The sequence below is a fragment of the Numenius arquata genome, chromosome 2 (assembly GCF_964106895.1).
Source record: "Numenius arquata chromosome 2, bNumArq3.hap1.1, whole genome shotgun sequence".
Taxonomy (NCBI): domain Eukaryota; kingdom Metazoa; phylum Chordata; class Aves; order Charadriiformes; family Scolopacidae; genus Numenius; species Numenius arquata.
The window spans coordinates 115,192,550-115,336,405 of record NC_133577.1 but is presented as its reverse complement, the minus strand read 5'-3'; the positions used below and the strand labels follow the sequence as shown (position 1 = coordinate 115,336,405).

The following is a 143,856-nucleotide window of genomic DNA, read 5'->3' as shown; positions in this document are numbered from 1 at the left end:
CTGCTAACGGGACCACTGCAGGAGACACAGATTTCCTTTCTTCATTTTTTTTTTGACACTAAGGCCATTAATTTCCCAACTGCTTTCTGCGGCAGTCCTAGCTTATGCCAGCCTTGCTTTTCCTGGATCAGCCCTTCTCTTGGCTGGCACAAGTGTCTGTATGACAGTGACAGATCAGAGCAGCCACCAGAACTAGGTTAACACAAAGCTTGCAAGAAAAGAAAAAAAAAAAAAAAGTTCATTTTAACCTGGATCAGTTCCTAATCCTGTGCTCTACATTGTCAGGGGCAAGTAAAGAAAAGATGCAAAGGCAGAGTGAAGAGCAAATGATGTGTGAAATGACAGCCCAAACTCTAAATGGGTGGACATGACAGTCTCAGTCACTCGGCTTCAGACAATATAAAAATCCTCTTTAAGCCTTCAAGTACTTTTATAGCCTTAAATCGCCATTTCTTCTCTCTCTGACACAATCTCCAAAAATGGAGAGTGGCAACAGTAGCAGAAGAAAATGAGACGAGTTCTGTGAGTTTGTGTATGGGGTCAGCAGCTCGCGTCTGAGCACCCAGCCCTGTCCCTGGCTCCCCGAGCTGCCCAGGAGACCCTGGAGGGACAATGTTTCATTTTATTTTCCTGACTTCTTGCAGCCTGCTGAAACTGGAGCAGGACTCTGCTCAAAAGATCAAGGATTGAGAGGCTGTGCTGGGTAATCCTGGGAGATGCGTGTCCTGGCTCGTACATACCGCTTGGACTGCAGCGGATTTATTCCACTCTGAATTCCTGCTTTCAGGAAGACTCCACAAGGGGACAAATTCTGACCTGTAGCTGCTAGGGGCTGGAGGAGGAAGCTCCAGCACTGCCAGCCAGCCCTTCACTCCTATATTCCCCTTCTGCATCGTCTGCTGTCTGATTTCTGGTGGGAGTGAGGCCGAAGATGGTGGCTTTAGGCCCATTGCAGGTACATTTTTATCTTTGGTATCTGATTTTGACTATTTGCTTAAGAAAACAAAAGGAAGTGCTAAGCTGTCACCTTCCAAGTGTCTTGGCTAAGTGGTCCAGGTTACCAACGCTTCTGACTACAGGTACTGCTGCTGGGAGCTGCTCCTTGTGCGTGCCGACACCTGGGGAGCCAGCTTTGGCTCTTCCTGAAAGCTACCGCTGGGGACTCCTGCTGGCACGAGGGTACGGAACACGGCTGTGTGCTAGCACCGAGCAAAGTATGGGAGGAAAGCTCATTTTCGGGTGTGGGGTGTTCAAACCCAAAGCAGGGGGACGGGAGCAGCCCATAAGCAACTTGACCTTCGCTCTTGCACAGAGACCACAGGAGACCCCACGCTGCTCTCAGGTTTCTGAGGTGCTCTTGGTTGAGGAGGTCTATGTGGTCCTTTCCTCAGACCTACTGGAAAAGGACTGCAGCACTGTTATAAAAACAAGAAATAACTGAATCTTCTGGAGCTGCAGAGTCCTTCAGCTCCAAAAGCAACATAAATTTGGTAAGGGTCCCCATCACTCTCAAAGTGTAAAGACACAGGATCGAGATAAATGTAGGAGAAAGTGAGAGATGTACTGCAAGGTTGCTATTTTGGGGTATGAATCTACCTTTCAATTAAAAGCAAGGTCTTGGAGTTGGGGAGAACCTGCACTTAGTTCTGGATCCTGTGTCTTTGCTGCCCTTTTATTTACAGAATAAGCTGCAGAAAGCAGTTGTTATTTTAGACGTGAATATTTTTTATCTGAGTGCTACTGCCTACCAGAGATTTTGAAACTTTTTTTTAAACATTGGCTAATTTTGTGTTTTGAGTAGGAAGCTCTAACTTCACACCAATTCCACACTTGCAGTTTGGGCAAGATAAACCTGCAAGCAAGACATCCCTCCACTAATCTCTATGGCTTTTATCAGGAATTTATTATTGCTCACCTTACTGTGGACTTTGAGAAGATGTGGGGAGTTATCTGAAGTAATTTGAAATTATTTAATCTTTAAAATATCACTGGATGCAGGCAAGTGTCCCTGTATATCCACCCAGCCCCGGCTTTTGCTTTTGCTTTGCAATGGGTGAATAAAGCAGGGAGGCAGGGCCAAGTGAGCTGCCTGCAGGGATCTCTGCAGGGAGCCTGCCTCTCCCCAAACTCCCAAAACCACCCCTGCTCCGGCTCCAGATGCCTTCCCAAACCCTTAGTCCCCTCCTGACACATCTGTGCTGTTTGTCCTGCACCACCCCAGCGCCCGCAGGAGAAGAGACCCCCTTGGGCACCATCCTGTCTTGCCCATACTTATGGTGGAAGGGAGCACCCAGGCAGCACTGAGGCAGGAAAAGTCTCTGAAAAGCAGCAGAATAGCAACGTCTTGCATGTCAAAGCAAGTCCTAAAGCAGGCAAAGCAGCAGCCGGGGAAGGAAGCGACCCAGCCCCAACACCCCTCCTTGTCCATCCATCTGCCTTGGTGCAAGGCGGGAGGCAGCAGGCAGCTCCAGCACCGGCACCCTCAGCCTGCTCGATGGCTCATCCATCAGGAATGATGAGGAGGAACAGCGCTTGGTATCAGCCCGGGCATCTGCCTGCCTGCCAGGCTTGCTCTTTAAAACAGGCTGTCAAGCACAGATAGCTGTTGAATCAGTATGGATTTTATTCTACAGCCTGTGCCCAGTAGCTGTCGATGCCACTTCTGCCAGCACGGGGTGGGCTGTGCTGCTGTACCCCAGGATGGATCTGGGCTACGAGGGAGAGGACACCAGCACTGACCCCTCGGTGCCTGTCTCAAGTGACTGTGAGAAAGCAGCCAAATAGGAAGACTTCAGAGACGGCCTCTCTGTGTTGCCCATGCCAGTCTTCCCCGCCAGCACCAAACATGCATGTTTGCCAAGCACAGAGGAGAGTTTGGGTATACCGCAGTCGATCAGTCCTTCGGATGAGATGTGAAAGCAGAGGCCTCCTCCACCAGTCCCGCAGAACCTGTCACATGTCCCAAACAGACTACGAAAATCAGCCGACATCCAGATCACTGTCTCCTCTTCCACTAGACACCTTCTCATGCCCATCCCAAGGCTGTGAATTTGCTGTGGATAATAGCTGTGACGTTTATCCGCACGGCGGCTGCCTACCTGTGCTTGCACAAAGGGACCGGTGCTCGAAGGTCCCATTGGAGAGGTGATACCCGGCTACTTGGAGCTCGTGTACTTGGTGACGGCCTTGGTGCCCTCTGAGACGGCGTGCTTGGCCAGCTCTCCTGGGAGCAGCAGGCGCACGGCTGTCTGAATCTCCCGGGAGGTGATGGTGGAGCGCTTGTTGTAATGGGCCAGGCGGGAGGCTTCTCCAGCGATGCGCTCAAATATGTCATTGACGAAGGAGTTCATGATGCCCATGGCCTTGGAGGAGATGCCGGTGTCGGGGTGGACCTGCTTCAGCACCTTGTAGACGTAGATGGAATAGCTCTCTTTCCTGCTCTTGTGTCGCTTCTTGTCACCCTTCTTCTGGGTCTTGGTCACAGCTTTCTTGGAGCCCTTTTTGGGGGCAGAGGTGGACTTCGCTGGCTCCGGCATCCTGAAAGCTCTTTCTCTGGGTCCTGGAGCTGCTTGGAAAGAAAACCAAAAAATCAAATTCTTTTTTGTTCTTCTACAGTATAGTTTAACTGAAAGATGAGAGACTGAGTCGGAGACAAGTGACATCTCTGAATCTGAGACAAACACCCCACGACCCCAGCCAAGCATTTTTGAACTGCCAGCGAGAACTGCTGTGGTTTGTGTATGCTTTTGTGTTGTTTTCTGTTTAAATCCTTGTAACGCTGGCCTTGTAAATGTTGCTGAACCCAGGCCTAGTTGGCATCCACTTAGTAAATATGGGCTGGGGGAGAACACATTTCTGAGAAGAAGATTGCTGTTCCAAAGAAAACACTAACTGCAGCACGGATTAAACTAAATCTTGCTGGAATGGGCTGGAGAGTGTTGCGAGCTACCACTGCATATATGAGACTGGTAAAAATTATTTTGTATGGTTATTACAATCTCCAATAGACTCTGACTATTTGCTCCAATAGACAGCTGACCGCTGTCATCCAAAAATACGGTAACAGAAAGATGGTCATCATACTGGGTGCCTCCTCTATACTACAAATTTGCAAGTGTTTTACTGTGTGGGTCAATGGAATAACTCTTTTGTAACCTGGTAAACGGTTTTGTGTTTCAGAAAGTATTTTGAGCGCTCCCTTGAAAGGCAAGGCTTCTCCAGGCTTTGCTGGAGGATCAGCTTCCAGCATCACCCCAGGGCTTGGGCTTTTACTGCTCTGTGCCTCCTTTGAAGATGACCTAGGAATTACAGTCTGCTGGCCAAGAGAGACTAGAAGAGAAAAAAGAGCCCCAGGGCTGATGGCACATGGGAAAACAGGTAGAAGTAAACAGGAGAGAGAAAGCTGGGATGTAACATATGGTCTGCACACACAGAGCATCAGAGAAAGACCTAAATGGTTCCTGAGCCAAAGCAATGACTGCATGCTCAGCCCTGCCTCTCCTCCTTGGGAAGCAAGGAGATGCCACCCTCCCTCCTGGCCTCATTTCTCCACTGTTGCCCACACCTGCAATCAAATCCAGACAGAGCAGCTGTGGGAGCCAACCTCTTTGATGCTGAGACTGGATTTACATGCCCACATCTTGGTGGACACCAGCTCCTGCTTCCAAACCACGTGAAAAACCTCCGTGGCTCCAAAACAACATGAGATGCTTTGCCCTACAAGGCACCAATGTTGGACTCCGGCAGCCGCAAGGTCTGGCAGGGGATGGGCAAAGGGCAACACTGAGCATTTTGAGTCAGGGTACACCCAGGGCCATCTGGCACTGCACAGGATGCTCGGTAGCAGGGAGACAACGTCTCCACCACAGCCCTTTGAAATGCCTGCCTGGCCAGAAGCAAAAGTTGGCACCAGTGTCCTTAGCACTGAGCTTCTGCTCAAGCAAAGCAGTTTCTTCCTTGCCATTAATGGGAGTTTTGCCTTTGTGAGGCCTGAGAGACCCGTTCAAGTTTCTTTTGCTTCATCTTGCAAAAAGAAGTATTTTGTCATTCCAAAATGGGATATTGTCTAACTAGGTGGAAAAGACCAGAGTAACTGGCTGCAAGCACACCACCAACTCCTTGCTGCAACAGAACCTCAAACTGCTCATGACTAAGGCATACAGATATTTAAAAAAAAAAACCACCAAAATTGGGTAAATACATACAAAACCCTCTCAAATCCCTGGAATAACTCGCAACCTAACATCAGGTATGGAGGACAGGAAGAAAAAGAAAAGAAAAAAATAAAAAAATGTATTGAAAGCTGATTGTTTCTTCTAGTTGGCTTTGATTTATGAGCATTAATATCTTTCCCTAGTTTCGGGAAACCCGTAGTTGTAATGTATGTGATTATACCACCTGGCAATCAGAAACTAACATATTTTGCCGACTCTTTGAAGATAAAGGAAAAGCAGCTTCATAGAAAGAGGAAGATGGGCACCTAGTGAGAGTAGATCTCCTTCAGGTGAACTGGCAAAGCTTCAAGGCCGAGTGAGCTGAGCTGGGTGGAAAACCATGGACAGAGATGCTTTGCTTTGACAGTACCCAGGTGTGCCCTCTTACATCAGTTTCTTACCTTTTCTTTAAAATCTCCAAAGACATGATTTTCACCAGACTATCTGCTTGACTGCCACTTCATCCCTTTTCTTAGTTTTTCCAGCGTTCTTCCCAGCGGAGCCATTTGGAAGGGCAACTGTTGGACTGCCCCAAAAGTCCTGGACATCCTTCAAAACTCTGACACCTGGCCCCTTAAGCACTGCATTTTCTTCCCCTGGTGAAACCATGATTTTTCTTCCTCTACTTGGGAAGCAACATCAGGAAGAGAAATCCCCTACTGCTCTTGTTTGCAGACTCGAAAATATGCCTTTTCAGTGGAAAGGCATTTTTCCAAAAGAAGAAATAATTATGCACTTGCTTCTTTTTCTCTTGAGCTAATTTCCTAAGTGAAAAACACTGCAACTGAAAAATGTAAATGACTATTTCTTAGGCTTTTTAAAAAGTGTGTCCTTCTAAAATATGTATTAATTGTCAAGTGCACTCATACTGCAGCTTTTAAAAAATGAATAGAGGATCCAAAAGGCACCAGAGGGATTTCATATGTCTCCAGGAAAAGGCCACACCTACAGCACATCTCCATCCATTTGACCGCCTAATGCTCTCAGGTAGCACAGCCAGGATCTCGCTCTTCTCCCATGTATAGAATCACAGAATGATATGGGGTTGGAAGGGATCTCTGGAGATCATCTAGTCCAACCCCACTGCCAAAGCAGGTCCACCTAGAGCAGGTTGCACAGGAACATGTCCAGGCGGGTTTTGAATGTCTCCAGAGACAGAGACTCCACCATGAGGGAAGTAATTGCTGCTGAAATTCAGAATCAGCACAAAAGCTTTGGTGTCCTTGCTTCCCTCCACCCACTTCTTTTCAGCCTACTGTTTAACAGGTAAATAACACCTTCTTTGGGAACAGGTTGTCTTCCTCCCAGTTTCTTTGGGCAGTGGCTAGCACAAAGGGCCCAACTGCGTTTGCCAGGTGCTAAATAAATAATGTTCATAATGGTCAACAGTATCACCAACCTTCTGTCAACAGCGCAACACAATCCATAGGCAGGTGCTGCTCTGGTATGAAGATAAAAGTAGTGGGATTATTCTCAAAGGGTTGAGAAGAGTTTTGAAGTTAATAATTACTGGGTTTTGTGTTTGGAAGTGTTGCCATCACAACTGACTTTTCTACTGTGAGGATGAGCAAGCACTGGCACAGGTTGCTCAGAGAAGTTGTAAGGTCTCCGTCCTTGGAGATACTCAAAACCCAAACAGACGTGGTTCTGAGCCACCCACAGCAGCCAACCCTGCTCTGAGCATGGGCTGGACTAGATGGTCTCCAGAGGCATCTCCAGCCTCAGCCATTCTGTGACTTTCGGAGACTGAAGCTGGGTATCTCTCGCCTACAACATGCTTTATGAGCTGTATTCCCTCAACGGACGCTTCCTGTGGGATACTGCAGCCAGAGACTCGCACAAGGACTCCTAAGGGGAGGAGATGGTGTTTGTCTCCAGGTCCAAGCCACCCTGGGACACAGGCTGTGGCCAAGCAAAAGGAGGCACTCTGAAGCATCACGGTGATGTTTGGAAGGTTTCAGGTTTCTGAGGAAGATCTTTGGGCACATTTTTTTGTTTACAGTTTTGTATGCTCTGAGTCAATGAGCTATTAGTGCTGGCATTTTTTTCCTTCCTCAGAAAACCAACAGCAAAACCAACCACAGTACTTTTTCTCGCCAGCTCCAAGCAGCAGCCTGCCTGCTGCTAGAAACCAGAGCGGTGAGGAGTGACAGATACATCTTCCTTTGTGTTGACACCCCTTTCTTCAGCATCATTAAAAGGAAAATGAACTGAAAACATATTCAAAGATACAAATCACCATAGTCTCTCAGATCTGAGGTGGGAGAGGAGCCCTGCTGAGAAATCCCACATGAAGCCTGATGCTGTCTCAGTTTTCCCTAGGCCTGATGTACTGATGGAGAGAGAGACAGGCAGGGAAGCTCCTGCAGCAGTTTTGTTCATTTTTGGCCTTGCTGCTGAGTCTGTAGGACCAGTGCCAAGTTGGCGCCAGGAGTGTGCATGGGTGGCCACGGGGGGGATTATTACTGGCCTTTTGGACCTGTCCTCATGCAGGGGTGGAAACAGCATTTGGATTTTTTCCTTCTTTTTCCTATTAAAAGCTGTCCTTGCTGTGATGAGCTCTGTGGCATCCACTGTAAATCCCCGTGCTCAGCGGGCTGCTCCCTTGCTGTAATCTCCTAATCAACCATAAAAGTTACATTTCTACAAGCGGCACTTTTTTCTTAGGATGTTTTTGTGAAAAATTAAACGTTTGTAGACAAAATTCAAGCTCCCATCTTTCAGACATCTGATTTTCTGATATTTGCTAACCTTCTAATGATCTATTCTAATCCTTGCTAGAGTAAATGAGAGACAATGGGATCTTGCTGCCCTTTAAATAGGAATGTCCTGTTAGTTCTGTCCAATTATTGTCCCTTTCCTTAGTTTCTCTTGCTGTATAAAATAAAGAAAACTTGCCTTTAATCCTACACATCAAGAAATGTAAAGTTAAATTAGCTGCTGCTTTTTGTTTCACTCTCTCTGGAACACAAAGAAGGGCAACAAATTAGGGAATGTTTCCACCAAAAGGAAAAGGCTTTCTGTTGGATTCATCTGCTCCAAAATGCCTGTGAGAGCATAGACAGCAGATCTGGTAAATACAGTTTACAAATTACCAGATGCCAGCAAACGACTGTTGTTGGAATAGTGCATTTCTGCAAACTGCAAATCCCCTCCCTTTTATAACGTGTGGCGATCTACCTGGAAGTTGTTAAACAAGAATTCCTTCATCCAACAGGTGCCATTAAATAGTAATAACTGAGAAAGTAAGCAGATATTTATGGTTATTTTGTAGCAATCTCTGCCTAGGTAGCAAAGCAGACGAGAAGCGTGATGAGTCACTGTGAGACATCGGTGATGCTGCCTCATGTGCAAAAACTGATAGTCATACTTTGGACTGGAAAGAATTTTTCTCTTGGTATGTTGTCTGGCATGTGATGCTGAAGTAATATTTGCTTTCTTCTGAAGTAATGAGGAGAAGAATTTCCTAGAATAAGGTAAACTAGTCTGAAATGCCTGATTTCTTCCCATGGTGGAGGGGCACGGAGATCAGTTTAGGGATGCTAGGTCTCCTCCCAGGTAATTCAGTATCAATAATAAGGCCCAATCCCATATGCTCTGCTGCATTTTATATGATTGCTCCTGTAAAGTTACCATTTAAATGGCTATCTTTTAACCTTGGATGCACAGATGCAATTCTTCTAGTGAAGAGATTTATGCTTGCATATTGGACCATGAAAATATTTTAAAATTGAAGATGCCCCCTCCTCATTAATGTATAACAAACTCACTCCCTGACACAGGTACACAATATTTAAAGTGTAGCTTTAGATGAACTACAAGCAGAAGAGAGCCCTGAGTTACACTGGCTTGCTAACTCTCTGACCCATCTTCATCATTGTTTGTGTTAACACATTGCCTGGGAACTCAATACAGGATACTCCTTACAGTAATATTTTCTTTTCTCTTTTCAAGCATTTCCATTTATGATTTTAGAAAACACATTTTTGATCACCGACAACTGTGCAACTTGTGCAAGTTCTGTTCAAGCTGCGAGTACTCCTCAGGGTCAGCATCAATCAGAGATGCTTATGTATAAAGTAAGGAGCAGCATCCTGAATCAGAGCTCTCTGCAGAGAATATACACCTATTTTTTAAAGAAAATAACATCTTATGAATAAGTCAAGCAGAGCAATAGAAGGACACAGCATTGCAAGAGGAATGACTGTCAGGAGGCTAAATACTGCTGTCGTTACTCTGATTAAAGGAGAGCCTGAAGTCAATGGGGGTTTAACCTGGCTCTGAAACCACAAGTATGATGTTTAGAGACGCTTAGCACCAACAGCCGACATTGATTTCCACTGGAATCCAGGAGGTTCAGCACTTTATAAAAATCAGACTCTACATTTTATCAGGGTCTTGTTACTGTGAATAAATAACCGAGTACTTGGAGAAGCTTTAGCATGACTTTTATCAGCTCTTTATAACAGCACTCATTCGCCACCTGCTTTGGAATCTCTCTGATCTACACACTTGACCAACAGGACCTAATAAATGCAAAAAGGAGAAATGATGCTTTCTATAGATCAATACTTGTTAAAAGTTTAAGAGAGTACACCCAATACTATCACCTGCTACAATTACCCTCCAGTCAGCTCTCCCACAAAGAGTTCCAGCATTTAAGAGAAACAGGAATTATCCCAATCATCCTTGGAAAGCTCTCAGTGCTAACACAGTCCAACAGGGAACACAACCAGGCCTGGTCCCTTCCTGGGGTTTTATCAAAAGGTCAAAACTTTAACAACACATAAACTTCAGCACAAGCTTTCTGCATTTGCTGCTTCTGCCACTAATTCCTTCCTCAAGCAACAGGCCTCTGTTCCCTTCATATCCCACTTCAACTCAACTGGACTCACTGGGGGTCAACCCTCAGCAGCAACCGGTGCAGGGTTGACTCCTGTCCTTAGACTAATTCAGCAAAGTTGCTGTGAAGGCAGGGAGAGATGAGAGCCTGCTATGACGTACGGGTAGAGGATCTCCAACTGACCTGGAGCAATCCTGCTGGGCAGGAGAAGCAGGCAAGGCGTCACAGCAGCTCAGCTACTCGGCAGCATCACAAACTCTACAAGTCTTCTTGGTGATTTTGCAAAGTACAGACAACTGAAGATGGATGTGAGGAAAAAATTCATAGGTGACTGGGGTCTGTAATACTAACGACCTGTTACACATCAGAAAGGTGCCCTACTTACTCCAGGACATCCTATGCTACTGAAAATAAAAAAGCATGGATTCAAAATAAATTGCTCTGTGCCTAAAAAAAATGAAAATCGCTTGATCTTTGACCTCATCATGTCAGTTTCTCTGGAAAAGCAGACCATATACTTACTTAGCCTGCTGTATCTAAATAACTCCTATGGTCTCTAAACTAGTAATGATAGTACACCTAAAGAACTGCTATGGCATTTAAGTGAACTATTATTATGGATTTTATGGAGCAATGGAGAATTATCAAAATTCTAGACTGTTTTCATTCGTGCTGGAAAAGGCATCCATTAAAAATGTGCTAATTCATCCATGAATATGCCAAAAATATGAAAAGCTACAGCTCAACACCTGCAGGCCATGAGGGGAAAGCGGGTGGGAGAAGGAGAAGAAGAAGCACCAGGTGATGAGAGCTGCTTAAGTTCAGGCAGGAGTTATGTGGGAACCAACGCAGACATATGTGGCACCTCCTCCTCCCACATGCTCCATTCCCAGGTTTCAGTAGGTTTCTGGGACCTTTTTCAGTGCTACATATAATTTGTGTAGCAAAAAGAAACAAAAGCAGGGATCGTACCCCAAAATGTTTACTCTGGCCATACCACATTGACTAGGAATGATACATATGGATAGAAAACCATGAAGAAGGGGAAAGCTAGATTCCCAAATTAGACTGAAGATCACACCAGGGTCATTTACGGCCTTTAAGAGTGATGTGATGGGTGCATCACAACGTATTACCATGTCCTCAGTAACAGGGGTGAAACAAGCCCAGCAAAACTTTTTACCAACCTTCACGCCATGTATATGGATCTAATGCATGTACGCTCAACAGACCTGGGCAGCGACCACCACCAACTTTCCCCTTACGTGGGTAGAAAGAGCCTGGCAAGGGCATGACATGTGCAGCTGTAATCAATCAGGACTGACATTCCTTCTAAATGAGAGTCTCTAAGTTCAATCATTGTTTCCCAGGTTACGTTACCCACATTTCAGCAAGTCCAGAAAATGATTAAAAAAAATTAGTGGAAACATGCAATTAATGGAAAAGTCAGTAATACATGAAAGCTGCTTTATCCTGGCTGTAAAGTACGGGTGCCCGGGAATGCAGAGTGTAAATGGAGGAGCTGCGGGTACCACGCAGGTACATCCAAAAGGACCGCGTGCCATGCCACAAGCTAAAAGGCAGCGAGTGGCACAGAGTCACATTTCATTGCTACAGGATACTGAAAATATTGTGTGTATTAATAATTAATGTATGGGCATGGTAATAGCAATTTTACTGTAAAATGGAGATGCATGACTATTATTGGAGCCTGCGGGGAAACAAAGATAAATGTCCTTCTCCGGATCTCACATCATCCAATAACTGGATGGGGAATACAATCCAGGACTGCTGACACCTTTCTCTGCTGCAGCCACTAGATCACATTACCACAGCCGGAGAGTCCTCTGAGTGTTAGAGGTCATCTTCTGTACCAAGCAGGAAAATGGAGAGCCAGTTAATGGAAGGAGAGGAGAAAAGCATGGCTGGGACAGCATGGCAAAGCTCCACCGAAGAGGGGGGCTGGCTACACTCGAGAAATAGATGAGGGGTGAGCACTAAGGACACAAGAATTATTGAAGGCAAAAGTAAACTCTGGCACAAGAACTGACAATAAATTGTTTAAAAATGTTCATGGACAAATTTAAACTGGAGACAAGAAGAAGGAACCTCACATTCTTACTTGGAAGTGGGAGGATGAGGGCAACAGAGGAGGGGAGAAAGATGAAGAAATCCATATCTTCCATAGTTCAAAGACCAACCTGATTTATTTAATTTTTTTAAGATTTCTAGCATATGGGTCTGGCAATAGCAAGTAACTGCTCTACATTAACCAGACAATGCCCTTCTGTTCTATGTTGCTGTGTTACTGAAGAATTGTTATCAAAACACAGAGGTCCTTCACTTTGCATTTCTCTTTCTTTTACTCTTTTCTTTATTGTTCCTTCCTTCTTTCTTTCACATCTTTTACAAGTGCCAGGAGGTTCAAAGCCCCAGGAGGTCTGCTGCTATTTGGTCCTGTCCAACATGTGATATTCGTACAAAGACTGACACATTCCTTTGAATGACCAGCCATGGGATCGAAAAGCTTGCAGTTCTCCAGAAACATTGAAAAAAGAACACTTCAGGCCAAGGTTAACCCATGCCCAAACTCCACACCACACAAACTGCCTGTGAACAGTGTTTTAATTTAGCTCTGACTTGTGACAGCGTCATTATCACGTGGTCTTGTGTGCTAGTCACTATACCGATACAAGCTAAAAAAGCCTATCATCTCCCTTCTAGAGAAATCAAAGCATAATCAGGGATATACGAGTATTTAGGTCAGGCAGGGGTGCAAAGAGGTCTCTGCTGAAGACTTGGTTGCAATCACTAGACCAGCAGTGAAGAAAATGGGCATTGCGGGACAAAGCGACAGCCCCAAAATGCCAGTGGTCCTGGCTGGTCAGTAGCAATTAGAACAATTAAATGTAAGTCTCGCTTTTCAAAACACAGGTTTTTCAAAGGCAGCAGGTTTAAAATGTCAGTGGAGCGCCACATTATCTGTACCATGCTGCTATTTTTAACCATCCGTGGCTACATCCTCCTATGCTCACTTTCCTCCTGAGGCTTCCACACCTTTAGTTTCCCCACTGCTACGGTCTCCCAACCTGTTCCTTCCTCAGATGACGTGCTCACCCTTTGCTCTTCTCCTCCCCGCTGGTGCCTCTCGCGGCACTCGCCCTCCGCAGAGCTCATTAGTGCCTCTGCTTCAAGCAGCGCATCTTTGTGAGTGAATCCCGACTCCTTATTTTGAGTTGTGCCCCAGTTATCAGCCGGGCGCAATCGATAAGAAGGACGATCGGAGCTGGGCGGACGACCCACAGCGCAGGAGAGGAGAATAAGGGGATTAATTCTGGTGTGGGAGAAAAAGGGAGGCGTGACAGGAAGGGGGAGACAGCTGCAGAATCCAGATCTTCAGGGCAGAGCTGCTGTATCTGCACTGCATTTTAAGGCTTACAAACACCAAGAATGGAAATAAGCCCTATTTATATTGAGTACGGTCAGACAGCTCACCCCTGACGGGATGTTCCCTGCCTCCTGCCTTGTGGCACCCCCCTTGTTACTCAATCATTTTCCAGGTCCCACAGAGGACCCAAAGAGGACTTCTCCCTTTCTGTTGACATGGCAGCAGCTTCCCTACCCTTCCTTCATCCACATTCGTCAACGGCTCACTTCAGTTCTTTTGGTTTTCCCCTTTCCTTCCTCTTCTTTGATTCTGCCTGAACTTGCAACACAGAAATGAGAAGACTCTTATCAAATGCTTTCCCTGGCCCTCCTTCACATGAAGATTTCTCTTTAAACAATGAGCTCCAGAGCGATCTCAGCTGTTCCTTCCTCCCTGCCCTCCCTGTACCTCATTTCAATAATTTCTTCTGCAAAAATGTCACACCTTTTTCTGCTCAAGCTTCCTCTCACTTTCCAGGGTAACTCATGTCCTCTTTGTAACTCCCAATAACCTTCCTGTAGGTGCACTTTCAGTTCCTCCTACCCATTCTTCCATTGCCTCCTGCGCACGCTGTATTTACTGTATTGACACCTTTGTCTTTTGTTCTCATTCCTATCTTGCTATCTTCTTTCGTGTAGCATTTATCTGCTTGACAAATATAAGTCTACTACATACAATCTCTCTCCTCACAAGAGACACGGTCACATAGGTTATACAAACCGTTTATAAGGAGAGATTTTATGTGCCCAAAAGCATGTCCATTTTTCCTGACTCTGTCTGTTGGTCTAATATAAACATTGCTTCTGCTGAGAAAACTTTGTCCTCTTAAATCCTGGATCATCGTGGCTACAAGCTCACAGTTTCTTCTTGGGTGCACACCTCCTGCAGTGATTACCTTGGGGATGGTCCTCTACCTTCAGCTGATGCACCTCAACTCCCTGGGTGGCACATCTCATGTCAGAGATGAGTCCTCTGCAAAGGGAAACTCTCTCTTCCCTGATCCTGAGTTAAATGCCAGTTTTTAACAAACAACACAGAAAACTTCATTGAAATGGACCACCTGTGTATTTTCATCAAATTCAGAAAAAAAACAACCCTATTCTACAAGAAGTTTCAAGGATGGTTTGAAAGATAAACAAACCCCCCTGACAGACCATATCTTCAAGAGGGTCGGTGAAATAATATGACAAGGGTGGTGATTAACTCTCACCACAAAGGAAAATGTTGAGTTGATGTAGGTGGCATATAAAATCCCCCAGTCTCTTTATGAGTCAGGTAAGCTGCCAGAAAGCAGAGGTGCAATCTGTGGGATGGAGCCGTTTTCATTCCAGCCAGTTATTAGTATGCTTTTTGGAAGACAAAAAAAAATAGTTTAATTATTAAATCAGATTTTTTTTTTAAAACTAGGAGTCTTATTGAAATAGCAAAATCTAACATTTGCTCTTGATCCCCAGTGATGCTGTTTGTAGTCAGTAATAGTCAAGGGGAAATATTATTAAACAACTCCCCACCCCACCCCCTGAGGTTAATGTAGCATTTTTAGGTTAGGCATCTATTCTTCCATCTCCCACCCAATGCATATGATCCTGCAGTCACAGCTCTCTCCTCTCCCTCTGGCTTCAGAAAAAAGGGAAGCTGATCCCAGTTTTGCCCCACACAGAGCCCTTTTCAGAGGCAGAGCTTATCTCTGACAAGGAGAAAAGCATTTCTCTCCCAATAGCTGCACAATTGCTTAACAAATGTATGAAACAAAACAATTGGGAAAAAAAGAAAAGCATTTTGTGGGGTCTTATTTTGGATCAGTTCAGGATTCAAGGGATAATTCAAACAGATGGTGATGTGCCTTATCTGATATTATAGACTTTTCATTACAAAAAATCAGAAATTTAGAAATGTGAAGAAAATGCCATCAGTTCCTTGGGTTCAGGGGGCTTACAATGCTCCTCTGGTACTGTCAGCGGGAGCACAATAACTGCTCTGTTCACAGTGCAGCTTAGCAAGCTGCTTTCTCACTTCTGAATTTAGGAACATTTCCCACATAATTAATTCTTCAGTCTACCCAATATGTGTGTTTGAGGATGGGCAGGAGCAGCGTAATTCAGGTGCTGAGAAAGAGATGCAATAGGATCAGGCTATCAGCATATGAGTCATTTCTTTGTTTCAGCTGGAGAATGCAAGATCTGGAGTGGAGCAGAGACATATGTATACATATATATGTATGTAAATGGAAGTCAGGGGAAAGGATGGGGGAGGGTAATGAGCAAAGGAAAAGCACGGGGAAAAAAAATCTCAAGAGGAAGATACAGCAAGGTAGTGGACTGAAGTGAGATGTCAGAAAGCAGAGAGCAAGACAGGGTATAAAAACCAGGACAGAAAGAGAGGGGGAAAAAAAAAGATGGCAGAAGGAGAAGATATATGAAAGGGGACAAAAATGAGAGGAAAAGTATGAGTAGACAAAAAGGGGAGAGAAGGGGGAAGGTAAAGTACCAAGTACAACATCTGACAAGACAGAAACACTGGAGCATAAATAAGACACAGAGGAGAGAGACACGGAGGGTCTTAAGAAGGAAAGACTTTGCACAGCAAAGAAGATGTAAAACAAGCAGTTGGAGACAAAAATCACCTGCCAGAACAGCACTTCTGAGAGTCACGGGAGAGAGGTGCTGCTGCTGCCCCTACAAGGGATAGTCAAGCCCTGGGAAGTGACAGGCTAAACCCAAGGAGAACAAAGGATGAGGCCAGAAGACAAACCATACCTTTGTACTCGGTTACTGCCTTTTGTCTAAAACAGAAATCATGAAGGTCACTGAAATTGCCACTTAGACCTTACATCTGAAACAATACAATCCTTCTTCCTTCTTCTCTCCCAATGCTGGATTAAATTAATTACTATACACTCCACAGATATACCTCCCTACCAGGGAAGAAAACCCCAGACACCATTATGCCTGAAGCAGACCTTGCTCTCTGGCTCCCTTTGCCTATAGAGGCTTCTGTAGAAATATTTCAGTAGACAAAGCTAGATTTCCTGCAGCTCCAAAATTAACATGATGGAGTTGGGCATCATTAGCAGGATGAGGAAAGAAAGGGGAAGTAAATAGGGGTGTACGCTCAGGGAAAAGGCTTTTTTTTGTTTTTATAATTAGGAAATCTTACCAGCATAGAGAGAAAAAATTGCTGCTGGTAAATAACCTGTCACTTCTTTGCACATTGAATAATAGGAACAAAGGAGGAAGGTGTGGGAAGTACATTCATATTATCAGATTCTTTGTTATTAACATGTAGTCAATGTAATAAAAACATAATTGGGAAAATAATACACTATCCCACAAATACTATGGAGACCATAGAGTAAAAACCCCAGGAAGATCAGTGTTCCCAGGGTAGCACCAGTCTGAGAAACCAGAGCTTTATTAGTAGTAACAGGAGAAACATATGGAGATGAATGAAAGCGTGTTTGTAAACGTGATATGCAATTGCACACTCTCGCTTGGCTTTCCTGTTTCACAGTCTGACTCAACCTCCACATGGCTCCACTCCCCCATCTTTTGATTCATAAATTCTTGATGGCAAAAAAAAAAAATAATAAAAAGTCACAAAGCCAGCATGCAAAGGGCACGAGATGACGTGAAAGACGAGGATGCTGGCGAGCGCAGAACCTGCCATCATCAGCCACCAGCCTGTAAACGGACAAATCTGCCAAGGGAGGGAAGCAGCGGGGCCAGGGCCATCCCCTCCAGGGGATGCCGCGCAGCAGACCACGGCTCGTCTCCGCTGCGCTAGAGGCACACGCCGAGGTCAACACATCTATTCCAAAAATGGTATAATTTTGTATATCGCTTACGCTGCACGGCAGCCGCTCCGTTAGGCAGTCCCTGCATTGCCAGACCCAGGAGATGGGACATGAGAGGAATGAGAAATAATTGGTTCTCTTATGGCATATACTCCCTGTATTTCTTAAGCTATGAAAAAGAGATCAGGGTTAACGAGAAAGCAGTGCAAAACACAACGAGCGGTGCACGAGCAGTGGTGTGCAGCCCTATATGCTTACTAAGCAATTAACGAACACCCATAGAGTTGGCACAGAGGTGTCCATACACAGGGACGACCCCTTCCCCGCAGGCCTGGGCTCCCCAGGGGGTATGTGGCGAGGCTGCAGACGGCCAGCCCAGCCCATGGCCACCACTGGCCCGCTGTGGCCCACTGTGGGCTCCCCGGCCTGGCCTGCAGCCCCCAGCCCTGCCACCGCCTCGCCCGCCCTGGGGCATGTGCTTTGCCTTCGGCCCCCCCGTTTCACCGGAGCCCAATTAGCACCAGCGGTGAGATTCCTACGATCCCAGCAAAGCACCCACAGGGCTGGGTGTTCGCCAAGCCCGGAGCACGGCGGAGCCCCGGTCCTGCTGGGCCACCACGCGCCCTACCGCTCCCCGTACACAGCATCGTGGTACCGGCTCCACAGCAAACAGCATACTCGGACAGCGCAGTCCCCGCTGCAACGCCTACAGCAGCGGGCAGCACCGCCAAGAGCCAGCGCAGTACGGAGGATCTTGCCTGCTAGGCGTCGGGACTCCTCCGCCGGCGCCGGGCAGGTGCGGGGCGGCGGGGGCCGCTCGTCGCCGCTCCACGCCACAGCCCTGCGGACGCCGGGCCGGCCGGACCCGCCTCCGCCGCCGGAGCTGGGGCCGGGCTGCGGCCGGCGGGACGCCTCGCTCTGCGCCGCCGCGCTCCTGCGGGCCGGGCCGCGCCGCCCATAGGCCGCCCCGCCGGCCCCGCCCGCCCCCGCCTCTGCGGGCTCCCGCCGCGGGGCCGCCGGGGGCGGGGCGGGCGCGCGGCGCGGCCCCGGCGAGCGGCTCGGGCGCTGCGGCGGCGGCGGCTGCGCAGGGCGCTCGGCACGGCCTCGGCGGCGGCGGCGAACGGGCACCTGCTGCCGCCCTCGCCCGCAGCGGGCAGGGCCGCCGCGCTTTGTCCGGGGCTGAGCGGCCGCGCCCGGCCCCGGCGGCGCCCGGCCCCGGCCCGGCGCAGCCCAGCGACCGGCGGCTCTACGGGGCGTCGCCTGTCTCCGGCGGCCTGGGCACCGCGGGGAGCGTGAATGAGAGTTTGCTCCGATTTACGAGCAGGGTGAGTGCCCCGCCGGGCCGCCTCTGGGGTGGGGGGAGGAGAACAACAATAATAATAATATATTTATTTTATGTATTTTTTTTTTTGTTTTAATCTGAGCCTTTCCACCCCGAGCTCGGCGCCGACCTCCCCGGTCCGGGGCGGCGGGGACCCGCTGGCCCCGCGGGATGGGGACAGACGCGACCCTCACCCCGGGGCAGGGCTGCGGGCGCGGTGCCTCCCGCTGGGCCGGGCCCGCCGCCCTCCGGGCCGGGAACCCCCGGGAGCCCCCGGCTGAGGGGCGGGGAGGTGGAGCGGGGGCTGCGGGGGGAGCCACCGGGGAGCTCAGCCGGTGGTGGTTCGGTCGTTCTGGGCCGCCTTCATGCCTTTGCGGCAAACGGGAGGCCGTCCGCCCCGTTGGGCGCTGGGGGTGTCCGGCGGCCCCCCGGGTCGGAGGAGCTCCGTTCCGCTCCTCCGCGCCGTCCTGGGCCGCGGGGACAGGTGGCATCACCCCTCCCGGTGAAACGCGGAGCCGGGAGTCACCGGCTGTAGTAAACACAGCGTGTGCCGGTGGAGCTGGTAAAGGTCACCTCTGGATGTACACAGGCGCCTCGTCCCAGCTGCTCTCCCAGTTGTTGTTGTCTTGGGGACCGTGTGGTGGCTGCTGGTACGCGCTCTCCCTGCCCGACCTGCTCCTCGTCCTCAGGCTGCCCCGCAGTTGGCTTTGATCGCGGTAGGATTTCCCACAGCGGCTGGCAGGGATCTCCCTTGGCGAGGAGGATGCAGGGCGAGCTGCATTGCACCTCTCCTTTACCTCCTCCTGCCCCCCGGCCGGGGTGGCGTCTGGGTGGCATTTGGTTTGGAAATAAGACCTGGTAGCGCTGTTTGTGTTTTTGCTTCTTGGGCTTTAGCTGAGGACGGCTGAGCCAGGGGCTGGCCACATGCTCGTATTAAATAGTAGCCAGCAATATGCCGGTCCCTCAAGGCACCCAGTGTCTGGATGCGTCTCGGTGTGGAGCGATGGGGCACGGGCGTGTTGGAGGAGTGAGATCAGAGAAACGCTGCTGGAGAGCTTGCTTTCAAGGAGACCGAGAGGAGGATGGCTGGGTAAATGGCAGGGTTACAGTCCAAGCTGTCAGCCCAGGCCCCTTCAGAGAAGGTCTGGTAGGTGTGCGTGAGTGTCGTGAGCCTCCTGCCCGCTTTTGTCACTGGGCTTAAACGCGCGTGTGGGGCAAACAGGAGAAAATAACAGCTTCTCGTTGTGCTTTCATGCCGTGCGTCGTTACTACAGCTGCAGAGTTTTAGACTGAGTGGATGTGGTGCTGTTAAGCTTGTGTGAATGTGGAAGGGATGATGGACAGGTTCTCGGGTATCGCATTTCCAGTGGTGGTTGAGATGTGGGTGGGAAGGGAAATATTTAATAAAGTTGGGATCCCAGGTGCCTGCGCTTTGCGTTACCTGACAGTATCCTGCTGTAGGTTTTAGCATGTGATAAGTAGTATCATTCCTCAGAATAAGAGGTGTGAGCTGTCTTAAACCTTTTTTTTTTTTTTAAATGTCTTATCTAGTTATTCAAGAAGAGAGGGCTTTTTTTAGTCCTGGTCTGTGTTCTTTTGAAGCTGACATTAAGCTACTAGCTGTGAAACTGATAAAATATAAAGTTAATTGATGGTGTTATGATACCGAATTGTGTAAAAATCCATGAAATCCTGAGTTACGTTTCCCTGTTTTTCATATGTTGACCACAAGTATGTTTGGCTCATCCCTCTGCTGTAATAAAGGTGGTTTGGGGCTGAGGTGCCAGACCGAATTGAAGATGAGCCATGTCGTGTTTCCAGCTCTGTAGGTAAGCTCTCGGAGATGGTTTTGGCTGGTGGCAGATGGGACTAACTTGAGCTAAAGTGTCAGACTGGTGGGTTTGGGTTTTTTTTCCTCTTTTAGCTGTGACACTAGTGAGACCCGGTCTGTTCAGCAGGTCCTTGGTTGGGGGCGTGACAGTCGAGCGGCGCCGGGGAGGCTGCTGCTGGAAGGTATGTGTGCCGTTCTTGGCATGGTAGGCTTCTCCTCTTGGGTGAAGCCATCACCCAGGCTTTGACCTCCCTCCTGGCCCGCCTTGCCAGCACGGCTATGGCCTGGTGACCTGATGTCAGCGCCTGTGGTGGGGTGAGGGAATTAAGGGCAGCAGCTGGGAAAAGCCTGTTCTGGCTACGCTCTTCAGTGGGACCTAGTTTCAGAGAGACTGGCAGAGGGGAGATCCCGACCGAGGAGGCAAAATCTGGGGGCTGACACGCAGCCGTGCTGTCTTCCTGGCTGGAAAGTAATTCCCGGTGATTTAGAGCAGGTGGCCAACGCAGAAGCTGTTCCCTGACCCTATCCCTTCTCCTCCTTTCAGCCTGTGATATCCAAAGCTTGCAGGAACTGGAGTTCATTATGAGAGTGAATGGCTGGGACAATATTGGATGCCATAGAGATTCAATCTTGTTTGAGACCTGGAAAAAAAACTCACTCAACTTTAAAATTTTGGTTTGGTAAGGAAACTTCTGCGGTGTCTAAGAAGCGATTAGTGCTGCTGTTAAAGGTCAGGTATACTTCTGGGGTATGGAATGCTGCCTGTGGATACATATGGTATACATACATGTGATACTACATACCTGTGTTGTGTCTTCAGCATCATTCTGATGCTTGAGTATTCACTCCTTAATACAGAGATTTCAAAGCTAAAGAGGAGCATTAACTGTTTAACCCCCGAAGTGATGACAGATCTGTTGGAAAATTAACAAAGACCATTTCACCTCATTTTGTCTACTGAAGGGTCATGCTTTGTGTTTTGACTAAGTCACCACCATAGGGATTCTTAAAGATATGAAACTGTGTTTTGTGTAACGTAGGGTCACATTAACGGTTCTATGGTGAATATCTTTTTATTTGAGGAGTAATAGATCACGTTTCCTGATGTTTTGTGTCTTATAGGTCTGGAAAATAAATGCTGTTCAGGAATGCTTGAGTCGAGGGCGACATGTACCTTGCTGAATTTTTTGGGTTAAAGCTATGTAGCCGTTCAGTGGCTTGTCCCGGTCTCTTCCTCCCTCTCCTTACACCCAGTATTTATCAGGCTTAGCAGTGAGACTAACTTTGAAGTCCCCAAAGCCCTGGCTGTTACCAGAAATAGTCCAGTATGGTATACAGAAAAATCTGCCATAGCAAATTAGAGGCTCTCTTGTCCAAACTGACTGTCAGGCCCAAATAAAGCGCACAATTTTCTAGCTTTATCCTGTAACAGTTTCCTTTTCTTTCCTACATATCTTTTTCTCAGCGAAATATTATCTGCATGGCAGCATCTACGTTAGAAGGAGAGATGACTTCCTCTATCTAATGTGTTATTTTTATGACACAGAGTTTGATCAGAGGGAAAGCTTTTGACAGTAAGTGCTTAATCAGGGTCTTCCAAAAGAGATTCTCTCTCTGCCCACTGCCCTGGCCTTGCACAGTGGCAGGTTAATCCATGAAATAATCTCTGCACAGAGATCCAGCCGTCAAACATAGCTTTTGGGTCATAATGTTGGGTGCTTCCAGGTTTATGTGTTTTGATCTTTCAAGTTTCTGAGCAAATGCACGTTCTGTCTTTTCATCTTGTCATTGTCATTGATATGGGGGACACAAACACACACAAAACCAAAAAAGTTAGGTATTTTCCTAGGAGGTCAGAATTTATTAAAACAGTTATAGTTTGTAGTGAACTCACCTTAAAATTTAATGAGTTAGTGCTGCTTTTTCTTATGACATACGCAAACGAAGTAAGGAGTCTTTGAAGCCACTTCAGGCTTCATAAATATTAACAGACTCTGCAGTCTTCACAGAGAGTAAGTTCTGGATGTTTTTCTTCGCCTTAATAGTGCAGTTTCTTTTACACAGGAAATCTTCTTGCCTTGACTAAACTGAAAGAGCAGTTATCATATGCAAACCAAACCCACCATATTTGTGGTTAGGAGTGCTCTTGCTGGTTTTCCCCTCCTCTCTTTAACACACAGTCCTTTCTCCTGCTGCACGCTCTGGTAGCAGTAAATTTAATTCCATGACTTATGAGACCAGATCGTCAGAGGTGCTTAAATGATTGAAGATGCAGTTTTTTGCTTGGTGTGTGGGGGGAGGGGTTGCCCGGGGCCAAGTCCAGATGACTTTTGAGTATCTCCATGGATGGAGACTCCACAACCTCTCTGGGCAGCCTGTTCCAGTGCTCAGTCACCCTTACAGCGAAAAAGCGTTTCCTGATGTTCAGAGGGAACCTCCTGTGTTTCAGTTTGTGCCCGTTGTCTCTGGTCCTGTCACTGGGCACCATTGAGAAGAGTCTGGCTCCGTCCTCTTTGCACCCTCCCTTCAGGTGTTTATATAAATTGATGAGATCCCTCTGAGCCTTCTCTTCTCCAGGCTGAACAGTCCCAGCTCTCTCAGCTTTTCCTCACAGGAGAGGTGCTCCAGTTCCCTTCATGGCCCTTTGTTGGACTCTCTCCAGCATGTCCATGTCTGTCTTGTTCTGGGGAGCCCAGAACTGGACACAGTACTCCAGCTGTGGCCTCACATTTCCCAGTATGCTGTAAAAATAAGACACTTTTAAAGTAAAATTTGAGTGTGTTTTTTTAGAATGCAGGTCCGAGAGGTCACTTTGGTGCTGTAAGTCACTGATGCAGCTTCTCTGAGTACTTGGTTAAAAAACCCCAAACGCTTCAGCATTTTCCTGATCCCATCAATGCAAGCTTTGACAGCTCTTTTGACCTGTGATTAAGGGATTTATGACTAGGTTTGCTGGCTACACATGCCTAATAAGTGTCGTCGTTAAATGCTGAGTCACATGGGTACGTGTGTTTCTTGGGGTGTGTTTGTAGAGACTGCTGTCCGAAACAGCTTGTTTCACTTCTGAGTGAATTCTTCCTTATGTCGGTGAGGGCGCATCCTTGCTGTGGGCTGGTTTGGTTCTCCAGCAGCCATCCCGAGCTGCATTGTCCTCCGTCGGGGCTGACCTGCCGGCTCCATGGACGCTTCCTACATTACTGTGCTTCCCTTGTGACACGCCTGAAGGTGAGCGTCTGTCTGATAAACTAAACCGAGTGAAGTTTGGATGCTTCCTTATTTTGCCACATCTGTAACTCTGTAGTTGATGCTAAATATAGAATTTGTAAACAGGGTTTTCATTTTTAGGTCAACGCTTCAGGTGTAGAATAAAATTGTTAGTGTAATGCTGGTAACGCTGCTCATGGACAGGAGGGAGAGAGGAGAACAAAAAAAAAGAGGAATAAAGCATGAAATACCACTTTCTCCTTGGGATTCTCATCAAACTCTGTGGGAGGGAACGCTTAGGAGGAAAGGCTCAAAGAGCTGGGGCTCTTTAGCCTGCAGAAGAGAAGGCTGAGGGGAGACCTTATCTATGTTTACAAGTACATAAAGGGTGGGTTGAAGGATGATGGAGCTGGACTCTTTTCAGTGGTTTCCAGCGATAGGACGAGGGGCAATGGGCACAAGCTGGAACATAGGAAGTTCCATTCAAATATGAGGATAAACTTCTTTATGGTGAGGGTGACAGAGCACTGGAACAGGCTTCCCAGGGAGGTCGTGGAGTCCCCTTCTCTGGAGATTTTCAAGACCCGTCTTGATGCAGTCCTGAGTAATGTGCTCTGGGCAATCCTGCTTCAGCAGGGGAGTTGGACTAGATGATCTCTAGAGGTCCCTTCCAACTCTGACAATTCCGTGATTCCGTGAGTGTTCCATCCTGTAAATCTAGGTGTGTGTAGTTGGTTAAGATGTTTTTTTAAAGTTCTTAAAGAACATGGCAAAAATATATGGAAAAAGTAGTTAGCAGTTGCTTGCATTCTCTATGTCCGAATAAAATGGTTAATAGATGCATTTTAAATTTCCATAATACTCCCCTGAAAGTAACTGCATAACATGAACAGTCTATACTTATCTTAATTAAAGAGAACAAAGCCATGTACTCCATGCTGGCCCGATGTATGCAATTAGTGACTGAGTGCAATTAGTTTCCAACTGCTAAAACTGTCTTATCAGAGCTCTCGATAGGACTGTCAGCAGTTTGTATTAGTATCTGGCATTACTAATGCTTGGCATTTTTTACCATGTTGTAAAAGCCACTTGTTCCTTCAATATTAATTTCAGGTATCAAGTTACTTATATATAGGACACTTCAAATTCACTGGTTTGGAAACCAACCAATTCCCGGAGACTGAAAAATAGTACCAGGGCTTTCAGCAAAGGATACACAAGCATCTTTAGCTCAAAACAGAGTCATTATCTTAAATTTTGAAAAGTGACTTCTTCAAGTTAGAAATGTGTATGCAAAAGAGAACTTCTTAAAAGGGTTTTAGCTCTAGAGCTACCTTCAGAAAAAAGTCCTCCAGCCTCTCACCCCTGATTTTACTACCTGAGACTCCATGTTCCTTGTACATTCAGGAAATGGTTTGTGTGTGTTTCTTCTCCTCTCGCTGGATCTCATCTCTGCATTCCCGGGTGTGCGCAGTAACTGCATTTTAAAATAACTTGATGCACTTTTCAAGGTTAACAGCATGTTGTAATTCCTGGGGAAATGTAGCAGGGCTATGGAGAGGCATGTGGATTTATAACCATCAGCAGTATTTAAGCAGTGTCACAGCCATAGGGCTGGGGTAATGTGAAGCTCCTAGACAAGGAGCTCTTAAAATGTGGTTTGAAGGCCACGTCTAGTCCATGATGCTGTGTTACCAGCCTGACAAGGGTATCTCCCCCCTCTTCCCCCTCCCCATCTCGCTTTTGGTAGAGCCAGCTGATGTCTGCAGCTGTACAGACAGCTTCAGGGTCTCTCCCAGTTACGTTAGGACTGACACAGGTCTCTAAACCCTGCAATTTACTGTAATTTACTCCAGATCTGAGTCTATACAGTTGTGTGTGTCGGGCACAAGCTACTTCCCCAGATACTCCTGTAGTAGTGGAACCACTACCAGTAGTAACTTTTGGACTGCTACTAGTAGGAGGTTTCATTTCAGAATCACAGAATCGCCTAGGTTGGAAGGGACCTTTAAGATCATCTAGTCCAACCTTAAAACAAAAAAAACCAAAACCACAAAACCACCAACACTAAACCATATTCCTGAGCACCATGTCAACTCATCTTTTGAATATTTCCAGGGATGGTGCCTCAACCACTTCCCTGGGCAGCCCATTCCAATGCTTTATAACCCTTTCAGTGAAGAAATTTTTCCTAATACCCAACCTGGACCTCCCCCGGCGCAACTTGAGGCCATTTCCTCTTGTCCTATCACCTGTGACTTGGGAGAAGAGACCTACCCCTGCCTCTCTACAACCTCCTTTCAGGGAGTTGTACAGAGCAATAAGGTTTCCCCTCAGCCTCCTCTAGACTGAGACTCAAGACTGAACAACCCCAGCTCCCTCAGCCTCTCCTCATAAGACTTATTCTCCAGACCCCTCACCAGCTTCATTGCCTCCTGCTGTCCAGGGACAGCATGCTGCCAGAAGCTGGGTGAGTTAATGCTTTCTGGGTTGGCTGGAGAGAGTGTCATGCCCAATTCGAGCCTCAGAGATCTGAGCAGCAGAGAAGAGACCAGTCTGAAAATATGCATAACCCCATTGTGGGAGTGAAGGGAACCGTAGCCTGGGCTCTGAGCATTTTGTGCCATGCACAACTATTGCAACAAGATACGACATTGCAACAGGAAGAAACCAGCATGTTCAGCATCCAAAGATGAAATGCACTATACCTTCGGTGTGATGTTACTTGCACTTAGATGGCCCTTGATGGACATGACTTTGGCTACCCGATTCAAAATCAAGCTGCAAGATGATCTGTAGTCTGGGATCCTACCTCTGAACTCACTTTTGGGTTTGGGGCTTTCTTCGTCTTCCCTCTTCCTCACTTTTTCCCTTGTGAGACAGGGAGTAATGCTGAGGGAGTTGCCTGCATGTACCATTCTTGAAGATCCTGGCTGCTTCCTCTTGCCACGTGTAGCCGAGAGGTTTGATTCCCAGCAGCTGCCATCCTGTCTGCGTGGGGCAAAGGTAGCTGTGAAGCGTGGGACCTGGGAGCAGCAAAACATCCAAAGCATCCTTGTGTGACTAATATTAGGGTGACTTTGGACAGTGATCATCAGATAATAGTAGAAATCAGCTCCATGGACTAAGTCTTGCATCAGCTTGCAAGGATCATGTCGTCAGATGGAGTAGGAATAAGTGGAGTCTGTGTAACTATGTTCTTTATGTAGTCTGACTTTTCAAAGCATTAAACCGCTTCTAGGCATTATTCCAGTTTGATTAACTTTGTAATTCTTTGCACTTCTGCAGTGCTTTTATCCAAGATCTTCGCACTCCTCTCAGAGGCTAACCTGCCAAGCAGCCCAAAAGATATTGCTGAGAGTCTGGGATCACCTTTCACGCAATAATGTACTGCAGCTTGGTTTTGTGTGAAACCCTGTGTGGTCTCAGGAGCTCTGTGGGATCACCTGGGATCATGCAGTGAGGAACGTCCTTCCCAACAAGCTGTGGAGCATCTGGCTGGACACACTGATCCTTTAAGAGAACTGTCAGCTGCTACAGTGTGCTGTGCTCCCAAGGTTTTCTTCAGCTGCAAGAGCTTCCTGGAAACTTGTAGTAATTACAACTAACGTCAAGAGTTTGCAAAACATTGCAGAAATGTGGTCTTTTCCAGGTTATCTGGAGCTAGTCCTGTTTTGTTTCAGAGAAATGTTCTGAATATGAAGCTTTTGATGGTTATAAAAGGGTCTGGACCTGTTTGGAAGGATTTTGCCTTCCCTCCCCAGCAGAGTTGCTTATGGGGCTGATGAACATAACGCACATTGAACAGCTCTTATTTTTCCTTTCAGTAATGGGAATAACCAGCCAAAGTGGCATAGTTTTGACTTCCCCAGAAAACTTTATTAGAAGACACTTTCACAGCAAATACACTTTTTCTAAAGCTACTTCTGCTTCTTTCCTGTTTCCTCCAGTAGCAACCTTTCCCCACTTTGAGGGCTCTGCCAACAACGATTTCCTTTAATGCTGGATCGCTTAGCCCTCTACAACAACACATTGAAACTAAGTGAGGCACAAATACCACTTCTTGGGATATTATACGGGAGGAATGTGGAGCTCACTTTGCTTGGCAGTTTGAATTTGCCCAGTGAAGCTCTCTGCCCCTCGGCGGTCCTCTGTTAGAGCGGAGCAGGGACAGCATATGCTTTTTGAATGAGAAACAATGACCGGCGTTTTCAGTCTGGTTTTCCTGGTGGAATGCAAGCCTGGCGGTGTGCAGTCTCCGCTCTGGATTTCACTTGGATGCATACAGCTATCCTGGTTAGAGACTATGGGATCTATTCAAAACTCAGTTTCTGTTGCGTTGCTAATACTTTGAAATTGCGTAAATATTTTTTTCTTCAGAGATAAGCTTTAAGCATTAAGCTCTTGTCTGTGACTCATTAGTCTACTGCTGGTGACAAATTATTGTCTTTGTTAAATAATGGAAAATCTTTCCATGCAGTTTGTATCCCTTATTGTCTGAACCAAACTACATCTGTTTATTTTACCCTGAAGGTGGCTTTCTTCTCAGCTTGCTAAAAGTTCATCATAATATCTCAGAGCTAATATGAAAGAACAGCAGACCTCACTCTCATTGCACAGAAAATTTCATGTGTGTATTTAACTGTTGAACAATTGTGTTAGATGAGTTTTGGAAACACTGCATGGACTGGCACGAAAAAAGAGTGTCTGTTTGCTTTAAAGGCGGTGATTTGCTTTAAAGGCGGTGATTTGCTTTAAAGGCGGTGATTTGCTTTAAAGGCGGTGATTTGCTTTTTTTACTTTCTCCTCCCTTTTCAAAAGCTCTGGCTGAACCTGCGTTGGTAGTTACATAGACCGGCATTTTCCTGGGCTTTTTTTTAATTCAGCAATTTAATTGCTATGAAGTTAATTCTTGTAAAAGTCGGAAGAAAAGTGGGTAAAGGCAGATATACTTACTGGAAATGCTAAGAAGGGGTTGGGCTGTCTGACCACAGATTGCTCGTTATCTGAAATGGGAGATAAGAAACATGTTTAGGAAGCAGATGCATCACTGGTGTTTCCGAACCGTGGAGGAAATGCTAGACGCCAACTTTTGGGGTAGATTAGCTGCAGGCATGCAGATTTTCTTTCTTACAAGTTGATAATCTTTTGAAAAAACTTTGTTTTCTTTTTAAATAAAGATTAACCAGTAGATTCAACTCTTAAAGTGTTTGGCAAAATGCAGTCATAACTAGTAGTGGGAATATTGTCGCTGGGGCGTAGGGGAGAGCAAAGCGCTCTGCCTGGCAAGGTGGAAAGGAAAGCTCGCCTGGTAGCCAGTCTGCTGAACAAAACACCTTTACTTAAAGGTACTCGGTTGCGTGAGGTTCAGTAGTCCTGTCATTCCCGAAGGGGGACAGCTTCTTCCATCTTCCATGTGCTCTTGTATGCACCCTCGTATAGGAATGCCAGTATGAAGTGGTTTGACCTTTCCTGTAGCCTTGTTAATATATATACCAAATCCAGAGACTATTTTCCATATATATGTGAGCTCGTAGAGGTCTTGGGGCTGGTTATACACAAATAGGATGCAGCTTTCCCAGCTTACTGTTTGTCATGATTCCTGGGCACCCAGAAACCTTTCCACTTACTGCAAAACAGTCTTCTAGTTCAGAAAAACTTGCTTTCATGTCTTCTGGGTTGTGTGGCTGCCTCTTCTGAAGGAGAGGTTGTAGCAGGACATGGTTTTTATTCTGCTTGTTGTATTACAGCTCTTGGAGGCCTGACCCCTCTGGTATGCTGTGGGGCATCAAAGTTGAGTGCAGCAATAAAAACCCAGAACAGTCCGTGATTAAAACTGCTGTTTAGTTTCTGAAGATTTTGTACTATCCAATTAATAGAAGCATTTGGCAGGAGTATAAGTAGGATATGAACTATCCCATTATTGTGTATTTACAGCTTTTCTTTTCACCCTGCAGACAGCCTGTCCCTGTTTCTTGTCATCTTATCTTCCATGTCTAAGGTCTTGCTTAGAACAGCCTCCCATTTACAGCCATCCAAGTCCTTGCTCAAGTTTAGTCAGCCTGCCTAGATCCTGCAGCTGGGTGAAGGCCCCAGATGCCTACCACAAAGAACTCCAAAGATTTCATCGTTTTTTCTTTCTTTCTTTCTTTCTTACTTTTTTTTTTTTTTCCCCTTTCAGAAAATTTGATGCTCTGTAGTTTGTTTTTGGGCACAGATGGGAGCCTCTGGGAATCCCTAAAACATTCAAGAAGAATGAGGTTTAATTTTTTTTTTTTTTTTAACATCGAGGGCAACTATATAAGCAAATCAGAGGTTAATGGGAGTTAAGTGCTAGCGGGTGGTTCAATCGTGTCCTGCAGTCTTCAACATTCTTCTGTCACTAATGCAAAAAGTCTCAGAATTTCATGTTTCTATGACTGTGAGAGACTGTATCTGTTAAAGCATTTGTGTAGTGTAAACAAAAGGCTTGATATCCCCAAACGAGAATTTGAGCCTGGTTGGTAATTAAATTTTTAGGATCGTTCTTGTAAAGTGAAATCCATAGTTCAGTTTTTAAAATTTCAAGTTCTAAATGTGTGAATATTAATGAGGTAATTGGGGATAAGTTAGAGCTGAAAGAAGTCCTGGTTAAGAGACTGACAGAAGTGTCAAAAATGTTGTGCTCTGCCTTTGTTTCTACTCCTTTCCCCAGATTTTTCAGGGAGTTTTTGGGAGAGCTTTTGGAGGTCTGTGGATGGTCTCTGGCCTTCAGCTGGTGACGTGGCCTCTTAGTTTTGCCATGAGGCACTCTCTCTGGCTCTGACTTGGAAAAAAACTGTTTCTTAGGAGTGATTAGGTAACGAAAGGTAGGATCTCTACAGAAATCTCCTTTGTGAACTTCAGAAGCTTTGAAATGGCCAGAGCTGAAGTGGTTTTAGGGTGGCTTGTGGGGCAGGTGGTTGCGTGCAAGGAATAACGCTCCTGCAGCTTCCTTCCCCACCCCAACCATAACTGTTCAGAGGGCTATACTCAGTGTATATGGCTCTTCTTAAAGTTCTTTGACCTTTGGACCTTTATCATCGCTAACTGAAGTGTCATTATGGCATAAATAAACCCGTCAGCTCAAGTAGTGTAATTCTGGCTTTTATCCCAGTCTTAGAGGCAGACGTAAATGCCATCCTGTAGCTGGCTTTTTAAGTTGCTTGGTCTGATTGAGATGGTGACTGAAATAATCTTATTTCTTCTCCCTTGGTTTCTTCACTTTGTTACTAAACTCTCCGTCTTGCTATCGTTGTGTTAATTGAAATCTATTTCAAGTTTGAAGGCTCAGTGATGCGCCAGGTTGCTATTTACTGTCATTGGGTTTGTATCATTTTAGCAGCCTGACAAGCTTCACGGTGTATTTGTGACATCTTGAGAAGAGAAAATACTTTGTTTTGAAATAGAGCATGCAAAAAGTATGGCAGATCAGAGTGTTTGTACAGGCTTGGTTAATAAACCGAAGAGCTGATCCATTAAGTGCAAACACCATTGGATTATAGATTTGGGATGAAAAACTCAAACTGGCAGAGATTTTTTTTTTTTCTGCCTCTTCCTTGTGTCCAGTACATTTTGTGTTGAAACATGGTGGAAACCTTGCTAATAGAGCTGTGTCAAGAGAGGTGCTGGCATCTCTTGGGAGAAATGTCACTTAGCACGTACTTTGGTGATGCTCAGTAGGGGAGGGGAACTGGGTACGTTGATGTGCCCTCATTTATTTAAAGTTGCTTTAAGTTACCTTGTTCCAGTTGTTTCAAGCAGCTTCAAAAATGTAGTTGTCAACTCCTGTGTATATATATTTTTTTTTTTGCCATCTGCAGTTCTGAGGCAATGTGATATAACAAGTACCATTACAATGTTAATTTCCTACAAATATGGGAAATTAGTAAGAACTGGGCTAGTTTATGGTAATAGTCTCAGCTGGCTGGTTCCTTTGTTAGGAAGAGGCTTTGTATCTTCTTTACAGACTTAGGTAACACGTAATTTCTTTGTTTTCTTGAAATTATGCAATTTCTTATTTAGTTTACCTCAACTCCACATGTGCTTTAAGGAAGCCTCAAAATTGCCCATAGAATATGTCTGTGTTCCCCCATCTTTCCTCCCCAGTCTGCCATGTGTCCAGCTGGGCACTCCGCGCTGCCGGAGGTGGGCAACTGAGCCACTTGGCATTGGTCTGGAGACGAGCGGGTTACCATTGCTGGCCAAAGTTCATTTGGGGCAGTGTTGAGTGTTTTGAGTGATGAGTTATTTTGGTTTTGTTTGCAGAATGAAATTGGTTTCCCAAACTAATAAAATTTGGGAGAAAACACAAGAATGCGTGGGAAACTTAACTGGAGTAATGTCCTTTTTTATTTTTTCTTTTCTTTCCCTCCCATGTATTTCCCTGTAAGTGTCTGACTCGCAGGCTCCATCATTCTTGCTGAGGTTATTCCACTTCCCAGCATAGACCCACACTGTTGTCCCCCATCTGTAACTGCTGGGGTGGGCTGAGGGGACAACCTCTGCTAAGCCTCACGTTTATACTTTTCCACCAGTTGCCTATTTAACCAGTCACAACTGCTGAACCTGTGTGGCAGCCTTTTTCTGGACTGGTGTCTGTCTTGGGTCCTCTACTTAGAGCAGTTAGAGAGGTATCACCAAAATTGGCTTTTTTAACAGCAGTGGATAGTATTAGTGGGAAAGAGCATGGAGGGGATGCCCAGACCACATGTGCCTCTTGGGGGAATCTGGCTTAACAGCAAAGATTTCTTCTTATTTTTGCTGTCCAAAGCATGTTAAAATCAACATGTGAAATGAAGGGTCTGCGGTTATGGCAGAATACCCAGGCAATTTACTGAACAAAAAGAGTTAATGTGCAGGTTGGTGATTATATTCCCTATGGCCCCTCCAGTTTCTCATAGGGTTGGATGCTCTGCTGACTGGTGTGGCTATACCAGTGGGTTGGGTTTGGTGGTTGGGCTTTTTTGTTGGTGGGTTTGTTTTTTTTTTAATTCAATATTACTGTTGTAAGTGTGGAGACAAACAGCAGATACTCTGTCTCCTGAAGGAATGATGCAGTTGGAAATGTGAGGGAGCAGAGGTTTGTTCCTCTAAGGGAGATTACCTTGAACAGCAGGGCCTTTCAACCTGAAGCCTGCCATTTTGCTCTGTTAAGAGAAGGTAGTTAAACAGCCAAATTGTTTACACACATAACTGCAGTCCAGAAATCAGAACTGTCTTTTGGGTACTGTGATTCAGTCCTGTTTATAGCAAATGTGGCAGCAGTGCAGACAGACTTACATAAAAGAGCTGCACTCTGAGGAAATGGAGGAGAGGTCTGTGATACCTACAAGACAAGTTTGGTGCTTTCCTGTGTCACAAAACTTCCTCTGCTATTTCCAAACTCTGTTACATGGAGAAAAATATCCCTTGCATCCTTTGACAAGCTGTGTGGGTGGGAATGGAGGAGGCTCTTTTCCAGAGTGCCGCTTTCCAGCAGAGCTGCTGTTCACATTTCTGTCCGTCTGCTGGGAGCTTGACCTTGAGTTTTTTTACTCTGTGATAAGATTTCAAGGAACACTTTACATGGCTTTTACAAGGGCTGTGTAATACAGACGGTGCCAGAAACGATGCTGATGTCTGAAGCCAGACTTACTGTTTGAAACTTGCAGTTTCTCCATTACTTCTTTGTGTAATTTGGATGAATCCCTCCTTGGTGTGGTGTGCAGCATCGCAGTCTTTCACACAGTGTCCTTTTGTGTATTATCTATACAAATTTTTACGCAATCCTCCACACCCCTTCATTTAGAAGCTGACGTGATGAGGAATTGCAACACTACAAACTTCTGTAATCCACATAGTAATTTTATTTTTTTTTTTTTTCTGCCCTATACCTTCTGTGCCCGTAGCACCAACTTCAGGAGCATTTTCAGATTTTGTTGGGAGGAAGGGAGAAGGAGCAGAATAAGCAGCAGCATTGCTTCTTGCATGGAAATGTGTGGGATTTGGGGATTATAGACATTCTTTATAAGCTCAAGACCAGTATATAGGAAGGAAATTAAAGGTTCTTAATTATAGTGGTGGTTGTAATTTGGTATGTGCTAGCTATGTCTTTGTAGTTCTTCATATACCAGAAATGTTGAGCTTCTTTATTCATGAGGGGAAAAGTTAAAAAATTTGATTTATTAAAATTATTTTTATGACTGTATGACAGTTGGAGAGCTACTGGTGTTTGGTAAAAGAGTCAATTCCATTGTCTGTGTGCTGACTACAGAAATTGATGAGGGATGTCTCAAACACTTACCTGTACTTTTAATGTGGCTTATTTTTGCAACATGGGTGTTCTGGCGCCATAATGGATTCTCAAATCAGCAGTAGAGTAGTTAAAGCTTGTAGAAGCAAGTTACAAAGTGTTCTACGCAAAATCACTGCATCCCGGGAATCTTCCTCTGAAAACTCGCATCTAGGTGATTTCTTGATAACTTTTTTTACTTGCTTACAGAGGTGTTACCATTGGCTTCTGCTGAATTGTCTTCCTAAACTGAGGGAAGCCCCTGGAGCTACACCATCCTGCTATACTCTGGCTGTTTGCCTTGCTCTCAGGGAGGTGCCCTGATAGCTGAATGATGTGGGGACTATCAACAGGGACCTGTCTGTGGTTGCTTTGTGAACAAAAAAGTAGGGGAGTTCCTTTTGTCGTTACATGTGTAACACAGCAGTTGTAGGTTTGTGGTCTTTTGACTGATAGCTTTAGTAACTCCTTATAGAATCATAAAATGGTTTGGGTTGGAAGGGACCTTAAAGATCGTCTAGTTCCAGCCCCCTGCCATGGTCAGGGACACCTCCCACTAGACCAGGTTGCTCAATGACCCATACAACCTCGCCTTGAACGCCTCCAGAGATGGAGCCTTCCGTATGGTCTTGCCATAAGGGAAACTCTGATGCATTGGTAGGTTGGCACCATGGCATATGTGAAGCGCGGATGTTTGTTGTTGAGGGCTGAGTCAGGCTTCTCTTTCAGCGACGGGTTGCATGGTTGCTATGCTTGGTGGAGGTCCATGTGCGGAATGGAGGTCAGCAGAGGTTAGTTAGGCTACAGTTGTTAGCCGTGGGTCGCATCCTGCTGCAACTGTGTACCCCTTCTCTTTTTTTCAATGAATAGCAAGGTGAAATCTTTGTTTATCAAAAAAGGAATATTCAGTTGTTCTTCAAAACTAGATCGTGTTTTATACCTTTATTCTGTTTCTGAAGATTGCTGGGTGAGCTATGAGCAGTCACCCCGAGCAAATGAAGTGCTTGCCTGCTGCTGAGAGACCTCTTCAAGAAATTCCTGCTAGGTCCAAGCCATTCTGCATAGACCTTGGAAGGCTGTTCTCAAAGTGTCTTTCTCTAAGCCTAGATCAGGGTTTGTTTCCACAGTGTCTTTTTTTTTTTTTTAGCAGTACCCCCATTATCTGATTTATCTGTTTTTATCATCCGAAGATGATGAATGTGCAGTTGATATTATAAAAAACGCAGTCAGCATCGAACAGGTATAACTGCATTGATCTCAGTAACTTACACTTTTTTTTTACTTGAAAGGATGGAATTAAAATTCTTCTTCAGGGCTGGCAGGGCTCACACTTTCTAAACAGTTTAGTGATCACCTTCCATAACATACTTATTAGCCTGAATAAGATGTTCCATGCTAGTACGTGTACTTCTGACTTTAAATGTTTATTTTAAAGCAGATGGTAAAAGGCCAACTTTATTCCGAGTGTGATGTCAGCCTAGGCTTCTTACACTTCCATTTGAACAGTGGAAGAGGAGATACATGCAGTGATAGCCTAATCTTACCCTGTGTTAGTCGTGTCCCGTCCGTCTGTCACCCCCGTCTCTCTGTTTTTATAGGCAGAAGTTGTGGTGTTTGCTTCTGGCAGTGCTTCCCCTGAGCCCTGGCTTCTTACTCGGTTGAAGACCAGCCAGACCTGAGCTGCCTGAGCCTTCTGGAACAGAGAGGCTCTTGCTGAGCTGGCGATGTTCATCTTCCCGTTTTCGCCCTCAGCTCCCCTGACTAGTTGACAAAATTCAGAGTGGGGAAGCAGAAAAAAGCCTTTCGTCAACGCTGAACTGTGACAGGCTCTTCCCCCATCCTTCAGAGGAGGGACTGAAGCTCTGGCGTGGGACTGATTTCTGAAATGTGCCTCCTGGCAGCTTCATAAACACTATCTTTAGGGCGAGGTTTTGCAGTCATTTAACCTGATTTAAGTGCAGGTGGCTGCTGTAAAAGGATACTTTCTCCCTCTGCCCACGACCAGAAACATTTTCTGTGCGGGAGGTACGACAGCTCTAGTAGCTTGTGCAACCACCAATGGGGCTCCAGAGCTGTCTGCTCCCACCAGGCTGCCCTAGCCAGAAAACAAGCACAAAAATCAGTTGTATCAGCAACGAGCTGATAAACTGCACGGGTGATCAAGTGACATAAATGAAATGGGAAGAAATGAACGGGGTTGCTCCCTTTGGTGTCAGCCTGCGATCAAGTGGGCTTCAGGCTTGGCTGGGCTTGTCTGGGATGGAGATGGGTGCGCAGCAGTGGGGACGGGGACGGTGAGGGGGGACCCAGTGGGTGACTGGGAAGGGAGGGTTTCACCTGGAGGGTGACAGGCTTTTATTACTATCATGACATGCTACCCCTTTCACAGGATATCTGCCAGGCAGAGCAGCTGGCAAACACCAGTGCTGAGCAACCACGTGCTGCCCCGTGGCTTGAACTGGTGGCTCCCCCAGTCCCTGTGTCCTGCTCGAGCTCCTCGATCCAGGCAGAGTCATTTCCTTGCAAGGGTTTTTGGTGCTGCTCTTCAGATGGCATAGGAAATGTTTCCTTTTTTTTTTTTTTCTCCCCACACAGGTGTCTTGAGGAAAAAAAATGAGCTTTGTCTTCCTGCTTTGGGGGTTAAAATTTCCAGTTCACCAGTTTACAGAGGAATTAATTTAACAAGGCTTGGTAATTTTAGGTTTTGTGATGAAAGAGAGACAGAGGTGTGTTGGGTGTAAACATGTTTGTGGAAGGGGTGTGTTTTCGGAGGTGTGATGTTTCCAGTGTGATGTTAGGAGTGGGATTAAGTACAGAGTACAACTCCCACAGTCACTGCCCTCAGTTTCTTTCTTGGCACATCGGTGTGTGACCTGTATAGGTACATGTGTGTGGTTTGGGGTTTTTTTTCTGAGCCCCTCTACCCACAATTTTCCAGTGATGATCAAGCCAAGGCCCCCTGATTTCAGCTGGCTTGGGCACTGTCCTCAGCATCTCCCCCTTTTCTGACCTTCCCCGGAGGCGCCACCTCCTCCGGCTTGCTGAAGGGCCTGTCCCCAAGTGGTTGAGGGGTTAAGGCTGATGCCTTGCATAGGTCTGAAACTTTGTAGGGACTGAGCCGCTCATTTTGGGAACCTCTGCCTTAAAACGTTTGCCAAATATGTCTGAAATACCTGCCTCAGCGAGAGGGTACAGAAGAGAGTCCTACAGCCCCACGCAGCCATGTTCTGTGGCTGCCCTCTTGCCCCAACCTCTCCTGCCTGCGGCAGCCGAGCTGAAGGGTTTGAAGACAAGTCACTTCTACTGTACAACCCCGATTCATCTTCTGGGCAGCTTCATGTTGTGTGCTGAATGACATGTTAGTCTCTTTTGGGGGGAAAAAATAGATTTTACTGTAATGCATATTCATGAAGCTGCATTATGGTTGCTGTGACAACCTCACCACCAGCAGTCAAGATCAGTATGTTGAACTTCTGCCTGCAGTCCCTGTGTTGTACTGTAGCGCATGTTACACAGCTTTCCACTTTTTTTGACCTCCCTTCCTCCCCCCAGTCAGTGGATAATTTAAATTGTTTCAGAGTCGATACTTAATTAATAGCTGCATCTAATTAAGCCTGCAACACTGAAGCACAACTTCCTGCTCGTTTCCGACCCGTGTTAATGGAGTGTTGCTTCTGCCAGCAATCCGTAACGCAGAGGACATGATTCTGGTGGGATTTTCTTTGTTCATTTCCCTTTAGCTCAAGGGAAAAATAAACCTGAATTACTAAGCATAATATTTCTCCACACCATAGGTCACCTAACTGATAACTTCATCTCTCATGCAAAAAAACCCCAACAAGGTCTATCCCTTTCGTCTATCTCTGTCTGGTCTAGTCTATCCCTAGAGTTTTGAGGACCCCAGACCCTGAAAGGGTTGGGAGCTTTCGGCCGGTGTTACTCACAACCAGAAGGCAGTTCGCTCTGTATGTGCATTACATCACGTTATGACCCTGGGGCCACAGGTGATGTAATTTGAGGAAGACTTTAGCGGACTGTGACGCGAAGGCGGTGACTAATTTCAGGATGAAGCCATCACGGGTTGAATGTGGGGAGAGCTCAGTTTTGGAGGTCAAGCTCTGCATGCTTGTTGATGTCGGAAATTGAGGGCGCTTGCACAACGCTTGTGACTTTTGGAGACTGTGTATAAGCTGCTCTTGGCCAAACAGCCAGTTGGACTGGCCCCAAAGTATTGCCACTTCTTGCTTTCCAACAGGAAATGATGACATCATTCTATACAGAGGACAACGTATTGTGTAGTCCTGGGTGATACAAGTCTGAGATGGGCACCGTTCATGGAAGGGCTCCGTTGGGTGAGGTTTGTGCCCTTCCTGTGTGCTTAAGCGTCTTGTTGAGTTGAGTTTAACATAAGGTTTTCCAGAAAGTGCCAACTTCATTTATACAAAACCACTCCCTGTTGCTCAAGAAGAGACGCTGTGGGTAAGGTCTGGCTTTCTTTACAGATGTGAGCCTTCTGGAGAGCAAACCGGGAGAAGTGGGTGCGCAGGGGAAAGAAAAGCCGAGCAGACAAGGAGCGCTCAAGTGCAGACAGTTGATCTTTCTCTGCTTAGTTTCTTAAATATTAATAAGTACAAAATGTTCAGACGGTGACTTGAGATGAGATTCTGCCCATTAAAATGAGAAATTGGGGGGGAAATTATGTAGCAAGAGGGAACTTTTTGCCCAGAGCAGTACCTAGAGCAGGACCGTGAATCTGTTGTAGGCTTAGATGTGCTCACCGAGGTGTTCAGTTGTAGCTAGACATACCGAGAAAACACCATGCCAAGCTTTGTTTTCAGTATCGGTTGGTGTGTGGATGGCCTGAGCGTATCTTGTTGTGTTCCCGCTCTTCTGTCAACTCCCTTAGGATAATACGCATGAGCATTTCAGTGAAGAAGTAATGAATACTTAACGTAGTCCTGATACTTTCCACTCCCTCAATTTGCATGTCCCTCCCTCATGATAAGACCGAAATGTCCCGGTGTTGACACCGTGTCTGTATTTGTTCATCCACACACAGCCTGGCTCTTCTTGGATACCAGAGCTCTTACCTCGGACTTCTGCAGAAAGGCATTTTGAGATTGAAAGGAGAATGTGAAGGAGGTGGGGTCTAACGATGGGGTGCAAAGATGAGAACTCGAGGTGTGCTAGACTCCAGTGTCATCTTCAGCTTTCTGAAACACCGTTTTTCTAGTAAAAGGAACACATGCTTTAGAGGTTACTTTGCTGTGTTATAGTCTTGTATGGCCTTTTTGACCTGAGATGAAATTAATCCATGATGCTTGAGTGGGTTTTTTGTTGGTTTTTTTTTTTTTTTTCCCCCCAGGCTCTAGATGAACACTTGCTGAGGTGATGCTGTTTGACTTTGTGTATTGGGTTTGTGTTTTGTTAACAGCTAAGGAAAACTGAATCGCTGTGCCGAGAAGCAGCGTCCTTTCTCCGACAAAGGGCACATGAAGATTTAGCTGTTCGATCTCTGCCCAGTCGACCAGGCCACATATTCCGATTCAGCATATTCTTGTGTAGAAATCAGGTGCAAGGACAGAAAACCAAAACCTGTAAGCCACTTGTAGGAGACTCTGGGGTGAGTTAAGATGGATTTCAGACAGCAGCGGTGCACTGAGTGCTGCCCTTCCCCGAGTTCTTTCCTCCCTTCTGCATCCCAAGCTTGATTTTTCTGTGCTTAGCATAAGTTTGGAATGTATGCGTATGTCGGTTTGCGGTTTTGGGTCTTGGTGTATTTGTTTCAACTGAACATCTGACAGTTATTTGGGGATTAATTGAAGGTTTTCATGTTATCTCTTCTCTGGCCCTCCATAAAAGAATCCCTCAGCCTTGAATGAATTGCTTTTAGCAACTAGATATTAATGTCAATTAAAAAACAAACAAAAAACCCAAAACCAAACCAGGACACCAAACTCTAAGGATGATTTTAGTTTGGAGATTTTTTTAAGCATGGAAAATAATAGACCTTTTACACTAGTCAAGCACTGTATACATAAACTGTTGCCTTGTTTTTTACAAGGTGGTTTGGGACTTCAGGATAATTTTGCTAGTTTGACCTCTGCTATTGCAACAAGAGAAATAAAACGCACGACCTTTAAAACCTGGATGCCTGAATAGCTTTGTTTGTAAGCATGTTAATTTAAGATATCCTTACTATATTACAACAGAGGGTCTGCTAGTACTATTCAATCTGAGGTGCAACAAAGGGAGACCTGAATCAGTGTTGCAGAGTCAGCATCTGCCTTACTGCACTCTGCAGCACTTTCTGTTACATCACTGAATGTGGAAAAGACCTTCTGTTGCTTGCATTAATGGTAGGGTGTTTGTATGCAGAAATAAACTTGATTGGGAAGGATGGATTTGATTTTATTTTGCTCAAGTTAAAAATTTGCAAGCATGATACCAGTCTTAATTCTTATTTATAGCTTGTTTGTTGTATGGTAGTGAGAACAATTATTGTCACATGTATGAGAGTGTTTACAAAGCATGTAGCTAAAATAGTTGTATTTTTGTTATGATTTCATAATATTTATTTATGGTTGATTTGAAAGCAGAAGGAGATGTCGGTCTGCATTCACACTCTGAGCTCTGCATGTGCAAAACTGCGTGTTGGCTTTGGTGTTGCTGTATGGGGAGTTATTACAAACAGCCTGGAACTTGGAGCCGAAGCAGCTGAGGCTGGGATGTCAATGGGTAGATGGGAGAGGATGTGGGGATGAGTACCAGTGATGGTAAGGGAAGTGGTTTTGATATTTAGTTACTGTATTTTACAATAACGCTAATGCTAGGTAAGATTCTGGTCTATGTTTTACAAAAGTTTCCTCAAGCTTGTATAAATTTGACCCCAGCCACTTGGAATACAAAGTCTCCAAGAAGCCTTTTTCTTTTTTTTTTTTCTTTTTTTTTTTAGTGAGCTTGAAACTGCTGAAATGTCACCATATTTATTGATCTTTATCTAAAAAAAAAAAAAAAAAGTTGCTGGTTGCAAGAACAGGCTGCTGACATAAAAAGCCTGTCTTAGATCGCACATTTGGCTGGAGGCCAGATAATGAGTGCCTATAGGAGCTCCTATAGGAGCTTGTTGGCAAGCTCAGTTTTTTGCTTAGGTTAATCTAATGTAACTGTAAGCAATCTGGGAGCCTGGTGCACTCAAAACAATTTTTAGACAAAGTGATCTTATTATTTTTAAATTATAACTGAGAAGATATTTTTATATAACAGCTTTTTGTACTTAAAGCACTTAAAAAATGTCTAGGAACCTGATTCTTTACTATTTCCTCTTTTAATGGTCAACCTACTGAATAATACTTTAAAAAGTACTTGCACTGATGGCGTATCTTTTTGCTTGTCTCTGTGTTAGAGTATTTAAGCTGACTCTGTTCAGTGGAGTGATCTGTTGGTGTTTTAAAGAAAGGTTTGCATTTTTAAAAGACCAGGTGGCAACACACTTACGAGTAAAACTTACATCAGTTTTACTAGTAAAAATACCATAAATGTGTTCATGGGTGCATCGTTGCCCAGGGAGGTTGTGGATGCCCCATCACTGGAAGTGTTCAAGGCCAGGCTGGATGGGGCTTTGAGCAACCTGCTCTAGTGGAGGTGTCCCTGCCCATGGCAGGGGTGTTGGAACTCGATGATCTTTAAGGTCCCTTCCAACTCTAACCATTCTATGATTCTATGATCTCTTGGCCTGGTTATTCTGCCACTGAGGCTAAAATGCGTGAATCGTCCTAGGAGGAGGCTAGAGTTTAGGGCTTGGCGTTCGCAGACAGTGTCCCACCCCAAGCAGGTACACTGCTGGGCCTTTTCACCCGCCTCCTGGGTCTATCATTCTTCATTACCTGAAGGCAAAGCTGGAAGAGTAGAGTTGAAGTTTACTTCGTCTTAAGATGTTTTTGTTGCTTTTCGCTTCTTTTGTGAGGTAACCGAATGTGAATCCATTCTAAGGGGAAAGCTGATCTTGGATCATTGTCCATTGAAGTGCTGGATGTGCCAGGCTATAAAAAGAGGTCCAGATCCAGCCCTGGTATTGGGGGAGCAGTGGACAAATGTGGCTTTAACAGGAGAACACTGGGGACTCCTGATTCTGCCCAGGACAGCAATGCTGGTCTGCAGCCTTGAGTTGACTGCTCTGTCCATAAGAGGGATGGAGAAGGGTTGGGATTCATGTTTGTCCTCCACTGGTGGGGGCTGATGAGTGCCGACTAGAAAAGGGATAGCACTCTACCATTCTTATTATTTCTTCATATAGCTGTATCGTTAGCAGTGACAGTATGGATGACAATCAAATGGGGTTTGGTTTACAACTGCTTTGCTGTAGGTCTGACTTACATGGTATGTAAAACTGGTTGAACATAGATGGAGATCTTTGAGATGGAAGGAAGCATGATACAACTCTGCCGGTGCTATCAGAGGTTTAAACTTCCCTGATAGCATTTGTTCTCTAGTTGCTATTAATAGTAGGGCCTGGAGATATTTCTGGATGTGATAGCTGACAAGTTTCTTCATCAAATAGTCAATGAATGAGCAAGAAGTGTTTCTATTTTAAACTTAGCTTTGACAAGTAATAGAATTTCAAAGAAAAGCTGTTCATAGAAAATAACCTTGGTGTGATCTACCACAAGTGGTTCTCTTTAAGCAAAATATTAAACACAGGGCTGCAACTGTCAGCATCTCTGATAAAGGAAGAGTTTTGTGTGGGGTTTTTTTTGCCAGCTGCACTATAGGGGATTTGTATTAGTTTCAAACTTCTGTGTTTAAGTGAAGGGTGCTAATAAACCTTGGCAGAGGTGCAAACTAAGGCAGATTTTGAAGGGGACGAGCTGGTTTGAAGTCCGTGTGAATGGTCACTGCCAAAGTGTTAGGTAGGGTAAGCAGAGAATCCCTGGGGAAAGTCAAAGAGCTCTATCGAAAAGAAGTTTGTGTTAGGAGGTGAGAATTGCCTCAAGTGCAAAGGCTGTGGGAGCCAATAGCACAAGGCTCTTCTTTCTTGCCCTATGCCTGAAGTGACACGTCTAGATCTGCCTTTGTTTTTTCATCTCATACCAGTGCCTGGGATGATGTGCCATGAAGCTAAGCATGTTTTTTAATGAAGAGAGGGCAATGTTGACCATAGGGGAAAAAAGGATAGCAGCAGGAACAAATGCCTCAACGTAAATTTTTAGCACTGCAATAGTCCATTTGGGAGAGCGTTGCAGCACCGCACAAATGGAACGCTCTGAGCAGAGGGGCAGAGTTTATAGGAGAGAAAATTGTGGCTAGTTCATTATAAACTGCCAGAGCAGTAGCTTGCTGGAGTAGCAGGATCAAGGAACTAACTTCTTTAAAAAAAAGATAGAGATTGGGACCTTTCGGTACAGTGTGGTACGTGTAGAGCATTGAATTGGACAGACTTGGCAGGTCTGGTTTAAATCAGAAATGATACAGTGCAGTGTCTTGGAAAGCTACCATTACAATGAGTTTAGGTACATTAATTAAGCTTTCTTCTATTGTCTCTTGAAAAGCAAAGTACTTCTCCCAGTACGATATATGATTTATAATTTAAGTATTGCTCATGTCAAATACTGTTTCTGGAAGTGAAATGTCCTGGGCATTTCTCATTCCTCCTGATTCTATGGCACCTGCACGTTCAGCAAAGATACTGGCTGCATTGTTTCTCTTCCAGTAAGGTTTTGGTCATGCTAGTTGAAAAAAAAATAAATGCAAAAGCTTCACTAATAAAGTTATTCTCCTTTGCATCTCAAAGGGAGTAATAGAGATCTAGCAAAAGGTAAACAAGAGTATCAGTAGTGGCAATTTTAACGATCTTGGCAGTGCGTTTGAATGCAGTTCATGTCGATTTCAATAATCTCTAGTTTTTGGTGGGATGTTCTGCATGGATCTGTCTGGTGGCTTTCTTCAATAAACCGTTAGTACTTTCTGTTTCCTTAGCCTGAAGCAGCAGGGAGATATGACAGCCTCTTGCTCCAGTTTTTCTGGGAATTTAAAGATGGGTTGTGAAGCTTAGTGGATTTTCATGTCTTTGATTAGAAGTATCAGCAAACTGAAGAATGTGGTCTTATCAGCTAAACTTTTGTTTCATGTAACCTGTTAGGAACTGACTTGCTGATCTTTCTTTGGAGTGCAGGTTGTTATTTTGTGCCCATCCTGACTGGCTTTAAAAATAGCCATGAGAAGGAGGCCATAACAGTGTGGGAAGATGGTAAATCATCAACTACTGAAAACCAAACCATGCATCTGTTACACTGTGGAAAAAAATGCCTGTTAAAAAACTAATCTGGAGCATGTTTGCCCTCCAGCAGCAGGAAGGCCCTTGAAAGATGGTTAGAAGTAGTTAGTGATTAGAATGCGTGTATTTAGGTTTATAGCAAACTTTCTAAAGTACTCTTGGTGTTTTATTTCTTGCAGAGACTCCAACCGTCATGTTAAGGTAAAGCAGAAAAGTGCAGTGCTGAACATGCTAAAGAAGTTGGACAAAATAAGGTTCAGAGGTCACAAGAGAGATGAGTTCCTTGATTTAGCAGAGTCTCCAAATGCTTCAGACACTGAATGTGGAGATGAAATCCCGGTGAAAATACCTCGAACGTCAACTCGAGACAATGAAGAGCTGAGAGACCCTGTAAGTACTTGATTTAATTTTCATTATGTTATATAGTTGGCAGGCAGAACAATAACAGAAATTAATAATTTCTTGTCCCTATATTTTGGATTTAAGGCTTGAGCGTGTGTGGACTAGGAAGTAAGCTTCCAGTAATAGCCTTCCGTTTTGTGGAAAGATCAAATTAATTTGTTGTTATTAGGGTTCCTTGTCCCTACTATTGATTTTAGATGTTGTGGGTTGATGGGTTTGTTGACCTTGGATGTGCTTCTGAATGCTGTCTGGTTTGTATTTGTTTTTTTGAATTACTAATGAACAGATGTGAAGGAAAGACTTCTTTTCAGTCTGAGATGCTCAGATCTACACAAATGTCACTGGCCAGGACTGCAGGGATAAGACTTCTGGTGGATTCATTAGAGTTAGAGGGTCACTTCACTGCAGTGTTGTATCCAGTAGTGCTTCCGTGCTACAGAGCTGGTTTAAACCTATGCAGGTTTAAACCTAGCACTCTTCAGGTGCTAAAGCTTTTTCATGCTTGTAAGCAGAAGCACTCAAGTAGACCTACCTTTTTTAAAGACACTGTTTGGGGTGGTGTGTGGTTGTGGGCATTTGTTTTGGTTTGGTTTTGCTGTTTGGTGTTCTGGGATTTTTTTGGGTTTTTTTGTTGTGGTAGTTTTTTTTGGTGTTTTTTTTGTTTGTTTGTTTTGGTTTTTTGTTGGTTGGACTCGATGATCTCAAAGGTCCCATCCAACCAAAAATATTCTGTGATTCTGTGATTTCAGGAGAAGTTAAATAATGGTTAAAAGAAAAAAATAATCCTGTTTTAAGTGTGGCTGTGGATCCTTGAGCTTGGAATGCCACAATCTAAATTACAATTTGTCCATTTGACTGTTTTCTAGAGTGTGACTTGGAAGTCAAAACTTGTACTACTCTATTTGGAAACTCACTGTGCAGGTTTTATCCCCAAAATGTGGTCAAGCTGTTGTCTGAAAGCTCATTTCTAGCAACACAGGTCTTGCTCACCACAGATTTTAAACTAAAAGACTTAAAACTGTATACACTTAAGCATCTCCTTTGGGGTTGACAGCTTGTTCTGTAGATAGTTTTTTTAAGTTGAAGTGGGCTTGTATGGTGTCATATACAATCCTGCGTATATTGAGCTTTTTTGCCAGATTTTTTTTTTTTCCCTATGATCATGGAACAAACAAGTGGTAATGACAGAGCATTTTTCTGTCACAAAAAGTCTATTGTATGCAAATCCTCAAGCTCCTTAGACAAGGAAGGTCTGTTAAATGCCTTGCCTTTCCTCTTGTTCTACTGAAGGCATCTGTCATTTGTTAAGACAGTAGATTTTGTGTATACTGGGACTAATCTGTGCTTCTGCCGTTCCAACATGGTATTGTCTGAGTTTGTTGTGGGCAAATACTGGTCTGTTTTCATTAAACTTAAGGCATTATATTTATTTAAAGGGAATACCCTTTGTATCTAATCAGAAGGATCTGGATGGCAGAGGTAGAGGCTCCAGAAAGATCCGTCTTATACCCTAGATACACTTTTCTGTGTTTCTTTAGGAGGGCAGTAGTCCCAAAATGGTATGGCAGAGGGAATAGCGAAGTAAACCTACAGTTGTGACTAGTTACAAAGCCTTACAGCTGCACATCTGCGGTGATGGTCTCCGTTTTCTCAAATTGTTCAGCTCTGTGTGCTGAGAAGGTAGCGCTTTGCTTTCTGGCTGATTACTTAGTGATATGTAGGCTATCGTGATCTCAGTCCTTGGGATACAGTTGAATATAGTTTAAAAACAGAAAGGGAGAGGAAACAGCATCAGACGACTTGTTTTGCTTTGCTTCTGATGGTCAGGAGTCACAAAACCAGTGTGATGCTGGACCAGCCTAAGAGCAGCAGCTGTGTTACAGATACTAGCAAAATAAGCAAACTTCTATGAGGAAAGTGGTCTTGCGTATAAGGGATAAATTTCAGATGGGAAGTCTGAGGATTAGTGCTTGGCCCTCACAGACATCTGTCCTGTTAAGTGCTATCCATAAAATGAAGGGAGAAGGAATAATCCCCTGTGCTGCAGAGGTGCCAGGAGTAAAGGAAATAATGCTTGTATGTTTAAATTGATATTAAAATAGTAGCTGAGATCATGAACAGGGGAATTCTGAATTATGTCTCTGTTTCATGTGGAGATCAGATGCTTGAGTTGCACCTGAATTGTTTTTGATTCGGTGACTACAACTCAAATCTTAAATTGCTTTTACAGGATACCTTTATACCTTTAAGGAACTGTTGAAAGCATACTGAAGTCAATGCAAGTCTTGTACATAAACTTAGGCTGCATGTCTTTTCAGATAAATGTGCGCTGTACTGTGCTTCCACTTCTATTGCTTCGCTGTTTCTTTTAAAAATCTGAGTACAGAACTGATGAGCTTGAAAGAGCAAGATTGGTGGCTTGGAACTGAGCATAGACATGCAAAATTTGCATCCTGGTCCCCTTATCTGCATCTTCAATACACAGATGTCTCTGACTCTGCTGTCAGCCACTCCCTTAACAAAGGCTTCATCTCTGCTCCTCTCTACTTTTTTTTTTCTTTTTTTCCCTTTAGTCTGGTGTATTTATCATTACGGAGACATTAAAAAATTATCTCTGTCCGCTAGAGCAGTACAGCACAGTCATATGAATGAAAGGCCCTTCTGTGCTGTGCCTCAAGGGTATGTAGTGCACTTAGAAATGTGCACATTAGGTGCCTCTTCATTATGTATGTGTCTGAACTTGACAAGCGTATGCAAAACCTTGCCACAAATGGAGGTTTCAGAGTAAAAAGGCTTGTCATAAATGCTTGTGATTGCAGAGCCCTGACCATCTGCAAAGAGCATCCTCTGTTGCACACCCCTAACGAGGGAAGTGAACGTTCAGTCCCAGGCCACAGGTACAGCAGTGGGACTTAGTCCCAACACTTCACGTGTCTAACTGAAGTAGCACGTGCAAAATTTACACCCTGTGAAAGGATAGAAAGGATGGCCAGATGAGGTCATCTTATATTCTGTGTCTTAAAACTCTGAACTTTACCTGTTTAGTTCAATAATAAACATCCTGACTTGTGTTTGGGTGAAGCACGCAGCTTCCTTCCTCCTGGTAGGAGAGCCCTGGGGTTGGAAGGATTTGTTATTTTCCTTTGGATTCTCCTCGGTGGTTTCTGAGACATTTTCTTCAAAAGGTGTCTTACTCTTAACCTGAACTAGTTTGGTCTCAACTTAGAGGCTGGCTGTTTGCTTGTGTAGGTACTTTTTCTTCTCTCGTTTAAGTGCCCTGACTACCAGGTATGTTGTGGGTAGCAGGTACTTTCTTAGGTCTCTGTGGGTACTTGGGCACTGTGATCAGATTATTGCCAAGATAGCTGTGTTGGTTAACAAATTAACTCTTTGCTAAGCATCTCTTAGATCCTGAATGGCTTCCCAGATTTCTTCCTTCCTTCCCTCTTCACCATAGGTGCCTGGCTGGGTTTTTTTTTAAGGCAAGGACATACAGCACTGTATGCAGCACTGTTATTTCTGCATTGTTTTGTAAAAACGCCACAATCACGAAATAGGTAGAGGGGTAACCTGGTCCATTCCTACTTCCTAATAGTGAAAATATTAGCGCTTGTCTTGTTGTGACATTGGAAATTCAGGTAATGTTACTGGCTTGGTAATTAAAGTCCCCTTTGTTTAGTGCCGTCGTGGTTTCCTATTCTGTAGATGCAACATGGGTTCTTTCCTGCTAGATCACAATTCAGCACCTAAGAAGGGTTTAGAACATTGCTCCAGCACCTTGGTTTGCTAAGATGCAAATGTTCAGAGGTGGGGACTGGACCCTGAAAATTATAGATTGCCCTTGTATTTGCCAATTCTGGCTTGATTTGCCTCATTTTAACTTATGTCTCATATTTTTGTGCTATAGATGAATTTATGTACTCTTAATGTGAGAAATGCCCTGTTTTTATAAAAGGGAAGAAACGTTCAGTACTACGTACAGGTATATGAATGAACTCAGTGCGGAGAAGGATGACGTCCTCTTCAGCAGAGGGGAGAAAGAACAAATTTGTGTTTAAACTGGTGGAGGTTTTACGCTAACCTGGCAATGAGCATTGCAAATCAAAGCACTCTCGTACCTGACATATTGTACTGAAAGCAGTCTAATCTACTTATGCAAGTTCCCCACCAGTGTGGTAGGATTAAATTTGAGTTATTGTGATACAGAAAACATTAATTTAATTGCTGTTCCAGTACAGTTTGGCTTTTCCTGAAACATGTCAATTAAAACTTTAAACACTTTTGTATCAGTCACCTCATTTATAGAATCATAGAATCATCCAGGTTGGAAGAGACCCTTGGGATCATCGAGTTCAACCACCTACCCTACACTACAAAGTTCTTCCCTATATCATATCCCCCAACACCACATCTAAACGTCTCTTAAACACATCCAGGGATGGTGACTCAACCACCTCCCTGAGCAGCCTATTCCAATGCCTGACCACTCTTTCTGTGAAAAATTCTTTCCTAATGTTCAGTCTAAACCTACCCTGCTGGAGCTTGAAGCCATTCCCTCTCGTTCTGTCATTAATTACCTGTGTGAAGAGACCAGCACCAACCTCTCTACAGTGTCCTTTCAAGTAGTTGTAGAGAGTGATGAGGTCTCCCCTCAGCCTCCTCTTCCTCATACTAAACAGTCCCAGCTCCTTCAACTGCTCTTCATATGATTTGTTTTCCAGGCCCTAAAGTGATTTATAAATCACTTTATAATGAATTCTATATTCTAAATTCCTATAGTGATTGGAAGGTTTAAAGCATGATGCTTGGAAAGGTGCAAAGCATGATGCAAACATTACAGTTAAGATATTAAAGTCTCTAAACCTGGCTAGCTCTAGATTTTTTAAAATTTATGTAAAAAATAGCTGTGTTTTAGGAGCTTGCCAATATGCTTCCCAGAATTGCTACTAAGGATTAACTATTCACGTAGATGCTTTGATTCTTCAGCAGAGTTGTTGGGTTTTCACTTTCCTTACAGCAGGTAAATGCAGCAGCCGCTGGGAACCCTTTTGTAATTTGAAATAAGAAAATGCCCATGAAGTGTCAATTGAGAAACTCAGGAGACTATGACGTATTAAGACAAGATCCGTAGTTTGGTGTATTACTGAAGAATCATAGAATAACATGGGTTGGAAGGGACCTTTTAAAGGTCATCTAGTCCAACCACCCCCTGCAATAAGCAGGGACACCTTCAACTAGATCAGGTTGCTCAGTGTCCCCTCCAACCTCATCTTGAATGTCTCCAGGGATGGGGCATCTACCACCTCTCTGGGCAACCTGTGCTGGTGTCTCACCGCCCTCAGTGCAAAAAGTATCTTCCTTCTGTCTAGTCTGAATCTACCTTTCTGGGCATGTTTAGTTTGGAGAAGAGGAAGCTGAGGGGGGACCTCATTGCCCTCTACAACTACCTGAAAGGAGGGTGTAGAGAGGTGGGTATTGGCCTCCCAAGTGAATAATGACAGGACCAGAGGAAATGGTCTGAAGTTGCGGCAGGGGAGGTTTAGATTAGATATTAGGAAGAATTACTCTACTGAGAGAGTGGTCAGGCACTGGAACAGCCTGCCCAGGGAGGTGGTGGAGTCGCCATCCCTGGAGGTATTTAAGAAGTGTGTAGACATGGCACTTCAGGGCATGCTCTAGTGCCCAAGATTGTTGGTTTGTGTCTGTTTGTGGGTGGGTGTGGTGTTTTGTTGGTTTCTTTGATTTTTTGTGGTTGGAATCCATGATCTCAAAGGTCCCTTCCAACCATGAAGATTCTGTGATTCTTTAGTTTAAAACCGTTACCCCTTGTCCTGTCACTGCAGGTCCCTTTTGCTGCTCAAATGAATGTAAGGTAAATTTTTGTATTTTAAGCTACCTTTTCCCTGTGCTGTGTCCTGGCCACCGCCAGGCCCTGAGGAGTGATTTGGATGGGTGGTTGTGTGCCCCTGGGCTTGGCCCACCATGTCCTTGCTGCTCCTCATCCTCTGTGTTTGAGAACTGCACCTCTCTAAGTTAATTACAAATTTGGAAATGAGACCAGCGTTTTGTTAGATATTCCTAGAGAAAAATCATCTACCTATGATGTTGTGCAAGTAAAATAAAAGGAGGGAGTTGGCCAGTTACCTTTGTGTGTGATGCTGAAGATGTGCTGCAGATGGAGAGGATGGATCCGCATCTGCTCGGTTAAGAAGTGACTTATCCCTTTTCCGTGGCTGTACGGTGAACGTGGTGTCGGTGCTGAGTGCACGGGCCAAATCCCAGGGCTCAAAGGATGAAGGGGGTTTGGGGAGGGAAGGCAGAGAACTCTCAGGTTGGGAGGTGCTGTTACGAAAAGCCTGAACTACAGATGGCTTGAAAAACACATCTGTGGGTAGCTGTGGTTTTTCAGTTCCGGAGCTGGATGTGGCTTGGAGCAGCAACTCTGAACTCTGATGGTGGGTTAGAGGCAGTCTGTCGTCATCAGAAATCTTCCTTTAACCCCTCTGGCTCTGACTCTCCACGCTCAACTCTGACATTTTGCTGGCTTCCTAGGCACTGCCAAGCCTTGTGAGCGGTCTTTGCTAAGTAGTAGTGATTGCCAACATTTTAAGAGGGCTCCGGTGTCAAATACTGTCAAAGCTAGAGAGGCAGAAGGAAAAGCAGAAATCTGTGGAAGCCTTCAAGGCTTTTACTGTGCGTCAGAAGCAAGAAAGGACATCTGTATTTAAGTTAAAAGTGTAGTTAATCCAGCCCGAGTCCCAGCAGTAGCCTGCAGAGGCAGCAGAAGAAAGAAGCATTACCCAGTTAGCGCTGGAATTAATACAAGATAATTGTTTTGTTTACTTGTGAGTTAAGTCAGTTATGCTCACTTCAGACAGAGGTAGTTTTTTGAATTCAGAGGCAGGCAGTTGACCTCCAGCAAATGTATAGACCTTATTTTTTACCTTTTTAGCCTGTTAACACCTCTTGACACAACCAGGTGTGTAGATGTGGGGAAAAAATCTTCTGGGACAAAGGAAACATTTGCTTCCATGTCTCCCATATCACTGTCCTGGACATGCTCAGTTTTCTGAATACTTCTAACTTGTATTCATTAATATGTTATGGTGTCACTAGTTTTAGAAACTGTGTGGTTTGTTTTCCACCAAACACTTGTATCCTGTATGTTAGTACTTGTATCCTGTATCTTAGTACTCTGGTTAAACCGTTTTATTATTACACGATCCTGTCCAGTTGTCCAGTTCTGGGCTCCCCAGTTCAAGAAGGACAGGGAACGGCTGGGGAGGGTACAGCAGAGGGCTACAAAGATGATTAGGGGCCTGGAGCATCTCTTTTACGAGGAAAGGCTGAGGGACTTGTGTCTTTTTAGTCTGGAGAAGAGAAGACTGAGGGGGGGGATCTGACCAACACCTATAAATACTTAAAGGGTGGGTGTCAAGAGGAAGGGGCCAGTCTTTTTTCAGTGGTGCCCAGTGACAGGACAAGAGGTAACGGGCACAAACTTTGAACATAAGAAGTTCCACCTAAACCTGAGGAGGAACTTCTTTACTTTGAGGGTGGCAGAGCACTGGAACAGGCTGCCCAGAGAGGTGGTGGAGTATCCATTTCTGGAGACATTCAAAACCCGCCTGGACATGTTCCTGTGCAACCTGCTCTAGGTGGACTTGCTTTGGCGGGGGGGGCTGGACTAGATGATCTCCAGAGGTCCCTTCCAACCCCATATCATGATGTGATTCTGTGATAATTGGACTGTCTTGCTCCTAGTATTCTTAGCAAGCAGCCTTATGCTTTAACTTAGTGGATGGGTTTTTTTCATTTTTTCTCTAACTTAAAAGGTCGTTGTAACCTTTTAGGGTTAGTTTAAAATACGCTGATTTTTAACCCATTGGCTGATGTCAGACTTCTTGGGTCGAATGTTTCAGTAGAAACACACATTTGGAAACTTTGAGAAAAAGTTCTGTTCACCCATATCACTCAGTCCCCCATCCTAAGCATCTTTTGCTTTTTCCAGCTTCCTGAGAGGCACAGTCAAGGTATCCTGGGCTTTAATTAATGACTTAACATCTCTGAAGAAGCAAAAGCAGAGCTGGTTTTCTAGATGGTTTTCTGAAGTGTAGCTCATCTCATACCTTGAGTATCTTCAGTGAGGATGAAAACTTGAATATGCGTAGATATTTGCTAGTCCATTTCTTCTTCCTCTTCTCCCTCATCTCAGTCTCTGTGTTCCTGTCCCCACCAGAGTACATGGGGTTGGGGACCAAGGACTGGTTGGGTAGGAGCCAGGTACTGTCTTGGGTTGTGGCTGGTTCATCACATGTCTCTGCCGCTTCTTCCTCCTCACACTCTTCCCCTGTTCCAGCGTGGGGTCCCTCCCATGGGAGACAGACCTCCACAAACTTCTCCAGCATGTGTCCTTCCCACAGAGTGGAAGGTACAGGTACAGGCTGCTACAACGTGGGTCCCCCATGGCATCACAAGTCCTGCCAGCAAACCTGCTCCAGCATGGGCTTCTCTCTCCACAGGTCCTGCCAGGAGCCTGCTCCAGCATGGGCTCTCCATGGGGTCACAGAGTCCTTTGGGCATCCACCTGCTCTGGCATGGGGTCTTCCATGGGCTGCAGGTGGATATCTGCTCCACTGTTAACCTCCATGTGCAGCAGGGCACAACCTGCCTCACCATAGTCTTCACCACAGGCTGCAGGGGAATCTCTGCTCTGGCATCTGGAGCACCTCCTCTTCCTTCTTCTCTGACTTTGGTGTCTGCAGGGCTGTTTCTCTCACATATTCTTTTCCTCTCTCCGTTGCAGTTCCCCTGCAAGAAGGTTTTTTTCACCCTTCTTAAATACGTTATCCTAGAGGCACTCCCACCATCACTGATGGGCTCAGCCTTGGCCAGCGGTGGGTCCTGTTTGGAGCTGGCTGGCATTGGGTCTATTGGACACAGGCGAAGCATCTTGCTCTTTGACCTATACGTGATTTTATTTATTTATCTGTTTATTTATTATTAAGCAGTGGCACTGTTTCTTTAGACAGCTCCGTATGAACTCCGATGTACTTGGAGCAGAGATTGTCCCTTTGTATCAGGAATAGAAAGCCATGCTTTAATGCCTGGGCAGATTGCTGTGTTTTAATAACTCTTGCCTGTCTGTAGAGCATGTTGTAAAGGTGCTGCTGTTTGACTTCAGCCACACCTTCCTCCTAGGGGCTCTCCAAGTGTCTGGCAAGTGATAACACTAAATCTGCCAGCATGAATAAATATGACATATTATAGACAAGAAATCAGCGCAGAGGTTAATTGCCATCCCGTGCTCATCTGAGAACAGAGGGCTGTTACTCTTCAGCAGTGGCCGGGGTGGTTGCAAATGGCACATCGTACGGCACCTCCCTGGCTAAAGGCAGGTGTGAAGGGGATATGTAGAGCACGGGGAGGAGGAGGATGCAGTACAGCTCCCCGTCTGAGGGCTGCCCTGGGGTCTGTCCGTCTCTGCTGTGCCTTGCTTTGTCCTGGCTCCAAAATGTGAAGGAGCACAGGGCTGCTGCTGAGCTGACGGCTTTTGCTCGGCATCGGGGCCAGCAGCGTTAGCAGAGGGTGGTGTGGGTGTAACTGTGCTGCTTTCAGGAATGGAAATAGCATCTCTGCCTGGCACTGTATTGAGCAAGCCCAGGTGGGGACTTGGTGCCAGGTAAAAGCCATGCAGTAAATGCCTACAGAGTGCTAATTTGCCTGTATAGACAAATTCTGAGGCTTAAACTCAGCATCTGTTTAGCTCAAGCAAGGAAACAGATGTTTAATAGGTATCTCCACACTCTTATATTTTAAGAGTGCAAATCATTCCCAACAGTGAAAGTACTTTGCCATCAGTGAGCTTTCTGCACATCTTTCCTAAAACATAGAAAATGTCTTTTAATTAACTCTCTTGTAGATTAGTTGAGTTTATATATGGTATCTAATTTAAACTGTCATGGTTAAATGTATGCAAGCTGACTTTTGAAAGCAGTACAGATCCTGTATGTTTTCAGAGCTCAAACAAGGGGTGGGAAAATGGTTAGGATAGGTAAATAAATCCCTTTTTGTCTTGAAATCATTTTGTAGATGTAGGCTTCTGTAACGTAGCACTTCTGAATATAAGCTGTTGGAGAAGCTCCTGTAATTCTCTTTGGCAGACTGTCTGTACCTGGGGGGGACTGCACACAGAGAGCATCAGGAGATGCAGTCACCCACCCTTTCTCTTGCTGTCTTGAAAATGCCCACTTTGTGAGAGAAGGACCTCATCGCCTGCCTTCTGCTACATGGGCTTGGGTGTTTTCTGTAATCCTTCGTGGAGGTGGCTGTTGTCAATGCTGTTCTTAACTAAGTCGCACTTTAATTCTTGCATTCTGCGGTATTTCTAGTGCTGAGTTCATTCGAGGTGCTGGTAAATCGGTCAAGACACACAGTCTCCTGACTTCCCCCTCTCCTGGCCTGCCAGGATGAGCTTCTGAGGACCATCCACATCCTTTAGCAGTAACTGGGCTGTGCTGGAGATGGGGGAGCAGGGGACCCTTGCGCTGAACTTCCTTGCAGAGAAACTGCAGTCTTCAGAATTATGCATTCCATAAATGGATGTTAAAATACACAATATGTGTTTTGAAAACTGTGTGAGTATCTAGAAAAGTATTACTTTTGCTAGCTTCACAATTTCATGTGTCATGTGTTGTAATGACCACTCATTGAGTGGGAGGAGGGGAGGGATAGTATAAATAGCCTTTTAAATCAGCAGAAGAAAGGCTAAATGATGATGCAGCAGAACTGATAAGGGGGGGAGGAAATTAAAAATCTTTGTTTTCTGTAACTCCCTGAGCTCTGCAGAAGTGCATTCTGTAAACTCACATGGGAGATGCTGTGCATTTCATTAGCTTTCACTCATTTATTGTGGTAATTTAATGCTGAATAAGAGGCATGCAGAGTTGTTGATACTTGCAAGTTTCTCATGTGGCTGTTTCTTCAGTGGCCCAGAAGAAAGTTGATGTATTTAAATGACAAAAAAAAAATAACCCCGTGCCTCTGAGCTGTCAGTGTGTTCTTGCTTTCTTATAGGCTGGTCCAGGGACCATCATCATGGCTTCAGGAGTTCAGGATTTTAACAGAACGGAATCTGACAGACTGAATGAGATCAAAGGTCACCTGGAAATAGCCTTACTGGAAAAACACTTTTTACGTAAGTATAGAATTAATGCTGTGTGGAAAGGCATGGCCTAAGCCTGCTGAAATAAGGCTTCTCTAAACTGCAGAAGGTGGCATCTGAATTTTGAGGTGGGCTGATGCGCGGATGGCACGTGGGCTGATGTGCAGATAGCACGTGGGCTGACACTTCTCTAGGAGGAACTTAAAAGCATTCCCAAGGTTTCTGTGTCACTTGGATACTTTTTTCGTCATTGCATTCCTCAGAACATACCTCACTACATGACAAAAGCTGCTTAGTTGAAGTCCCGGTGTTGACATCTTCAGCTTATTTTAGAATTAACCTTAATGTGGTTGCCATAGGTGTTTTTCAGTCTAGTAGTAATTGCACAGAGGGAAGAGATTTCTGAAGGGGTGACCAATGCGTTTCCTTGGCAGCTGTTTCAGCAAGTACTCAGCACCGGTGAGGCCACACCTTGAGTATTGCGTCCAGCTTTGGGCACCTCAATACAAGAGAGGTATCGAGGTGCTGGAGCGAGTGGAGAGGAGGGCAATGAAGCTGGTGAAGGGCCTGGAGAATAAATCTTACGAAGAGCGATTGAAGGAGCTGGGACTGTTTAGTTTGAGGAAGAGGAGACTGAGGGGAGACCTCATCACTCTCTACAACTACTTGAAAGGACATTGTAGAGAGGTTGGTGCTGGTCTCTTCTCCCAGGTAATTAGCGGTAGAACAAGAGGGAATGGCTTCAAGCTGCAACAGGGTAGGTTTAGACTGGACATGAGGAAACAGTTCTTCACAGAAAGAGTGGTCAGACACTGGAATAGGCTGCCCAAGGATGTGGTTGAGTCACCATCCCCGAATGTGTTTAAGAGTCGTCTAGATGTGGTGCTGGGGGATCTGGTGTAGGGGAGAACTTTGTAGAGCAGGGTTGATGGTTGGACTCGATGATCCCAAGGGTCTTTTCCAACCTGAATGATTCTAAGTAATATGTCTTAAAACACATGTGTCTTAACAGTATATGAATTACTGGTAAGTGGTATAACAAATAAGAGTATCTGTAGATTTCAAGTGTTACTTGCTTGGTTTTGTATGTGTGTATATACGTATATATGAGACAAAATTGTCATTCATGGCTGGGGCACCTGTAAGACTTCTGGGATTTTATCTCAGCAGATCCAAGCTGCTGACTTGTAAGACAGGATACTTAAAACTGAAAAAATGCAAGACAAGCATGCTGTTAACTTGATAGAAGTAGGGATCTCTGCAATAAATCAAGGAGAATTCTTGCTCAGTTGCTTCCCAAAAGGGTCATTTTAATGGATTATTTTTGAACTTCAGAATATAAGGGTTGGTTTTATGAGTTTGAAGGTTGTCAGATACTTTCTAAGAGGTAGAAATAACAAGGTTATAGATTGTATTAAATTTCTGGATTATAATCTAACAACAAGACCTGTATTTTATCTTCAGCATATTCTCAAGGATTTGGAATTAATGTTCTATGACTTTTTTATCATTTGGCAAATTTCTTTGATATTTTTTTTTTCCTTGTATATGAGAAGGAGGCATGATAAAGGAGACTGGGCAAGAGTTTATAGTGAGCTGCTATCAGCTTCCACTGGTATCTGGAAGAGGTATCATGATTGGAATAGCAAGCAAAAACTGAAAGGTCTGTTTGACTCACCTTGTCAGTTTCAGTGATTTATTTGAATTCTTATTTAACTGTGCAGTACAGAGTTACCAGGTACTCCTTCCATCCCTAAAGATGTATTGCTTTAGCTGCTGTTATCAAATTGTTCTTAAAACTAGATGGGACATTTGTGATTTCCTGATGTAATCTGTTGTGTAACAGAAACAGCAGGACTTCCAGAACTGATTTCTGGTTTGAACTAGGACATGTATTTTGCTATAAAAACATTATATGGTTCCCAAACACTTCCATGGCTGGTGAATCCATTTTCAATCCTTAGTATGTGGTTACAGTAACCGTGTGGGGCACCCGTTTTTGTGAATATTTTTACTTTTCAGGTTCATGCTGTAGTTTGAAAACCATCAGATCAACCATGTTACCACTTCTTAGCTGAGTCTGTTTCCTTTGCATAGACCTTTGTAGCAAATTCCAGGGTAAAGGGATAATGAAGCTCACCCTTTCGTGTAAATTTTGCGCGGATGGTTGGAGGTTCAGGCCAACAGGGTAGTTCATCTGGGTGATGTGGGTCAGTCCCAGGTGACTCCAGCTCATACTGTTAGGTCAAGAGCTCTTTACCAAAGCCTTAGGTTTGCTTTAGCTGCAATTATAGTCTTGTCCTGGCAAGTTGGTTGCAACTCTGTACATAAAAACAAGAGTAAGAATGATAAACTGATAGAGAAAGAAGCACATTAACACTCATCCCTTACCCACCCCTTCAAAATTTGGGGTTGAAATACATAGAATAGTTTGGGTTGGAAGGGACCTTTTAAAGGTCATCTAGTCCAGCCCCCCTGCAATAAACAGGGGCATCTTCAACTCGACCAGGTTGACCAGAGCCCCCTTCAACCTGACCTTGAATGTTTCCAAGGATGGGGCGTCTGCCACCTCTCTGGACAACCTGTGCTGGTGTCTCACCACCCTCATTGTAAAAATTTTTTCTGAGTTGCAATGAAGTAAGAAATCACTTTTTGGATATGGTTCATGTATTCTTTTCTTTTTTTTTCCTTCTTATTTTTGAATATTTTTTTTTTTGTACTAGAATTGATTCAGTATTTTTTCTCTTCCCAAAAGTGAACTGATGGTGAGCAGACAAACATTCTTGAAATGTGTGGTTTGTGTTCTTTAATTTGCCCTTGGAAGAAAGCCTGATTTTTATTTTTATTTTAATCCTATTGCTGCAATAGATTTATTTTTTTTTAAGGAGGCTAGTCGCTCAGCTGTATTTGCATACTATTTTTAATAATGGAATTCCTTAAGGACAACTTTCTAGAATTGTATTTTTACATAAACTGTTTGTCATTTCCTCCTACTCCATTTCCTCCAGCTAGGTGTGCAGAAATCAAAGCAACTGCTAATATGTGGGGGAAATTAAATTTAAAGTTCCACGGGTTTTCTTTTTAACGTGTTGAGTTTCTAATCATTATCAGCTTGATCTTGACTTTATTTTTGCCTCTTCCATACCTCTTATTTGTATAGGCATGGAGGAGGAGGAGGACAAGAGATTTCCTCCTAGTTATATATTATATATAATGTACACATAGACAACACAGCTATAAGTCAGTGTGGGTTTGCAGTTGCGAGTGCCTGGCTAAAGGAAGAGCAAACTGCTAAGTCTTCTCTCGGCTCCGTTCAGCCCTTATCAGTCTCAAGTAAAAGGTGCAGTTTTGCTGAGCAGTGTTTTCAGTGAAACTCATCCCAAACCAAACTGCAGCCTCTAAAAGCTGCAGAGGAAATCTGGAGCAAATAGTTACTGGAGACAACCGGTTGCCTGTAAAGGGAAAATATCTTCTTCTAAGATACCAGATGGATCTCTTCCTTAGCGAAGAGATAATTTAAACATCCGGAGAAGCGGCGATGGAGAGGAATTGCTTAGTGTGTTGTGTAGCTGTAAATGCAAATAAAATGTGACTGGAAATGTGAGGGGTTTAAGCTGCGGAGTGACAGGAGGATGAGGCACGTGGAGGAAGGGATCGTGGATAATGACATCTTAAGCAAGGGAGGGATCAGCTGACTCTTCCAGCCAAAAGGGCTAAAGTTGCTTTTCCTGTCTGTGCGGGAATGGTCTTAATCTCTGTAATCTAATGGCTCCTTCTGAGCCTTATTACAGGAATGCTGAAAACGTGCAAGTTGGGTCTGGTGAGTCTGTGGCATCAGGGTGGGTTCCTGCAGACCGAGGCTTGAAAGCCTGCTGAAGGGAAAGTGCAGAGAGCTTCATCTGCTGGACCTCCGAATGCACGTGGATGGAGAAAGCTTTGTCTTGGAGCTGTTGCCATCAGAATCATCCATTTCTAAAGGACTTTGTGTATTACCATAACCTTGTTTTTAACGTACGTGAACACTGCCTTGGTGCTAGCTGAGGGTTCAGGATGGGAAGGTAACTACTGAACTGGGGCAGCTAGATCGATATGCTAAGGTTAGTAGTGGTTTTAGTGCTTCCATTTCAAAACCTAGTTCTGACGAAGCAATAATAACATGCTTGCTGCTGTTGCATTTGATAAAACAAAATGATAGGCAATATCTTTCTAGGTTTGCACCTCACTGGGGTAAACATTCTGTTTTTCTTCCCATTACTGTTTGTGCCTGCTTGTGGAGGGCAGTTTTGCAGGTATCAGCACTCCAGTCCTGGTGCTACAAGGTGCTTTGTAAGCATATGTGCATCCTATGGTTTGCATGTGTTAAACCTTTTGCAATGCTAATTTTATCAGCTCAGGGAAGAGGAGTTGGTGGTAGCAGCAGCTAAAAGTAAACAGGCCAGGTGACTGTTGGGGAAGAGGGTTAGTCATAAACTGGTAAATGAAAGAAATGTCGTGTGAGGATGAAAAGTTTTAGGAGGAAATAAAGTCCTCTCCCACAGGGGTTTTGCATTCCACTCTGTACAGCAGGCTGTGGCAGGAGTCTCTAGGGGCTTACGAAACTGCTGGGTTTGGTTATGTTTTTTATACCAACATTACAAAAGAAGTCAGGATTATTCTTCTTTCCCATTGAAATTTCCGCTTCCCCACACTCTTCATTCTCATGTGCCTTTTTAGACCTTGTATGTGACTGACTTCACAGCGTTTTCTCTGGCTTCTGCTTTTCGGTATAAATGACCCAATGATTCTTTGTAAGAAGAGCAACCTAGCAGAACACAGACCTCATGAAAGTAGAGCTCTAGAAAACCGTATGTGGTCTGCAGACAGATCTGGGGTGTTAGAAAGCAATAAACCTTAGAGGTGAAGTGTGTGGTGGTGGTTGTGACTAGCAAAAGACCTGTACTACAAAGTTCTGTTCTGTACAGAAACGCTAATACCTCCTCAAACACCCATAGTAATTGTATGCAACAAACTGACTATGAAGCTGAGTCAGAGTTCAATTACCAGCTATGGCAGAATCATAGAATCATAGAATGGTTAGAGTTGGAAGGGACCATCATCGGGTCCCAACCCCCCTGCCATGGGCCGGAACACCTCCCACTAGAGCAGGTTGCTCAAAGCCCCATCCAGCCTGGCCTTAAACACTTCCAGGGATGGGGCACCCACAACCTCCCTGGACAACCTGTTCCAGTGCCTCACCACCCTCACAGGAAAGAAGATCCTCCTAATATCTAATCTAAATCTCCCCTCTTCCAATTTAAAACCATTACCCCTTGTCCTGTCACTACACTTCCTGACAAAGAGTCCCTCTCCGGCTCTCCTGTAGGCTCCCTTCAGAACACTCGGTGTAATTTCTCCTGGCATGAGGATCAAACACCTGCAGTAGCAGAGCTAGAGAAGAGCAGAGGAATGGATTCACTGCATTGGTTTTGCTGTCGTCTTACTGACATGGCAGCCCATAGTCACCTTTGGTTCAAAAGTATAATAAAGAGTTGATTTACATAGGAGGTGAAAATCCTGGTGAGAGAGTAAGTAGCTGCTGTGTGTGTCTGAGGCACCCAAATACCAGCTGTGGGATGTAGTAGCCATTCCTTGCTAGATGGGCAACCCTGGCCAAGGGATCCTGATGCCGCAGCACGGGCTCCTAAATCGTGCTGGTGCTGGTGAGCACCGAGGCTGCTGTGGCCGTGGAGCTTGCCATGGGCTTCTCACACCCTTTACTCCTCCCCCTAAGCCTCCTTTCTTTCAGCTTAAAATCATGGACTCCCAGGTGCTAGCAGGGTGTTTCTGGGACATTTGCATGTGTCCTTGGAGTTTGTGGAGTTCCTCTGAAGAGGACTGTGGTTTGTGTATGGTGACTAGTTGGGAATCTTCTTAATGTTTTCCCTGGGCAGCCAGAGAAGCTGCAGTAAAAAGACGTGAGTCCAGGCTTTGCTGCAGAGCTGTCTCTTCACCAGAGCTGCTCTTGCTTGCTTTGTACTAACAAATTTTTCAAGTTTTTCTAAGTCTGACTTCTGACTGGGAGAATTCTCAAAAACTACAGAAAGTTTTTTGAGAGGTGTGGGAAAAGTTTTCCTTATACCCAGAGATGTTTACATGATGCACTGTGTGTACTGAGTTCACGTCTAGCCTTCCTGGACAAACACCACCCCCCCACCCCATCCCCAATCTCATTTTCTTCATTTTCCTGGAAATATCGTTGGAAGAGGCTATTGTAAGAGGGTAGAGCACTTGTCTGGTGTTTAAGAGGCCTGAGTGCAGGCTAAGGAGGATTCAGCCTGCCTTTTCTCATCCGTGAGGACTCTGCTCTGACTGATACAGGATGGGTTGTGCTCTTGCTCGCTCTCAACTTGGATTCCAAGAGCATAAAGTTCCTGAGACCAGGGGAGAGGGAAAAGATGCAGCTCCAGCCCAGGCTGGCAGCAGTCTGGAGTCCTGGGCTGGTCCTTGTTCTGCACCCAGCTTGTGCAATCTGTGCTTGTCGTTGGACAATGCCACCGCAGTGGTGGTGGCATGAAGGTGCCAGAGTGCCGGAGGGCCCAACCCAGGAGGCTCACATCCCGTCATGCTTTTCACGGGGCTGATGAACCCAAGCGCAGCACTGCGCTGGCAGAGATGTATTGTTTCAGCTCCTCCACCAGCTCGAACAGATGCCGCCCACACATCGCATTATGTAGGTGGGCTGTGCTCTTGCTTCTGCCTTTCTCGCGTGCCCACCTTGGCTTCATGAACTGCAGAGTCACCGTGAAAGCTCAAGCAGGGCCACGGTCAGCACTGCTGTGCCCGTGCCTTTTGTGTGACTGGAGAGTTTGGGAGCCCCGTGTGGAACCTGCCCTTCCCTGCTCCGCTTAGTAACACAAAAGCCTTGGAAGACCCTGTTGCTCTTCCCGAGCCAGACATTATTTCAACATTTACAGCCTGTTTCACTTCTGCCAAGAGCAGGGAGTGAAAAAAGTTCCTGCAATAATGGCAACATTTTTGCATTTCCCCTCATTTTATATGGATTCTACAACTTTTCTGGCATTTTTATTCTCTGAAATTTGTGAAAATTCATAGAGCAGCAGTACTTTTCATGACGCTTAAGCTGTCAAAAGTGTATGTAGCAATAGAAAACTTCCCACTTTATGTTTTGAGAAGGGGATCTGTCTCAGTAAGCTATTGATTTTTAAAATAGTTTGCATATTTTCAGGAAGCTTAATTTAAAAGCCTTCTGTATGAAGGCAAAATGATCCCGTGTCTGTTGTAATACAGTAAAGCTGCACTGAAAACACTATGTGTAAATATAAATTACTAATTGGTTGTTAGCTTAACTATTTTGTACATAGTAATGACATCTTAATTCTTTCTAACCTCGCCCACTTAAAATGGGACATAACAGGAATGGTGAGAGAGGAGACTAGACCAGTTTGCACAGAGGAAGATGTTCTTGTCAAATGTGGTGTGCGTTGTAAATCACTCTACCTCATCACATGAAATAGAAGAACACTTCACATGAAACTGTGCTGTGGAGGTGAACAAAATAGTACTAGGGGAATATTAATTGCCCTGAGAACAGGATGATGGTTCAGACTCAGCCTTCCCTCCACTGCTGCTGGATCAGAGCTGGCTTATTTCCTATCAGCGCAGAGGGAGCCCACGCTGCTCCCTGCCCTGTAGGCGTATGCAAAGAGACCCAAAAATTGGTCCTCAAAAGCTATGTTTATTGTAAGTACTGGAGCAGGAGCTCTTCTGCCTTTGAAAGAGCAGAGAAGCTCAACAGAATGATGGAAACCAAGTAAAAAGAGGGATTGTTTAATTGCCAAAAAGGGATTGTTTAACTGCCGAATCTGTGTTAGGATTTTTTTAAAGCAAATTGGAATGGCTGTTTCAGAATATGACAGGTCACTTCTGGGTTTTGATGTGTGCAGGTAAACCAGACTGAGCTGGAGAAAGGTTATAATGAAAATGTGAGTTTTATGTTTAACTGTTTCCTTTCTCCACTCTACCAGAATGCCTATATAAAATGGGGTAGGGAAGGAAAGGACACGCGCTCAATAAATGTACCTCATGTGCTGGAGAAAATTCCCATTGTCTGGCTCCATCAGTGCGGCTGGCGAGATCCAGTTTGATGGTGTGTGGTTGGGATTTAGTGCATTCAGTACCAATTAACAACATATTTGAACTCTGGTAATGTTCAAAGGGTTGTAGGGAGATTTGCCATAATTAACATAGACGTAGAAGGGTTATTTCTGTCTTGTTAAGTCCTGGTGTTTCCCCATGTAAATATGACGGAGAGCATGTACACTTTTTGGCATTTCTAGTTTTTTAACTATCTCTTTAGATTTAACACTAAACTGATTTGGTAGGTAGAAACAGTGGTCTTCAGTCTCTAGCTATTTTGATTTTATTTTGCTTTTGATCACTTTGTCCCAGAGGGGGATTTTGCAGCATACCTGTAGGCCTACAAAGGAATACTATTATGTAAAATAGCTACTAGGAGACTCCCTAATCCACCTCCAATCCCCGTATTAAGGGAGACATCCGCTTTACTGCACATGCAGTATTGAATTAGAAATCCAACCTGCTGCCGTGCCTTCCCAGCCTGATGCATCATCCTTCTTTTCTAAATACCACTCAGATACTGTTCAGTCTCACCTGAACTAAATACTTTGGTATTTAAGAGCTTTTTATCAAAACTTTTCTTACAAGCTTGTGTATTCTGGGCAGCAAACTGCAATTTTTCAGTTGCTCTAGAGGCTGATGACATAGATGATGCAACAAAAAGCTGGGTAGGTTGTCTTTTAACAATTACATGGTACCAACTAAACTTGCTGAATTGTTAAATCTTCAAATTTAAATTATCAAGTCCTTAGAGCGCAGGTAGAACAGTTGTTTTACACCTAATGGATGATAAAAGGCTCTGGAAAACCAGATATGGGTACACTTTTTTGGTAACTTGCAAGATGCATTGCTGGTGGTGGTCTTTCCTGCGGGGTCAACTCTCCCAGGGTTGCAATAATATGCAGGTAAATGTAGTTGAAACACAATTGTCTTTTCTCAAATTTTTCTCTCGTTTTTAAAAGTGCAGTATTATCCCGATATTGTCCTGCTTTTTTACACAAGTTGACTTTGTCAGAGAGATTTTAAAGCGTTTTTTCAGGGTCACACCCGCTGTCACGACCTAAAGGGTTACCCAGCCTGCAGGTGTATAGTGGTTGTGACTGTGGGTTGGTAGGATTCCGTAATACGTAGGTTTTTTTACTCTAAATTTCTCTACTTTATTACAGAGTTCCAAAAATACCAGAAAAATCACCACTAGCAACTATACCTGTGGTTCACAAAGTGAATGTATATTTGAAAGAAAATATATATGTGCATATATATATATATAAAGCTGCTATAAATTATTGGCAGCAGTCAATAGTATGGCAGCAACCTAGTAGGTGTATATTACAGGTCACTACAAACTTACCACTTGTGAAGCAAACTTACCAATAATACGGCAGCAGAAATACTAATGATAGATTAGTTATATGCCTATGTGTCTCTGTTCACAATAATACCAGTAGCAAGCTTATTTAGACAGATCTCAGAAGGTGTCAAATCATTCCAGAGGGGAGGACAAACCCATCCCAGAGGGGGACCCAGCCATTGCAGAAGTGGAAGAACAAACTGAACTCTCCCCTGAGAGGGTCCAAGATCACTTAGAAAGTTTATGCAGAGAGTTCAACCTAATTAGGAAAGGAAAAGTACCTGCAGCATGGGAAGTTCTCAGAGAGAGAAACTTTGTTTTGGGTAAAAGTTAAGTCATTCTTATAGCATAGAGAAGTAAGGAGATGTAGGACACCACCACTTCAGCCACCAATAACTGCTGTTAATTTCTGTTTTTTCACCTGGCATAGCTAATAGATGTTGATGTTTTCTGTTCTCTTGCAGCAATTTTTATTTTTTCAGACTTCTCCTGTTCTTGCAGATAGAACAGCCAATGGCAATTACCGATTCTTACTTTCTCAGGATGTTTTCCCCTTTTTCCAGACTGTTTTTCACCTTCTCACATGATAAGTTGTTGCTACAGTTCCTTGGTTTTGCGCTTATCAGTGGCATCTCAGGATGTCTCTGGCTTCTAGGTACCCAGCTGTGTACTTCTGAGAGTCCAGCTGCACTTCGCAAGGATGCTTCTGTTTCCCAGGCTGGCAGGCATTTTCTCTGTCGGCACTTCAGCAGAGGTTTTCTTCTGTTCAGTAATCTTCCCCATCAAACAAGTCACCTTTATGGCTGCTCACATCACCTGCATGTTCAGTTAAGACGTACACTGAGCCTCTTGCAGTATTTTAAAGTTTTTTGCCCAGCAGGAGATAGGGAGCTGAGATTGATGTACCTGGGAGGGAAATTATGGAAGCTGATTAATCTTGGACCTGAAGCTTGTCCTTTTATGTTTTATCTTTGTGTGTGTGGAGGGGGGAGGATCTTTGAATTTTGACTTTCTGAAAATGAAGTCCAAGGAGCACTCTGTTCTCATTGTCAAGGAGGATACTCAACTGTAAAGCTCAATAGATAGATACCACGGTGAAATGTTCTTACAGGCTCTTCTCAAGGGTCTGTGACCTCTGCTCTTTGTAGCCAACTTCACTCGTTCTACAGGAGAAGCCCTCAGGGCTAGAAAACCGTCCTCTGAAAGTTCAGTTCAGCTTGGCCAAACTGTAGATTATTTCAGGGGAAAGAGCAAGGAAGAACACTTTTTTTTTTTTTTCCCCCTCTGTTGCTTAGCAAATGTAAAGTATTTAACCAAACACGGAGGTTTTACAATGCCAGAACACAGTGCTGCCAAAGTAGCAACAAACGCTGCTTTAAAGAGTTGGAGGGTCCAGATCAGTTGTAGTGGGGTGGATTTAAAATGCAAAGTCATGTACTTGAAAGTTAGGAAATGCCCTGAAATGTGAAGCTGTGACAATCCTTAATGATGAGATGCTGTATTTTTTGTTTTGTTTTATAGGAGTTCTGCCTCGTTCATTGTGTACCCTTTAACTCTGACTCTTTGCATAAAGGAACTCTGCATCTCTGGCACTGTTTGTCCTCCTAATGGTCAAGTTTCTGGGGGTTTTGTTTTGCTTTTAATGGAACAAGATGTAGCGCAATCAGAGCAACTAGAATTAAGGAAGCTGGAAGATCTGAGTAGACTTTCAAGGGCATTGAGGTTAATTTACACTACTTGTGGTTTTCTTATGAGTATACAATGCATAGTCACTTCCTCTTTAAAAAAAAAAAAAAAAGTACTTAATGAAGAATTTTTTCCCTTTCATGGTCTTGAGAAGATAACATCCCTATCAAGCTTTGGAACTTCTTGTGATATCTTCATGATATTGCACAAGCTCCGGTGCAACAGATGTTTCCCCTCAGCTGTGTGCATGCTCTTGTTCTGGAACAAGGCAAACCCTTGAAAGCAGGATAAGCTACTTATAAATGCAGTCTTCTGGTTGGATTTAAAATTCCTGTGGATGCATAATTAGGACGCACATATGCTCCATGTATAGGTGTGCCCTTATGTCCGTATCTTTCAATTTATTTACAGGGGAGACAATACCTGCTGCAACAGTGGAAGTTCCCTACCCTACCCTTGGGAATAAATTTCAGTTTTAGATGCTGGAGGATAACTTGGTTTCTGTTCTCCCACTCTTCTTTCGGGGTCACTAACAAAGCATCAGTGGTGAGATGACAGTTCTCCTTTCAGTTTGGTGGAGGTCAATCTTGTAGCCTCATGGTGGAAGCTGTCATGTTGTACTGTCCTCTTGATTCATGTAGCTTTTTCCCGTCTCTCCTAATTCTGTGCCCTAAACCTCTTAGTGCAGCAGGAGTACAGTTAATTTACCACCACCTAACTTGCACAGCGGATAAAATGATTGGAGATACTGCATGCGGGCCTTCTGCAGAAGGGGGAGAGTTTATCAGTTCTGAATATTTGCACTGGGGCTTCAGACCTTCTCAAAACACATAATGATTGGAGTCAGAGAGGCTCAGATATCAAAATTGTCTGGTTATCAAAGATTTACATCACAATGTGTGAAAAGAAACAGAAGAGGTTGCTGGAGGGTAGAACATAATATATGAATCTTGTAAAATGACATAAAGCCTGAACTCCCGTGTCGGTGGTGGAATTAGCAAGTATTTTCTGTTCTGGTTTTCTTTAAGCTTGAAATACACCTGCTGTTCTACTATTTATTTTTGAGATTGAGCTTAAACACCAGTCCAGAGACCAAAACGTAATTTTTTTGTTTAAAAAGAAAAAAAAAAAAGAAAATAGAAAAGAGATTCCTAATATTTTTGTCATGTCTCTTGTGTACCTATCTGGGAAAAGTGATCAGTGATACTAGCTGAGCGTTGTAGCTCTAGAGTAAAATAAGGTGATAAATAGGGATACTGCCAGTGACAAAAAAGCAAGGCTAACTAGCCACAGAAAAAGCCTTATGCATAGTTAACACTCAATTCTCATTAAAAAAAGTTGTGAGAGTGTTTGTTTAAGTAAGTATATATATGTGTATATATTTGTATACAAATCATTACATGAAAGTTAGTAGGGCACACTGTAACCTCAGAAAAGGGTCAAAATCTGAATTTAGTTCCTTGACTCGTAATCCCTTCTTAAAACTGTAGGATATTCAGGTCCATAATGGGGCCATCTGACTTGTATAAAAATGCAGAAGTGCCAGAAATTGATGAATAGAGGGTTATATGGCATCATATAACTTTATGTGAGTATATGTTAGCTTTTTTTTCTACCCATAGACATAGGGGAAGAAAACATACTTCTTTTTTTTCTTGTTATGACCACTGGATTTAGCAATAGACAGCCTTTCCTGCTGATTATTTCTTTGGGGAATGAAGGGTATGTCACATCTTATTTAGATAAACATAGCTTGTACCAAGGCCTTATTTTTGATACATCGCATGTTGAAAACTTTTTAAAGTTGTTTTCCCCCTTGCTTTAACAATTGTAACTAAACATTTTGTACATGATACAGCTCTGTGCTTTTTATGAAGTCTTTCTAGTCATTGATTACTTGTTTTTTTTCTGGTGAATATATTTGGTATAGCACAGATTTAAAATAACCCACCAGCTAATCTGTCATAATTAGGTTTTAATTTTCTTATAGAAATACTTCAGGGTAACTAAATCTTTTTCTTCTTTTTTAATTAACAGAGGAGGAACTCAGGAAGCTGAGAGAAGAAACAAACGCTGAAACATTAAGGCAGGAGCTAGAAAAGGAACGGCAGAGGAGATTAGAACTAGAACAAAAAGTGAATGAAGTACTTAAAGCAAGGTAAGAGAAATATCTTTGCTGTAAAGCTGAAAGCCACTTGAGATCTCTGAATGTCTCTGACGAGTTCTGGTGAAAGCATGCATTTCCAGCCTAGGGTCTCTTAAAATAAATTAGTAGCTCACAGAGACAGAAGCTGTCTATGTTGTCCTGTAAAAGTACATCTTGTACACCCACATGCACCTGATTTACTTGACCATACATACTGCCTTAGCTACAGAGGTGTCCCGACACCTGTCTAGTTGGGATATTCTTCATTTCACCTTCTCTGATGCCCTCTCTCTGGGAACTTTCACCTGCCTGGAGCTATCGGGGTGCACTGTATGCTGCTGAATGCCAGAGCCTTTGCCATGCCATTGCACATGCTTTGCCTCTTCAAAACTTATGTCATCTCCAGATTGCCCAGTCCTTTTACTCCTGTTCAAGTAGCAGCAAGGACATCCCAGTACCACAGCACAACCCCAAGTGTGTGGGAGTGACTGAAGTTTGAGCCTTCCTTGCGACTGCAATGACAAATGGAAACATGCCTTCCGATACCCCTAAGTCCTTTCAGCCTTGAGGACACCCACTGTGATGATGCCAAGCATCACATTTGATGTTGTCTCTCCTTAGACTGTCTAGCTGTACATGGACTTCAGATTTGAAGACCATAGCAGCTGCTTGATGGCCTTGTTGGTCTAGACCACTTGCATACGTGGTTGCCTGCGTTATCCTCCGCAGCAGTAGCTAAGATTAGTTGGCTGAGCAGCAGGATTTGTGTTTCCCCATCAGCCACTGTCATCGGGAGATAGTGAGCTGGTAATCATGTGTCATAAGCACTGCCAGTTACTTAGAGGTGACAAGCAAGAACAAACAGGCAAAACTTTTTACCTGGATATGAGGTTTCCCAATGCCATACAAACTCTTCCCAGCCTGCCGCTTCCTTCTGTACTCATCCTGAGTGTAAAAATGCCTTTCTGGTCAGACCCGTGTTCTGTAGCAATGGGAATAGGAGCTATTTATAGGCAATGTGTGAGCCTAGGTGCTTTCTGCGGTCTGTTTACTTCCTACTCCCATAGCATCCACAAACACTGCATTAGGGGTATCAGAAGGCACATCGCTGCCTTTTCACTTCAGTATTTGTTTGCAGATCTGTTATCCATGAATTTGTTTAACCCCTTTTTGAAAGCTGGTGCTATCTACCACTGGAAGCTGTGGAGGCAATACGTTACAGAAGTCTCTACTCTTGACTCTAAAAAACAATTTATTTTCTTTCCGTTTTAACAGATTTCTTAGTGCTTTCAAGAAGTTCCCCGTGGTTACAGAATTGTGAGATTTGGTGCATAACTGCTCAGCATTCAATTTATTTACCACCGTTGCTCAGTCCTTTCCTTTCTTACTCTCCTCTCCACTAAAGAGTTCCAACTTCTCCAATGTCTCCTTAGGAGTACTCCATCCCTTTAATCACTTCAGTTGCCATTCTTTAACTGCTGTGTGTTGAGGTGAACGGGCTGGGTTCATGCAATATTCAAAGTGTGGGTCTGCCAAGGCATTATATAGAAATAAATTAGGCCTTCCCTCTTATCCTCAGCACCCAGTACAGTGGGATGTTTTTGGCTGGTATTTCACACTGATGGTTTTCCGAAATCACTGATTCCGTGACAGGTCTGTCTGCGTGCAGCCTTGACCTGAGCTGCCAAGTTTCATGCTTAGTTTTCACTGCGACTTATGAGTATGTGTATTTTACAGAAAAAAGAGTTTGAAGGTTTGTCCTTATCAATATTAGCGTTAACGTCTGTGTCTTGTTGGATTGTAGACAACAGCAAAGCTCTAGCAGGCGTGCCGTTGCTAAATTAAGGTAGCATGACCTGTCTGCTTCAACGCTGTATTCCCATTTAGATATCCGAAGGATTATACTAGCCCTTTTAGCTTGGATATTGCACTTGGGGATTACATTCAGCCAATTATCCCCTTTATCCGAATCTTTTTCTAACTAGTCTTGCTAATATTCCAACCCTTTTTGCGACAGGCAGGCATATGTAAGATGACAACAAAATAAGACTTCGAAAAATTGCCGGTTTCTACCCAGAAGAAGAAAAATCAGGTCGCCTATGGGTTTTGCTTAACTTGTGCTCCATTGTGTGAAATTCTTCTTCACTGCTTTTTGTCTTTTTGCACTTCACTGTAGGCATTTTAAAATACTTTTATTAGGACTGCAGGCGAAGTGTTGTCTGGCACAATCAAATAAGTAATAGGCCAAATTTACGCCTGATAGAAACTTAATTTTATTAAACAAAATAACCACAGAAAGTCATCTCTGCTTCTGTCAACAAAACCAAATTTGCCCTACTTCTCACTTAGGTAATTTTTCATATAATCTTTAGGTAGATATGCATAGAAACATGTTTGCATGTACTCTTCTTTTTGCTTACAGAAGCGAACTAGTAATGAAAACCAAACCATGCTGTGGTGTAATAAGGAAGAAATTATTTTAATAGTTGCAGTATTCAAAAGCATTTGTGCAGTATATCAATACATGTAGCTATATAAATACATGCTGCAAAGTGTTCAGCAAGGAGAAAACAATGAGCTAACGATGTAGATTTAAAAAAAAATAATTAATTCTTTTTTTAGTAAAGACCATGGTTATCTTTCATTGAATTGTTTGGAGGGACGAGTGGAAGGAGAGGATGTTCAGTGCTTTCATTTGTCATGCTGTTCATTGTCTGTATGTCTGAGAATTCAGAAACACAGTGGCCTCAGCTGAAGTTTTCCACAGACGCACTTTGGGACAGCTCAGCATTTGGAACAACAGCTGAAGCTTATGACATTTTGCTAGTGGAACAATGCATAAATAATTTGGAATAGTCTGTGTGAGCAATCCTTGTTTAGTGTAACTTGTGGGCTTGTTGCTGCCTTATTTTACAAATTGTGAGCTAGCTCCATCACACAGAAAAAAACAAACCAGCCCAAAACAAAAAAAGAGAAGCTGTGCAACAACACCTACCAACAAGCTGTGGCTTATACAAACCTTTTTATTAGTATCACTGTGAGCTATTTTTAAGAGGAGAAAATAGACAATGTTTCTGCATAAGCCACTATTCCTTCTGTACCACTTATCTTGGTTAACTCTTCCTGGCCTCTTATTAAATGATGTCATCTTCCACACAAGCGATGTTTTTGGTATGGCTGACTTTGTCCCTTGAGAAGGTGCCTCAGCTTGAGATTGCTCTGGAGGCTGGAAGCATTCCCACCTGGAAGGATCCCCATCAGGCTGCGACTTGACACAGGTAGCAAGAACCTGGGTCAAAAGTTTCTTGCCTGGCTGCCGTGCTGGGATTTCTGACGTACCCCGTTGGGTCAACTTGGTGCCTGCGTTTATTTTTAACTTAGTAGATTTGGTGACAGGCTGCTGCTTGTAAAGTAGCTTCTGCCAGGACTTTAGTTTTAAATTATTTTATTTTCTGCCCATGAACATTTAGGTCTTATACAACTTTAGGTTGAGAGTATTTCTTCTGAAACCTTGTCTTTTGTTTCTGAAACTACCAGTTTAGGACACTAGCCATGTAAAATGTGGGAGTACCTGGTGAGGAGGACAAAGGCTTCTGAAATGTTCGGTGTGTTTTAATGGGAAAGAGATGCAAAATGTATGAAAATGTTTTAACTCGGTTTTCTGACAGCTCCTCAAGCTAAGAAGCCGTGTATTAGTCTTTAAACCTGGCTGTGAAAATACCTCCTTTATGCTTATTTTTGTAGTTCTGAGGTTGTGAAGTGCTTTTGATGGAAGTGCATACACATTCACGTTCCTTTGAGCAGTAAGAAAGATAGAACAGCCTTGACTGGCTTTCACCACAGCTGTCAAAAGAATGATGATGGCTTGCTTGTGAACTCAGTACTCCAGTCAGCCTGTGGGAAAATTGCTTTTAATATGTTTGAGAACATCCCAGCAGCGACTGAACCTGTTTGTGTGCAGCAGGTCTGGTCTTCACACAGTTGTTGGGGAGAGTCTGTTGATTCACATATGCCTTAGCTTGCAACCATGTTCAAGGCCAAAGATGCACAAAACCTAAATGATTAGTTAAGATAAATGGCCTCCAGTGTCAAGGCTGCCTTAACTTTTGTGTCATACTTGTAGCTACAAATATAATGCCTTGGTGCTTCTCTGTGGAGCAGCATCGGGTGGACACTGCATCAGTGTGTGCTGGTCATTTTTGAATGCTGCACATCTGCTAGTTGTGAGCAGCTCTAACAGTCTTGCTTCCCTGACTTGGGTATATATTGAAAAAAACAAAAAATAAAGATTGGGCATATTTATATTTGTCTTCTCCATTGGCTGTAGTTGCTTTTATCTGTTTTAATCAACCTGTGCTTTGAAATGGGTGCAATCTCTAGTTGCATAAACATGACCTAGCCTCAGGATGGGGATCTGTTGGCATTACCAATCACACCCTGTTCTCTGGGTGGAAAGTGTGGTCCCAGAGGAGTTCATGCAGCTTATTTTCTGTGGTGCAGGCTGCAGTTAGGAAGCCCCATAGAAACACAGCCTCTTGCATTGTTCCGGGAGCCATTTATGTTTTCCAGCCTTTTAGCTGATCTCTGGCATGAAGAGAAGTTCAGAAGCTGTAGGAAAGATAATTCCTCCCCTCCGTCAGTGGTCTCGATGTGCTGGCTGGTTCAACATGACCTGGTTTTGGGATTGAGCTTCCCAGTGGGTGTGCAAGCCTAAACAATGAATTCTGAGCTTCCTGGCCCAAATCTGTCTAACGTGGCTAATTATAACCTGATTCACAGGTGCAGTAATGAGCTGTCATTAACCTGATGATTCGTAAAGGTCAGGCTCTTCATGGGGAAGGAGTAACAGGCAGATGGCAAGTAAGACATTGCCAAAAAAAGGAAACAACAAAGCACCAAGAAGGGCCGAAGCCAAACCATCATGTGCTCCTGATGGAGCCCAGTGAGACTGCCATCCAAAACTGCTTATTGATGAGATTTTTTTGATTTTTTCCCAAGAAACATGGGGAGTAATGATGCTGTGCTGCATCTGAAAATATATCTCAGCATGTCAAAGGAAGACCCATCCTGAAGGCGCTGGCGGTGGTGGGATCCCATCTTGGCTCTGTCACTGGAGCTGTTCAGGTGTGACACCCCCCGCAGTGACTTTGCACGACTGGAGCAGGTTGAGTAACTGGCTCCTGCCTGCGTGAACCTGCTTGTGAATTACTGTCTCCTTTCTACTTAAATGTGTCTTCAGCTTCAATGACACACAGTGACAGATTGTGGATGAAAATGCCCACCTCTATGGTGTAACCGTCTGATGTGCTGATAGAGGAAAACAAGAACCTGCTGTGTAATAGTTGGTGCAAACTTAATTGCATTAATGGCTCTCTGTCTTTAGAAGAGAAATGGTGCCTGAAAGATGAAAGGATGAAACATGGGGAAAGAGCAAGGAGAGGAGGAGGTTTTAGGTGGGGAACTGATGGTTTGTGTACAAACTTTGGAAAAACAGCACAGAAACTAAAGTCAAAGTTTAGCTAGAAAAAAATAAACTGGTGGAATTTCCGGCAGCTTTTGAAAAGAAGAGTTGCTTCAAATACAGAAGTTGTGTGGAAAAGCCCTGAAGAGGTGGGAAAACAAGTAGCTTTGAAAGCAGAAACCGTTGAATTCAGCTTCTCCACACAGATAGGTGTCCAGCTATAATTTATAAATAATTAAATTATTTCTAAATGTCTTTTAGAAATGAGCAAGGATGTGGAGAGCTCATTAAATATGGGGAGTGCTTAGGAACAAAGGGAGGTAATTAGTTCTGTAATTTCTCCATCGTACTCATTGATGTATGCTGATGTTGAGATGGCACACATTAGTAATGACCTTTTCCATGTGCAGAGAGTACAGTGAGATCTTTCCCTAATGTGCTTTCTAGAGGAACAGCAGGAGAGAGAACTTTATATCCATCTATGTTGCTGCAGTCTGTCCAGTACAGTGAGATCCCTCTTCTCGCTCTCCATTTGCTGACCGGCATCCCACTTGGTTCCCTTCCTCAGGAGCAAAAGATGAAGGGAACATTTGAAATCACTTATATTATCTAATAAATGAGTGATAATGAAATTGCACGACCAACACGTTTTTGTTTTAAGCAGTAATCTTTTCAGTTGTACAACTCCCTGTCAAGTAAAGCTTGCTGTGTCTGGTGTCATGTTGCCAAAGCTGCTGCTTCATTAGAAAAAAATCTTTCTGTAGGATATCCACATGGATGGCTGAAGACTTTTGGACTGAAGCCTGAAGTATTCTCAAGACAGGTTGGCAGTTGGAAGCTGAGGATAGTGCGAATGTAATTTGGAGCCTTGCACACGTGCAGAATGGCAAAAGGATTTGTGTTTTCCAAAATCTGTTCACTTTTAATGGATGAGAATATTATTCTTGACTCATTTTGAAAGATGAGACCAATAATGCCTGCAACTTACCGTGTCTTTTTAGAACATTTTTGTTTCAGTTTTTCAGATGGTTATTTCAGTTTTGTAAGTTTTTTAAAAGATATTTTTAAAATTGGTTGGTTTCTGTGCATTTCAGGAGCTTAAAACATAACATTTAAAATAATTCCTGACACCTGTTCCTCTCATTGTGAAAATGAGTGGTGTTTGGCTCCGGTAACGATGGGAGAATTCAAGGTTCATGCATTAAACTGTGGTTTTGTTCTAGTACTGTGGTTACCAACTTGCAGTACGGAATTCCTTTTCATTTATTACTGTGGGAAACGTCAGGGCTCTGAAGAGTTTTCCCGGCTGCCGTTGCAATGAACATACAACACAAAGGCATAAGTAATGCAACAAATTTGATACTAAATTATTTAGTAGTTGTAAGATGAAATTGAGCTGTTGGTGACAGGAAATGGCTAAACCACACTCTCCTTCCAGCGGATGGTGTTTCCCTGGATCCTAAGTGCAATGTGTGGTAAATATTTTGAATCTTGCAAAACAGCATAAGTTGCTTTTTTCTCCTTCTTATCTTGTATTATCTCAGCTATGGAAACTGAGAAGTTCCAGTGCTTCCTTCACCTGAAATGGGAAAAAAATCTTCCATCTGTAGCATTTCACATCATTTCTGTTTTCTTTGTAGGACGGAAGAGGTGCCTGCAGCTCAGCAACCTGCAAAGCCACAGACGCAAGCCAATGGAACAGGTAATCTTGGTCAGATCTCTACTAGCAGTTTCAATCAGTCGGGGTTTTTTTCACCCCTTTCTTTTGATCCTTAGAAGATCAAACCTTGCTGAAGAACTTGCTGGGTCCTTAAGCAGGCTTCTGAAGAAGTCGAATACGAAAGGCCGTTTGAGCAGCTTCTTGCCTCTCTGTGCATGATTCTGCATTTACTTTGGGTAGCTGGCTTTGCGCACCTGAGCAAGGAATTTATTGTGTATTTTAAAGCTTTTAGGATTGTAATGAAACCTGTTGTCTGACTTCGTCGTTCTTGCATGCCTTGCTGATCTGTGACTTACCAGACAAGAGGTGTAATACACAGAAATGATGTTCTATTTTGTTTTCAACTGTAAAAGCTCTTTTATGCCATTAACTGTATTCCTGCTTCTGTTTTCTAAAAGAAAAAACATTCTGGAGAAGGAATAAGCTTAAGAGTTACTCATTTTTTGGACACCTACAGCGGCATCTACATTGCTTAAGCTGCTGCTTATTATGTATTCAATAATACAGTGTTTCTGAAAGAACTAAGGCAACAGGCAGATTCTCAAATTCTCAGTCTTTCAGTACACTTAAGCTTTCCTCACCACACCTCTTGATTGAGACTTAGGCTTTTAAATCTGTGGGTTAAATTTGAAGTTGCTCCTCCTGTGCTCCATTATGTCAATACTTTCTGTTATGTGAACTACAACCTGCCATTTTTTTCTGTCTTGTACACTCAAAATTTCTTTCTGAGTACTATCTGAATTATTAGCATGTGGGAAGCTACTTCATATGCTTTTATTTTCAAGTGCAAGTGTTCTCTCAGCTTTGAACTGTCACTAAATTTCTTGTTTTTCTAGACACTACTCATACATTAATAAATAGTTTGATTCTGTTTTCTTTGCACTGGTTATTTTTTCTTACATGCTTAAAAGCATCATTTTGGCTGTTGTGGTTGGCTGATAAATCTTTCATGCCTCTGTTTAATCATATCTTAATTTTATGGAGTTCTGTACCAAGTTTGGTCCTGGAATAGTTGTAACCAGTGTCCTCTTCGTGACATTGCTGTGTTGACCTACCTTTCCAAAGAATAGTCTCATTATTTATTCCTTCTAGACAGTGATTTTCTGAGTTACAGGTAAAGCAAAAGGAAATTGTTTTGTTCTCACTTGCACTACCTTAAGGCTTTCACCCTCATATTATTTCCATATACCCGTATATTTATGTTATGTTTCTCCACTGAAACAGACATACAGAAAGTGTGCATCGCTTCATTACTTTGCCATATAAGACTTTCCAGGCAGTGTTATGACTCTGTATTCCATATATATAGAAGGTGGCATATACAGTATAACTTCTGTAGCCTGGCTTTAGACAAAAGAAAGTGTACGTTTTTTATGTGTGTATGTGTGTGTATATATATATATACACACACACACAGAGTCTTTACAGCCTGTAAATGGTTGGAAAGTGTCAGTAAAAATGCCTCCTGCAGAATCTTGTTAAAGTTTCCCCCTCGCTTTCCTGTCAGATTCACTTGTCTGCAAGTTGGTTGTCCTGCTCTCTGCTCAGGGGTGTTTTGCTTTGCACTTGCTTTTCTTGAGGTGACCCTTCAGCACAATAGGAGTGCAGAGATTTACATCAGTCTTCTGTTTACAGGAACCTCTTGCCCAGAAAATGTGTTTACAGTGCTTGCTAAAAATTCTCATTTGTTAGGATGTTTAAGTAATCTCTCTACTTCTGGTAATAGGATACTTCCCTGTGCTGTACTTAGAGCAAAGCAGGAGTCACCTTTAGTCTTATTTTACCAGCCATAGTGCAGTCAGGGTTTCTGTGCAGTGGCAGAAGGAAACTGCACAGTGAGTTTCCTTGAAGAGTTTTTGGTGAAGGGCAGGAAAGTCGTACAAAGTCTGCTTCCCAACAAAGCATGGCATGCGGGAACAGGGGCAGGCTTTGTATGAAGTTCTCTTCTAGTATTACCCTGATACTTAGTGCTTCTTTTTTATAGATAAGCGTAGTCACACAGTCTGTTCGAGACTCCAGAAGTGGTTTTGCGACAAATTTGGGGAGTATGTTGAGGACTTCAGATTTCAGCCAGAAGAGAATACAGTGGAAACAGAAGAGCCACTTAGCGCTAGAAGGTAAATCTTGAATGTCATTGTGAGAAATTGTTGGCTTCTTTACAAGTTCCTTTTTTTCCTCTTTTTTTTAACGACCTTTTCCATGGTTTGAGCAAGTGTTTGCATTAGCAGTAATAAAACTGAAAGTACAGGACCGTCTCAAAAGGTTTGTGAATGCTTCAGCCAAAACACAAAATCTGAAGTTTATCTGCTGTCTGAGGTAGAATAAGAATTATGTTATTTACCAGGTTGTGTCATATGCCTCTCAAACCATGGACAAAGTCTTGGTTTGGCTGGGGAGCTTTTACATTTCAGTTTTTGTCTGATGTAAGGTAGACTGTATTAGTTACAAGAAGCACGTTTCATAACAGTCAAGAATGTAGCTTTATGCACAAACATCTAATTTGTAGCTGTGAGTGGTGTTTCAGGGACCAAATGTACACAACTGAGCACTACTTGCCTATTTAACAAGTTGTTTTTGTCCATTAATTTTCAGGTTGACTGAAAATATGAGAAGATTAAGTAAGTACTTAGCAGTATTTTATTTTCTGGAAGTAAAAATAGTTCTTAGTAACCCTATTGAGAGGATTGCTGGATTTCGAAATGCAGTGTTTTGAAATACTTCTGTCAGTTCATAAGCAGAAATGATTCTGAAATCCTGAATTAGTGTTTGGAGTGCAAAGTAACATAGAGGAGCAGTGGTAGAAGCTTGCTTTTAATCTTGAATTACGTACGGTATCTTTGAACTAAAAATGTCATGTTAATTAAAATGTAAACATGTAATGAATGAGAACAGAGTATTTTTCCAATGGCAAAAGTAAGTGCCCATACCCTGTGCCTGAGCTGCTTGTAGTTCACTTGCTAGTCCATTAGCTAATGCTTTCAAAGAAGGAGGGGTTGGATGATGCATACCCCTAGTGTGTCTTGCATTTGGATAGCTGGTAAATTATTTTAGAAGGTGGAGGATGCAAGATGGTGGGTTAAGCCCTCCAAAAGTTCTGTGCAGCCAAGAATTGCTAGCCTGATTTGTGTTTCAAATTGTTAAATTATTGTAGGGGGGAAGGTGAAGTTGAAGGTAAGGGTCTGTAATCTCCATGTAAGGTCAGTTTTGTTCTCCTTATTCTAATACCAGTTTCATTCTAGTTTCATTTGGGAGAATACTTGTGACCTATTCTCTGTGGTGGATGTGCATTGCCTTCAGAATAGCTTTGAAAAAAAGCAGTATTAAGCTTAAGCTTTGGGTCCACTTGCTGAGCCACAAAATCTAGATCCCTGTTTTCCAGGGGTGCATGAGGACACACTCAGAGCTCTCGGACCCTTGGTTGCTTTCAAGATCCCTGTTGTTGCCAGCGGTTTCCAGGTGCTAACCTTCCCTGCAGGTTCAGTGTAGGATGGTGGAGCAATGCTCGAGTCAGTGACCTCCTCCAGTGCCTCAAGCGTGCCCTTCCACTTCATCCGCTGCTTTTGTCGCGCTGCTGATGCTCAAAGAAATCTAGTCCTAGTTGTTTAATCACTTCCCATAGGGATTGTATCAAGGATAGCTGAATTTCAAGCCAAACAAACTAGGACAGCAAGTCACAGGATCTCTTGAGGAGAAACCCTTTGAAAGTTGTGAGCTGTACTGCAGACGAGGATGGTTACTCCTGGGGCCCTCTGTGCCAGTGGAGTCGTCTCTCTTCTCAGCAGGGAAGGCAAAACCCATGTGTTCCAACAGAGAAAGCAAAGGTCTTGTAGCAGCCCTCTCTTGTTTTCTTGTGTCCCCCAGCTAGTTTGCCCAAGTGGATAAGAAGCTTAGAGGTGGTGGTGAATGGAGTTCAATCCAGTTGGCGGCCAGTCTCAAGTGGTGTTCCCCCGGGCTCAATACTGGGGCCAGTTCTGTTTAACATCTTTATCAATGACCCTAATGAGGGGATCAAGCAGACCCTCAGTAAGTTTGCAGACAACAAGTTGGGTGGGAGTGTCGACCTGCTTGAGGGTAGGAAGGCTCTACAGAGGGATCCAGACAGGCTGGATCGATGGGCTGAGGCCAAGTTGTTCAGTGACATTGATGGGTTTTGTTTTTCTTAATTTGGATAAGCCTTTTTATCTATACATATCTTGAATATTCCTATTAATTTTCTAATTTGGTTTTTTGTCATTTACAAGTGATTTAATCACTGCCAGCTATTTCTAACAGTTGTGTTTTTCTCTGCTTCTGTTTAGAGAGAGGTGCCAAACCTGTTACTAATTTTGTGAAGAATCTTTCTGCCTTATCAGACTGGTATTCTATCTACACTTCTGCTATTGCCTTTATTGTAAGTTATCCTATTCGCCCAGGAGTAGTAAGAACGTTTAGAATGCATTATTTACTGAAATTCATTGGAACTGCCATAACTGAGTAGGGGTTATGCTGCAGTTTAAGTCAAATCAAATAGTGTAATTCCATTTAACACAAAATGCCAGTAGTTGTCATTTCAGTTATATTTCAAAGCTACTTAAATTGTGTATTCTGGGTTTATTGTAGCATAGTTTTCTAACTGTTAAAATAACTTAGAATGATCTGGGCGTTGTTCTCTCAGTTCTTGTTTCCTGTCTCCCAGTCCTGTAATTTGATGGTTACTTCAGTCTCTGTAAAATCTGTTGTTGCTTAGGGCTGAAACGGTGACAGCGGCTCTGTTTGATAAGAAGCTGTCGTTCACCGTCAGTGTTCCTTTCCATTCATTAGGATCATACTTACTGATGAGAGACAAAATGCCTTGATTTGGGTATCATTTAATGTGCAGACACTCGTTCTGTGAGCTAAATTCAAGTATTCATATGCCATGTAAAGAAGTTTGCATGCCATAAAGCAACATAACTGTTTAGCAGTTTTGATTCATTTTCCTTCTATTTGTTAATTAAATTATCTAAATTCTTTTGGTCACAGTGTATATGAAATATTTTGATATTGAAGGAAATGATTACCAGTAGTTGTAGCTGAATGAACCGGTTTGGTGAAATATCAAACACCTTTTCGTTAAATGATCCCTCCCTGTAAATAATAGAGCCTTATTTAATACTACTTTGCACAACACAACTGAAGGAATTTTGAGGAGGAGACTTCCCCCTCCTTGTGTCCTGTGTCTGTCCTTTCTCCTAATCTACTGATTTTTCTCTCTCTCTGCTCTCCTGACAAACCCGTTCTTAAGATATAAGCTGAAAGAAGGAACTTCAGCTGGGACCTCGGAGCTGGAGCAGTGCTTCATTTTGGGGTTATCAGTAAAAAGCCTCAGCAGGAAGGCTGTAGCCTCTGTATTTTCAGAAGCTGGGATAGGGATAGAATACTTTTTGAAGCACTTTGGTTTTGTACTTGTTAGGTAATATAAAACCTGTTTTCCTGCAATCTTTTTAAGCTTGGTAAAAAATTGGGATTTAATTGACCTGAAATGATAGAGCAAGTGTTTATCCTGTTGCCCTGTGTGGGGCTAACTGTTATAACTCTTCTACTGTACTGTTTCTTCAGCTGCCCTAGGTGAGGTTAGACCATATCATGGCCACAAAGCAGATTCACGACTTTAAGGTTTACTTTTTTTTTCCTCTAACCCTTTATGTAATTGCAGTGTTGGAAATAATAATCTATCTCAAGCAGCTGAGAACTAGTTAATGCAGTGCTGTTGTCATGGGGTGGCTAAAATTTATTAATTTTTGTGATCTGAATTGTATGATTTTGAGCCCAACAGTACAGTGGGCAACAGTATTCCATGCAGCTCAGTGTATCTCAGTTTGTAATTCACATCTCTCTTTTTTTCCTTTTTTTTTTTTTTTTTTTTTTCTTCTTAATCTGCAGATTTACATGAATGCTGTATGGCATGGCTGGGCCATTCCTATGTTCTTATTTTTAGCCATTTTGAGGTTGTCCCTAAATTACCTCATAGCCAGGTATTTACTTAAATACTAGATTATTCTCTTGCAATGCTTTGCTTGAAAGATGTTTTATTATTCTTGCATTGAGTTGTAAACTACTACCTTTTCTGATATTGTGAGTTAAGTCTAACAAACTGAAACTCAAACTCTAATATTCTTAATTTCATTACTCAATTTCACTAATTCTTGAGTATTCTAATGAATCATCTTCATATCCTGTGACTTGGATCATCATAAATGATGCTTCATGTTCTTAGACAAATCCCTCAGCATGTTAAAGTTCTAAAATAAAATTCTGCAGCGTTCAGAGTGGTTGGAGAATGTCACCTTAAATACTGAAGCCTGCCGCTTTTCCCTGGGGAGGATTTTCACCTAGGCCTAAAATTGCAGATTTTCCTTTTTTGGTAGCTCTTGGCATACTTTATCCAACGTATCTTCCATTTATAAATTCAGTCTCTATTAAAAATTAAGACTTTTTTTTTTTAATGTACGTTTTCTGTACTGAGAGGATCTTTTTAAAATGCTATTTGTAGGCTGATGGTGTTTTCCCTCTTAAAATGGTGCAGAGGACCTTAATGTGGATATTTTAAAATAATTTCCTGACTTCTTAATTGATACCTACTGTCTGACACTGTATTCATTGAAAATTGCTGGAAGCAAATAGGCTTCTGAAGAAGTTGATGTAATTTTGTTCACATAAAAAACAGGAAAAAAATATTCTTAATTATTCACTCTGTGCACAGAGTTCACTTTTGTTGTAAAACCCTCATCAGTGACTGTGTAGTATCTACCTAGCTATTTTATTTTATTTTTAATGTATATACCTTTAAGGCTGTCTGTGGTTGGCCATTTGTGCTTTTCTTATGTTGTGGGTTCTTTGTTGATTTGGGGATTATTTTATTATTTTTTTAAGCCATAAGCACTTATTGTAGAAACCTATTTTGCAACCTCTTACAAAAAATCCGTGTTGGCAGGTGGAGAAGAAGTACTTGCTCTCTTTAACTATTTCCATAACTTCTAGGGGTTGGAGAATACAGTGGAGCATTGTGCCTGAAGTTTCCGAACCTGTGGTAGGTCTTTGATCGGCTTGGCCTGTATGCCTACGTTAAAAGTTGCACCTTCAAAACCTTTTTCTGTGTTTATGTGGGTAGTTGTGAAAGGAGGGAAGAGTGAGGTGCAAACAAAAACACTACAATTTTTTTCTTTCTCTTGCAATTTGGAAATCTTTACTAACAACACTCTTAGGTTTGGGTGTTTCACCCTAAAATATTCCAAACTTGAATCATATTTCTGGAATCAATGTTAATATGCCAACTTGGGACATGTTAGATTCTATGGGATCTTCAAGAAGCCTTGCGTTCTGTTTTCTTTGTAACATTTTGAAATTAATGTTTGCATACCCTGCTTTAAGTAGGAAGGATTGTAAGTGTTAATGTAAGATGGAGCTCTTGGAATTTCAGACCTTTCACTAAGACTTACTGAGGCCTTGCTTTCAGGATAATTTTGTTAATCTTAAAAGGTCAATAATCTATTTATAAATAAATTAAAAAGTTTGAGATGAAAAAAAGTCTAACAAAAATGACATTTCTGTGCTAGATCAGAAATAGGTCAGTTTAAGCATTTGGTCATAAACTGAAAGCCATTGTAACCATGCTGCTCCAAAGACTTACTGTCTTTCATAGCCTCATATTAATATGTTTGCATATACCATCAAGGACTAAAGATAACCCGCAATGAAAGCATAAACAGTAGATCTGAAACAAAGGAGGAACTTAGCAAATGTAGAGACTGTTTAAAGTGCGAGGACTATTGTGAAGAATGTTGAGGGGTCACATTGTCATGGGGAGTTTTGTAAAACTTTCAGCTTCAGCTGAGCTGAAAATTAATGGATTGTCCCTTTCTTGCCCAAGGAACCCCCAAAAGAGGACCTGACCGTGTCTGAAAAGTTTCAGCTTGTTCTAGACGTGGCTCAGAAGGCGCAGGTAATGTGCTGCTCTCGGACCTCTCCAGCTGCTTCCTTAGAAACAAGGAGGTTCATAGTCCAAGCGGTCAAAGGACGTTGTTATGCAGCATGTGAAAACAAACACTCAAACACGCAATACTTCTCTTGTGGAGGAATCTTTACCTATGAGTAACAGAGATCTCAGCAAGATCACTGGAGCTTCTGAAATAGCACAATGCTTCAGAGAACTGGTTGAGGTTCTCTGTTTGTGGCTCTGAGTGACAGTTTTTCTCCTAATATATGCATATGAGCTTCTGATAATGTAGATCAGATGGCAAATCTTACCAATGTACTGGAGTGTGGATCCATATCCCAAATCTTCTAGTCGCAAAATGTATTCCTTCAAGATTTCACAGAAGGCTACTGTCTGTTTAGGTGTGTTAATGCATCAGTTTGTACAGCATCTCTGAAATAGCCTGTTTTAAACACCACCCCAACCGCCCCAGCCCTGAAATCTACTGGTTGTGTGGGAGAGTGTGAGAGAAGGTTTTCTCCCAGCTCCATCAGTTTGGTGAGCTACCCTAGCGGACCCCACCATCCAGCTAAACATGGCCTTGTGCCACGTGTAACGATGTCCCGCTGCTGAAGTATCTTACCTTTCTCTTGGCGACTGTGTATGCTCCTCTCCCTCCTGCTGGTGGTGGTGTGTATGTTTATATGAACACCTTTGGAAATCTGTTGGGAAGATGAAATTTACAGGTGCTGAGACAGCAAGAATCGGTTAGAGAAGATGGCTGAATAACCATCTTAGTTCTGAGCAGGGGTCAGTTTGCATCAACAGTTGTTGGAATTATGTGGAATCTAGTAACTCCACAGTTGTTTCATAAAAACAGGTAGTGGTGTGCTTCCAGAGAACACTTGATAAACTCAGTAACCATTTCCTGAAATTTCAGTACTCAGAATGTGTGAAGAAACTTCCCATTTCATTGCTTACTGACAGAAGCTCTTGAATTTTAGATTTGCACCTTAATTTAAACTTTTTGCAGTGATGTAAACACTTTCCAGTTGTGATAGTGAGGTCAAATAGCTTCTTCACTTCTAACAATCACTCATGAGTTACAGAACAAGGTGTTAGATGGAAGTCATCAAGTGTTGCTGTTCTTTTCTGTATTTACTCAATTGTGAAGTACATAATTGGCTAAAAATGAGTTAAAAAATCACTTCTAGGAGTTGCTTATTCAGTAGGACAACTGTTGGTTTCTCTTACGTGGATAAAAAAAACAAAATAATGCAGGACGTGGGTTTAATGCTCTTGCTTCTTATGCAGAACCTGTTTGGCAAGATGGCAGACATACTGGAAAAAATTAAAAAGTAAGTTATCTGACGTGAGTATTTTTTTCTTCTTAAACAAGACTTGACCAAAGTCTGGAACACTAGTAATAAAATTTTGTTTCTTCTTTTTGTTTTCAGCTTGTTCATGTGGGTCCAGCCAGAAATAACACAGAAGCTCTACATTACTCTATGGGCAGCTTTTATTGCATCCTGCTTTTTGCCCTACAGGATTATTGGGCTTGCAATGGGTAAACACAATAAATAATTGACCTGCTACAGTCTAGACTTAATGTGTTAAAACTTCACGTGATCTTTAGAGGGAGAATTTTAGAGTTTAAGAAAGAAAACCCTGCATTAATAAATAATGCAGCGTTTCAAAGCATTTTCATTGTGCTTGATACTGTTCATCGTGTTCATTTTGAAAACCATCTCTGGATACGTAATATAGTAGAAAAAAGACTGGATAATGCATTTGCTCCTTGCAGAGGACAAGTTCATGATGAGCTATTAGCAGAGCTCTTCAGACCATCAACTGTAAGGCTTCTGGGAAATCCTATACTGTGGGGTTTTTTTTGCTCATGCGTCCTTGCAAATTAAATATGTGGGATCACATAAAAGGTGTGAAGATGGCAGGGTTTGAAAAAAATGAAAGGGTTAATGGGACTACTTGTAAAACTTGGAGGATAAACTGGACAAAATTAAGATTCCTGTGGGTGAAGTTGCAGAAGCTTCAACTGGGAATTGGGAAGAGGGTTCTTGCTACAGCATGAAAGTATCTTTTCTCTAAGATATGAAGCCATGTCCTGTGAACAAAGAATTCTTTTTTTTTTTTTTTTTTTCTGTTAAAGTAGTGATACGATTACTTTTAGTGGCACTGAGCTTCAAATTGTGGTAGCTTGAACATAAACAGAGGTGGGCTTGACATGGCAATTGAGTTAGATGTGTGAGGAATTATTTTTTTACTCAGACTCTTAGAAGGAGATCTCAATTGCGTTCAGTAAAGTTTTGAGAGAATATTTCATGCCCTTTTTAATTTGCCAGAATGCAAGGAAATATCTTGTATAAGACATAAGAAGACATACTGGGTTGGAAGACAGAGTTTAATGTAGTACATGAGAGCCCTCTGTTGCCACTTAAATTCTTGCAAGGAGCTGCAGAGTTGAATGCTCTGGTGTGTTTTCTGTTTTGGAAGTACATCATGTTTTCAGAATGCTTCTGGTAATAAGGAATGTATATTTGAGTTATTTTAATGTTCTCCTGCATAATAAAAAGCTACGTAAGTGGTTCAAAAGAACTGGGGATGGGGAGGAAGGAATCTGGGCAGGGGAGGAAGGAATCTGGGCAGGAGAGGAAAAATAATTTCCTGTCTCTGGAAGAAGAATCAAAATATTAAAACCAAGAGAATGTTTTAGCAGTATGACTGAAGATACAGAATTTGGTTTAATTCATGAACTTGTTAAAACATGATCAAAATGGTGATGTTCTTAATGATCCTTCAACATACCTACTAAAGTGACCTTTTTTTCAGGACTCTATGCTGGAATCAAGTTTTTCCTTATTGATTTTATCTTCAAACGATGCCCCAGACTAAGAGCTAAGTATGATACTCCTTATATCATCTGGACAAGTCTCCCGACAGATCCTCAGCTCAAAGAAAGGTCTAATGCTACAGTGTCGAGACGGGTAAGGGTAGTAAATCTTTTTGTCCCTCTGTTTCCACCATCTGAAAATCAGATCCCTTTCTCCCTTTCCCTTTTCCCCAGTGACTAGAGCACATTAAAAGGGAAGGTTAATTAAATCCTAAAAGTCAATGTTTGTTCTACTTTTTTATTATTTTCAAGATCCACAGAATTTTTATATGGATTCTGTTTCTTGTATGAAAGGAGTCTATTCTCAAAATGTGTATATAAATATGTATACAAATACTGGAAATCGTATGAAGCTAAACACACAAAAATAATGCCATCCATATTCATATCAATTTCTGTAGCATACATTCTGTGTTATTTTATTGTCAAAATTTACTCTTCTTGTATTCCCCTTCTCTATTCTCAGACATTCTTTTTCAGTGGAAATTCAGATGCTTGTTGAGGTTGAAGAGCAGTTAGTTAAAAAAATAACTAAAAAAGGTGTGAGTGTAATATGCAGCTTACTAAGGGGATAAGCATTAACAGAGGTAATAAAGTAGTTTACAGATGTAGGCATTATGTCTTATGGTTGTTTGTATTAGGTGACCTTTTAGTGTAGTGGTCATAAATGACTTTTCACCATGCTGGTGTTCCAACAGTAAATTTTTCTTTTCTTAAAATCTCATAGTTAAAACTGTAAGTGTTGTGTTTTGTGCATCCTTGCAAACTGTTTTGGGGCTTGACATGATCACTGAAAAGCAAGTCATGCTTTTCCATATCCCTGAATTTGGCAGTGTTTATTAGCTAAAAAAATAGCAGCAATAAAACTTCAGTCTAGTCCCATTTTAGCATTCACTTAATGCCTCCTATCACAATATCTAATGGCATTCATGGGGTATCTGAGTGCTGTCATAAACTCCCTGACTAAAATGTGCAAGGCTTAGCAATAATTTGGCCTGGGTACACAACTTGAGAGCAGGAGGGATAAACATGTGAACCCTCGGTTGTTAACCTGTCATGAAGAAGAAGAAGAAATACAGGATTCCGAGGGAGATGGAGTAGTCGGTGGCAAAATGATAACTGCATCATCATTTGAGTATTTCAGAAGGAAGTAGAAGAGAAAGACAATCTCTGACTGAATGTGAGTCTTTTTGCTCCTATTTTCCAAGGGACAAGAAAGGCGAATGAATGATTGGACAGAGCCATCCATAGCCTGTATTTCTCTTGCTTGCAGAAGACGGGCTTAAAAGTTTCTGTGCCTCTGGAGCTTACAGGTTATCGTTCACATTCTGTGATGGTGGTGGCAGCTTCTTGCTGGGTCTCGCTAATCTGCCTTAGAGGTGGAAAGGCTCTGAATTGCTGAACTTGAATCCATAAACTTAAAGAGTAATTATGCCTTCTGGCTTTTCTTTATGGCTTAAGTTTTGACAAGTAGGCCAGGGTTATGGTACTACTGTGTCTGACTTGACGGGCCTGGCTTGCCTGCCTGGAAAGGATGCGCAGGGCTGCATTATCTGCTTCCGAATGTCTTTGAAAACATTGACTTGCTTTCAATAATAAATAACTTCAGACACACTTTCTTACCCCATGGGAAATTTCAGGGAACCTCACAGTATAAAAAAATAGCTTTTTGGACAAAAAGGTAAAAACCAAATAGGTTTTGGTTTGGTTTTTTTTTTTCATAGAAAAGGCAGAGCTCAAAAGCATGTAGTGCCAGCACGTGTGCATTTGCTTTGGCTTCTTATCTTTAAACAGCATACAAGACACCTTAAACCTAGACACAATGCAATATTCATTGCCTAGACCACCGCTATGACCCAGTGTCCTTAGAGAACAATCCTGACACCAGTATCTGATGGGTAAAGGTTGTATGTCAAAAGCTGGTGACAGATCAAGTGAAAAGGAATAACTCCAGGTATTCCCACCTCCAGGTTGTTGGTGACTTTTGTAGACAGTCAGGACTCTTCCAGCATTACAAATCCAGTTGCTCCCAGTTACATTTAAGGCTTATCAGAATTGGATACAATGCCTTTCTTGTAGTAATTGACCATAGATTGTGTCAAGCCTGGGTGGCTATGGATAAGCTACTTTTAAGGGTAGAGGAAACATTTGCCTGTGTTAGGAAGGACTAGAAGTAAGGGCAGAACTTTCTCACATCTTCAGCCACCAGTTGGGGTGTGGTACTGAAGTTTAAACACCTTTTTTTAATCTCTTTATAGAATGGATAGGTACGAAGCAGTGTAGGAGAGAGCGGGAATAATCCTCATTCCAGTGCAAAAAGCTGTAGACCTCTTGCCTTAACCTTTTGTATGTTTTGGGCCATGGAGCTTCACCTGGTTACGTGCATATGGAGCCAAATATCTTGTCCAAGAAAGCCATCCAAAAATTCATCTGATCTCTACTTGTACAAAAACTGTTGGAGAAGCTATTATTTTCCTTGGTTCCAGGGGCTCGATCATTGCTGAGGGCACCACAGAAAGGCAGTAACTGAAGCAATAGTAGAGTTATCATCAACCATTTGCTTTCCAAGTCAACTTTCTTTATTCTTTTCCCCCAAGGCATCGTTGTATTACAGTTACCCTAAAAGCTGGATGGTAAATACCCTCTGCTGTGCCTGTTTTGTCAGTCTGGTTTCTAGTCAGCGATTGCAGTGCGCATTTTTTCATTGCTTTGGATGGCTTTTGTTAGCGCTAAATCCTGCAAAGTGTTGAGTGCTGCCAACTTACAAGCAAAAAAACGCAGCGGAGGCTGGTTGGCCTCCAACAGCATCGGGCCTTCACAGAAGAAGGGCTTAGTCCTGAGCTTGCATGTTGTCAGTTTGCCAGTTGTTTAACTGCATGTGTAAGAACGGAGCTGTTTATGCTTCGATGACAAAAGCCAGCCTTTGGAATCAGGTGGTGCCCCACCAGGGTGAAAAAGCCAAATGCAGGCAAGCTTTCCCAAAGAAACTGCCTGCCGTCCTTCCAGAAGCAAGGCTTCTTTGCTAGGGCAGTCTCCAGTGGTTCAGGAGCTCTGTTTAAAAGTAGATTTTACTCAAGTACTTTGGTTGTAAGAACTCCGCACTACCTCTCCTGCCTCCCTCCCCCCAAAGGATGCTGACAGCCATTCCCATTTTATTTTACATGTCAACACACTCAAAATTCAGTGCAACTTCAAAGCAAACGAAAGATCAATGGCTCTAACACAAACCTGAATAAACTGAACTGGTGTGCTCTAACCACTGATAACTCTTCTTTTTTTAATTGCATTCGTTGTGTGTAGTCTCTTGGTTTGTGAGCAAGATCTTGCAGCTTCACTCAGTTCATGTTTTATTCTATGTATTATACTGTTAAATAGACTTCACTTTTTTTCTTTTGTCACTGTCACATTTGTGTTGTTTGTTTCTTTTCCTGCTAGCTGTCAGGGCATGAAAAGGTATGGATCGTAGCGTGGAAAACTTCCTTTCAATTTCAGCATATGTGTTACTAATGAGCTGATGCAGTTTTGTGTGGCTTTTTCTTTGTTTACTCTTTTTTTCTTTCTAAACTTATTTTATGCAATAGTATTTTGTGCTTGGTCTGTCTCTTGAAGACAAGCCAAGTATTGATAATATATTAAATGAGTCCCGCTAGTATAATAATTGGAGTTGTGTGCAGTGATTTAGCTGTATCTAATTGGATATACCATAGAAAAATGTATTTTAAGATAGGTCCATCTAGCACCATGTGCTTTCCCCCCTGCAAAGGGTGTCCATTAAAGGGCAGCACTTTGAAAAATGATCTTCAGGTAGCACATTAGAGTTCTGTGCTATAGAAATAGTATAGTGCAATAGTCCAAAGTTAACTTCATTGAAGTAGTTAATGAAAATTGTTGCATTACAGATTTTTTTATAGGAAGAGTAGATAGCCAGGTGATTTTTTTTTTTTTTTTAAGAGTGCAGCTTAAATGCTGCTGCTCAAATTTTGGAATCGGTGTTTATTTTTTTCTGCAGCTTCAAACAGCAGCATCCAGAAGTTACGTGGGCTCAAGCACCCCAACTGGCATAAGCAAAGATGAAGACACAAGTCGTTTTCATACCACTAAGAGGGGGAATTTCCATGAAGTTTTCAACCTGTCGGAAAATGAGCGTCCTTTGGCAGGTATTATGCAATGGGAAAGCTACATTGGTAGAGTATTTTCTAAAAAGCCAAGGAGAGTTTAAAGTTGAATTCCCTTTCTGTGCAATGTACAGGTATAAGCTTCTGATTAAAAAGACTTGCTTTAAATTAGGATGAATGGAGGCAGTCTCTTTCATTCCACATCCTTGCAGTTCTTTGAAAGAATGCACAGCCTGGTGTGCCTTTTGTGGTAATGCAAATGGAATAGTCAAGTTAAAGGGAATAATTTTGTGGGTGGTCTTTGTTTTGGGTTTTTTAAAAACTAGTGTTAAAACAGATGATGTCTAAAAACACCTTATTTAGGCTTTTCTTTGTAAACACTTCTAGTTTTAGGTATCTAAAGTTTAATTTCCAGTGTTTTCTGCTGTTTTATAAGGAAACTGTTGGGGGTAATGCCTGTCTCTTTCTTGAAGTAAAATTTCTTGTTGTGACTTTTTCAGTGTGTGAAAATGGCTGGCGCTGTTGCTTGATTAACAGAGATAGGAAGATGCCTACAGACTACATCAGGAATGGAGTTCTTTATGTCACAGAAAAGTGAGTCGTTGCACTTCACACATTTCTTTAGAGGGAAATGCAACGAAGTTAAAAAATTTAAATCTAAAAGTTATCCTTTAACAATGTTTTGAAACAAAAATACCTTTTCATTGTGCTTTAAAACCTCAAGAAAGCACTGTAGGAGAGGGAGAGCTGAATTCCGGGGTGTGGTAACGCTTAACAAATGTGATTTTGCTTTGGAAAGGCTTGAACAGAAATGGAGAGTAGCTCTATATAGTCAGTTGTTAGTAGCTGTGGTTCTTGATCTGGATAACATACTAAATATATACTAAAAAAGAAACCTAAAAGCTAAGTGTATTTGAGAGTTGTGGTCAATGGTTATTTGGCAAATACTCTTAGTTTCTTCTTTTAAATCAAATTGAATGTATTGCTTCCTTGAAACAATGTGCAATAAAAAGGAAATCAGAATTCAAGCCTTGGTTTCAAAACTAGTACTTGATTTTTATTTTTTTTAATCCTTACTTATCCCCCAGCCTCCCAGGGCTGGATAACTATCGTCACTACTGTTTGGGTCTTGCACTGAAATTCCTTTGGAGTGTGATGAATGGAAGTAAAACTCATCTGTATGCAATGTCACCTAGTGATGGAGAGCACTCTCCAGAGTTTAGAAATCTGAGCTTTTGTCTGCATCACAATAACATGAAACTAACGCAGTGTTTTCCATTAATCTTCTTTTAGGATGGTAAAAGATTTATAAGACTTTTGAGATTTCCTGTTTCAACTGTTTAAGGATATACATGCTTCCTATGTCTTTAAAATGCTTGTCAGGTTTCACCATTCAGTGCAGTAATATAAATACAAGTTTTTTTCTGTGTGCATACTGTATTTTCGGGGCTTTCAGACACATAAGCCAGTTTCTAGAATTTACGAATGTTTGCTCTAAATTAGAAGTCTTAACTGAATTGCGTATTGTGTGCATCTTTCTTTTTTTTGAAGCTGATTTTAATCTGTGAGATTCAAACTTCAGATGTGACAGGAGGGATATTAAGAGCTTTGTTTTAGGATACTGTATAAAAATGAGCATTTTCTTTCTTGTCTTCAGCTACTTATGCTTTGAAAGCTCCAAATCCGGCTCATCTAAAAGAAATAAAGTTATAAAGCTAACGGATATAACGGATATTCAGAAGGTATGTCTGTTTTGTGTTGCAGATAGGGGAAAAAGCTGGTTTTCTGTTCAGCTAGTCATGTTTTGCTTTTCTGCTTGCATTATTTTGAAACAGCATACCATTGATAATTTTTATAAGTAAAATGTAATTCTTTGATCAAGTATATTTCTCAGAACTGCTTGTTTAGGCATTTGAATTCAGCACAAGCAAACTCACTATGAGCATAAAAACAAAGTAGTTTACTAAACGCTACACTCCTGAATTATTTTAAAAATAGTATTGTTTCTTAACTCCTGCGTTGACTAGAGCTGTGTAGGCTTTGAGAAGATTTATTGTTAGCAGGAATTCTGTAATACTGACTTCAGTTTGGGTGTTGATATCGGAGATGCACCATCTTAAAAGTAGATGCTTTAGAGGGGTGAGGGGTTATTGTCAGTAGAGGAAGGTAAATCATTGGAATAGCCAGACTGGATTGCGCTGGAGTTTCATCTGGTTGGGGTCCTATCACTAACAGAGGCAAGAAGTAGGTGGCTGGAAGCATGACAAGTACAATATGATCCTTCCTCTGGTTGAATTTTATCAGCCTGCAGTCACCAATGGCTTTATTGGTGCCTTGCATCACTCTACATGGCGTTTAATGTCACTTTCTGTTACTCTCTCGGAACTTGTTGTGCTCTTAAATGCAGATGCCCCTGCTCTCTGCTACACCCTGTGGCAGCACCACAGGTTAAATCATGCTGTGCAAAGAAACCTCAGCCTGGTATCTGCTGCTTAAGTACTTCCAGATTTTCAAATGAGCTCCTTCTATTTATATTAAGTTGAACATTTCCATTGGAATTAATAATTCATACTGATGGATTTTAAACATCATCCAGGAAGTAATGCTGGCTCGTTGTTTAGTTGGTCTTTACTGCCCTAGAGGTCCTTTTGCATCTGTGTAGTTTTTTTTTCAGTGAAGATGAGACAGAGATCATGCAGCCAGGCATAAAAACGTACTGTGCCTGGTTTTATCTGGGGATGGGAAACACAGGCCAGGCTTGGGGTCTCTTCCCCCTTGGGGATATTCACCAGTTCAGCCAACTGTAGTAGGCTGTAACGCCTTTTTAGCATTATGGACTTCCCTTAAAAAAAAAAAAACAAAAACCAGCCTATACATACCCTGTTTCTCTATTTAATTTTGAAAAAGAAGCTTTTTTTCTGGTCTGCTTGCTGCTCCTTTAAACAGTGGATGAATGTTACTTCTAGGGAAACCTGTAGGTGATGGTCACAGGCACACTCTCACGTACATATATACATGCAGGGCCGGGCTGTACTGCCAGCCCACACCATCCAGCTGCCGGCGCGGTCCCTGGCATCGTGGCTGGGCCAGCTCCCACGCACCGTGGTGGTACCGGGGTGCTCGGTTCGGTGACCGGGATGGTTCAGGCAGGCAGGTTGGGTGCCACCGCAGCACGTGGGAGGAAGGGGAGGGCCGGGTTCTTGCTGTATGGACAATGCTGTACCCATTGACTCTGGGGTCAAAGAGCAGCGTCTGGTCTCTTCTTGTTTTTAATAGAGATCTGTTAGTCCTGGCTGGGAGGATACACCGGTGACGAGCTGTGTAACCTTCGCAGCACCTTTTGCAATTGTTCAGTACATGAGATATCTTTGCTCTGTGTTTTTCCTTTTTAGTATAAAGTGCTCTCTGTTCTCCCGGGATCAGGGATGGGTATTGCTGTATCAACACCATCTACACAAAAAGTAAGTAGCTGGCTGTATCTGTATTGCCGTGCTTGACTTCATGCCCTTTTTGTCTTCCTTCTCTGGCTATCATCACGTAAAGGCTGGTTTTTTTCCACATGACAGTGGGGTGTTTTGTTGCTGGTTGGGTTTTTTTTTTTTGTTTGTTTTGGTTTTTTAATTCAGTTGTCTTTCGTTGAGTATATTTGGCTTCAGGATTTTAAACATTTAGCTTGTTCCGCTGCATCTGGACTATTTTACTGTAACACTTCAGAAAGATTTCCTTCATTATTTCACTTCCTCCATTGACTGTTTCCCAGCATCCTTCATCAGGAGTACAGGGGATGCTCTGCTGTGCGCTCTGGAATGAAAAGCTTGATGGCTTGAGAGCATCTGTGCGTGAGGAGGCTTTGGTGTGGAAGGGCCTGGCACTCAGATGCAGTTTTCCTGTTTCAGTCTGGTGGTGCTAAAGGTTTAAGCTTCTCTAAGCCTCAAATACCCTTTGGGCGACTGAAGCTTTTCTTAACATATGACTAAACCTTATTTTAAACTAATCACTATAAATAACTTTTCTCCAAGTCACACGACTGTTGTACCAGGCTTTCTGCCTGTTGTGTAATATTGAGAATAATATTCTTAATTATGGGGTTGAAAATGCTCATCTACCTAAAAAAACATTCTGTGAGCTGAAGCAGAGGCACTGAAAAAGATTTTTAGAAATCTTTAATGAAGGCAGACGTTGATCAGGAAAATGTCATGCATATCATGCACAATGGAGAGGAAAGAGAGTTGAAGTGTTCTCCATTGCTAATACTTTGTGCTGATGCATTTTATGCCACAGTTGTTTTAAGAGGAAGATGAAGTGAAAAAATCTTAGAAACTCTGCCATATATCCAAGGATTTAGTAGAGAAAAAAATTCTTATGTCTTTATTAATGCACTTCAAGTACAGTTCATCTCCTGTTCCTATTGATTTGGCCAAAACTATACGTAGAGGAAGATTTTTCTTTTCCAGACTGACATGTTCTTTTTTTCTGTCATTTAGCCTTTGGTGTTTGGTGCCATGGTACACAGAGATGAAGCTTTTGAGACAATATTTAACCAATATGTGAAAATAACCTCTGCATCATCGAGCAGTGAGAGCTAGTATCTTATCTTGGAAGATCTAAAGGCAACTTTCTTATTTTACAATTTGGTAGTGAAAAAAATGAACATCCTCATCTATTTTGCAATAATTTTTCTTGTCTGGTGGTTTATATTCTATCTGTTACATAAATCAAGTGTATTTTATATATGCCTTCATGTTTGTTTTTAAGGTTTTTGTAAAAAAAAAAAAAGAAAAAATGAAACAAAACAGTGAAAGTGCTATCATCACTATTAGCCTTGCACATTAAGCACTTTTAATGTTTATTTACTGACATTAAAAGCTAGGAAGATACTTGGAGAACTGAATAAATAATGAAGTGAACCAGATTGATCCCTTTAACTCTACTGATATCATGAGGGATACATTTGTCCCTTTATCTTAGTTCTTTTTCCCCAAGATATGAGAATGATGACTGCAGCAGCCTGAAGTCTCTTTCTTCAGCTCAGAGTTTTTAATTAGGTTCTTTATTAAAACTGATAGTAACACCAAGGAAGTATTATCATCTTAGTATTTCCATATTTATAACTGCACTTAAAATAACTCCTTCTCGCTAATTCTTGCATTGCAGAAGGGTATTTTACTGGTTTGGTTAGGTTCGATTTTTCCTGCGTAGACATTGAAATTGCTTGTACAGTGAATTGGAGGAGAAAGTTTGTAACTATATCTTCCTTTCCTAATTAACCAAAGTAAGAGGAAGGAAGGCAGGCAGATACTTTTTATAAAAGAGGGCACGAAAATGTTCCTAAAATGTTAGGCATCATATATTTGTATTTCTGTAGATACTTGTCATAGAAGGGCTCAACTACTGTACATGTTGTATGTACAAAGTGTTTGTATGTTAATGCATTAAGACTTGCAGGCTTTTTGTGTTGGGGGAGGTGGGAATAATTAAACTAAACTGAGACGTGATTCTTTTTTTTTTTTTGTAATTGGCTGTTGTCTGGAGTTACCTTGTAATAAAATTAACACTACAATATAGCAGCTGAAAGCACTAGTTCCTTTTCAAAGCATAATTTGAGGGACATTGGTATATTGCTGTCTTTCCTCTTGCAAAATTAAATTTTATTAACAATTAAACCCAACTGCCAGGTAAAACAGGAAGGCTGTGCTCCTTCTCTAAACTCTCTCAGGCCTTTTTAGCAGCAAAGCACATATTGACCTTTGTCTTTAATATTAGAAAGCTTTTATACTCTATATAATAGCACCCATCTGAGAGGTTTAGAATTTTATTTGCATTTTCTTGAAAGCACAGTAGGAGTTATGCCAAGCCTTCCAATAGGTCTTTTCCTTTGCTGGGTCTTTTGAGTTTAGTATGGATGTCTCCAGACACTATATAAATGTCCCCCAAAAAAGCAATGGAGATGCAAATCCTTATGTAAAAATGGGACTTAATTTCATGGATTTTTTTTCTCTTTTTTTTTAAATAGGCATTTTCTTTATTTATAAGGAGAGGGGTAAAATGAAGGAAGGAGAGGGGAGACAAACGCCAAAAGGTGTTTAACTCTTAGCACAGTTTAATTAAAAACTATCTCTCAACAAACGCAGCAGTGATGAAGAAGGTGGCAGTCAAACTGTACAAACCTTATTTCAGTCTGGCCATGAAGAGGTATGATATGAACTTGATATGAAGAAATACTGTTGAATACCATGATTTGGTTGGGTATTGTAAAGTGAAACACCGGTGGGGTAAAACTCTATGCCCTGAGTGGAAAAGTGAACAGGAATGGGGGAGAATCCACCATAATAGCTAAAATGCTATTTTTGAGTTCTCCCTTTAGAGTAGCACTTGCACATGTCTTTACGTGACCGGAAAAGGGGTGCATTTCTAACACCTCCTTAGGCTGGTGTAACTCAGGGCCTGAAAACTTAAAATGTAAGTGAAACTGGTGGGAAATCCATTTTGCCACCACCTAATATGGATGTAGCTTGACAGTTTATGGTTTCTTCACTTTACACATGCAGGTTTTATGTTCCAGTAAAAATCCTTGATCTTAATTTTTTCTCATCAAACCTACTTTAAAATCAATTAATCTCTTTTTGTAGTTGCTGTGTATTATCATTTGGCTTTCCTTTCCAGAAGCTTCCCTGAATAGTTAGTGTGGCTAACAAATAGGCATTAAAATCGCTTAATGTTATATAGATCTTAATCAGATTCATTCATTTTGTCTTAAGAAAAAAAAATTACTTGGATGTGTTTAAGGTTATCCTTTTTTTTGAAGAAACACAAAACTATATTTTTTACAAAGAGCATGCTCCTTTTCTTATTTTTGTATCATTTTTCAAGTGTAATTTATATCTTCACTCTGATCATGACAGCAGTTTCAGTAGGAAATCAGTTGACTTGCACTTATTACCTCCTCCCCCTCCCACCCTTCACTGGTTGGCCCTAGTATATAGGGTTGTCCTAGATTCTGGTTCCTGGAGGAGCTGTAGGTCCTATGCTGATGGTGCCAGGACCATTAACCATACCTTCGGAGAGGGAGAAAAGAAATCATTACTCTTTCCCCAGACTGGAATGCCTCATGCGTACAATATGCTCTTAAAATACTCCTTTTCTGGACAAAGAAATTAGAAACTTCTTATGAAATGTAACGTCTTGACATTTGAAATTAATCCACACTTCAAGAGTGTGAACGTAAAAATTAGCAATTCTTAAAGCAGTAAACCTAGTGCAAACTGCAATGCAACGTTGTTTCATTTGAATATACAGAAAACAGACTGGATTTTTTTCTTTTTAAAAAATAGAGTTGTAATATAACTGACAAACATCTATGTACATACTTTGCGAAGTGCACTTTACATTGGGTTGTCCGGTTTCCTGCTACATTTAACTGCTCCTGTGGTGTAGGTAACATCAGACACCAGAAGAAAACCCCGGTGTGTTTGCTCGCAGGTTCTCCTGTGCGTGTCCTCCTGCTGCACCCTCACGGCAGGGGATAGACAGGGAGTCAATATATACTTGACTTGTGTCATTACACTGAAGTTCACCTTAAATGCCCATCTTCTTAGGTAGTTTTGCAGTATCACCTGCCGTACTTCAGTAACAGGCTGGCTCGTACCGCTCAATGTAAAGTGCTACTTTCTAATAGCAGAAAGTGATGTTCTTGTCATTCTGTCTGTCTGTTTGCTGTTTATATTTGCAATTCTGTTGATGTCTGTGGTTCATTGCTGGATCATTCACATGTAATCAGATTTAACTTCTTAGAAGTGCGTTGGTTAGTTTGAGTCCCTTTTAAAGAGAAAAAAAAAGGGAGATGAAAACTGACTGCTTTAATTCTTTACCGGTGACCGTTTAAATTCAAAAGGAGAAAAAAGCTGAAATATGAAATCATGCCTTTCCATGCGCTGTAGCTTTTGTGAGGCAAGATTGAATGAAACAAGCTATTTATTGGTAGCAACACCACACAGGACGCCAGCAGCAAATCCCAACCCTTGTTCCTGCAGACAAAGAGAAAAGAGATTTTACCCAGACGTGAAGAGATGAAAGGATGTACTTTTTTTTGGCTACTTAAACTTGTATTAAAAACACTGGTAGTTTTTATTGAATTCTGTACATTTTGGCAGATGTTTAATTTCTACTAATCATTGAAATATAATGGATGTTAAAATTTTTATGTCTGAAGTTTGAGTCTATATTTTGAAGTTGTAAATAATTCATTATCAGTGTAACTTTTGTTTGACAAAAGACTTATACTGTATGAAGAATTGAAATAATGAAATGATTTGCCCTGTACATTTTTTAAGAAAATCTTGTTTGTTTAAAAAGTCTTGTATAAATTATAATTTTTATTTAAATAAACCTAAAAATGCTTTGTGCTAACACTTTTCACAAACTTTAATAACTTATCTTTCAAAAATATGCCAGATTTTTTGAAACGGGGTGAGTTAGTGCTTTTTGGACCAGATTTGTGGCCCCCTTGAGTCCACCACTGGGGGGGAGGTGGGTAGGTTTTGTTTCTCACTGTTTTTGAAGGAACATGCTTTTATTCTGAATAATCCTGTTAATGTATTGGAGAGCGTATGTATATTTTTGGTCAGAGCTTTGTCTCTAGGTACATCTGTCACTTTGTGATCATTAAGGTTAATTTAAGGGATGAAAAAGCGACCAGTGATTTCTGAGGTGCTGCCACTGCAGGAGGGCGTGGGTGACCCAGGACGGTTCGTAGGAGTACAAACTCCTATCTCCAGAGCTCCTCCATGGAACAAATGGCTGCAGGCTGTGCTAGAGGTAGGCAAGGGAGGTAAGGATAAGCCCTTTTCCACCCCAGAGGTCTGTAGGGGGTGTGATTCAGCAGAAGTGTTTCACATCCAGGTATGGCTGTTCTTCCACGGCCACTTCAGCTCGTCGGTCACGCCGTCGCGTACCTAATTGCTGAGCTTTTGGCTGTGTTTCTGTGTAACCCGTAACTCCGCAGGGGGTAACTGGCGGGGTGGCTTTGTCCCTGCTCCGTGCCAGGGAGGCTCGCTGCACAGCACTGGCAGGCACTGCGTACAGGGGCCTTTGTCTGCGGTGAGGAACATAATACTGGGAGTGAGCTGCCTGGTCATCTAATCCAGACCTATTTGTTTGCCTCTACAATACTCCTTTCTGTGTTTTGCTCGGCTGAAATGGATCAGTCTGGGATGGATCCTCCGGTCCTGAATGTGTGCTGCTCCATTCATTTCGTTTTCTCATGATGGCAACAATGCATCTGGTGATGTGATGGTGCTTTTAAGCTGGTGTTTTATGTGTTCTGACAATCCTTAACTTGTTCAGAGAATACTTATCATCCCTCTTGTACTGCTTTTATGCATTTTTCATTAAATATTTGTACAAGATGGGTTGCCCCTGCAGCAGTACACACAGAGATCAGATCCAACCCCGCCTGCCTTGAAGCCTCGTGGCAGCAGGCTGTGGAGCCCGGAGGTCTCATTTTGGCCATAGATGGCATGGCGCTTGGGAGGAGGAGAGGACAGCGGTCCTGAAAGTGGCACTTGCTTTCTCAAGCTCACTTTAGCAGCCCATGAAAGTAATAAACTGAATAGAATGAGCTGTTTACCCTCTCTCCATGTAACTGTAACGCCTGTGCAAGGAAAGGAGACAGGCTGGCAGTGGTCTGCAGGGTGTCACCAGCACTCGCAGGCTTAGAGCAGATGAACAGATGAAAGTGTGGCCTTGTGCAGTGTCTGTGTTAGTGGTAGAGAACAGTTACAGCATTCAGCTTGCAGAAGCGGAAGGGGTTCTTTGCTGTTACTTTTAAACAATCTTTAAGTCTGAGTTCCTCTACTGAATCCCTGGATTCACTGAAGTCCTCTGTTTAGACAGTTTTAGGATAAGCTAAATGTTTTACCCGTGAATTATGAGCTCACATCAGACCTTCAGATATTTTTCCTATATCATGAGTGAAAAATAGTAAAGATGTGAGGGGTTCCTCTTCTGTGTTCGAGAAGTCAGGGAATTGCAAAGGGAATGGTCCTTTGCAGCAGCAGTGTCCTCGCTGGGCTGTGGATGCTCTAGGAGTTGACTGGGCTTAATGCAGTGCCTCAGGGATGTGGTTGTTGTGAACGTGTTGTTGATATTTAGCCGGAATTGATGCTGTATTTGGCCAGGTTGGATTTGGTTGGGAGACCGAGAGGGAAGATGAGAGGGGAAGATAAATACCTGTTTCTGTGTTGAAATACCTGGCTCTTCTCTCTGCCTTGTGAGCTTCACAGCCTATTTCAGATGTGAACTAGGCAAAATCCTCTACTTCCTCTACTGAAACTCCGTCTTTGGCAATTTCCATGGAAAATAGTTGTATGTGGAGAATGAGTTCCTTCAATCTTCACTTCAGTCCTTTTCACTATGCTTTTCGATTAAATACCAGATTTGTTTATTCTATAGCTTCTGCCTTATGCTTCACCCTCGCCTAATTCTCTATATTGGTTTTCCGTTATGTTTTGGTTTTTTTCTTGCTTCTCCTCATGTACATATACAAACCTTCCTCCAAAACCACCTGGCCCATTTGGCCTACTGCATTCCCTTTTCTTTGCCCCCTGCTTTTTATTTCATCCCTGGATGATCTCGTGCCAATGGGTAAAATCCTACTAGCATGTGCATGCCTAGACCAGAAATTTCTCTTCATCCGCACTTCCTGTAGTAATTTGTGGCTGCCTTTTACCTTACAGTCTAGCTGAAAGTTCAAGCTGAATTATGTCTGAGAGAAGGTACTCTTTTTTCATTCCTAAATTGCCCAAATTTCTGGTTTTCTGTCTCTGTGACCGCTCAAGTTTTGAATTGAGTGCTTTTCCTCTCGTTCCTCTTACTTGGGATTTTCTGCTTCAGCGTTGTTCCAGTTGTGTTCCTCTGACAAAAATAACCTCATCCTTTTAGTCCTCATTGTTTAGAAATACTGACTGACCATGTGCAGATGAACGTGTCACAAGTTCACTAAAGCTGCCTCCACCTGTTACATCTTCCATTTTGTGTAAATTGGAGCTAAATTGCTATCTCTGCTGGTTTGGATTACTCGGTGGCTTCCATTTTCTCACACTGATGTGTCACGCCTTTGCTACTGATGACCCGCGCAACTGAAGGGGGAGGATGCTGCTTGGAACCGCCGAGCGAGCTCTTCGAAGCGGACAATCTCTTCCTGACAAAGCCAGTTTCCTGACTGGTGCAAGCCTACGTCAAACAAACCATGTTTGTAGAGGAGTAAATGTTGAAGTAGCTGCTGCTGCAAGACAGTGTTTGGGAAGGACTGAACCTAAGATCAGGCAACTCCATGCTGCTCTTGAGCACAGGGGTGAGGTTTTAACCTCTCACAGCTAAGTCAGTAAGAACTTCTGAAAGTCCTCTCCCTGCTTTTTTAGGTCAGATAAGTATTTGGGAAGGAGTGCTCCTAGTATGAAGCCTGTAAATCAAATGACTATATTCACTGTTATTTTTGTGTTTTGAAAAGTCATCTCCTCTGACCAGAAACGTTGTTAGCCACTGACAAATGTTAACCAGCCACACAACAAGAATTAGGAATAAGATTCACATGAGCTGTTTCTAAACCAAATAATCCCTAAAAATATCATGTAAGTCTACATTTGCGGAGATGCTGTCTGCGAAGCATTTGGGACCAAAAGAAACCCTTTGCAAAAAAGGTTGGAGGGAAATGATCAAATGGACATTTCTTCATGGAGTATATATATAACAGTAGTATTTACCTTTCTTTATTCTTGGGGGGTAGCGTTTAGTATATTAATGCTGGGCTTTCCTGTATTCAGATGTGTTTTTCTCACAGTACCTCATGTTTTGGATGCCTGCAGGAAACGTGTGAATGGTGTTGGTTAGTGGACATGCTCCAGGAAAGTTTCCAGAGCTACACAGGGCATCATCACTGCTCACAGTGCTCACCTGGCAGGGACGATGCCTCAGAAAGCCATCTTCCTGCTCACAGATGGAGCTACATGTTGTTTCTCATGGTGTGTTGACCCCTACAACTTCCCAAAATAAGCAGCCCTGACTGCGTAGTTCATGGAGTGGTGGTGGCTGTCTCTGTGCTCAAATCCTTCTGTAAGATGAGGGGCTCTGGGCACCTTCCAAGGAAAGCAAAGCACCGCGGAGGGGAGTTAAGCCCGGGACTTGGTCTGGGTGATGCAAGACTGAAATGGTGTCTGCTAGAAGGGAGGACAGATGGGATGTGGGGGACTGGCAGCTGTGAGTCCGAAACTGGACTTGTGATGGCTGTGGGTGCTCCCCCCACCATCTGTGACTGAGCAGAGTTCAGAAGGGCTTTTGGAAAAGGAGGGGAGATGCTGTCTTCAAAGACATGTAAATATGTTGAGACTGCTTTTAAATATGGCAAAAAGTGTATAAAGAATGTTAATGTGAAGAATGTGGATTTATTGTATTTCCCTAACAGCCATTTTCAAATATGACCACCATGGTCTTCGTGCGAGGTCATTGTGTGGCGAATACCACTTGCATCTGGTGGCTTTTGGGGAAAATAAACACACCAAAAAAAAATAATAAATGATATTGGACTTACTGCTCTACTAATTCATGCTTAAAATTTATTCCTCCTATTTGAGTAGGTTTATTGTTTTATATTCCTGACAAGCTGGACTGCTTAGTGAAGAGTTACTGTGCACCATACAGCTTTATCCTTACTTGGAGATGACAGGAGCCCTGCCAGGCTCCAGGTCCAACTGGGTAAACACCTTCTTGAAAAGCCTCTGCTTAAGCAAACATTTTAAGCTGACAATGGTTTCATGCCAAACTGAGAGCTCCCTGCCTCCTGCCACCTACCTTATGCTAGCACTAGGGCTCACTGGACCTTCCTAAAAGGGCAGAAGCCCCACAGAGGACCTGAGAGCATTGAGAAGAGCAGCGTATGTCTCCCTTTCCAGCACAGCACGCTGTTACGGGCTGGCTGAGCTGACCTGGGATCTGCAGCTGCAGGTATGTTTTTAATGTCTGTAACAGAGATGATATACACAATTGCCTCTGTGTTCCCCTATCTAATTTTGCAGTGTCCGTGAGATTTCAGAGGTACCTTTTGAATATTAATTGGATACACATTGAAGGCTGGTCCTGAGTTTATAATATTAAAGAATAATGCAAAGAAGCTGAGCTAAAACTAATGTCTATGTGTGCAAGTTAACTGCACAAAACCTGATTGTGCGAATATTTACAGAGTTGGTACGCTGCTGTTAGAGCTACATTTAATCTGCTAAATCCCATTCCTTCAAGCACTGACTTTGTCCATGCTCCTTGTCTCAAAGCTTCAGCCGGAGCTGGCAAAAGGAAGGTGAGGAAGCGGGGGGTGGTAGCTGCTCGTCTATTTTTTGGGGCCATTGCAATCAGAGCGGAGATGGTTGGAGGGGAGCCAGGGAGTGTGGCCAGGAGAGGTCGGGGAGGCTTTCTGTTTGAGGACATTGTCTTGGGGCTGCAGCTCTGCTGGCAGCACCGGTGCAGGGACCAGTGCTGCGCTGGGTCTGGCTGGTCCCTCTGGGAAGCTGGGGCAGGTGGGGACTGCGCTCTCGGAGGGTCCATGCTGGAGAAGCAAAAGATTTGTCATCTGCGGGGCAGTGCATTCTCATAAAAATCACAAGTAAGGATCTTGGATGTTGTTAAATTGAAATAAAAATGGATTTATTGGTTGTGGTATTTTTTTTTAACCTATGTTACTCTCCAGTTTTTACCTTTTCCTTTCTGCATCTTTGCCTGTGGGCACGTGGCTGTACGCACTGACAAACGGGCCAAAAACATACCTTTCAGCACATAACAGATGCACTTGCGTGAATGTTTTTTCCAGCCCCTTCATCCCTGTGCCCAGCCGTCGTGCTCCTGCAGCTCTCCTCATCTCTGTCCCTGCAGCTGCCTCCAGTCGCCCCGTGCTCCCGCAGGGACCGTGGGCCACCGTGTGGCTCAGGAGCTGGTGGCACCGCTCGGGTGCTCCCGTTGCTGGGAGACATCTCTGGCATCACCTTGAACCTTCGATGCTGGGAGTGCTCCTGCCTGCTTTAGCTGGTTAATTGCTTTTTGGTTAAGTCTGCTGGGACATTTGGCTTCTGGAGGGTTGGGTCTGGAATGAGTCTTTGGCAGGAGAAAGCTGTGGTGCCTCCTTTAGCAGAAAGGGGTGGGGAGAATAACTGGCAGAAATGGTTTTATCTCATTTCTTGCAGCCCCCCCCCAGCGAAGCACAACGCTCTCCCCGTGTCCCCCAGCACAGAGAGTGGTTGGAGCAAGGTGCTGTCCCTCTGCAGCTCCTGGCTGGGTACCAGTTACTGCTTCGTTCTGCTCTTGGCCAGGAGAGTTGTCACCCCCTCACGCTTGAGCTTGTCCCATCTGGGACAAGTGACAGAAGCGCCTGGGCTCTGTGCCTCTGGCCTGTTGGGCCAGTGCCATCCCCGAGCCACTGCTGGGTGGGCTGAGGTGGAAGGGGTCCTGCTCTCTCTGGTGGCTGCAGCCAGAAAGGTTCCAGTCAAAAACAAATTTTCTCTTTGCAAAGCAGTTCTTGTTTAGGCTGTTACCTCCATTTCCACCCTGTGGTTCCACACTTTATCTTGTCCATTATGTTTTAAATCTGCCAGCTCTGTGTGGGACGGACTGTGCTGCTCGCACTGCGCCTTGTGCCGAGGCAGAGAGCAGCCATGGCGAGGAGAGAGGGACGCCGATGCAGAGGAGTCTCACCTGTCCTGTGGCGTTTATCCCCCTTTGTTAGGGCGGCTGTTCCTGTCTGGCGTTACACGGTTTGGTGCAGTTCCTGAAGTGCAGGAGCTACCTGGTCTCTCCTTTTGGGAGGCCCGGCCTGCAGATCAGCAGCACCACCAGCAGAGCCGGGGGACTGCGCTGTGCCGGGCCAGCCTGGGCCCAGGGGACGTTTGGTCTCCATTTCCTTTTGCTATTGATGTGGCTGAGGTGACCTAAAAACCCTTTCCCTCGGGTAATTTGTTGCTGAAAAACAGCTGATGAACGAGACACTGAACCCATTCAAAGGCGAGCCCTCGCAGGGAAGGAAGTTGAAGTGTGTTTACGAGATGTTGGGTTCAACACTCTCTTTAGGAAGAGTGTCGTGGTTTCGGCCGAATTTACCGAAACCAGACGGACAGATGGCCCTTCCCCCCCCCTTTCCCCCCCCGCCAAAAGAGAGAGAGAGGAGAGAAAGAGATAAGGAGATTCAGAAGTTTAGAATGAACTAAACTACTTCAATGAAGAATTAATATTAAAATAAAAATAAAGAAGAAAATAATGAAATAGATACACTATATACAAAACCGTACCAAGCTCCCAGGATGACGGTCACGTCACCGGCAGGCACTGGGGAAGTCCCAGACTGGACTCAGTGACGAATGGGAACGGGATTCCAGCTCTGGAGTCAGGAACACACGGATCGGGATCAAAGGCAGATGAACAGAGTCCTCTCTAGACATCGGCCATCGCAGGAAGGGGCTGACCCTTTGATCCCTCAGCCTTTATACTGAGCATGGGGCAGATGGGATGGAATACCCCAGTAGGTCAGGTTTGGGTCACCTGTCCTGTCCACTCCTCCCCACCGATGTGACCCCCTCTACGTTTTTTCCGTTTCTGACCCTCTAAGGGGGCAAATAATGAAATTGGCTGCCCTTGGTTGTTATAGCAATAAGTATAAGCAAGGGCCTCTCTGCATACCATTCCTTGGCATGGAGCACAAACATTGGTCTTGTCATTCTGGGAATGAGCGGTTTTCTCCACAATATGCCGTTAATTTCAGAGAGTTAGAGGAGGCCTAGCTAGGATGTAAAGTTACAGAACAGAAAATTGGTTCAGCTTTACTTCAAACCAGGACAAAGAGCTACATTGTAATCTATCTAATTTTATATGTTTTTAATGAGCAGCAGGCAGCTTTGACACTACCTCTTGACAGTCGGCTGCTGCGGTGGGTGACATGCAGGAGCCTGTGGAGCTGTGAGAGTGATGTTCTCCTCTGCAAATGATGGGGAAGAGCCGCTTGTCCCCATGGGGTACAAGGATTGCTGTGCTGTGCTGGTGCTGGAAGTCTTCATCACCCACAGCATTGCTCCGCTGGCCACTTCTCAGACCTCTGGAGTGGGTATTTTAACCAATGTGCTTTCCTGTGAGCTCTCACCTGGCGTGTCCCGCTGCCTTCAGCTCACTGATAAAGATGACCCACGTCCTCCTCAAGCCCTGGGCACGGCTGGGTACAACCTGGAGCTGGGTCTGTCTACCGGTATTTAATAATGAAGGAAAGGAACTTGAAGGAAGCATACTGCTTTAGAGCTGCTCATCAGCAGTTTCTACACGCTCGGCAGCAGTGAGGCGAAAATAGCATCTGGCTACAGATCAACATGCAGGTCTTGGGAAAGGTCTCCATACCCAGTGATTACAGTGGCGTCAGGATGCAAGTTTTTGACACGCACCCAAGTCCCTTATAAGAAGAAAACTATGTTTGTGTGTTCCAAGAAGAGAAGCGATGCAGTTAATCCAGGTGCTCTGTAATACTGAGATGCTTTTGTACCAAGGTGGAGGCTAAAGGCTGAAGTAATATAATTTCTCGCACCTCCTGATGCAGAAGCCTGGCAGCTGGAGGCAGGGTGGGGAGGGATGGAAAGGCCTCAACTCTGGCAGGATGTGTGCAGCTTCCTCAGGCTCCAGCAAGGTGAACAGACTGGAAATAGCTGGAAAAGGTCTTTGCCTTTGAGTGTGCAATGTCTGTTGTGTTTAGTAAGTACCTTGAGCAGCCCAGGGCTGGCTGATGTGGCTGCGGGTAGCTGTCTACCTGGTAGCTCCTAGGCTCCAAACCCCATAGGGTACACCTGCCTCATGCCCTGGCTGTCAGGGCATGGTCCCCGTGCTGTGTGACACTGCGGCACACCAAAGGGCAGAAAATGCTCACCACTGCCTTTTTATAGGGTCAGAACAGACTGTGTGCTGCAAAACCCTGCCCTCTAAGGCTACCAAATGATACCTCCATGCAGGCAGGCGTCTTGCCTGTACATGCTGTCTATTTTGCTGATTTAGTGCCTAAATAGAACACCTGCTGCCAGGCATTTTGGGGAAGAAGAGCTACCTTTCTTTTGGGAAGCCCAGAGCCCTGCTCTGGTTGGTGGCTGGGCAAGATAATGTAAGCAGGGGGTAGGATCTGACCAACGAGAAACTGGCCTTTGGCTTCCCCCCGGCTTCTCAGCCCAGCACCCAGAGCCTCTGGCCCTGCTGCCATGTGAAGGACTCCTGGCAGAGGAACTTCCCAGCACCCCGACCTCAGCTGCAACTGGCTCGGTTTTCACAGGAGGAGTTTTTATCCAGATAGTTTGTGGGGTGTATGCACTGATATGATTCAATATTTAAAAAATAAAAGAGAGGTTTTTAAACAGTTTTGAATCAATTTGCTGCCTCTTGTGACCTATCAGGTCTCCCAGAAACAGGGAAGGGTAGAAAAGAGGCAATAGAAACAATAGCTATTTCAATGTTGTTATTTTTTGTAGACTGATCTAAACTTTTTAAGCCAGGCAGTAACACACACTTTTAAAAAACTTTTATATCTCATCTCTAATATAGTTAGATGTGTTTGCCAGTGTCTAAGGAACAACTGAAATAGTGATGTTAGACTGTAATGTATACCATGACAAGTCATTTTAAGGGTCTGTGAGTGTTTATCAATGGAAGGAGGAGGCAGAAGCAGGAAAAGCCATTCTAAACTAAACCCTGAACCCTGAGGTACAGCAAGACACTGGTTTTCTTCCAGACCTTGGTTGTTTGCTTTCCCAGGTGCAACATTGCCTTTTTGCTACTGGAATGTATTATTTACCCCAATGCATGCTTAGATCCTTCCTAATGTACTAATTGCTATTTGCTTCTCTATTTGTGACCCTTAAACTTTGCATCAATAAATAAGAAGTGTAGATTTGGGGATATACAGAACTTTCATGAGAATGTTCTTATTTTCTTCCTGTTTCTTTCCTGTCTGTTACCAGTTTCAAAATCAGAAGAAACCTGGGTTTCACTAAAAAAATGTAAAAAAATCCACATTGCCTTTTAAGACAACAAATTCTCTTGATAGTAGTCCTCCTGACTGCTGCTTTGTTGCTATGGTGATTACTAGTCCATTTAAGCCACTTTAAAATGGTAATGATAAGCAAGAAAACCAGATTCATAACAGTGTCATTAGCATAGCTATTTTTGTGTGTTTCATGAGATTAGGAAATGGCCAAAGTCTGGTGAATAATAACCTGATTTATTTTCAGTTTTTGTGGACCGCTAATGATTTAATGGCAATCAGATTTGATGCAGGCTGCTATCAGACACATTGGCTCAGAGCTCTGTGGTGATAAAGCTATGGGACCTTTGTGATCCCCTGCGGTAGAATAAACCAGCTTGAACTAATTAAAATACCTTCAAGGACATTTTCCATCACTGGTGCGACATCAAACGTGCTCTTTGAGGAATCTGGCCCCACTGCAGCGGTACCAGGGAAGGGAAACCTCTGGTGTTAATCTGGTTCCTAAACTTTTTGGATACTGAAGTCCTTGCAGCCATAAAGCTGAGTGGTGGGACTCCATGTGCCGCCATCCTTGGCACTGAAGAAGTGCAGAGGTAATGCTGTGCTTGTGAACCAGTAGCTTTGAATTAGGAAGCTAATTGGAGGACCTGAAGTGGGGGCTGAAGGAGACTTCGAACTGCAGGGCTTGAAAGGGGAACAGACAGGGAGAAAACCCCAGCACTCACCACAGGACACCTCTCTGCCTGTCAGCACATATGTCTTTGCTAGGGGACTTTAAATGAATGAAAGGCGTCACTGATGTTGATGTGAGAAGTGCCTGGTGAGCCCCACAGAGCCCATGGCTGCGGCAGAGGGCATGGAGGATGACCCACGGGGCAGGGGGCTGGGGCAAAAGCAAGAGAGGAGCCTTCGAGCAGCACCAGTGGGGGAAGCTGGTGCTGTCCAGACACCGCCCCCATTTCTTTTAGTCTTTTAGGGACTGTGTCAGAATATGATAATGTATTTATCCCTTTTGTGAATAAAGTAAACGTGTTTCTTAGAATCATTCAGGTTGGAAAAGACCCTTGGGTCTTTTCGAGTCCAACCATCAACCCTGCTCTACAAAGTTCTCCCCTACACCAGATCCCCCAGCACCACATCTAGACGACTCTTAAACACATTCGGGGATGGTGACTCAACCACATCCTTGGGCAGCCTATTCCAGTGTCTGACCACTCTTTCTGTGAAGAACTGTTTCCTCATGTCCAGTCTAAACCTACCCTGTTGCAGCTTGAAGCCATTCCCTCTTGTTCTATCGCTAATTACCTGGGAGAAGAGACCAGCACCAACCTCTCTACAATGTCCTTTCAAGTAGTTGTAGAGAGCAATGAGGTCTCCCCTCAGTCTCCTCTTCCTCAAACTAAACAGTCCCAGCTCCTTCAATCGCTCTTCGTAAGATTTATTCTCCAGGCCCTTCACCAGCTTCATTGCCCTCCTCTGCACTCGCTCCAGCACCTCGATACCTCTCTTGTATTGAGGTGCCCAAAGCTGGACGCAATACTCAAGGTGTGGCCTCACCGGTGCTGAGTACTTGCTGAAACAGCTGCCAAGGAAACGCATTGGTCACCCCTTCAGAAATCTCTTCCCTCTGTGCAATTACTACTAGACTGAAAAACACCTATGGCAACCACATTAAGGTTAATTCTAAAATAAGCTGAAGATGTCAACACCGGGACTTCAACTAAGCAGCTTTTGTCATGTAGTGAGGTATGTTCTGAGGAATGCAATGACGAAAAAAGTATCCAAGTGACACAGAAACCTTGGGAATGCTTTTAAGTTCCTCCTAGAGAAGTGTCAGCCCACGTGCTATCTGCACATCAGCCCACGTGCCATCCGCGCATCAGCCCACCTCAAAATTCAGATGCCACCTTCTGCAGTTTAGAGAAGCCTTATTTCAGCAGGCTTAGGCCATGCCTTTCCACACAGCATTAATTCTATACTTACGTAAAAAGTGTTTTTCCAGTAAGGCTATTTCCAGGTGACCTTTGATCTCATTCAGTCTGTCAGATTCCGTTCTGTTAAAAAATCCTGAACTCCTGAAGCCATGATGATGGTCCCTGGACCAGTAGGGTTTCTCAGCTCTTTCTTGCCCGTATGAATCATTGCTCAGAGTAGTTTTGGTTGCTGATGCCAACAGGTCTTGTGATGTCCTCCAGCATTTGGAAAGCTGCTCCCACCTGGCTGACAGGGCTTGTGTGGGGACAGATGACACTGGATGCCGGGATGCCATACCAGTGAGAAGTGGTTGGTGCAGGCAAGTGGCAGCCATCACCCCTTGGCCAGCAGCAAGTGGGATGTGAAAACAGGTCTGACCCAGGGATGGGTGCACCCTGCAGGGCCGTGTCCCTGCAAACTGGGTCCATTACAAATTCAATTTTTACTAAGCTCATACGTCAAGGATGTGGCTCCAAAAACTCTTATTTAATGGAATATGTATTACATGAAGAGATTTTTGTGACCAAAAGTCTTAGAAGTATTACCCAAGTGTGGAGAGGGAAGGGGAAGAGCTAAGGTAACAAAAGAAAAAAAAAAAAAAAATGACAGACTCTGTATTTCTGGTGTCACTGATGTTACTTTGGCTTAAGACTTGTATGAGGCGAGAGAAGTCTGAAGTCCCAGGTATGACAGATGGGGATTATTAAAGTGAAGTTACTATGAGTATTTTTATGAAGCACCTGAAATCTAAAAACCCTCTCATTGCTTGTTGAGAAAAAAGTTTGAACTGAAATATAAAAATACCAGCGGCTATTCAAGGCCAAGTTCTTTTTACTTGTGCAGTCAGAAAAATGAGGATCTTTGTATATCCTGGGTCACCCAACAAGTGAGGAAACTCCAATTTCAGAGGTAGGAGGCAGCTGCTTACAGCTGCTGCAGCGGCCTTTGCATGGCAGGAGGCACAACTGGAAATTCTCTTGTCCCAGCACCTGGTTTTACGGTCTGTCTGCTGCTGGTTCCAGCTGTAATAAATGGTGCGAAAGAGAAAAAAAAAGCTAGATATTGATTTTATGTTTTTCCTGACCTTCCTCCCTTTACCTGTGGGTAAATTTCACATGTTCATGAAGACGTAGTGCTGGCAGCCTGGTTGGCAGTGTGTGATGTGTAGTGGGGTGTCCTGCTCTAGAAAACAGGCTCTGCAAAGCTGGGAGTTGGGCAGCACGTTCCTGAAAAACCCTCCAGTGTCATCGTGGCCCAGCAATGCCTCACTAATGCAAGGCCTTCTCCTGAGTCTATGTTCTGCAGATGAGATGCTTGAAGTGCTTTTAGTAAATTCAAAATTGAGACTGCCACCTTTTCCTTACCTTGCCTCCAAATATATACATATGTATAATATACGTTGCCGTATATTAAATGAATGGATCTTGTCAAAAAGGCTCCTATGGATTTCAAGTTCACTTTCCACAACCCTAAGAGCACCGGTGTCCTTCTCCCCAGTGCTATGGGAAGAAGTTAATGCTTTTGCAAGCATTGCAGACTAGATTGAAGAAGGGAAGCCAAGATATGCTAAAAATGCTGGACCTAATAAATCCTTGCAATGTAATAGCAATATCTGTCTGCCCCAGCAGACTGCTGCCCACCCTGACAGGAATCAATATGTTGTCTTCTGCGCTGGCTGCAGGTGCTGGGTCAGCCCACAGGCGCCGGCGTTTTGGCTCCCCGTTGTTGGTGTTATGGAGATGCCCATCACTGCAGCTCGTGCAATGCAGAGGAGCTGAAGCTGCTGTTGGAGACCATGATGACCAGGGACATGGTGGCAGGCTTGTGGGGAGGAGGTATATTTGGAGGAGAAATTTGCTGTTTTGATTCCTCTTCGAAAAGTGGAAGACACGCACGATCTTTCACAGGTTTTCCTACATGAAAAAACGGGGATGCAAGAACTTTATTTTAATTCAAAGCCTATACAACGTGACATTTTCGTTTATCTCTTCCATCTGTATATGGCTTCTATTGGAATGGCCACATAAGGAAAACTATGTCAAAACTAAAAAGAAAGCAATAGTATTTTTGGCCTGCAGAAATTTCATCAAACACTTCATCACAGAAGTGACTGAGCGAAGACAGACTCAGCTTGTCATTTTGGATGCAGGCAAAGGGAAAGGTAAATGAAAGACGAAGAACGAAGGTGTTGGGTCACTATCTGTAATAACACATCTAATTCTGTTGTTATTCCATCTCCAGGTTGATCTGGGGAATTTGTTGAACTGTGAATTTCTGTACACATATAAAGTTCGTGCTTGAGTGCACAGTGCTGATTGCTCATCAGAGGCCTGCGAGTGAAGGCAGCTACTGCAGAAATTCAGTTCTCCTTCTGTAATGAGCTTGTCTGAGAGAAAGAAGAAAAAGGATTAAAGTCCGTTATAAATTGTGTATGGTTTATTTTCCATTATAATCTTTCTTTGCAAACATCTTAGGTTTCCCCCCTATAACTTTGGTACAAATGACAATATATATTTTTTTCTTCATTTAAACATAACACCAGATGATTTCTTTTTGTTACTGACATGGAATAATCAAGAGAACAAATGAAACCCCACTGAATGGTTATTTATTGCCTGGGATGTTTCAGTGAGGAAAGCCTTCCTGTTACCAAATTAACCAGCTTCCTCCTGTGTTTATTTGACTAACAGATGAACAATTCAGCAAGACTGGAAGAATTTGTTATTGCATCTTCTCCCTGGTAGTGAATCAGTGTGGAACGAAGTTCATTGCAAGCCAGTGAACGCAGCAGCGACGAGCGCGAGGCTTGCAGGGGATCTAGTGGCTGCAGCATTGCTATTAATGTGAAACATGGCTCTTCCTAGGAGGGAGATTCAGCACAGCAAAAAGGGACTTTTAAAAAAAGGGCCCATTTAGAAACGATTCAGACAAGTGGGATTGGGTCTTAAGGGTGTGTTTTAGAGCAGTGACAAGGATCAGTGTTTGATAGGAACTGTTTCTGTTCATCTGGTCTCCTATTCAAAGCTATTAATTGTTTCATCTTATTGGAACGTGTACCAAGGACAGCTGAATCCTATTCAGCTCTGCAATGGTGGCTTTCTATTTACTTGTGAGTCAGCCTTTCCAGCAAGTGAGGGTCTTTCTTAGAAGGTACACAGTAAACAATCCTTTAAAATAAAATTAAACTCTACGGTTTTAGTGTAATTTCTTTAAAATCCTGCCCCTGTAATCTTTGCTGAGTGTTGCTGCATTTTCCACAAGGTGGCCAGCTGCACCGCTTCACAGTGGCTCCCAGTCTGCACAGCAAGTGCTGGGAAACCAGCTTAGATCCCTTTGCCGTTCGACCAGTGGCGGTAATAAATTTTGTTTCCACCATCTCAAAAAGCACTTCTCTTTTCTGTTTTTCATTAGGTCTTAATCGTGGCCTGGTAGTAAAAACCCACAGCTCTATAAAATACATCTCGTTAAGGTAATATTTTCTATCATCACTTAAATGCTTGCCCTGGTCTTGTTTGTCTCCAAGGGTACCATCAGCAGAGGTCAGGGTCCCAAAGCTCGGCTGCTCTTCAGAATTGCATTTCTCCTTACACTGCAAAGTCAAGTAGGTTTGGTTTTTTTTGATTGCTCACATAAGCCATTAAAAAGTCAATGTTTGCCAGTTCTTACCACAGGTATAGTCTGCTTTTAATTAAGCCTCTAAGCTACTGTGGATTGTTTATTTTCTACAGCCAAGTAGAAATTGGGTTTTTCATCCCAGGGGAAAAATGAGTTCTTCAACATTTGTTGTTTTGTCCTGATGCAGGCTGGAATATTCACATGAGCGCACATAAAAATCTGAACAAATTGTTCAAAAAACAGCATTTAGTTTGGAAACATCGAGACGTTTTTGCTTCAAGCTGTGATCTATAGCACGTACCTGTCCCTGGAGATGCAGACTGTAGGGGTGTGAGTTTACATCCTCTTTGCTCCCATTTTCCCCTGTGGCATTAGACTTCAGGCTTTGCTACCTCATAGCCAAAAATCCTGGGGACGGAATACCAATTAGGCAGCAACCTACTTTGCTTCTTCTCATTTGCCTCTGCTGGTCCTTGTCAACTTCCTGAGAACATATGGAGGGCTGAGGACCTGAGGATCCTCTCTTTGGTGGAACTACACCTACCATCATTTACCCACAGTCACGATAAATCAAAAAATGCTTTTGATAGAAAGCTCCTGATGAGCCTTTATAAACTTATTTGGTAATGGCATCAAATTCCCAACTTGAAAAAGAAGACTGGTGCAAGCCACTGCATTTCTATGTGATGAGTTTACCTGTGCTACTTTTTCGCAGTTACCTTCAGAAGCTGTGCTGACTCCCAAATTGCTCCCATGTCAAACAGGGCCCAGTTAACATTTTTTTAAGTTTGGTGGGATTTATGTCTAATCAGGCACCATGAAACGACTAGAGATTTCTGGGTGCACTCATAGCAAGGTTTCTTTTCCTTCACTTGTTTTAATGCCCAGCTCTGCCAAGTCTTTGGAGCGTCCACCGCATGTTTACCTGCCAGTGCTCATTTCAGATACAGAAACAAAATTAAAATTGCGGAGAGAAAAAGCACAAACCAAAGAGAATTTAAAATCTGGGTAACATGAGGAGAAGCTCCTGAAGAAACTTGGAGTGATGCAGTACAGGATGGGACGTCGCTGGGAGAGCATCATAGCCTGTAAATACTTCCATGTCAGCAGATGTGTAAGGTCAAGAGTTCTTCAGAGACTGTAGGAGAAGAAACCAAACATAAGAACAGGTAAGTTAGATATTGTGACAAACCTAACATTATGAATAACAGACTAGGCCATGGTGAAACAGGGAGCTGAGACACTGATAGTGCAGACATCTGGGAACAGGTTAGATGAAACTGACCAGGGAAAACATTCTTCTCCTGCCACTTCAAAAGCAAACCTATTTTCTGTGGTTCACCTGTGATTTCAGCATTCAGTGTGTTACATATTCTTTTTAGTATTTTTAAATAGGCTTAAATGATCAGTTTTCCATTTAGAGCTGTTGGCAGAGCAGTATCAAAGCGCATTCAGATCTCAGTATTTCCACTCACGGTCCAGGCTAGAATTAAGAGCATCATTTAGATGTACGTGGGCCCACGTGGGTGGAAAAGCTGCTGGTGGACCCAGCCACAGGATCAGACTCTACCTTTTGTTTAAAAAAAGTGAGATCAACAAACAACAGCCCTCCTACCCCCATGGATTGCAAACTTCAAGATATTTCTTTTATGTGTCTGTGATATTTTTTAAGCTGTAGAGAGAGGTAATTAAAAAAAAAAAATCCAGTAATAAGTTGTTCTATTTTATGCTGAGGATTAAAAACCTACAGTTTGCTCCCCAGGGTTCAGGTCTCCTATACAGGTTCTCAGCAAAGTCCTGTCTGAGACTTTTGTGCTTTTGGTTTTTGCTTTAGAGCAGGGTGGAAGTCTTCAGGACAGATTTTTTTTGTTAATAAAATGGATCTGCATTTCCCTGCCATCACTGCTTAAGACATTTGAAGGACGTAAAACCACCTGGAATTGGAATCAATTAAAAAACAAAGTGAATCAGATTAAACCTCTTAGACTCACCACTCCAAAGGAAACAAAATTAGAAACAATGACAAAGGGAAAAAGAATTTTTTTAAAAGGTTCAGTTGAAATTCTCTAAGCCATGGAGATTAATTGAGGCAAAGATTTTTAATTATTATGATTTTTAAAATAAAATATAACACTGTAGCACAAAATCTAATACTGAAGCATTGCATTCAGCTGTTGCTCGTAGCCTCCTGCTGCTGTGGGACAGAAACTGAGGAGAGGGCATTCAGCACAGCACTGCTGCTCAGGTGCGTACCGTGGTGTGGGTATTCCCATCATGCAGGTGGGAGCTGTGGAGGCTTTTTTTCTTTTACTCAAGGAGAAAGGGAAGGCTGGGGAAGGTGTGGGTGTAGGGTGGATTCGTTGTAAGGGGAAATGAAGACTTTGGTGCTCATGGAGCGCTGTGCCTGGTGGGCTGTGTGCTCCTGGAGGTGGAGTGACCTCTGGGGTGCTGTACTAGGCGAGGACCAGATGACCAGGAAAAATGGATCAGGATAGCTGAGGGGCTTCACATACACCAGCCTTCCTGGTTAAATAGAGCTGTAGAAGCACAAATGCTCTATATTTCCAATCTGAGGCCAAACTTACCTGGGATACGTGAAGTAGTTGAACTGGACGTACTCAAAGTTTTACATGGGAATTTATGGTTGTACCAGGAAGTGTTTTCTGGGCCAGGTTCTCCTTTCTTTGGGCTCTCGCTCTCCCAGTTCACTTGTGTCTCACCTAGACACACACCAGCTTCTAGTATCCATAAAACCGTTGTTTTGCCCTTTATTAGCCAGCTCCATGGTCTGGAATACAGATACAGATGTTAAAAGAGGTAAAGCTCATGTGTTCATCTAATACGTGCTTAGCCTAAATCTGAGTATCGATCACAATAGGATTATTCTGATACTTAAGCGTGTGCTTGAACATTTTAGTATATTGGAAGTTAAATTATGTGATATTTATGGATGCTATTACAAGGTGCTGTGTCATTAGAGGTTCATTATCTTAATAGGAAGTGAAAAGTGATTAGCTCATGAGCATATTTAAATGTTTTGGCTATGATTTTGACTAGGATTGGTGTACAATATTTTCCTGTATATATACAATATTTTGTTCCAGGAAAAAAAATCTATATATTGTACTACGCAACCACAAATTGCTGAGGTTGGCAGCACCTCTGGAGACCATCTACTCCATCCCCTGCCCGGAGCTCACAGCAGGTTACTCAGGACCGTGTTCAGTCAGGGTTTGAATATCTCCAAGGACAGAGACCCAACGACTTCTCTGGGCAGCCTGTTCCAGTGTTTGGCCTCATACACACTAAAAAAAGGCGGTTAAGTGTTGTATACTACAAATTCTGGCTTCCTTAAATCACCATATAATGGCAAAATAGACATTAGTTTAAATACACAAATATGCATTTCTCCTTGAGTAAATTCTCAACACAATGTATTTCAACACAATGTTGTAGTAAGGAAAATGCTACTAGCTGGTAAATTCTGAAAGTACAAAGAAGATGGCTGGATACCTAAAGCTATTTACGTATCTCACACCCACTCAAATCATGGAGTACATACAGTGCTTCTAAAATGCCGTCTGAATGACTTGGCCAGGAGCAGGGTGGCGCCTGATTCCCCAGTTCACAGCCCTAAACTTCTCATTTTATCTGGTCCATCTTCTGCCTATCTGCTCATGAGATATGAAGTAACAATTTTGGCCTTTCCGAAGCCTCAGATGGTTTATTCCTTGCAGAATAAAGACATTCAGACTTATTAAAATGTGGGAGTACCATTTTATTTTCTTATTTTTTTTTTCTACAAGGGCTGTTCATTATGAACATCACCCAACATTTCACGGTAATACAAAAAATATGGATTTTTAAAAATTGAAATCTTTACTACTTTAACTTTCTTAGCCATTATATAAAGGTATGCAGACCCTATGAAGTGTAATTTCTGTCCAAAAAGAAAAAAAAAAAAAAAATCATCCAGGTAAAATGGATGCTTTTCAAGTACAGAGCATTATCTTTCAGGGAAGCAGAAGTAGCACACTCTCTGAACACTTGCAGGCTACATAATGCAAAAGCAAATCTTGTGTAGGGAATTAAAATAAAATAACCAAAATATGAATTTCTTAACACTAAAGCAAACCATTATTTAAAGTGCTCATCATGAAGCCTCTTCTCTTTGACACCTGCAAACCAGCGGCTCAAATCAGCCCCCTCCAATGCTGGGCAGACAGAGCCCTACCTGCAGGGTCTGAACATGGGAGTCCCATCATGATGAAGCTGTCAGCACAGTCGGACACCGCGTCATTTCGAAACACTGCTGCAGCGGAGCGACGCGCTGGCTTATTGCTGTGAAATACCTATAGCACTTCTTTGGCAAATGAGATCAGCGAATTCGTTAAGAGCCAAATATTCTCGCTTTGGGTTAGGTCTTAATAGTGGATGGCGGAGTCATATCTCATAGAAGCACTGGATGGCAGTAAATGCACAACAAAACCGAGGCAGACAAAGGCAATTAAATAAAGCAAGGCAGGGAGAAACTGAAAACTTCAACTGCTTCAATGATCAGTTCTTTACAAATGGCTATTATATAATATAATAAGTAACTGTAGTTTTACTTATTCATTAGAGAGTTTTGTGCATGACTACAATCCATCTGCTTTAAATGGCTTGAGAGTGAAATTAGCTGTCTCAGATGTTATGGGAGTTGCTGCATATCAGGAAGGAGTAAAAACCTTTCTGTTTTCAGGAATATTGCAAAGTGGATGAACTAAAGATTTTTTTCTCTGAAAATTTAAATAACTGAATATATTTTCTTATTTGCCGAGGTTTTGCAGATTGATTGCTTTTTTGTATGCACAGGCAAATGAGTACAGAGCAGTATTTCTGTCAAACTTGATATTGCTTTTTCTTTGAGATGCAGTTTGACTGATAAAAGTAACAGCATTGCCAGACTCGACACTGTAAGGCATTTCATTTGATAACGCAGGACATTCAGTTAAAAAAAATAACCATTTCTGTACACAGGGTGATACAAACCCCTATCAAAAGGCCCAGAAATCAGCTAATGGACGGATCTCAGAAAGTAATTATATCTGAGAAACCAGTCTCCCAGTGGAGTGTGCTCACCAGGATTTCCAAAATGCCTGCCCATGGTCCCATTCTCATCAACATCCCCAGCAGCCAGGGTACAAATACACCCCAGGAAACCTGGCTGCAAAAGGTAAGGGGGGAGGTGATAAGAAGCAGCCCTTCAGAGCTGTCTGATGGCACCGCAGTCTGGGCTTCCTTCAATAATATGCCTTTTGATGTTGGGCTGAATTGCTGGAGATGGAACTGCCTACGCTGGAATATTTTTATGCAGGCACCAGTGGTAGGACTCGGGGCTGTATTTCAGCAAGCAATGGCCAAGAAATGGTTTCACGGTGGATAGCTGACTGCTGATGGGCTCCCAGTCTAGCCAAGTGGCTAAAGTGCTAAAGCAATCCTTGGCTGCATGGGAGGAAAATACTGATGAGAGGCGGGAAGAGAAATTATCACTCTGTGAGGCATTAGCAAGAGCATTACTGGAACAAACTGACCACTTCTTGGATCCCCGGTTTAAAGAGTATGCTGATAAATTGGAAAGGATTCAGAAAAGTACTGCAAGAGTGATTTGAAGTCTCGAAAAGCTTAGAGAATGCCAAGAGCTCAATATAATTTATCCAGAAGAAGCTTAAGTGCCCTGGTCATGGCCTGTAAGTCCCTACCCAGGGAAAAGGTTTCTGAAGTTTCTGACTCTGTAAGGTGAGGTGTGCTTGCTCTAAATAAGAGCAAGGCTGGAGATCTATGCTGGAGGACAATAACTTTTTCAAAGTGTTTGTACATTATCCGTCAGGACCCTGGGCTTAGTCATGCAGGGACAGGCGTGATGGAAAAAAATGAGCATTCTGTGGATGAGTTTCTCCTGCGATACAGCAGCGGGTATCTAGATGAGCAACTTAAGCCAACAGTTGTTTTAGATTTATTCAAGCATAAATAAGAGCAGATTTTTGTCTGCCCTTCACCAGACAAACTGCAATGTTCCTAATTTTTCACAGCAATATTAAAACAGAGAACTATGTTGCCCTAAAATAAATTGTATAGTGCTCAGAAACAACATACTGCAGACAACAAGGTCCTTAGGATAAACAGATATTTTTGTTGCAACTACAACAGAGTTCTTTTTATATAAAGAAAACCAGAGATATATCAGATAAAAGCCTTGGTACATAGCTAGATAACAGACCATATTCAATAAGTTTTCTAAACATCTTGTTCTGTCTGTCAGATCTAATGATGACTGGTGACTAGACACTTCAGCGAAATGCTGCTTTGCTATTTATTTCTCATTTATTCTCCTGAGAAATCTCAAAACATTTCCAATTTGATTTAAGGAAGTTTCCCTAAGTCAATTGAACATGCTACAGAAAACAGTTCACTTTCATGGTCAATATGCAGTCTATAAAGAACAATAAGGAGAAAGTAATTTCATTTTGATGATGCTAACCTTGTATGTTTATGCTCTGCTTGGATTTTAATCCCCCTGTCACTTGCTCTGAAACTTGTTTTATGTTGAATCCTTTTGTCACGTTCAAATCTTCACTGAGATAGAACATAAGGATGCTTATATGAAGGACAACTTAGTCAGTGGCCCAGGAGGCATGAAATGAAAGAGCCTGCAGCTGCAGATGGGGATAGAACACCGTGTGACGGGACTTGTGCTTTCAGTTTACCCTGTTCCCATGCTCACAAAGGTGGCTGTCCTATTTAAACATTCCCTTGGCTGCATTTGAAAAACTATTTTTGCCAAAGAGAACGGGATGGTAAATCACTGTCTAGCTCTAGCATCAAAGTCCCTCAAGCCAGTAAGGCTACTTTTACACTGACAGTATTGACCTTCTAGACCACCTTCAAATCCATACCCATCCATACCTGTGGACTGCAAATGTGTAGGCCTGGTCACCAGCGTCCAGAATAGATGCCTCCAAACCCCAGTCGTTTTTACAGTGGGCTGTGGAAAGAAGCTGCCATTCAAGAAGAGAGAAAAGAGTCTGTATTTAGCCTGGTAAAACATGGAGAGGGAATGTGCTAGCTGCAAATATATTATCCAGGGAATGGGCCTGAGGGAGGTTTGATCTGAAGGACAGCTTAGGTATTGGATATAAACTGGTCTTGAATAAACATAGGCTGGAAATTACTAGAAGAATCCCAAACTATTAGACTGATAAGATCCAGGAATAGTATCCTAGATGGGGCAATGTAATTAGCTAAATAACTTTAAGGTGGACCTAGATCAGTTTATGAAGGTCATACTGCCTGTCTGCTGAGACAGCAACGGCCGACGTCCACGAGCAGGGAGGTCCCCGTAGCCTCGTGCTTCTTTCTGGCATGACCCGCTTGTCCGGATTGATCCCTGCCCTCCCCAAAATCTTGCACTGAACAGCAGCCCTGGTGCTTTTCTGTTCTCTCCCTCCCACACACTGTGTTTATTCACAACGATGATAAGAACTCTTCACTTTGTGATTTCCAGACATTGTGGGTAGAGTTAAAAATAAACCCCAACAACCAAGCAATAGTTTTACAATGAATTTCAGGCCTGCAGTGCTCCTCTGATGGTTTGTTGTTAGACTAACTTTTTTGCTTCTAACATCATTAGTGTTATAATTCCATGATTTAACACTGGGAAATTTGTATGTGTGGACAAGCCAGCTCTGTATTTTAATGATACTTATGTATATGGAATTTTAATGAAGATTGCCTTTGGTGGGCCATTCGTCTAATCAAGAATATGTAAAAAGCTTCATTTTCTGGGTAGTCTGAAGAACAGTGAGATACAAGCATTTGTCCTGTCATGGCGCAATTAATGGTCTGACATCTTCCATCTGTAGCTGGACAGGCGAAACGTGGGCAGACTCGTGCAGCCGGGGGAGCCTGAGGAGCAGGAGGCAGTGGCTTGGGAAAGCTGCTGTGATCTGAGGATCAGGAAAGGCTGGTAGAGCTTCAGGCGTGCTGCGCTGAAAGGACCAAAGGACTCTGAGCCCCAAAGATCTCTGGGCTAGAGTTTCTTTATACAAAGAAATGAAGCACACCGGGGTTTGTTGCTAATTCCCCCTTCCACTCCCTCCACCTCTAGTCCTAAATAAAAGAAAGTAATTTCATAATGACATTCACAAGGTCCTCAGCTCTTTGCAAATAACTCAAAGACTCTGTAGCCTTTCCTGGTGCTGGCAGTAGCCTGTTCATGGCTGTGCCGGTGCCTTGGTGGAGCCTGGGTGTTGGGGACACTCTCCCGGGTGGCAGGCAGGGCTGTGGGGCTGGAGGATGCTGGCAGCAGGGGGTTCTTTCCCCAGTCATTCCTCTGGGGAAGCAGAGAGTCCATATTTCCCTGGTCAGGGAGCAGGGGCTGCTACATTTCTCATGACAGTTTTAGCAGCCACATTATCTCCCTGCTGAATCAGAAACCCTCAGTGGCTTCTTGCAGGGACTCTTCTGTCTTATTTCTGTAGAGGTGACCATCTTCTCTGCCTCCACATCTCCCTCCCAAGCATCACACCCACATGCTTTCCTGGCTAATTGCTCTTTGTGTGTTCGTGTGGGGGCTGTTGCAAGGCTGACCGCACCTCTGCACTGATGCACCAAGGTTCTTTCTGCAACTGCACAATACACATTGGTGTTAATATTTCTGAGGTTGCCTGATCCTAAGAGAGCTTAAAAGACCTTCATCTGAGGAGAGAGCTTCTTCAGCTAGAAGCAGCTGAAACCACCTGCCGAGTCACCTTCCAGTGTCTCTCCACTTCTCCTGGTTTCAGGTGCAGTTTATGTGTCGAGTTGCAGGTGAGGGGTGTAAAAGGAGAAAATCTTGGTACCAAATACATATTTGGCTTGAATAATACGTTTTCCTTGTATTTTCTGGCAATTAATGGAAGGCAGAATTTATAATAATAATAATTATATTATATATATAATAATTATATATATAATATATATAATAATTTATAATAATAATTAATGTGTAAAATTTTTTTCCTCTGTTTTGTTAACTCATCATGTTAACAACTTCTGCAAATCCAGAATCTGATGGCTTCATCCTTCAGGGTGCTGAGTCTCCACTCCCCAGGGGAACTGAAGCTTCCCAGCACCTTGCAGGGGGAGCATGTATGGCCATACTGCTCATACTACAGAAAAGCTGGAGCTGAAGGATCAGGCAGACAGGTACGTTGCTGCCTCTGAATAGTTTTTAAGCTATGGCAGTCTGTTCATTGTCAGGGTGCCTATGGGGTTTGGTACTGAAGGAGTTAACAGTGGCAGCCCTCCATGGCTGTGGCAGAGGGCTGGAAAACACACTTTTTAGCATAATAGTGCCTTGCCCCCTGAGCAGTATTTAGAGATCAATCATATTTCTGTTATAAATTCATATCCTTGCCTCAGCAATATGCAATGCCTCCATCTCCATGGAAATCCTGGTGTTTTACAGCATGCACAGAGCACGAGGACAAAACACAGAAGATGCATTTTTCCCCTGTAGAGAAGAGGCCCAGATCCTCCTGCAGCTGCCAGGGGCTCCCCGCTGCTGTTTGCTCATTCAGCACTGCAGCTCAGCTTAAAATGTTCTTAAACATCAGCGACGACCGGGCTCCCCAGCCTTTCACTGTCTTGGAGCACTTTTAAGGAATATGACCTTGCAGCAGATTCCAGGTCCATGTGAAAGATCTGCAGGCAGGTACAAAACTCACCACAACATGGCAGCCCCTCTCCCGGCAGCGTTTGTACACCCTGCAACTGTACATGGTTGCTAAAGTGACTAATGAAGGAGGGTTCTGAGAGCCTCCCTTGTTCCTCACATAGAAAAGAGCAAGGGGGTTACTCTTTTTCCCCTGCGTACAGGTCTTTTTTTTTAATATATGTGTACTGTGCATTTATTTAAGAAAACCAATCAAACCTGGAGGTCTGTATTATTAACACAGCACTAACTCACTGTTTCCTTTTTTACTTTTACTTTTCAGGCTACCCATCTCAAGAAGCTGGTTCAGCGCTGGGAAGGTGCTCTTGCCTGGAGAGAGAGCCCTTAGAGCCATAGAATAGTTTGGGTTGGAAGGGACCTTTAAAGGCCATCTAGTCCACCCCCCCCCACACACACACAATGAGCAGGGACATCTTCAACTAGATCAGGTTGCTCAGAGCCCCCTCCAACCTGAACTTGAATGTTTCCAGGGATGGGGCATCTACCACCTCTGGGAAACCTGTGCCAGTGTTTCACCACCCTCATTGTAAAAGATTTCTTCTTTCTATATAGTCTGAATCTACCCTCTTTTAGTTTAAAACCATTGCCCCTTGTCCTATCACAACAGGTCCTGTTAAAAACTCTCCCCATCTTTCCTGTAGGCCCCCATTAAGTACTGAAAGGCCCTTTCCCTGAACCACCCAGTGCTGGGTCCCCCAGTAGCATCTCCTACCCAGAGAGTGCTCCCACCTGCTTAGTGCTGGTCCCCATCCCGGTAGACACCTGGGAAAGGGAGGTGGTGAGAGGAAAGCTGTGCAGCTCAGCCACACCAGGACAAGTGGAGGGGAGGCCAGTGTGAGAGCTGGCAGCTGTGGGAGGGTGGTGGGATGTGCTGGCGAGCTTGGCCATCTCCCTTCTCCTTTCAGGAGAACGTGGAGGATGACGGTAATGTACCTTTGTGGAAATGCTTTGAAATCTACAGATGAAAAGCCACTACATAAAGGCTAAGTACTATTATTGCTACTTCTATTCACACACTGTATGCTTGAAGCACTCTTCTGTTTCTGCTCTCATTTTTAACACAAATAGGAAGAAAAAAATACATCTAAGAGCATAGCCAGCCTACGGTGAGCTATCTTATATGAAATTATGGTTGTTTGAACGAGGCAATGTTTTCCTGGGACCTGCTGAAGCTCCCACGGGCATCAGCCACAGTTTGTTCCCATCTGACGGCTCCTCACTTGCACGCCCAGGGCAACAGCCGAGGGGCTGCAGGCAATGGGTTCCTGCCCCCTTTTCCACAGATGGAGGCTTTTCCCTTTCATTAAGCCATTGTTTTGAGAGGAGATTTCTATTAAAGTGTAGGTGACAGGTAAGACTAAGACATTAGACCATGGGTAGATGCTAGTTATATCAGAGTAAAGCTAAATAAATAGCTTGGAGCTTAGTGGTGTAGCATGTAACTGAGACACCAAACAGGCAAGAAACCCCCATTGCTGGGTTTTGTTCCAGGGGCTGACACTGCTCAGAGCAACATAGATTTGCATGGTTTATTATGTAAATGTGAATATTTTTTAGCAAAGACCCTGGACTGCACATTTGAGGGCAACCCCAAGGCTGCCACTTGCTGCTTCTGGAGTAGCATCATGTGCCACAAACAACACCCGCACAGCATCCTTTCATCCCCCAAAAGGAAGCATTTTTAAACAGCTTCCCTGTGCTGTGCTGCCACGGGGAATGATGGCAGTTCCCAGAAAAGGCCAGGCCTGCAGAACAAGCAGGGAGAAAAACAGGGCAGAGCTGGGTAATCAGCGGTAACGAGCCAGGAGGATGCTTGCCTTGCATTTACCTGACTGCCCAGCAAATGCTGCAGGGAAAAAGGCTTTAGAGGCTACTAGATGGAGAGAAACCAGGCCTTCTAAAATTGATAGGCAAATACAAGCTAATGCTTAGTCAGAAAAGCTGCTTATATGAGGATGAATACGGTATCATGTATAACAAGGAATTATTGGTTTTATTTTAAGCTGATTTATTTTAAAATAATTTCTGAGCTCCTGAGGAACTACATAAACATTTTTCATAGTATTTTGCAGCAATAGCAAAGGATATGAGTTTTTAACAGAGCTTAAAAGTTGTCTCCAGACCCCACTGGTTTTGTGTATCTGCTGGGAAGTTAACACACTTCAGCTTTTTGGCAATCCCAGCCTAATCGGGAACTGCTAATAACAAAGTTACTCTTCAAATAAATGCCTGTGGAATATTTTAACCATATTCAATTGGATTCACCTGGTAACACTGGCAGCCTTGATTCTCCTTGCCAAGAGGGGAGAGAGACAGGAAGAGGCTCTTCCTACCCTACTCTGGATGCCTGCAATACCGAGCGGCTGCAGCTAAACCAGCCCCACTGTTTCCCCCTGTCACAGGGGACACGGACTGAGTCATCCCAGCTGACAGATGACATCGACGGTGCTTCAGATGTCTGATGTGCCCTGATGCATCTCCCACAGGTGGCACTGCCACAGTCAGGTGAAATGCAGAGATTGTCTCTGTGACCCTGCAAAGAACATCTCCAGGTGACGGAGGACATGGTGGTTTTGAAACGGTCCATCCAGCTAAGAGGGACAATCCTGCTGGGAAATTTGAGCTCTGTGGTCGTGTTGGGAAGAAGGTCATGTGTTGAGCCTTGTAGGAGGGGGTGAGCTCCAAAAAGCCATCCTGAGGTGGCCAAGGATGTGTCTTGGTCTCCCTGGCCATGAAGTAGAAAATGCCACACTGACACTGTGCTGTGAAGCCAGTGGGCTAGCTGCAGATTTTGAAAAGTTTGGGACAGCCAGTTCCCAAAGAGGGGCTACTCCTGTGACTTCTACCACTGACAGTCCCAAGGTTATTACAAATGCAGAAATTAACACCTTTGTCTTTATAGTCTGTGAAAAACCTGATGGAGTTATTTTTATAAATGAGTTGCATATTTTTATGAGCTTAACCTTTTATCCTGAAACTTCTCATAACTGTTTTATTAATGCTCAAGAGATCTGAAGTACTATTGCTCAGCTTAAATAGTATAGGAAATTTAAATTACAGCTAAGACTTGACAGAAAAATTAACCTGAGCCACAGCTGCAGCTTGGAACGAGTGGCTGGTGGGTTAGGTTCCTGCCACTGACCATCCACCTGGGCAACCTATATTTTGTACCTTCAGGTGTAAATGAGGGATGATGTTGCAGAGGGCAAAGGACCTGAACTGCTGTGACCAAGATGTGTTTTGGATCCCTCTGTCCCATGTGCTGCTTTTCAATGGGCTATGCCCAGGGACACACCAGGGCTGCAGGAACCCCAAACTGTTCCTGGGCTTTGCCTTGTGCTACATCTCTGGGTCCTCAACAAGGGCGCTCTGCAAGTCCCCCTTCCCCTGGAGCTGAGAAGGGCACAGTGACACAGCTCTGCGCCAGGCTGAATTTTGGCGGAGGCAGAAGCTGGTTTTGATCTGAATGGGAAACTCTTCCTCCATGAAAAGGTGCGTCACCAAGAGAGAAAATTAAGTCAGAGACATCCCAGTCTCACTTGATTATTAAACTAGAGGTGAACTTTAACTTCCAAGATTTTCACCTGGTTCTTCAAATGCCATGTTAATGCTATAATTGATATTTGTTTTTAGAAAGCCACAAAGGTTCACCTTACTCCCATTCTCAAGAAAAAAAGTTGAGGCCTTTGTGAAAAAATTAAAGCCTTGATCTTCTCAAAAATGATAGGCACAAGGGTAAAGCCAGAAGTATATTCTTCTGCTTCTTGAGTGAGTGAGAAGAGGTAGAGAGCAGCAGTGTGGCTCGGAGGAATGTGATGTGCAGTGGCAGGGGACAGGGAGCCATCACACACAAGGCCGGACAGAGGAGAGTGATCAGCACCTCTCCCTCTCTTAGCAGTGGAAAAGTATATGAGGAATGGACTGAACACAGAAGGAAAGGTCGAACAGAGACAGCTAAAGAATCCTTATGAAACCAGAATCATACAGGCAAGGCTTTCAGAAAACTCTAGAAAAAGTAAACAGGAAGGTTATGACATGAAAGCAAAAAATGACTTCTCTTTCCTTCTTCATGTGAATATCAAAATTTAGTGAGCATCTTTTGAAGCCCACAGGATTCAAATGTCAGTCTGGGAAAATAGTATGGGTTAATTCTACTTCAGGCCTGGACCAGACAGTGCTCACTAAGGCTTGCATTGGCATTACAGTCAGGTAGAGAAAGGACCGCATAAATTGATTTCTTGATATTATAAAAGTCAGGTGAGAGGCTTGTGCCAGCTGAGTTGATGTGCAGGCTCATAGAGTTAAGGCTGGTAGGATTGTCTGGGGGCATCTGGCTCAACCCTGCAGTCACAGCACGGCCAACTTCAGTTAGTTTCAACTTCAAAGTTAGAACATGTTGCTCAAGGTCATATCCTGAGGTACGTATCATATACCACATAGTTCACTTCGCTACTTGGTTCAGTGAGACATGGGAAAACAGGAGTTGAAAAATTAGGGATTCTTTCTGCCACCAGGGTATCTGAGGAGGACTGAGGACTGGTGCCAACAGAGAGGGTGACTTACAATTCATTGAACTAGAGATGCTGCTACCTAGTTCACAGTTAAGTTTACATTAGGATCTGTGAAATCCAGGGCTAGAAACCTAGTACAGTAATGAGTCCTGAAAAAAATGCACCCTTGGCTTGAGTTTGGTGCCACTGGCATCATAAACATTATAGTGAGTCATGTAACAAATGTGGGATTCCTGTGGGTGAAACGCCTGTGCCATTGCTGTGTCCTCCAAGGCTTGTTTGCTGAAATGAGGAGCAGTGTTCACTGGGATGACTGATTTGCTTTAGGCTTGGTTGCATTTCTTTGTTTGTTAGGGGATGAGATAGCTAGATATGGGATAGAGTTTAGAATTCAGAGGCTGAAAAATAACTTTTTTTATAATCACTGCAAAACATGCTGGGCTACTACCAAGCTTGGAAATAGCTCTGATCTATTGGCCTCATTTCATACCACCCTTCATTCCTGCCTGCAGTCACTGCAGGCTTTCAGTCAAGCTAAGGGAATCACTTCTCCCTTATCCTTAAACAGAGTCCCTCTGTCCCACCACCCTTAGCTCCCACATCAGTCTGACATGTTTAGTTGTTTCCTTCTGCCTACAGAGGAGATGTTTTCTTCTGTGGAAAGTCTAACACAAAGTTTAACCACTTGGTGTACTTGAGGCTATAAATAAATAAAACACTGAACTGTCCACTAAATCCTGTTGCAGCCCCAAACCAGCACATGTTGTGGGAGGCAGGGGAGAAAAACTAAATTCATCAACTCATGAGGTCCCCATTCCTAGCCTGAACCAAAAGCCTGGCCTTCATCCTAGTCTACCAACTAGTACTTAATTGTACCACCAATCCATAGCTGCACAACCCTGAATCGTAATTCTAACTCTTGCTATGTCACAGTAAGTGAGGTTATTGTCTCCAAAAAAAAATCCAGTATATGTTAATTCCAGCACACAGCAGCCTTCCCCTTAGCCCTGATGGCCTCCCCAGAAGCACCCAGGAAGCCTACTTGTCTAGGGCCTCAGCCCTAGATTTAACTGGAGCATTAGCCCTTGCTCTAAAGCTATGCCTAGAGCAAACCTCAGAAACCTGTCCCAGGTCACATGAAGGGTTGCAGGGTAGGTAGCAGGCAGCAGCCCAGGCCCCAGGCAGGCATCTGGCCTTTTTGACCACTGAAGGGACAGACTAGAAGGTAGGCAGAAAACTACCTGGCCTGCCTGGCTCAAAGTTCAATAGTTCAAAACCTAATTGATAGTTAAGTAAAATTGGCATTCCTCTGGATTCATTACCAAGGTGGGTACAGACATGGGTGACACCAGACTGGGAAGCGTGGTTCATGACTTGAGGGCGCCATTCAGAGAAGCCTTGAAAAGATGGAAGGGTGGACCAACAAGAAACTCATTTGCATGGGCAAAGTCCTGGAACAAAACAACTCTATGAAACCTTGTAGGCAGACAACAGAGGGGGCAGAAAAGGACCTGGAGATGATGGTGGATAACGAGTTGTGCCTGAGCAAGTACTGCACCCTTGCAGCTGGGGACACCAGCTGCATCCTGGACTGCACCAGCTCTTCTGAGGCCACTTCTAGATTCTGCAGCCACTCTTTGGCCTATCTGCTACGACAGAGATGGAGAGAGTCCTGTGGTAAGGAAATAAAATATGTAGGCAGTCCAAGCACATGGCATACAAGGAAGAGCTGAGGAGGCTGGTTTTGTTTATCCTTGAGAAGAGGAGGCTAAGAGGGATGTAATTGCTGACTCTGAGAGTGGGGTGGTTGTAGAGGTGACAAATCCAACTGCCTCTCAAAGATGCAGAATAAAAGGACAGGAAGTGACTCTCACAGACTGCAGCAAGGAAAATACCAACGTGACCAACAAAGGACAACAATTTCATAGAGGGTGGTTATGCACTGGAACCGGGTGGCCAAGTCTATTGTGGAGTCTCATCTTGGGCAAGGCCCTGGGCAACCTGCTCTGCTCTGAGCAGGAAGTAGGACCACAGGCCTCTGGTCAGACATCCTTTCTCATCTAAACTGTTCTGCAATTATCTGGTTTTACCTTTTCAGTCCTATAACTTAATTTCCAGCAATAATATATACAACAGGGACCTGAGAAATTAGTCATTTATTGTTTATCTGCATTGTACTCCGCCAAGTCCTCCATACTAGAATCAAGACTGCTGCCGGAGGGTTGAATGACTTGTTATTTTATCAAACAAAGTTATTGTTTATGGCATTACATTTAAGACAGAGACAGATTGGGATAAAGAATGTGCTTTCTAAACTTGGGGCCTGCAGGGTCATATTTATTACTGCGTCTCTGGCTGTATCTTTGCTAGTAAACTAAACAGAGTCAGGGTATATGATTGACCATGTCATTTAATTGTTAGCACAGTCCCTGGCTGGGCATTGGACGGAGTCTGCTGGCTCAGGCAGCACTTGCGCAGTTTGGGATACCGCGCTAAAGAGCTGGAGGTGACATCTAGAGGTCCTTATGGGTCAGAGTGAGGGCTGATTCCTTTGGGATGCACCTTGTCAAAGGTTGTGTGTCTTGTTTAAAGCTAAGGTTATCTCAAAAGCCAGGAATTAAGGGCCTGAGAAGGGCTGTGCACTGGCATGCCTGTGAGGCTCCCGTGGGCTGGCATGGGCCATTGTATATTTATTTCTGGTGCAAATGGCATTGCTAGGCAGGAAACCAGCATCCCTGTGGGCACAGCCCCTGAAGGCATGAAACATAAATCTAGCTCTCCATTCCCTTCCTTATGCTGGCATATTAATTCTGGCCAAACCCCAAGACCTTTAGGATTAAAGACATGGTTTGAGTTAGCACCATGGGATGAAACATGACATACTAACATGAGAGATGAAGTGTGGGCAAATGCCTTCTGGTGAGTGACAAGCTATCTTGTGAGAGCCATAAAGCTAGGAACAGGGTCAGTGCCAGTATGAAGGAATTCCTGATGTTTAATCCTGGGGGCACAGAGGTATTGCTGGGCTCAGTTTAAAGCTAGAATTGAGGTTGAGGGCTAGAGGTAGCGCAGTGCAGTCTTGACATGTTATTTACAGGATCCTGCAAGAGCTATAAAATTTGAATGGAGCTTGGTTCTCACACAGACATGTGGATTACAGTTAGGTGACAATTAATTATTGTTGTGATAAGTTTAGAGTCACTGCTAGGCTTGGGGATTGTGAGAGCAAGAGTTACACCCTTGCTGTTGGGTTCCAAGGAAGAAAATGAGGCCGGCATGCATAAGGGTGAATGAATGGTTGTGCCTTTGCCTGGGGTGGGTGAGTATTTGAGTTTGGTACAGCAGACCAGAGATGTTAGGGATTCATTGGATTTTGCAAGATCTGCCATTGTAAGATAAACATAAATAAAAGCAAAAATAGATAAATAAGCAAAGCAGGGAGTTGCATAGGACAACATGCTTCAGAGTAGAAAGCAGCCAGGAGAGCGAGGCATGGGTTGCAGAACGCAGGGTGGAGGGGAGCATGTCCTGGTGCTCTCTGTGTCCAGGACTGATTTCTTCCTTAGGTCTGTCTGCTGCCAGAATAAAAAATGCAACTAGGAAGTTGACGTCCTTTTCTAGCTGAAATTACCAGTTCCAAAAGAAATGGTATGCCTTTGAAAAGGGGCCAGATATAAAGGGACTGACCTTTTTTCTCTGAACATTGGGCAGTATATTCGTGTCTCGGGGAAGCGTCCATATACAACCTTGATAAAAGGATGAAATGGGAGCCTTCATATGGCACCCACTGTAATTTTCCTGACCACAGAGGGCAATGTTTAATATTCGTGCTTTGGATGTATTAAAAGATAAAATATGAATCAAATAGCATGACTGGAAGCTGATTTGTTTCAGAAGAAAGTAGAACTTAAAACTTTTATGCATCTGCACATCAAAGTGTTATTACTAGCTAAGGTTTCTTTTTATAATTTAAGCCCATATCTGAATTGAATTTCAATGGACTGGTTGTGCAGTGTACTCCAATCTCCATATCAGTCAAATTTGATGAACACCCCAAAGCTCAGTGGCTGAGAAAGAAAGAAGAAAAAGCATGCCTAGGAACATCAAATGGGAGTGCAGGCCTGATATCTTTTGTCAGTAGAAAGATTGTTTTAATACCCTGTCGGTCACAGTAATAACCTTAAACAAATAGATCACTTGTATTTACTTTGTAATATCAGTGCTTTTACAAGATTGACTACCTAGTGGGATTGTCTGTACAAATTCCACAGTTGTCCCCAGGCAGCTCTGTGAAGAGGACACTTTAACTCCATATGCCACAGAAAGATGCCTTCAGTGACGCTCCATGAATTAATCATATCCCGGGGGGCTGTGGGAGGATAATGGTAGAAAAACCCTGCCGGAGTGGCTTGGAGAGCTCCAATGAGCTGCTGCAGCACCTGGCCACTTCGTGCAGCGGGGAACAGTTATATCAAACAGGCTGCTACCTGCGTGAGCAGATAGCACTGAACCTCACTGAGCTGCCGGGGCGAGGGGGAGAGATGCCAGCTGAGACCGTGATTTACATTACAGATCGGCACGGGCTCCCCGCCGCCCGGGGCCACGGGCGTTAGGAGTGAGAAAAGACAGTAAACATTTATCTAGCGGATTACTCTTTTTTTTCCTAATCCCCACCACTGCTCTTGCGTTACAGAGGCAATGTAAGGACGAGCTGTGCGTACCCTTTTTGCTGATAAAAATGCTAAGCAGTGAGCTGAAGGTTTTTATGAACAAGTGGGATTTTTCTTCATTGGTTATCTGTTGCTTCTTCCCAACTTCTAGGACCCTACCCTCAAACCCATGGCCGTGCCCAGCCATTCCCAGAAAACATGGGGTATATGCAGCATGGGGTGGTAACTGCTTCTAATGAAAAGGTAAAATTATCACCAAGACCACCTTAAGTTTTCTGTTCTTGTTATTTCCAGCAGGCTGTATCGGATCTGGTTTAATTTTCTTTCATCTTTTCTGGGCAACAGAAGTTTTCCTTTTATATAAACATAAATAAAACCCCTTCAGTGTAATGATGTTTGCATGGAGGGTGTGTTAACCTACAGGAGTGTGAAGTAGGTTTACGTTCAGCAAAAACAACATGTGCATCAGGATTATTCCCTCCCTGCTCTCCCCAAACTCCCCCCATGTGAGACCTTTTCCTCTTTTGTTTCTATTTGAAGAGGTGCCAGTTCATTACTCTCAGACGTTTAAAATACATCAACTGCAAGTAACACATCAGGTTTTTTTCCTAAATGTTTTTTGGTTGGTCTGTTTCTACTGTATTTTAAACCTGGTTTTGCCTACACTAAGATGAGGACAGCTCTGGTTTTGTATTGCTTACACCTTGTTCTTAATTTAGCAAGATCCTGGCTACAAGGTCTGATTAACCTCTCTGACTGTGCCAAGGGACTCCCAAGAGGCCACTGAAGAAACTCCTGATTTACAGCCATAGGAGAAAGCACGAAATCAGACCACTGTTTAAAGCTTTAAACAAGCCAGGCATGAATCATCCTACCACCCAGACACTTGAATGGCCAGAGATGTAAGGCAGATCTGGAAAGATCCAAATGCCACTCTGCCCTAAACCTGCCTCTTTCTCTCGGTCGATATAAAGGGAACCTTGATGTGACTAGCTTGGATGCAGCCCTCCACCCTGCAGACATCTCTAGTCTGATGAATGAGTTTCTCATCTTCCCTTTTCCTGGATTGTCACTCTTGCCATTTACCTTCATGCAGGAAATCTCATCTGATTGATAGCTCCAGCCAATACATTCTGGCTTGAATGGGCAGGGAAGACCTCCTTATTTTCCCATGTCAATCTTACCAGGTCAGAACTTGGCCTGCCAGGGCAGTTAGGAAGGAGCTAGACCTGCTCAGAGATTTAAGAAAAGATTTCAGGAACCATTACTGCCAGTAGACCTCATCTTATACTTCTTGTTTTCACACAGGTACCGAGCAGCATGCCCACCTTCCAGTTGCAGCTGGTGGTAGGGTCAGATCCATCCCATTAGGTGCTGAAGGGGTCTGCAGCCTAACTGAAGTTATTCTGCATTTTCCACCTGCTGTGACAGAGGAACCAGGGAAATCTTTTCTCCAAGTTGCACTGTAGGAATCTATCTTCTATGGGATTTCACAGCAGCTTTGATGCCCTAAAGTTTTGGTGGGTCTGACCTTTTACCTCTCATGCCCTCTGTGAGATTTGTCTCCTTTCCCTTTTGCACAGGGTAGCAGTTTTGTACTTCTGTTGAACTGGAGCAGGTTTTGGACTGGGAAGGTACACACAATCCATTTTACTTCTACTGTGAGTAAAAATCTTAAGCTGTTTAGTCAACACATGTCTTCTCCAGAGAAACGCCTCATTGCCTGGCTGTTTCATTTTGAAGCCTTGTAGCCATGAAATCTGTTGGGAGAGCACAAACAGTTGTGATTGCCAGACAGCTCTAGGAAATGGCACAGAGGCACGATCTGTCTTTGAGACAAAAGTGCTGATTGCAGGTGGAGGCTGCAGGCAGATCTTTGAAACTTCTCCATAACCTTCGGGGTCTCAGGAGCACCAAAGAAGGGGATGCCCTGCCAGTCTGCGTCAGTGAGTAACGGTGATTTGATATTGCTCTTTTGCCCAACTGAGAGTCATTGGTTTTGGAAGCTAAATAGGATTGGGGGTGTCTGTAAGTGTGATACCATTATGCTTACTTAATGCAACCACACTATTACACAAGGCTCCTAATAATATTGAGAGCCCTTGGTATTGTATATGCTCCTTCCAAGAAGCAGCCTAAATACTCTACAGGGAAAGCATGGAGAGGCGCACATGGGTAATTTTGCACTGTGCTGAGCAGAAAGTCTGTCCGCAAGAGTCCGATTTTGGAGTGCTAAACCACAAATTCCTCCTCGTGGCTGTGGCTGGGACAAGGTGCAGTTGTGCCTGGTTGTTTTGCAGCACAGCTCACCGGGACTAGAGGAGGCACTTTCAGATGCTGTTTTAGCAGTGGGAGACCCAGGGAAGTGTTACTTCCCAGAGATCTGCTCACTGTCTCATCAAGCTCTCCTCAGAGTAAGTTTGGAAGACCATATTTATAAAATCCACTGTTTCCTTCTTCATCTCTCATCCCTTTATCTTGCTTGTGAGATGTATTAGTCCATGATATATTAGTCCATCTTGCAAGGACTTTCACAGGCACCAATCCAGGGCAGGCTGGGTTTCTCCAACACAGACTACTCATCTTCAGATCTGTTTGCTCTCCTTTTCTCCTGCAGCCTGTCCCTTTTCTTCCCTTGCGCTTTCCTACCTCCTGGTCTTCCCCTTCCAATTTTTTTTTTCCCAAGACATTTTACCCATCACAGTCTACAAGCCATTTATTACCGGATTACAAAGGGCCTCCCTTTCCCTTTTCCATTTTTTCTCTCTCTCAGCTCTTTTCTTCTTATTTTGCCTCACAAATAACTTTCACCATTAGAGCTGATATGAACCATCAGCTACAGATCCTGCCTATACATTTTTGTGTGTGCCTCAGCACCCTTCATGCCACAAGCAGGTGTGGGAGACAATCCAATCCTGCAGGAAGCTCCCACATTGCAAAATGTGGGAATACAAGCAAATCCCAGCACCTTACTCCTGCCATGTAGTGGTGGTAAATCTAGTGGTGGGATAACTTAAAATGCCTGGTGGTTATGCTTCTGTTGATCTTGTTTTTGAAGAATGCCATATTCGAGCTGCAGTAAGACCCAGACAGAAAGCCAGGGCCAGAGGCACGTGTCTGTCAGGCAGAGCCTGGTCCAAGTGGTCAGAGATTAAAGGCTCTCTGTGCACTCCTGCCTGCTGCAGAGCTGTGCTGGGCCAGCGTGCTGCTTTTTTACCAATTGCCTATCATCACGGTGAGGCTGTGGAGCTGTGAAAAATCAGGACTGAATAAAGGAAGCCAACTGCTGAAGTGTCCCTACCCCACCACATGCCACCAGGAAACCAGCCCTATGCTGTACTTAGCCTGTGGCTGATTTCATTTGTGTCAAAATCTCCTGATAATACAGCACCAAGCAGCGATGCTGGAGCAGAGAGCACTGCTGTCATTCAGTAGCCCAAGTCATTATTAAAAAGGAGGGCGGGAAAAAAATTCATGTGGACTCACTTGGATTGGAGAACTACCCTAGGTAGCACTCAGCGTTAAATTCAGCTGTCCTGGAAAATATCCTCATGAGATTTTTGAACACAAAAGTCAGAGGTATTACAAAACTGATTGTTTGCTTGAGATTTCTACCACTTCTGGGCAAAAATCCCATGAGAATAGTTGTTCTTGTGAGTTTTCATCTGCATCTGAACAAGAAAGAATATATGTTCTTGAAGCATTAAATCTCTCAGTCACATTCACAGCGGAGTGGTGTGTCTGGAAATTCAATTTTTACACTTCACAAAGACTGAAAAATGAAGTGGGTTGAACTATGTGAGACTTTTTTTACCCCTTGTCACATCCACAATATCTCCTACGTGTGGGACAGGCAACGCTCAGCTCTGCTGCCTGGTACAGGGAGGCACCTCAGCCCAGAGGTGGCACGGTGGGACACAATTATCACATGAGAAGACCGGTCCTTCGCAGCCCCACATCCAGCATGACTCTGCAGGGGAGAGCATCGCCTCTGCATGTGCTGCAGGTGCTCCATGATCAAGTAAGAGACAGGACCAAGCAGCCGGTTACTGGTTGTGAAGATGGCTGAGGCGGCCACAGTCGAATATACTGTGACAAACTAAGGGGAAAAAACAGTATTTTCATCTGGTTTTGTAGAAAGAAGAGGGGGGGAAAGTGCAGTCTTGTAGCTGCTGTGTGTGAAGTGTTCAGGTACATTGATTGTGTTCTGAGGATGATGGGCTTTTGGGTACCAGCTCCAGCCTCTGGGGACTGAGAAGGATGCTCTGTGAGGGATCAAGCCATGTAGGACCCTGACGTGGGCCATGCCCTCACTGCTGGCCACCCTCCCAAAGCCCCTGAGCAGTCAAGCAGAGCTGAGGGGTGGCAGCAGCAGGTCCCATCCATGAGCCATGGACAAGACTGGAGCTGGACACATCTATCATCAGCCCAGAGATGAGCTGCTGTGCGTTTGAGTTGGTACAAGCATCTTCCTGGGAGACATAGCAACCTAAATCAATAGGAGGATGTGCAAGACCTACCCCATGACAACAGGGGATGTAATTATGACAGCAGAAGATCCTGCCTCAGTTTCTCTGATGGTAAAGACCATGAAAAGACCGCTAGTGCCACGTGGAAGATCTTGGGCTGCTGGCAGAGCCCTGGCATTACACTGTGGCATCCAAGCGGTGTCCCCAGCTCCCATCTCATGCCCCTGCCACCCTCTGCCTGTGGATATGGCCTGGGCAACCCTTTCTGCACATTTGTTCCCCCTGGGCAGTCCACTGAAGCCATATCTTTCGCCAAACCCATTGTTAAGCAAGGACTCCTAGGAACATTTTACTGCCTGTGAAGCTTAAACATATGACTATGGTATAGCATAAGGTGCAGGCATTTTTGATGTGGCCAGGAATGGGGTCCACACGTCTAAATACCAGATGGGTGGGGATTTATGCCCAGCCCCACTCCCCAGCCAAAGGCCAGGAGCAGCTGCTCTCCTCCAACCCAGCTCAGTCCTCTCACCAGCAGCACCATGCACAAAGCAGCAGCCACCACCCAGGGTTGTGGGTGCTGGGGATGGAGGGCATTGCCTCCAGTTGTGGTGCTGTGCCCCACGGACCACTGCTTGGAGCCAAGCACCTACAGCTATGGTGACACCATGGTGGCAGGTGTCGCACGCCTGCATGGCTGTGCTGCTCTGACGTCCAAACACATGGCGTTCGCTGGGCGCTTCCCCCCAGAGCAAATTCCAAAATCTCTCACTGGTTTTTCCCAGTAGAGAGGTGGTGCTTCTGGCAGAGCCCCATCCAAGGCACTTCGGCAGGGTCCGTGGTTGAGAGGGTTGTTTGCAACCAGCTCTGATAACTGAAATTTCAAACTGCTGATACATTAAGAAGCAAACAGGCATAGTTTGCATTTGATTTTCATAAGGAGGCTAGATATGACCTGAGGTATGCAAATACCTTCTGATGCAGAGAAAAAGACTTCAGGACTGTGGAGGTGTAAGAGTTGGCAAATTATGCAGCATTATGGAATAATACTCCATTTTTGTGCAAATTGGGGAACAACAGCTGTTAAGCGTGTCAGTATTTGGGGAGGCTAATTTTCAGAGCAGAGGAATAAAAAGCATCGCTGTCATACACAAAGAGGAAAGGAAGTGAATGCAGCAACGAACAAGTGAAAGAGCCTCGTGTTGTTATCTATAGGAGGATAAAAGCACTAAATCCTTATTTAATCCTTGCAGAGTTATTTAAAATATTAAAAATAGTGGATCTCAGAGGAGATTTAGACTGGTTATGGAGGGCGAGTTGAAATACAAAGTGAACATTTGAGGTTTTTGGACTTATTTGCAGGAATAAAGCAAGTACTTCTTTTTCACAATCCTTTCTCTTTTTTTTATTGGCAAAAAAACACACACCACATACTCTTCTTACCAATATTAGTGTCCTTTAAATCTAGAGGGTGAACCGCAACCTCACCCATGCTTGAGCAGGAGTGTTGGACACTGAAGCACTTTAGCTTCAGTGTGACACTTCAGCAGCTGAAACATTTGTCTTTGACACCAGGATGGAGTCAGTTTTCCTGCCTAAGCTGCCTAAGTGTCTTCTGCAGCCCTGGGGGATGGATACCCTGGAGCATCTGACTCCAATTCTCTAAGCTTAGGGAGCTCTCTGAGACACCTATCCACAGCTAGGAGTTAGGGAGTCTCATCCCCAGGACAGGCAGTGGAAGGTGGGGTTTATGTGCCTATATTAAGAGACAGCAATTTGAGATGCTCTGTATTTATCTGATTTCACCAGGCTGGCAGATACAACACAGGGTGACCGTGCCCTTCTGGTGCAGCCACTGTATTTGAGGAAGCAGATTCTTGAGCATCTCAAATATCACTAGAAGCCTCTGTTTAGGCAACTGAATACAGTCAGTTGAGCCCTGAGAGCAAATTGTCCTCCCAACTACTGAAGGTGACCAAACATAGCTGCTTGCATTATTTTAGATGTCCCAAGTTACTTCAGGCACTTGCTTAGACTGGCAGATATGGCAATAAGCCTGTGAGACCACTGCTGGGATGCCAGCAAGGTGCCTACGGCATCTCAAATAGTACTTGATGTTTGTGTTTGAGCAACTGAATCACTCTGGAGGTGACTTTGCTAGAGTGAGCTGAATCGCTCTGCGTGCTCCACTGACTCTGTTGACTACGCTCCCCTTGAGTGTAATACGAGCTTAAATGTACGGCTTAAATGGTGGCACCTTGATTTAGTCTGGAGCTGAGTCCTATCCCTAGAGCTGACAGCCTAAATGTAGCGCTGTGGTTTTCAGTTGAGCATTTAGCACAATTCAGGAGTTAAAAGTCTTAATAATGATGGAAGTGTAATAATATGAGTGCAATAATGTCATTATTCTTATTCTGATTTGCAAATAATGAAGTCCTATTGGTTCTTCTATTTCTATGACTCTGTAGTAAACAAAAGATGGGGTTCGTTTGCCCTCCAGAGCTTATCTGTAGTTACATTATATGTATTTAAATGGCATTTGCATTATATATATATATAAAATGACATATTGCTCACATTAAGAAATAAAAAATACCCACCAGCAGAGGTAAGAACTAGAAGATGCTGGCTACAACCCCCCTGGAGCAGCAAAAGTTAAGGGTCTTATTTGGAACAAGAGCAATTTGTTTTCTCTCTTCCACATGGCACCTTCAGACACACGGAAGAATCCTGTCTAATGCTGCATTACCCAGCCGTGGCCGCCTCAGCCTCTGGGCTTTCAGCTGCTTGGAGCTTTGCTGTTTGCTTTGCTTTTGCTAAGCCACGGTCAACAGGATTCCTGGCCCGAGATTTACTCGCAGAGCTGCCTCTGAAAGCTGAGGAGGGTGGGGAGCCAGGCTCTGTCTGTCCTCATGGTTAGTCCGACAAGAGTTGCTCCTGTAAGAGGACCAACTGAAATATTGTTTCTCCAATTTAGTCTCTGCCAGCTCTTATTTTTCATGTTCTATCTGTGCTATGACTTAGTTGATGCAACAGGTACTTTTTAAATAAAGGGAGAGACATATTGTTTCCCTGTTTATTTTGTGTTTGATAACTTCTGGGTGGATAGATTCTGCCTATGCCATCCTTAATAGAAACTGGATTTGGCAGATCTGTTGTAATATCAGAGGACCAGGTGTTAAAGAAGGGCTAGTCCTGCAGGCAGACTTAACCCTTTGCTCATCAGGCAGGACTTTGCATACATGGTCACTCAAAGGGTCCTGCTTGAAACCCAAGCAGGTGATCAAATGGCAAGAAATTAGTTCTTTCTTCAAAATGAAGGGATGAGGTAGGGGGGTAGATTGATTTATTTTTTAAAGGAACACTGACACTACCCAAAAAATGCCAATAAATTGTGTCTGGCTGAGTTACAGCCAGTGCAGTTAACTGTTCATCTTCCTCAGTGTTTTATTTGTCGTTGTGGATTGGCAAGTGGGTTATTTTTACAAGGCTACGTAATGGCAGAATTTGTTGCTGCACAGTAAACCTTTGCGACATGGGACATGAGAGTAGAAAGAGTAAAGTCATGTTTGCCTGTTTCAAAGAGCAAAACTTTAGCACAAGTAAAGAGTAACTTCCAGCAGTTGTTGGTGGTTTGGACCTATATGTACCCAAGTAGCTCTGAGTGTGTTCATTGAGTTCAGCCAGAGACCTCAAGCAACCAATATTTCCCTATAGCTGTCCAAGGACAGAGTTTGAGCTTCTTGGCAAATTTTAGTTTTCAGTGAGGTTTGTTTTAAGGGTTGTGTTGCAGGATCCTGCTCTGGTGGCAGAGCCGATGGAGGCAGAAAGGCAGTGCACCAGGCTCTGGCTCAAGGCAAAGTGGCCTTGAGCATGCGATGGGTGGCTGGCTGAAGGTTTCCAGATATGTTGAAAATGCGTGACTGGATTTTACTCTCCTCTATTGCAGTGGGAGACATCTCCTGCTCTTCTCCCTGCTCTGCTGTTACCAGGGTGGAGGGACAGAGGAAGAGCTGCTTGGGTGGAGAAAGGGCTGCAGGGGGTGAGAAAGTGGCACTGGGGTGGTGGAGCCAAGTCAGGACTCAGACAGGGACCAGCTGCCAGGGAAGAGGAGGTGTAGGAGGAGGTGAAGACGTACAGAGCTGGGAAGGGGCAGAAGCATTTCAGGTGACAGGGGTAGAGAGAACAGTTAAACTGGTTGCAGAAAGGGCAGTTGCATTGGCAGGAGGATTGGATGTGGCAGAGCTGTTTCTGAAGGATGGCAGATATGGACAGCAGTGAACAAATGGACCAGGGGGAGAAAGAGCCACAGAGGAAAGACAACAGAGGATGGGGATACAAAAGTGGGGAAAGCTGAAGCAGCATGTGTGAAGCAGGGAACAATTTGGATATGGGAGGAAGGGAAGCAGGGAATTGATAGGGAAAGATGGAAAGAAGAAAGATGAAACTGTAGCTACATTTCACACTGTTTCTGTGGGGCTCCAGGAGGATTATGGTGTGTCCCATCCTACACCCAGCATTGGCTGTGCTTCTGAGCTAGCAGGCACAGTGGGGACAAATGGCAGCCTGCCAGCAGGATGCATCTCTGCTCAGTCCAACATCTTCCAGGATGCTTGTCCAGGCACTAGTAATTCGATCACCAATGTCCTACACTGCAGTCTCATCAGTCTCCCTGTCAGGTTTATGCTTACGCAGTATACGACATCCCCCAAAACATCAACATCTCCATTTCAAGCATGCAGTGGCAGAAACACGGATCTAGCCAAGAGACAAGAGGAGTGTTTGATTTACTAAAAAGGTCTAACAATTCTTAGTGTTTCAGAGAGATGGCTGTCTGGGTTATTTTATTTCACCTGTTAGCTTTCTCCAACATTGATATGCTGCAAATTGTTTTCCGTCTTTCCCTCATAGACTGGGGAGTAGGGAGTTGTTGTTTCCTTTTCCTCAAAACCACATTTTCATATTGAGCTTCAAGGGCTGTATTTTAAACTAAAGAGGAACACCAGTACAGTTTTCATTAATAAAATATCAGTGTGCGTGGTATATAGGTTGCTACTGGCAAGGAGAGAAATGACTAAGCAGGAGATATGCTTTTATTTTTTTATATACTTATTCTAAAATTGGCCTGACAGTTTCTAGTTATTCCTTGGTGATGGATTTCAAACTATTCAAACAGATAATTTTCAGCTCTTGTATTTCTCTTTGGAACTTTATGCAAAAATTCTTCCACAATATTTAGCATGTCAAAGGCTGTCTAACAGCTCCAAGCCTTGCTTGTAAAACATGCACACACAAAAATGTAACAAGATTGTGTTTTGGCAATAAGCTTAAATCTCAAAGAAATGTTCCAGTACCCTGATTAATTAAAGACAATCCAAGTGTTACCTCCAGCCTGCACTGGTACATTGTTAAGCAGCCTAATTAATACTAGGACATACTGAAACGAGAGGTATTTCGGATTTTCAGTTACTAAGGGAAACCTAAGTGTTGCCTGTTAAATGCTTTGGCCTCCTTTTCTTGTAGAAAATGTGCTTTGTAACTACCCCATATGTTCCTGCTGTTCTCTTCCTGATGGATGTTGCTATGGAAGCAAACTGGGGAAAAAAAC

The 143,856-nt window shown here is 43.5% G+C and overlaps 2 protein-coding genes across 2 annotated transcripts; one reads left to right on the top strand and one right to left on the bottom strand.

Annotated features, from left to right (window-relative positions):
• Window positions 1–3,155: 3,155 nt before the first annotated feature.
• Window positions 3,156–7,320, bottom strand: LOC141479422 (histone H2B 5-like). The gene is made up of 2 exons (XM_074168591.1): window positions 7,301–7,320; window positions 3,156–3,546 (listed from the first exon to the last, which is right to left on the bottom strand). Exon 2 carries the CDS (start codon window positions 3,534–3,536, stop codon window positions 3,156–3,158), a length of 381 nt encoding a protein of 126 aa, XP_074024692.1. The 5' UTR covers window positions 3,537–3,546; window positions 7,301–7,320.
• A 37,104-nt stretch (window positions 7,321–44,424) lies between these two features.
• On the top strand, window positions 44,425–95,981 carry GRAMD4 (GRAM domain containing 4). Its single transcript, XM_074168199.1, has 18 exons — window positions 44,425–44,586; window positions 55,675–55,795; window positions 68,973–69,093; window positions 76,183–76,244; window positions 78,247–78,379; window positions 78,855–78,880; window positions 80,561–80,652; window positions 82,164–82,255; window positions 83,262–83,310; window positions 84,151–84,222; window positions 85,510–85,553; window positions 85,653–85,762; window positions 87,043–87,197; window positions 91,113–91,260; window positions 91,719–91,812; window positions 92,876–92,960; window positions 94,611–94,679; window positions 95,703–95,981. Exons 1-18 carry the CDS (start codon window positions 44,425–44,427, stop codon window positions 95,802–95,804), a joined length of 1,737 nt encoding a protein of 578 aa, XP_074024300.1. The 3' UTR covers window positions 95,805–95,981.
• Window positions 95,982–143,856: the final 47,875 nt, after the last annotated feature.

Bases quoted from the DNA above. Each gene is read 5' to 3' on its own strand.
- GRAMD4 (XM_074168199.1), top strand. From the start codon at position 44,425: ATGCTAAAGAAGTTGGACAAAATAAGGTTCAGAGGTCACAAGAGAGAT. The intron at 85,554-85,652 runs GTAAGTTATCTG...TTTTGTTTTCAG, and splicing joins ATACTGGAAAAAATTAAAAA to CTTGTTCATGTGGGTCCAGC. The intron at 91,261-91,718 runs GTATTATGCAAT...TGACTTTTTCAG, and splicing joins AAATGAGCGTCCTTTGGCAG to TGTGTGAAAATGGCTGGCGC.
- LOC141479422 (XM_074168591.1), bottom strand. From the start codon at position 3,536: ATGCCGGAGCCAGCGAAGTCCACCTCTGCCCCCAAAAAGGGCTCCAAG.